The following is a 123180-nucleotide window of genomic DNA, read 5'->3' on the forward strand; positions in this document are numbered from 1 at the left end:
CTTTGATCTCAAAAAATCCATTTTACTCTTGGACAAATTCCAAAGACTCTGCCCTCCTGGGGAAGCACGGTGCCAGGGACAGAATGGCTGTTCAGAGCTGAAGTGTCCCCTACAACTGTGCTGATCTAACAAAGCAGCTTGAGGAATAACGGGCGGTGGGCCCTGAGCTGAGCGATCCCACATTCTGGCATGTGGAGGTGCTTTCTTCATTTCCATCCAGCTCCGCGGCTTTTCTCTGCTGGCTTAGGAAACATGGCCTTGACTCTTTCTCTGATGAGTAAATTTGTCTTTGTAACTCTGCAAGGCCACAGCTGTCTTGCTGAATAAACTCTGCTTGAAATGGCCAGGCCTTCAGTGTATAGTCACTTTTCTTACGTCAGCTCATCTGTTTTTCATATCTGAGCATTTCTCTGTGCCAACTACTGTCCACAGATGGTCTAAGAGGAGAAGTGGGTGGAGGACACAGAAAGAAGCACGTTTGCAGTAACTCATACTGTGCTGGTCATAGAGATTTGAAAAACGAATTTAAAATATTATGCTGGGGTTGGTGCTGTGGTGTAGCAGGTAAAGCTGCTGCCTGTGGTTCCATAAGGGTGCTGGTTTGAGTCCCAGCTGTTCCACTTCCAATCCAGCTCTCTGCTATAGCCTGGGAAAGCAGTAGAAGATGGCCCAAGTCCTTGGGCCCCTGCACCCACATGGGAGACCTGGAGGAAGCTCCTGGCTTCGGATCGGCACAGCTCTGGCCGTTGCAGCCATTTGGGGAGTGAACCAGCAGATGGAAGCTCACTCTCTGTTCCTCTCCTTCTTTCTCTGTGTAACTCTTGACTTTCAAGTAAATAAATAAATCTTTAAAAAATTATGCTAAAATACACCTAACAATATTTATCATTTTAGCCATTTGTAAGCATACAAATTAACCACATTCACATTAACACTCACAGTGCTGTGTACCCATCGCCTATCTCTAAACCCCCAAATTTCCCATCACCTGCAATAGAAACTCTGTACCCAATTTCAACAAGTCCTCACTTTCCTGTTACTTTCAGTTCCTGACAACCTCTATTCTGTTTTCTATCTCTATGAACTGCCTCTTCTAGACATTTTGTATGAGCAAAATCATACAATATTTGTCCTGGTGATTGGCTTCTTTCACTGCATAATGTTTGCAGTTTATCCTTGCTACAGCATGTATCAGGATTTCGTTCTTTTTTATGGCTGAGTACTAGTCCATTGCACAGATATACCACATTTGTTTATCCATTCATCAGTTGATGGACATTCCTCAGTTGAGTGGCTGCCACCTTTTGGTTATACTGAACAGTGCCTGTAATGAACATTGGTGTACAGAGATCTATTTGAGGCCCTGTTGTCAATTTTTTGTATGTAAAGGTACACCTAGGAGTAGAATTCCTGTATTGTATGTCTTATACATGTAGATATGGTATCAATAGTATCAACAGAGGCCATCAGGGTTCACAGAGAGGACATATGGTGAGAGTAAGTAAAGGTTCACAGCCAAGTGAAAGGACAAGAAAGGACTGGAAAAGATGGACCATGTAGTTCTACTATAGGATCCTTTGATTCAGTCAGGCCCATGGTGAAGGTAGAACCTCCAGGAACCTGGTGAACTGTCCCTTTGTAGAAGGACTTCAGGAGCTTCAGGAAGGATGAGACAGTGACAATGAGAAGCCAGGAAGGCAACAGGCAGAGTTGAGGCCACAGGGAACTTTGGGGACATGACTCCTGGTCAAATGTCAGTTGTGTAGTAAAGAACCAGGGAGTCCACAGGAATCGAGTAGCAGAGCAGAGTCAGGGTCAGAGGCCAAACAAGTTAATGTGGAAAGCAATAAGGGCCCTGGTAAACCAAAAGACCTTGATGTGCTGAGATTTCCCCAGGCTCTTGACTCTTCCCGGCTGAAACAGGGAGAAAAGCCCTCATGGCTCTTGGTTTGTGAGGAAGGATATCAAAATAAGGGCAGAAGGGATCCAATCCTATTTGTGAGTAGGAATTTTGGAAGTGATTCCCTTTTGGAGATCAAATGAGCAGCTAAAGATTCAAGATGATCCATCATCCTGGACTGTAATATCAACAACCATTACAAAACATCCCAGTTTTATTACATGTTGCACCTGAGGGTAAATATACTGCATGTGTACTGAGCAGAGCTTTCTGTTATGACGCCAAGAAACACACATACTAAATTCTACGTGATGACTAATTCCCAACTACTTGGCTTAAAAATAACTACAGGGGCCATTCCAGGCCACTGAGGTCAGCAATTGCATGAGGGTATAAACCAGGTGGTGTCCTAATCCCCCTAGCCCACAGCCTGCTGGGAAGGGAGTTTACATCTCATCCTGAAGTTGATCCCTGTGGCAGGGCAACAATAGGAAAGGTCACTGAGTGAAGACAGTCAGGAGAACAACTGACCGGGAGAGGGGGAGGGGGAGGGAGAGGGGGAGGGGGGAGGGGGAGGTGAGTTCTAAGTCAAGGCTGCACACTTTGGGGTTTGGCAAACAAGGCAATGCAAATCTGGGATAGCACAAAATCTTCACAGTGTGAAGCCCCAGGTGTTCTGATTTCTTGTTTTTCTTTGTTTGCTTTCCTTCCTTCCTTCCTTCCTTCCTTCCTTCCTTCCTTCCTTCCTTCAAATGGGCCTTGTAGACCAATTCTCTCTGGGATCAGAATTTGTAAAGCACAATCCAGCGCAATCTGCGAGCCCTCATTGGGGATAATTTATACTAAAAATAACATCCAGATACAGTTAAGATAGTTTCTCCCCTCTGCTATATCCCTGCCAGATAGAATTGCACCCCTACCATCCATGAAGCAAACAGAAACTACTTGGAATTCACAAAACGCATAACCAAAGGAGTTCTTTAAAGATTCCATTGCCCCAAGCATTCTAAAGCAGGCCTTGATAGTAAAAGGCCCAACTGTAGCCATGCGGACTCTGGGAGCAAGTCCTGTGCTTTCTGGCTTTTGATGTGTTGCCATGTCTGGTGGGTTCTCCCACCTGCTCCATTTGTGCAACTAGAACTCTTTAAGGTCCAAAGATACCTTTTGTGAACCCCTCCTTGGGATTGCTTGCTACTGCATGGGCCTCCACCTTCTCTGAAAACCACCTAACACTTCCATATTCGGCTTTATCTGTGTATCTTCACATCTCCTCTACTATGTGGTAAACGTCTGAGGGCACATGTCTTTCTTCATCTTGCCATTTCTCTGGCATGCCTTGCACCTAAAAATACAGACTAGATATTTATAGAAACACTTAACGAATAAACTCATGCATGTTGAAGCAAATTATATTTAGTACAACTTTTTGGAAACCCTATTCTATAGAGTGGGGTATGCCTGTATATTTTGGGGCAGTGTTCAAATTCCCAGTGTTTCAAGGTACCTATCATTCCCCTTCTTCTTAGTAGAAAAAGCACCGTGGGCTACTTATTTACTTAAGGAATTAATGAAATGATTAGTTAGGGCCCAAGTGCCTCTATAGCTCCTCCTTCTGGCTGGCCAGCTCCCTTCTTTTTGCCCTCCATTCCCAGCCCCTCTGCCTTAGTTTTCTGACTTGTGTCACCTCATGGGGTTGTTGCTACAAGGTCAAATCATGCAGCGCTGCAGAAATGTCTGGAAAAGTGGTCGGCAACAGGCGAAGTGGTGCTAGACTAGGAAGCTTCCCGCCACTGTGAAGCTCGGCACATCTGACCCCATGGGGGAAGACAGTGGCCCAGAACAAGTCATTAGTTATCACGCGCACGGGGGCGAGTGTGCGCTGCAGGAGCAGAGTGAGGAACAGGCAGAGAACAGGACCAAGGAAAATTCCTCCATTAATCATGGGACCAAGAACAGAGCTCTCTTGTGTACCCACTTAATCAAAACAGCACACCTCCCTTCCAAAGCAGCCCATCTCGAAAACACACAAGTATGTTATTTCAAAGTCATAGGAGTAACTTTGCAGAACAAGACAGCCTATTAAAAAATGAATAATGTGCATCTCTTCCTGGAAAGAACAAATCAATACCCCTCAGTGGGCGCAGCGCCACACAGCAGCCTTTGTGCAGTGCTTCATCTTTACCCAGAAGAAGGCCTGGAAACAAGGCCTCTCCTCCTCCCCAAGGGGAGCTCACCTGTTCTGCCCCAGGGGTGGATGGTGGGTAGGAAAGCGCTTCTAGCCCTCTGCGCTCCGAAGTGAACCGGTTCCCCTTCCCCAAGCAGCACATTATATGTTTCAGCTGTGATGGGTGCTGCAGAGACAAACTTTCTTCTAAATCTCAAGCAGACTTGAAATTCAGATGAGTTACTCAGAGAAGTACAAGTTGTCCTGTTTGTAGATTCAGCTCTAAACCTTTGGCAGCTGAACTGAATTAAACAGGTATTTATCTTTTTGGTTACTTTAGAGCTTGTGTGGACTGAACACCGGGTGAAGCACGTTCCGTAACTTAAGCCATTTGAGGGCAGGCAGTTATGCCATTTGGTGCAGCAGTTATGCTGTGGGTTGGGATGCCTGTATCCCGTATCAGAATGCCTGGGTTCAAGTCTTGGTTCCACTCCCTATTCCAGCTTTCTGCTAAGGTGCACCCTGGGAGACAACAGGAGATGGCTCAAGTAGTTGGGTCCCTGCACCCACATGGGAAACCTGGATTGAGTTCCCTGCTCCTGGCTTTGGTCTGGCTCAGTCCCAGCTATTGCAGGTGTTTTGGGGAGCAAACCAGCAAATGGGGGCTCTGTTTCTTTCTCAAATAAAAAAAAATCCTGCCACTTAATTCTTTCATTTTATGGACATCCATGCCAGTGGCAAGGAGGAAGGGTGCCATATTACTGCCAGGTGAGAGTGGAAGTCCAAGTTCCTTTCATGTTCTTCTCCGCCGACATCAGGAGGTGGAGGAGCAGAGAGAGACGTTCTGGCTGTTTATGTGGCCTTCTCTGAGAACACCCTGGTAGAGGGAGGGAGACATGTGTGGAGCCTTGTTACAGCCTGGTGAACTGGAAGCACAGCTTTCCCACTTGGCCTTCCCTGATGAAGATGGGCTTGAGGTTGCAGTACATTTTATGATATTTAGCTGCACTAGAGTGGGTATTGTCTACAAGTTTTTCTGTCTTGCCAGGCTATCCTTTCTTGGTCCTGTGATTAATCAAGGCAGATTTTCTTGAGGCTTTTTTTCTTTTGTTTGTGTTCAGTGGAATTTTTTACATGCCAGCACCTGGTCTGGGATATATGGGGCAAAAATAAAACTAAAACCAAAGAAAACCAAACAGAAATTCACCATCACGTTGTTCTTCAGCTCCCGAAATCCCGGGCTCATCTGTCTTCTTCTTTCTACCTTTTCAAGTCTTGTGTTTGTTTTATCAATAATGTTCAGGGGGTTTTAGCTTTACTTAGCAGGTGAAATGGTGAGAAGTAATCTCCATCTTTCTGAAAATATAATTCCTTTCTGAAGGGTGGTTTTTAAAGGCTATTTCATGACATCATGGGGGTTGTAGGGTTTTTCTTTGGGGGCTGCCATGGAGAAGAGGGGGTATGGCAGAGAAGGCTGTTGAGTGGCAATATGCCCTTGCCTGCTTTAACAGAGCAGCTTCACTTTTGTTGATTTATATATATTGGGGTTCTAGCTAACATTTCTGGGACTAAAGTAGTCTGCTGATGAAAAGAACTTGGAAACCACTGCCATAAACTATTGAAATGTCCTTAAGTTCCAACATTTTGGTTTCCAAAGTATGCCTCTTGATGGAGCAAGGACAAAAAGCCTTAGATCCATATTGACCCCTCACCTACATACCAGCAAGCAGGCCCCCATTTCTCTGTCAGGCTAATACAGCCTCACCCTGCCTTGACCACCCCGCCCTGCCTGGACTGCTGGACACATCACTATCTGGAGTCTAGCGTCAGCCTGAGTTCTACCCACTCCTCCCAAGCTCTCTCCCCTCAGCTCAGCAGCTCAGTCTGAGTCCAGCCTCAGCCCCAGCCCAAACGCCTCCCAGCTCACACTGTGATCTCGCAGGACCTTTAGATGTAGCCCAAGCTCTCCCTCTATCTTGGCGGCCCAGCTTTAGCTCAGACCCCCAAGTCCCTCCGCGCCACTTTGTACTGTGTAAACCACTAATCTGTAAGGGAGGGGGCTCGCTCTCTCTGCTGCTTCACTGGCAACTCTCTGCCGTGTGTTCACCCAGGAGGGAGCCCCTCCCAGGCTTTATTCTTCTGAATAAACCTGGTCTGGCTGTGACTTCATCCTCTGCCTCTTCTTTCCTGACACCTTTATTACTGTTTGTTGTTTACACCCAAAAAAAGTACAAAAATCTTTTGTCTTTGTTTTTAACTTGACCAACATGGTGGCCATAAGTGTATGCCCTGAAAGCAAAGTGTCTAGGAAAGTCCTAGATATGTGCACACCTAATGAAGATGTTCCATTTTGCTATTCTTTCTGCTACTTGGACAGGAGAATTATTCAGTCTCTGGGGTCCAAATGCCTAGATGTGAGTCTTAATTTCTAGCAGTGTGATCTTCTATGAATGACAGCTTCTCAGAGCTTCCATGTCGTCATCTAAAAACAGCACTAACAAAGTCTGATTTATGTAATAACTTATGAAATGCTAGTAGGCCATATAAAAGACACAAACGTAAAGAGCTGGCCTCTGTAATGCTGTCCAATACACAGCCACAAACCACACAGTGGCTTCTGAACACTTGAAGTATGACTAGTGTGACTCAGGAATTTAACTTAATTTGATTTAATACTTAAAAACTGATATTTGGTTGAGCTATTGGAAAGCTTTGAAGTGTATTTGGAACAAGTTTAGGGTATTTGGAACATCTTGAGTGTGTAACAACTGTGAATGGCATGAAATCTAAATACTGGTCAAATATTTCTTTTTTCTTTTTTTTCCAATTTACTTTTTTGACAGACTGGGGCTGGAGGTGGAAGAGAGAAAGAGATCTTCATCCACTGGTTCATTCCTCAAATGCCCATAACATTTGGTGCTGGTCCAGGTCAAAGCCAGGAACTCCATCTGGGTCTTCCACGTGGGAGGCAGGTGCCCAAATACTTGGGCCATCTTCCACTGCATTCCTAGGCCCATCAGCAGGGAGCTGGATTAGAAGTGGAGCAGCCAAGACTCAAACTGGCGTCCATATGGGATGCTGTTGTCATAAGCAGCGGCTTCACTGCTGCATTAAGCATTTCTGATGATAATTCAATGTCTGAACTGTGATGTGCTCTAAGTGTAAAATACAAATGATTTTGAAAAATAGTACAAGAATGTAAAATATTGACATTCTTTATATTGAGTTAATGTTGAAGTGATAATATGTAAGGTAGATTAAGTAAAATAGGGCATATTAGTCAAAGTAATTTCACAGTTGTTTCCATTTTTATTTATTCATTTATTTTTATTTATTTGAAGGGCAGAGAGAGGGGGAGAGAGCAAGAGAGTGAGAGCAAGAGCGAGAGAATCTCCCATCTGCTGGTTCACTCCCCAAGCATCTGCAAACCTAAGTTTTCTGTTGGATGGAATACTATGCAGCCATTAAAAATTACATTGAAAAAGACATTGGAAGACTTAAAAATGTGATCACAAAAGCAATTTGTGTATTATGATCCTGATTATATGAGACATACAAATGCATAGAAAAGTATAGGAGTGATTGTCATCAGCATACTCATGGTGTTTATTTCTGTGGGGGGCATGAGAGTTTTTTTTCTTGGCCTTTGACAAATTTCTACATTTCATTTACAATGAACATCTATTAGTTTACTACCCAGAGGAAAAAGATAAATTTGCTTTTTTAAGTGGGCTGATTGAATCAGGCTATCCTAGGGAGCTTCACGAAGTTCATGGAGAAAAGAAGTGAAAGGGAATGGAACTTTCTAATGAACGTTTTGAAACCCCCTCCTATTTCATCTCATAATTTTGTTGAATTGGGCTAGAAGGCAAGAGATGGTGAGGGTGCTAGTCCTGTAGAATTTAATAGTTTAAAAAATATTAGACCATGTTTATTCTATATTCATTGTTCAAACAGTTAACGTTAGAACAAAGAGACATTTAAAATAAATGAAACAGATGGTAACCTCAGCAACTGGAGTGGAAGAGGAAATGGTTGTTTCTTCTGTGTATGGGTTTGTCATCATGGGCTAGATTTCTCCGCACAATTCACTTTCTCTGGAGCAGCAGACACTTCATAAATTCACAATAAAGGTGTTTAATCAAAGCTGGGCTTTGATCTATTTCAAAGATTAAAGGTCCCCTTCAGCAAAACGGAGTTACTTGAGACTTATAAATAAGTTACGAAACAAGAAGCAGTCTCCATTTTTCACCACCCACCTGATATAACTTGGCTCATCCTGTGTTTTATGGGCCCAGGAGTTCAGTTCTCCCCAATTCTATCTGTTTCTTTGGGCTGTTCCTTGCATTGTTCAAGTCTGTGTGTTTGGAGTAGTGGTCTCCAGATGAGACCGCCCTGAAGACTTTGTCTGAAGCAGTAGTCTGGCTTCCTTCCCTCGGTTGAAAATACTATATTTTCGACTAAGTGACTAAGAGCGCTTAACAGCGGTTAGAGTGCTGATGGAGGAAAAAGTGCCAGAGGAATCCGGGAAGGAAAACTTAGAGGGAGGACCAGACCCAAACCAGCTTCCCTAACTGCTGCTTTAGGAAGGTAACAGATATTTCGAATTGCATGGCTTCTGCCTCGTGGTGGAGAGATAACTATGGGCCCACTGGCCAAATCACCAGCCTCCAGATGTTTTTGAAAAATGCCTGATGGGTAGGCACAGTGAGGGATGGTGAGGGCAGGTCATGAGGTCACACACAAACACAAACCAATGACAACAGCTACTACATTAATTGAATGGCTGCTTTGAGCCAGACATTGGGTTAGGTATTTTAACTATGCTATTTCACTTGTAATTTTTCTCTCAGAACCCTTAGAAAGAAAGTTGTATTTTTTCTTACTTTACAGATGTAGAAAATGAGGTTCTGAAAAGTTTTTGAGTAATGTTGATACTATTATCACTACTGCTACTACTACGGCTACTGGTTTATTTTAATGAGTAATTGCTATGCACGGGGGGGGGGGAGGTACATGCTCTGTATTTATTTGTCTTATTTGATCCAGGCAACAACCCAGTGAAGGATACATCAGAACATACATCTAGTGACATGAGATTCACATTCAAGTTTGTTTGACTTTAAAGTCCAACTCTTTACATTGCACCAAACTGATGTCATTTACCACCAGTTGTCTTTAAAATAGTAAGTTAATGCAAATGAAGGATGACTGAAGAATAAAAGTTTCCTTGATTATTTCTTCTAGTTCTAAACTTGATAGAGATTTCTTTGGGGGAGGAGGTTGCTAATATACGTGACACTGATTTTTCTGCTCCTCTTTGAGGAGATACAATTTTGGGAACTTGCGTGTATTGTAATGTTTATTTCCATCTCATTCATTGAAGGAAGAACTGTTAGCTCATTCAGCAATGATCCTTGAGGCTGATCCTCTATTTGTTTCCATTTGGGGACTCCCTGCCAACACAGTTCTCAGCAAGCATTGACCAGTGTCAATGTTTTCCTTGAAAACTTGTTTAGGGGTTGATGTTGTGGCCCAGTACGTTAAGACACTGCCTGCAACACTGGCATCCTATCTATCAGAGGACTGTTTGAGTCCTGGCTGCTCCACTTCCAATCCAGCTCCCTGTTAATGGCCTGGGAAAGCAGTGGAAGATAACCCAAGTACTTGTCCCCTGCATTCACATGGGAGACCCAGATGAAGTTCCTGGCTTCTGGCTTTGGATTGGCCCAGCTCCTGCCATAGCAGCCATTTGGGAAGTGAACCAGTGGATGGAAAATCTCTCTGTTTCTGTGTCTCTTTCTCTCTCTCTCTCTCTCTCTCTCTGTAACTTCGCATTTCAAATAAATAAGTAAATCTCTTTAAAATGTTTTGAAAATGAATAAAATCTAGACTAGTGTCTGCATGGTTATACATTTAAAAGAAAAAACCCAATTCCATCCATTTTGCTGCAAATGTCCTGATTTCATTCTGTTTTATGGTTGAATAATAGTCCAGCGTGTGTGTGTGTGTGTGTGTGTATTTAACTTCCACATATGAGAGAAAACGTGATATTTGTATTTTTATCTCTGGCTTATTTCACTTAGCAGATAAAGAGAATGTGTTTATGCGCGCGCGCACACACACACACACGTATATACAGAGTTGATATGAATTTAAAATAGTGATTACTAGAGGCTGGGAACAGTGCGGGGGTTGGGGAAGATCTGATCATGGGAGCCAAGATGCAACTGGGTGAAGGTAATGGGTTCTGGTGTTCCACAGAACAGCAGGGTAACTAGAATCTGTGATGAAGGAAATGGGAGCGCTAACACCCATGTCGGATTGTTTACTCTGTATTTACCTGTTGAAATATTGCACTATACCCCTGAAAATGTACAGGTATTCCATGTTCATCTGAAGCTAAAAACAAAAAAATCAATCAATCAACCAATTAATTTTAAAAAAGAAAAACCCAGTCAAATTCCAAAGCCTTCAAGAATAAAGCAGATATAGGGACCAGCGTTGTGGTGCATCAGTTAAGCCGCCACATACAAGACTGGTATCCCACATGGGCACCTGTTGTGTCCCATCTGCTCTGCTTCCGATCCAGCTTGCTGCTAATGTGCCTGGGAAGGCAGCAAGGATAGATCAAGTAGTTGTGACCCTGCTACCCATGTGGGAGACCCGGATGGAGTTCCTGGCTCCCAGCTGTTGCGGCTGTTTGGGGAGTCAACTAGTAGAAGCAAGATCTCCCCGTGACACACTCTGCCTTTCAAATAAATAAATAAATAAATCTTTAGAAGTAGAGTAATACAGATATTTGGGTATTTACCATTTAGCTTTCTTTTTATTTCTCCTCTCCCATTCATTTTCAGTCACTTACTCTCACAAGTATGCATTTTTGCCTTTTCCCTCATTGTAAAATTACTGAATATCAGAGTGGCACTCAGGAGAAAGAGTCTGCATATTTAGATTTGTTGTGTCCCTGTCACCTCTTGAACACTGCCTTTGTCTATTCAAAGTTGCCACTCTGACTGCACATTTGAATCACATGGGGAATTTTTATAAATACCAGGAGCTCTTAAACCTCACCTAGACCAGTGCAATCAGACTTTCTGCATGGGAACTGAGTATGGCTAGTTTGTTTTTGCTTTCATTAATCTCTCCAGGGGACTGTAATGCACAGCCAAAGTTAAAAACCTCTACTTTCAGGGATTCAAGATTGGATTCTTCTATTTCCTCCAGGATGTGGCAAGGTTTCTTTTTGTCTTTCCTGCCTTTTCATATTGCTTTGCTTTTTATATGCACTTTTCAACCATTCACTTTTCCATTCTCATTTGTTCCCTTTGGCCTACCTGCTTCCTAATCACCACAGGGAGTGCACTAAGAAGTCCCAGTCATTTCTCTGGGAGGTGAGCCTAGGGAATACCCGTAGGGCAATAGGGAAGTAAGAAAGGGCAAGGCAGGCAGTCAGTAAAGGATGTGCTATTGACAGTGTCCATGCCAGGTAACTAGAGCTTAATCTGGCTGGGCAGGTAAGCCACATGGCTCAGAGTCACCTCGTCCTAGAGGGAAGGGGCTGGGAACATTTATCTACTGGTTCCTGCCAGTTGTTCTTTGAGAAATGCTCCTGTAGTCCTTACTTGCCTGTTACTACTAGCTTATTGTGTGTGCTGGAGAGAGGGATGGTAGCAGCCAGAAAGAGTCCTCGATCAAGGGAGTTGGAGGTCCAGTCAGTACACAGCAGAATTAAGCTACCCCATGCTCTTGTTCCCAACCGCTGGTGAACAGATTCAGGTTCAACACCTTTGCAATTTCCTTAGAGTCTGCATCTAGCACGCGTTTCCCACATCAATTTATTTCACAGCACGGAGCCTCATACTTGATCTTTCCTGATATTTCTTCTTTCCTCTCTGGCACTCTTTTGGCAAACCTGCATGAAATGCTGGTGGCTAATTAGGGTTACTGTAAAGAATGAGAGAATGGGCTGCCAGATACAAGCTCTGGTGTGTTTCCAAAATGTGCACTAGATCAGTTCACTTTCCCAACTCTCTGCCCCCAGGATTTGGTCTTCCTCCTTTTACCATACTTTGCATATGGATAACTCATCTTTGATATTCAGCTCAGATATGGTCTCCTTTGTAAAGTGACTGCTGAAATGCAAATCTTTGATTTCTCAATGTTGTCATAATTCTGTACGCAGACCCTAGTTATAGTTCCATGTTCATCTCAGAATGCTTTTTTTTGTTTTTAAAGATTTTTATTTATTTATTTGAGAGGCTGAGTTACAGACAATGAGAGGGAGAGACAGAGAAAGGTATCTTCCATCTGATGGTTCACTTCCCAAATGACCACAACAGCCAGGGCTGAGCCTATCAGAAGCCAGGAGCTTCTTCCGGGCGCCCCACACAGGCACAGGGGCCCAAGCGCTTGGGCCATCTCCCACTGCCTTCTCAGGCCATCAGCAGAGAGCTGGGTCAGAAGAGGAGCAGTTGGGACTAGACTAGAACTGGCGCCCATATGGGATGCCAGTGCCACAGAGGATTAACCTACTGCACCACAGTGCCGGCCCCTCAGCTTTGAACATCAGAAGTATTCATTCACATGCTGGTTTCCTCACATAGACCATGGATTTGGGGAAGACAGAAGTCATTTCACTTTGTAGAAGTTTTTGCACTTTGTATTCTTCCCCCCAGCACCACAGAAGCTCCAAAAATGTCTGTAGGATTGCATTAAAGTCAAATAGAGGTGAAGCTGGTTTTGGAATACAAGCATTGTTTTGCAAGTGTGCTAACAAACACGTTCGTGCCCTTTCTGCCCATGGAGGCCACCAAGGAAGCATCATCAAATTCTCTCTTCCCACGGCCGTCACGTCCAAGTCAGAGTCTCCTACAGAGCCGGAGCAGCTGCAGAAGCTCTTCATCAGAGGGCTGAGCTTTGAAACAACCCTGGGGAGCCTGAGGAGCCATTTTGAGCAATGGGGACGCTCATGGACTGCATGGTAGTGAGAGACCCAGACGCCAAGCATGCCAGGGGCTCTGGGTTTGTCACCTACGCCACCGTGGAGGAGGTGGATGTAGCTGTGAATGCAGGGCCATACAAAGTGGTTCGAAGAGTTGTGGAACCAAAGAGGGCTGTCTCGAGAGAAGATTCCCAAAGACCAGGTGCCCAACTAACTGCAAGAAAGATATTTGTTGAAGGCATTAAAGAAGACACTGAAGAGCATCACCTCCGAGATGATTTTGAACAGCATGGGAAAACCGAGGAGATTGAGAGCACGACTGACCAAGGTAGCGGCAAGAAGAGGGGCTCTACTTCTGTAACCTTTGACAACCATGACTCTGTGGATATGACTGTCATTCAGAGATACCACACTGTGACTGGTCACACTGTGAAGTAAGGAAGGCCCTGTTGACGCAGGAGATGGCCAGCGCTTCATCCACCCCAAGAGGTCCAAGTGGTTCCAGAAACTTTGGTGTTAGTTGTGGAGTGGTTTTGGTGGCACTGACAACTTGGGTCATGGAGGAAACTTCAGTGGTCATGGTGGCTTGGTGGCAGCCGAGGTGGTGGTAGTTATGGTGGCAGTAGGGATGGTTACAATGGGTTTGGTAATAATGGTGGTCATGGAGGAGGCGGCCCTGGTTACTCTGGAGGAAGCAGAGGCCACGCAAGTGGTAGACAGGGTTATGGAAACCAGGCAGTGGACATGGTGGGAGTGGCAGCTATGACAGCTATAACAATGGCAGAAGTGGCTTTGGTGGTGGTAGTGGAAGCCATTTAGGAGGCGCTGGAAGCTACAATGATTTTGGCAATTATAACAATCAATCTTCAAATTCTGGACCCATGAAGGGAGGAAATTTTGGAGGCGGAAGCTCTGGCTCCTAGGTGGTGGCGGCCAATATTTTGCCAAACCACAAAATCAAGGTGGCTATGGTGGTTCTAGCAGCAGCAGCAGCAGCAGCTATGGCAGTGGCAGAAGGTTTTAATGACTGCCAGGAAACAAAGCTTAGCAGGAGAGGAGAGCCAGAGAAGTGACAGGGGAGCTACAGGTTACAACAGATTTGTGAACTCAGACAAGCACTATGGTGGCAGGGCCTGGCTGCTACAAAGAAGACATGTTTTAGACAATACTCATATGTATGGGCAAAAACACTCTAGGACTGTATTTGTGACTAATTGTATAACAGGTTATTTTAGTTGCTGTTCTGTGGAAAGTGTAAAGTATTCCAACAAAGGATTTTAATATAGTTTTTTCTTTTTTTGCACCCATGCTGTTGATTGCTAAATGTAATAGTCTGATAATGATGCTGAATAAATGTGTCTAAAAAAAACAAAACAAAACAAAACACGGGGCCAGTGTTGTGGCATAGCGAATGGGGCTGCTATGTGGCTGCCTGCAGTGCCAGCATCCCGTATGGACACCGGTTCGAGTCCTGGCTGCTCCACTTCTGATCCAGCTCTCTGCTATGGTCTGTAAAATCAGTAGAAGCTGGCCCAAGTCCTTGGGCCCCTGCATTTATGTGGGAGACCTGGAGGAAGCTCCTGGCTCCTGGCTTCAGATCGCGCATCTCTGGCCATTGCAGCCATCTGGGGAGTGAACCAGCAGATGGAGTACCCCCCCCCCCCTTCTCTCTCCTTCTGCATCTCTGTAACTCTGCCTTCAAATGAATAAATAAATCTTTAAAAAAAGAGAACACATTCATGGAAGACATACCTAATAGATCTAGTCAAAGAAATTTAAATCAGAGATGAGTCTTGGGATTTGGCCTCATCTCTGAAGAGTGACAAGGAAAGCTCGGAAGTGACTGAAACTTGAGGAAGTACAATTATATAGATAGCCAAACCACACTTTGGAGGCCAAATAATGAGAATCTGCATCATAGTAGAATCACTGTCACATCGAACTGTTATTTGCATGACAAACAACAGAAAATCAATCAAAAGAACACCTGTGTACTGGATGTTGAAAAGCTCAGGAACATGAGTCATAGTAGCTTGAATGCAAACCATTGATTTCATCATCAACTTCTTAGCCATTTAACATAATACTTTTCTTCCCCAAGGTGTCATTTTACTTAAGCTGGTATCTATTTTTATATATTTTATTTTCAACATTCTTTTACATTTTAAGGTCTTTTAAATTTGAGAAGCAGAGAGATAGAGCAAGGGCTCTTATCTTTTGATTTACTCCACATATGCCTGTAGCAATTGGGGGACAAAAGCTGTGAGCTGGAAACTCAATCCAGGTCTCCCACAGCTGGGCAGGAGCCCAATTACTCAAGCCATCACAACCACCTCCAAAGGTCTGCATTTGTAGGAAGCTGGAATCAGGAGCCAGAGCCCAGAATGTGACTCAGATATTCTGATATGGGTCACGAATGTTATAACCACTACACCAAATATCCACCTCCTATTTTCAACACTGTTGAATTAGGAGGTGGAAGTTGGAGGTATGGCGGTGGGAGTTCAGAGAGGAAAGGGATTTTGTTGGCAAGTGGTTTGGAGTTCAGCCAAGTAAAATTTCAAGATACTCTGGTAGGTATGCAATTTATGAATTAGAGAATCTTTCCATATAGAGAATGGATAAAAGATAATTTCTACCTTTAGTTAGTTTAACCTTCTTCACTTTAGAGTAAATAAATTCCTTTGGGTTTTCTGTTATTTGCTGATTTATTTTTAATTTTTGGCAATTTAGGAAAGTACAGAGACCAATAAAATAAACTACTTCGTGCCCATAAACTATAATTGCTAATGATTAACATTCTATTACATTTATTTTTCAATATAAATGGAAGTGTTATAAACTTGAAATCTACTCTTTGCCCATTTCCCCTTCTCAGAGGCAATTATTTTCACATATTTCATATGCCGCTCTCTCGTCTAATTTTTGGACTAATATATTTAGGATTACTTTTCAGATTTTTTTGCTAATTTTGTTTTCTGAGGCTTTTATATCTCAGGGCTGATGTATCTTCTTCCAGGTTTCTCTATGTAGAAAACTCCTGTTCATTCTACAGGGCCCAACTTAAAGAACATTATCTCTTTGAAATCTTTCTTTAACCTCCTGTGCAGATTAATTGTGGATTCCTCAGCACTTCCACAACATTCAGTTCTTCCTTCTATCACACCACCAGTCAGGTTACTGTGGTTAGGTTTATCTGTTTTCCTTTCTATGCATGAGACTCTCAGAAGTCAGAACACATTTAGTTCACTACCTATCATATAAGAGGCTCTCAGTAAAATGTTTGTTGAACAAATAAATGGAAATTGAAAACATTTGAGCAGCTAAGAATTGATTAAACAATACAGTTACTTGGAATAGAGATACTTAATAGAGTATGATTGGGAAAAAAGAATTTGATATGTTAGTTTTCCAGAATTATATCTTGACTCAATTTGAGTTTCATTTGAGAATTAAATATATGTACATAGAACTCAATGAAGGAAACTAACCCAGGTTTGCTAATACTTACATTACGTGTTTGAAATTCATTATGACTTTTTTTTCCAGGATAAAATAGAAATTTTAAGATGTTTCATCTGAGGGGGATGTGTAAATACATTGTGGATGAATTATGACTATTCATGAGGAATTATTACTACATTAATAGAAAAATGAGTCAGACCCAAATTCATTCAATCTAGGCCATAACTGTTCTTTGATATGAAGTGTGAGCACTAAACGGAACTGCCATTTCCAGTTTTCTGAAAGCACATTCCCCTTCAAACTCTTGTAATTAAAAGAGCTCTGTGAAATACTTTGGGGAAAATTCCGTTTTCTCCTCCTTTGTTTGCAGTCAGGTCCGAAAGAGCTCTTTAGAGATGAAGCCCAGAACATCTTCAGAGCAGCCTCCGAAGCACCGCTCGCAATGACCACGCCATACACACTGCCTTGCTTGTCCCTTTCTGCTTCGGAACATTCCAATTCTAGATTCGTGGGGGCTTTTGATGTGTCAATGTTCCCAAAATGTTCTATCTTTCATTTTCAAAGAGATTCTGAGTGTCTGACCTTGCTTGCAAGAACTGTGAGATGACCTTGGCCCCTGAAAGAGGCAGGGGCGATTGGGATTCCTGGAGTTAAGTCACTGGTCAGGGCATAAGATCTGGTGGAGTGCAGCACAAATTTGTCTTCTCTGGTGTGTGTGCATGTGTATGAAGGGCTGCAATGTGCTATGTAACAGTTTGTCAGATTAGTATGCTACCAACCTCTCTGCACCTGTGCTTCTTAACCTGGAGTTGATTCAGGGGCCTTAAAAACTTTTATCTTGGGGCTGGTGCTGTGATGTAGAAGTTGAGCCTCCATTTGCAGTATTGGCACCCCATATGGGTGCCAGTTCAAGTCCTGGCTGCTCTGCTTCCCATCCAGCTCCCTGCTGGTGTGCCTGGGAAAGCAACAGAGGATGGCTCAAGTCATTGGGCCCTTGCACCCACAAATGAGACCCAGAGGAAGCTCCCATCTCCTAGATTCATCCTGGCCCAGCCCTGGCCAATGCAGCCATCTGGGGAGTGAACCAGCAGATGGAAGATTGATCTCTCTCTCTCTCCCTCTCTCTCTTTCAAATAAATAAATCTTTTTTAAAAAATGACTTACAGCTTTCTTTTCACTATCCTTTAACTGAAATTTAATATTTATTTTGTTTATGGATATAGACAATGAACTACAGTAATATTAGGCATTCATATATAACTTTTATCACCAATGGACTATTATAATTGTTACATTATATTGTAATTGTTGCAAATGTTGAAATATTATTTATGCTCATCACTTGGAAATCATGATACTTAACAGAACTGTCTAGCTCTTGTTATTTAATATACAAATAAAAACATATTATTAAATCACACATTTATTTTTAATAGTTTGATAACTATTTCAAAATAATCTTTAGATTTTAATCCTATATACTTTTGTTTTATGCATTAAAAAGATGACTGTGAGAATAAGCCCATAGGCTTTACTGGACTCACACAGGTCCATGGCATAAAAATCCATGGTCTACAGAGGGTTCAGTTTCCTCAAATGAAATGCACTGCAGATGCAGCTGTGATGTAGTTCAGGATTTTTAAAACTTTACAAAATCATCAAGTCCTGTCAGCATATATAATAGATCAAAGCACGGCTTCTCTGTTTGAGGTGGTGCCCTTGGCCCAAAGCCCTAACTTCGTGGTCAACCATTTTGAAGTTGGCCCTGGACGATGTGAGAAAATGAATGCCTGTGATGTACCTGGAACTTCAGATGGAGTCAAAGAGGGCAACAGAGAGGAGAAGTTGAAGAGAAAAAATAACAGAGGTTGAGAAAAGCAAGTGCAGAAAGCAAACTAATAAAAGAGGGGAAAGACTGGGAGGCACATCTTCACACATGAGAGACAGCTAGCCTACTCCTAGCTCTGCTGTTAGTTGTACAAATGCAGTACTTTTATTGTGAGATGCCTGCTTGCTTGCTAAAGTTAAAGAAAAATGCATGAAAGGTTGGTCTTGCTGTGTGAGAGCAGACTTAGGGGAAAAAAAAAGGTGATTCTCTGAGACTCACACTGGGAGTTTTAGAGGAGGCTCCTTGGTGGAATGACCTTTGAAAAGGACTTCATTGTCTTTAAGTCTGGAAGATGATGTTGGTGCCCCACTTGGGTTGCCATTATGAGTCGATGCACTCACAACCTTCTCCCTCAGCTGCTGGGAGTGGCTGCCCCTTCTCCAAAGAGTTATCCTTGGCCAAACAGTAACTCCTCCTACCACCACCCTTTTACCAAGGAAAGAATGCCTGATTTTAGGGGGTGCAAATACTGACAACTTATTGTCCAGGTGTCACTTGTACTTAGAGCTCTTTACTGCATCAGGTTGGAGTTGGTCTCCAGCTGAGACCAGAGCCCTCTAAGGCCTCTACTCCTATAGTCTCCTGCTTCCTTCATGTCCTTGCTTGATGCCAAAACCACTCAAATAATAGTCCCTTTGTCACGCTCTGCTGACTAAGACACTGGATTTTTCATCTTTAAAAAGCAAATAACTCAGTAACAGGAACAAAGTCACAGCCACATAGGAAGAAAAAGTTCTGGTGTTCTATTAATTACCCAGAGAGGTAATTCTGGCCAGTTATACTGGATCACATAATTCCAATCAGCTAGAAAAGAAGATTTTGAATGTCTGCATCACAAAGAAATTATAAATGTTTTGAGATGATGGAGAACCTAAATATCCTGAGTTGATCAATACAAATGTTCAAATGTACCAAACATCACATTGTAACTCATAAAGATGTACATTTTTATCTGTCAATGAGAGGCAAAAAAAAAAGAAAGAAAATCTCCTACTTCTCAGAACTGTAGCAAGAATTTTAAAAAGGTGCTTTCCCTGATTTGAGTATTATACAATGTACACATGTATCAAAGCATCACATAGTACCCCATAAATACATATAATTTTTATGTGTCAATTAAAAATGAATAAAAAGAAGGTAGACTTACAATTAGAAAATATGATAACTAAGTGCATCTAAGGCCATTAAAAATCAGTTGCCTCAACTCAACTTGACTATCAATGTCTTTAAATGGTTTGGGTTTGGTTTTTGGTCTCTCTCTCTATCTCTCTCTCTCTCTCTCTCTCTCTCTCTAAATCACCTGCCATTAGGGCAAAGTTGTTACTTATCAATCACCTTCAATGTAAATGACCTCAACTCCCCAGTTGAAAGACACAGACTGGCTGAATGGATTAAAAAACATAACCCATCTATTTGCTGCCTACAAGAAACACATCTTTCTAACAAAGATGCATGCAGACTGAAAGTGAAAGGATGGAAAAAGGTATTCCATGAAACAGAAACCAAAAAAGAGCTGGTGTAGCCATCTTGATATCAGAAAAAATAGACTTTAACGCAAAACTGTTAAAAGAGACAAAGAAGGGCACTATATAATGATTAAGGGATCAATTCAACAGGAAGATCTAACTATTATAAATTTATATGCACCTAATTACAGGACACCTGGCTATTTAAAAGAAATGTTAAGGGATTTAAAGGGAGACTTAGACTTCAATACAATAGTATTAGGGGACTTCAATACCCTACTTTCAGCAATGGACAGATCAACCAGAAAGAAAATCAGCAAGGAAACAGCAAATTTAATCAACACTATAGACCAAATGGACCTAACAGAGATCTACAGAACTTTTTACCCTACTGTTGCAGAATACACATTCTTCTCAGCAGTGCATAGAATTTTTTCTACGAATAACCACATACTAGGCCATAAAGCAAGTGTCAGCAAATTAAAAAAACTGAAATCATACCATGCATCTTCTCAGACCACAATGGAATGAAGCTGGAAATCAGCAACTCAGGAATCTCTAGGGCATATGCAAACACATGGAATTGAACAACATGCTCCTGAGTGAACACTGGGTCATAGAAGAAATCAAAAGAGAAATAAAAAAAATTCTGGAAACAAATGAAGATGACAATACAACACATCAAAACTTATGAGATACAGCAAAAGCAGCGTTAAGAGGGAAGTTTATAGCAATAGGTGCCTACATCAAGAAATTGGAAAAGTTCCAAATAAATGAGCTATCAATGCATCTCAAGGATCTAGAAAAACAACAGCAAATCAAACCCAAAACTAATAGGAGGAAAGAAATAATTAAAATTAGAGAAGAAATCAACAAAATGGAAACAAAAAATACAAAAGATCAGCAAAATGAGGAGATGGTTTTTTGAAAAACAAAAACAAAACAAAAAACAAAACTGACATACCATTGGCCCAACTAACCCAAAAATGAGAGAGAAGACCCAAATCAATAAAATTAGAGATTAAAAAGGAAATGTAACAACAGACACCACAGAAATAAAAAGAATCATTAGAAATTACTACAAAGAGTTGTATGCCAACAAACTGGGAAATCTATCAGAAACAGATAGATTCCTGGACACATACAACCTACCTAAATTGAGCCATGAAGACACAGGAAACCTAAACAGCACCTTAAGCAAGATAGAAATTGAATCAGTAATAAAGGCCCTCCCAAAAAAGAAAAGCCCAGGACCAGATGGCTTCACTGCTGAATTCTACCAGACATTTAAAGAACTACTAACTCCAATTCTTCTGAAGTTATTCAAAACAACTGAAAGAGGATTCCTTCCATATTCGTTCTACGAAGCCAGCATAACTTTAATTCCTAAACCTGAAAAAGATGCAACAGAGAAAGAGAATTACAGACCAACTCCCCTGATGAACACAGACACAAAAATCCTCAAAAAAATTCTAGCCAATAGAATCCAATAACACATTAGAAAAATCATCCACCCAGACCAAGTGGGATTTATCCTTGGTATGCAGGGATGGTTGAACACTCGCAAATCAACATTCACAAATCAATCAATATGATACATCACATTAACAAACTGCTAAACCAAAACCATATGATTATCTCAATAGATGCAGAGAAAGCATTTGACAAAACACAACACTCTTCCATGATGGAAACTCTAAGCAAATTGCATATAGAAGGAACAGTCCTCAACACAATCAAAGCAATTTATGACAAACCCATGGCCAGCATCCTATTGAATGGGGAAAAGTTGGAAGCATTCCCACTGAGATCTGGTACCAGACAGGGATGCCCACTCTCACCATTGCAATTCAATATAGTCCTGGAAGTTTTAGCCAGAGCCATTAGGCAAGACAAATAAATCAAAGAGATACAAATTGAGAAGGACGAATTCAAACTATCCCTCTTTGCAGATGATATGATTCTTTATTTAGGGGATCCAAAGAACTCTACTAAGAGACTATTGGAACTCATAGAAGAGTTTAGTAATGTAGCAGGATATAAAGTCAATACACAAAAATCAACAGCCTTTGTATACACAGACAATGCCACGGCTGAGGAAGAACTTCTAAGATCAATCCCATGCACAATAGCTACAAAAATACCTTGGAACAAATTTAACCAAGGATGTCAAAGATCTCTACAATGAGAATTACAAAACATTAAAGAAAGGAATAGAAGAAGATATAAAAAATGGAAAACTTCCATGGTCATGGATCAGAAAAATTAATATCATCAAAATGTCCACTCTTCTGAAAGCAACTTACAGATTCATTGTGATACCAATCAAAATACCAAAGACATTCTTCTCAGATCTAGAAAAAAAGAATGCTGAAATTCATATGGAGGCAGAGGAGACCTTGAATAGCTAAAGCAATCTTATACAACAAAAACAAAGCTGGAGGCATCACAATACCAGATTTCAAGACATACTACAGGGCAGTTATAATCAAAACATCCTGGTACTGGTACAAAAACAGATGGATAGACCAATGGAACAGAATAGAAACACCAGAAATCAATCCAAACATCTATAACTAACTGATATTGGACAAAGGAGCTAAAACCAACCCCTATAACAGGGACAGCCTCTTCAACAAATGGTGCTGGGAAAACTGGATATCCACATGCCAAAGTATGAAACAAGACCCCTATCTTACACCGTATACAAAAATCAGCTCAGCATGGATTAAAGATCTAAATCTACACCACTACACCATCAAATTAATTGAGAGCATAGGGGAAACCCTTCAAGACATTGAAATAGGCAAAGATTTCCTGGAGAAGACCCCAGAGTCACGGGTAGCCAAAGCCAAAATGAACAATTGGGATTACCTCAAATTGAGAAGTTTCTTTACAGCAAAAGAAACATTTAGGAAAGTGAAGAAGCAACCGACAGAATGGGAGAAATTATTTGAAACTACACAACTGATAAAGGATTAACAACTAGAATCTATAAAATGATCAAGAAACTCCACAGCAACAAAACAAACAACCCACTTAAGAGATGGGCCAAGGACCTTAACAGACATTTTTCAAAAGAGGAAATCCAAATGGCCAGCAGACACATGAAAAAACGCTCAGGATCACTAGCCATCAGGGAAATGCAAATCAAAACCACAATGAGGTTTCACCTCACCCCAGTTAGAGTGGCTCTCATACAGAAATCAACAAACAACAAATGCTGGAGAGGATGTGGGGAAAAGGGCACTTTAACCCACTGTTGGTGGGAATGTAAACTGGTAAAGCCACTGTGGAAAACAGTATGGAGATACCTCAAAAACCTGAATACAGACCTACCATATGACCCAGCCATTTCACTCCTGGGAGTTTACCCAAAGGAAATGAAATCAGTAAACAAAAGAACTATCTGAACCTCCATGTTTGTCGCAGCTCAATTCACAATAGCTAAGACATGGGAGCAACCTAAATGCCCATCAATCGAAGACTGGATAAAGAAATTGTGGGATATGTACACTATGGAATACTACACAGCAGTAAAAAAGGATGAAATCTGGTCCTTTGTGACAAAATGGAGCAAGCTGGAAAACCTCATACTCAGTGAAATAACCCAGTTCCAAAGAGACAAACACCATATGTTCTCCCTGATTCAGGAGAATTAACAGCGCAGCTAAAATGAAAGCTATAGAAGTGAAATAGTCACCTTCAGAACTAATATCCTCAAGAACCCTTGACCTGATTGTCCAGGGACAGTTAACTGTTGTTACTTTTTACTGTGTATATCCCTTTGGTTTTGTTTTGTCAGTTGTTTTTTTCCTCTGTTTTCTTTCTTTCTCTCTCTCTCATCTACCCACACTGTAGGCTGAACTCTCTATGTAACACAGAGTTAATTATATGTATTTTAAAGCAATTGGAAAAAGATCCCAGTTAGAAACTAGGGAGTGAATAATAGATGGAGGTAGTAGTCTAAAACTGTAAAAAAAAAGTATAGTTATGCATAAAAGTATATAGACTCATATCTAAGGGTACAGCCTAAGAACTAATCATGGGGCTCCAAACCCATAAGAATCGGTGGTATAAACACCATCTTCAATGATACAATGATCAACTTAAGTGATAAAGGCAACAGAGAGACTGGTCTAAAAGGGACGACATAAATGACATCAAATACCCAGTAAAAATAATAGAATTTTAAAAAATGAAGGAAGGGGCTGGCGTCGCGGCTCAATAGGCTAATCCTCTGCCTTGTGGCGCCGGCACACCAGGTTCTAGTCCCGGTCGGGGCTCCGGATTCTGTCCCGGTTGCCCCTCTTCCAGGCCAGCTCTCTGCTGTGGCCCAGGGAGTGCAGTGGAGGATGGCTCAAGTCCTTGGGCCCTGAACCCCATGGGATACCATGAGAAGCACCTGGCTCCTGCCTTTGGATCAGCGCAGTGCACCGGCTGCAGTGCGCCGACCGCAGTGGCCATTGGAGGGTGAACCAAGGGCAAAGGAAGACCTTTCTCTCTGTCTCTCTCTCTCTCACTGTCCACTCTGCCTGTCAAAAAAAAAAAAATGAAGGAAGGACCACATGGGAAGCAGTCTGCACAACAGACTCCTAGATGACTTTCACAGTAAATAACACTCTGACCTCAGAATCAACCCATAAGGCTTCCTGGCCGGGCTGAAAGGCCTGCAAGAGCATCTCAGGCATGGAAAGACAAGATTTTGTGGAAAAAAAAAAAAAACAACCCTACACGGAGGATCTCTGCGAGACCCCAGAGGAAAGGAAGGGTCATCAAAGAAGGAGACACTCTGAAGGGAGAGGAGAACATCCTCTTTGCTTATGGCTGAGTCCAAATACCGACGGAATCTATGGTCACAAAAGGCCTCCACAGCCCTGGCAGCCCATGACAAGAGCCTTGGGTGATCACTGACATTATAAAAAAAGAGTGTTTGGCCGGCGCCGTGGCTTAACAGGCTAATCCTCCGCCTTGTGGCGCTGGCACACCGGGTTCTAGTCCCAGTTGGGGTGCCGGATTCTGTCCCGGTTGCCCCTCTTCCAGGCCAGCTCTCTGCTATGGCCCGGGAAGGCAGTGGAGGATGGCCCAAGTGCTTGGGCCCTTCACCCGCATGGGAGACCAGGAGAAGCACCTGGCTCCTGGCTTCGGATCAGCGCGATGCGCCGGCCGCAGCGGCCATTGGAGGGTGAACCAACGGCAACAAGGAAGACCTTTCTCTCTGTCTCTCTCTCTCACTATCCACTCTGCCAGTGGAAAAAAAAAAGAGTGTTAATTGTTCAAGGAACAACAGTAGTCACTGTGCACTTGCTCCCCAGGTAGGACCTCTGTCCCTATGGAATTGCAATATGAGAATCAACTGCAAATTCTCTCCCCAAACTGTACTCTATATATTGTGTGTGAGCATGGGGGGCAAATTGTTGAAATCTATGATTAGCATAGAGATGGTCCTCTATATATAAAGTCATACTAAAAATGTCCATAATGAAGAAGGAGATGGGAGAGGGAATGGGAGGTGGGAAGGGAGCAGGGTGGGGGGCAAGGGTTAAGAACCACTGTATTTCTAAAGTTGTATCTATGTAAAAATGCATTCATTAAATAAATAAAAAAAGAAAAAAGAAACTGATGGCTTTTGTTTTCAGAGGCTACTTTCATTTTTTTCTTTTTTTCAATAGAAAACATTTATTTAATAAATAATAGAAAACACCTATTTAATAAATATAAATTTCAAAAGTACAACTTTTGTATTATAGCAGTTCTTTCCCCCATACCACCCTCCCACCCGCAAACCACCCCACCTCCTATTCCCTCTCCCATCCCATTCTTCATTAAGATTCATTTTTAATTATCTTTATATACAGAAGACCAACTCTATACTAAGTAAATATTTCAATAGTTTGCACCCACATAGACACACAAAGTATAAAGTATTTTTTGAGTACTAGTTTTACCATTAATTCACATAGTACAACACATTAAGGACAGAGGTCCTACATGGGGATTAAGTGCACAGTGACTCCCGTTGTTGATCTGACATTCTTATTTATGATGTCAGTAATTACCTGAGGCTCTTATCATGAATTGTCAAGGCTATGGAAGCCTCTTGAGTTCACAAACTCCAACCTTATTTAGACAAGGCCATAGTCAAAGTGGAAGTTCTCTCCTCCCTTTAGAGAATGGTACCTCCTTCTTTGACGGCTCCTTCTTTCCACTGAGATCTCTCTCAGAGATCTTTCATTTAAGTCATTTTTTAAATTTATTTTACAGATAGAGTTAGACAGTGAGAGAGAGAGAGAGAGAGAGACAAAGAGAAAGGTATTCCTTCTGTTGGTTCACCACCCTAAATGGCCATTATGGCTGGAGCTATGCTGATCTGAAGCCAGGAGTCAGGTGCTTCCTCCTGGTCTCCCACACGGGTGCAGGCACCCAAGCACTTGGGCCATCCTCTACTGCCTTCCCAGGCCACAGCAGAGAGCTGAACTGGAAGAGGAGCAACCAGGACTAGAACCGGCGTCCATATAGGATGCCGACGCTGCAGGTGGAGGATCAGCCAAGTGAGCCACGGCACCAGCACCATTTAGGTCATTTTTTGCCACAGTGTCTTGGCTTTCCATGCCTGAGATACTCTCATGGGCTTTGAGGCTACTTTCATTCTAATCCAATGAGAGATAAGGACAAAATGCATGCATTGTTTTTTATTTATTAAAGAATTTGACTTTGGAAATTATAAGTGAAAAATTTACAAGTTGAGGGGAATAGCTGCTTTAGCAGAGGAATGGAAAAATGAACTATAAGTTGAGTATCTCTTATCCAAAATGCCTGGGACCAGAAGCTCTAGAAATTTTGGAGTTTTTTGGATTTTGGATTACTGTATAGACTCTAGAGATTGAGCATCCCTCATCTGAATGTCTGAAATTTTAAATGCTCCAAAATGTGAAAGTTTTTGAGTAGCAGTCAGATTTTGATATTTCAGTTACAGGATGCTCAACCTGTAGTCCCATATGTAAGACCACTAATCTATATGCGTTGTCTGGAATTTTCTCCAGAGTGGTCCGCCGAAGGAATGAACTTCGGGTAGGGGATAACCTGGGACCTAGAGTAGTGCTGTTGTAGACATGTAGATGCTGGCAGAGAATCTTATGGGGACTCTGCTAGACTGCTGTAGCAAAGTACCACAAACTGGGTGACTTAGACAACAGAACTTTATAGTTCTGGAGACTACAACTCCAAGATCAAGCTGTGGACAGGAATTGGTTCCTTCTCAGGACTATAAAGGATAATCTATCCCATGTGTCACTCTAAGGTGGTTTGCTGATAAGTTTTGGCTGTCTTTGGCTTGTAGATGCATTACCCTAATCTCTGCCTTGATGTTCACGTGGTGTTCTGCCTGTGTGTGTCTGTATCCAGATTTCAGCTTTTTATAAGGACATCAGTCATATGGGAATAGGGCCCATCCTACTTCAGTATAACCGTATCTTAACTAATTACATCTGTGATGACCCAGTTTCCAAATAAAATCACATTCTGATGCACAGTGGCTTAGGACTTTAACATTAATTTTGGGGGACACAGTTCAGCTCATAACTTCTACTACTGGGAAAGGTACCAATTATGTTCTTTACTGTGTCAAGAAGCAGATTGCTCATGAGTAAACTCTTCTAATCAAGTGTGGACATACAATGTATTCAGAATTAACAAGAATCTTTTTAGCCCCTTTCTCTAACCAAACCAGGTTCTTAATCTCTTTTGCCTGAAGATACACTACTTCCATGCTTTCCAAAATCTTATGTTAATTAATATGCTCTCCCATGGCCTTTCTTGGCCTAGGCTTATTCACTTCTATTTTGGGACAATATCAGCCTTTGCAACAGGTGTAATCTCACCCCAAAAAAGTTCAAGTTCATGTGTCCATCTTGGTTAGGCCACATAGCAAGGCTCCAGATTTTTGGAGATCACAAATACCAGTGTGTGATTAATCCAATGCCATCTAATATCTTAGTTTCTCAAAGGGGTTTTCACTGCTGGATATTTTCTATATTCAAAGAGTACATGGTAACTGAAACCAGCCTTGAGTCTAATACAGCTGTCCTAGAGTTATGTTTCAGTATCTGTGTAGGCTACATTCATAATACACTTTGTAAGAGCTTAATATAAATTCTTGGAACTCAGATAATGCATCTGTGTCTATTAAAAGAAGTTAGAACATTGGGATTTAAGATGAGGTTGCTTGGCAATAATAAAACAGAATAAAGTAAGTCACCTTAACACAAAGCAATTATTTTTTCTACAAAATATGTAGTCCCAATTTAAGGGGAAGATGTTTTAATTTTCAAAAGGGGGAATAAACAGTCATTCTTTTTTTTAGATTTTAAATTTTTTTACATTTTTATCTATTTATTAATATATAGAGAATAGAGTTAATCAATTTCATAGATATGATTCCAAGACTACAATGATACTTTCTTCTCTTCTTTCATTTTTTTCTTTTAATTTCTTGCAATAACATACTTTCAATTTACTTTATAACCACAGGTTCAATGCTTCCCTAAATAAGGATCTCTGCAAGTAAAGGGTAGAAAGACCACTGATTTGCAGGAATATAGATAGGGGTTTAAATAATAATCAAATTACAAGATGTCAGTTTTGCTCACATACAATACATTTTTTGGTACTGTTTATATTAGGTACCACAAATCAAAGAAAACATGATAGTTGTCTGTTTGGGTCTGGCTTATTTTACTAAGCATAATAGTCTTCAGTTGTATTTGTTTTGTTACAAAAGACAGAATTTCATTCTTTTTTTATGGCTGAGTAGTATTGTGTGTGTGTATCACATTTTCTTTATCCAATAAAAATCTTTTTTGTTATTTGAGAGGGAGAGAAAGAAAGACAAAGTGAGTTCCCATCCTGTTGGTTCACTCCCCAAATGCCCATGACAACCCAGCCAAAGCCAGGAACTAGGGACCCAAACCAGCTCTCCCATGTGGGTGGTAGGAACCCAATGACTTCAGCCATCGCCTCTGCTTCCCAGAGTCTGCTTTAGCAGGAAGCTGGAGTCAAGAGTTGGAGACATGGGGCTGGTGCTGTGGCACAGTGGGTTAAAGCCCTGGCCTGAGGTGCCAGCATCCCATGTGAGTGCTGGTTTGAGAGAAGGAGAGGCAGAGAGAGAGAGAGAGAGACAGAGAGAGAGAGAGAGAGAGAGAGAGAGATCTTCTATCTGCTGGTTCACTCCCCAGATGGCTGCAATGGTCGGAGCTGGGCTGATCTGAAGCCAGGAGCCATGAGTTTCTTCTGGGTACAGGGGCCCAAGCACTTGGGCCATCTTGTACTGCTTTCCCAGGCCACAGCAGGGAGCTGGATCAGAAGTGGAGCAGCCAGGGCTTGAACCAGCACTCATATAGGATGCCAGTGCTTCAGGCCAGGGTGTTAACTGGCTGCGCCACAGTGCCAGCCCCAACTAGGTGTTTTTTCCAAATTCAGAGGAGATATTTTGTCATTTTTTTATATTTAAAATAGCCTCTGCTCTATATTTTCACAAAATGTTGTCAGAGATTTAAGACTAACATATTTTGGTTGCTTTTATTTTTATAGAAAATATCCTTAACTTAGAAATATTTTTAACACCGTTGAGATAGGTGTTTGGCATGGCAGTTACTATACCTCCTGAGATGGCCACATCCCATATCAGAGTGCCTGGAATTGAGTTCTGGCTCCGTTCTCCCGATTCCAGCTATGGGGGAAGTAGATGGCTCAAGTAATTGGGTCCCTGCCACACATGTGGGAGGCCTGAATTGAGTTGTGGGCTTCTGGCTTCAACCTGGACCAGACCTTAGCCATTGTAGGCATTTGTGGAGTAAACTAGCATATAGAAATTCTCTCAGGGGCCAGCGCTATGGTGTAGTGGGTATAGTTGCCACCTACAGTGCTGGCATCCCATGTGGAATATGGCTCGAGACCCAGCTGCTCCACTTCCGGTACCGCTCTCTGCTATTGCCTGGGAAAGCAGTGGAAGATGGCCCAAGTCCTTGGGCCCCTGCACCCACGTGGGAGACTGGGAAGAAGCTCCTGGCTTCTGATTGGCCGAGCTCCAGCCATTGCGGCCATTTGGGGAGTGAACCATTGGATGAAGACCTCTCTCTCTCTCTCTGCCTCTGTCTGTCTGTAACTCTGCCTTTCAACTAAATAAATAAATCTTTTTAAAAAAGAATTTCTCTTTCCTGGTCTGCCTTTCTCTCTGTCTCTTAAATAATAACAAAATTCTCATCTATAATAAGTGAATCAAAGAGGAAATGAAATTGAAATTATTTACCATTAAAATATTAACAATAAAAGTAATACATAGTCAGATTTAAATTGATTTCAGTCTCACTTTACAGTTTTGACCACAAACCTTATCTAGGTTCCAAGAGCTGGCACACGGTCCTAGTTCATCTTCCTTCCTTCCTTCCTTCCTTCCTTCCTTCCTTCCTTCCTTTCTTTCTTTCTTTCTTTCTTTCTTTCTTTCTTTCTTTCTTTCGACAGGCAGAGTGGACAGTGAGAGAGAGAGAGAGACAGAGAAAGGTCTTCCTTTACTGTTGGTTCACCCTCCAATGGCCGCTGCAGCCTGCGCGCTGCAGCTGGCGCACTACACTGATCCGAAGGCAGGAGCCAGGTGCTTCTCCTGGTCTCCCATGGGGTGCAGGGCCCAAGCACTTGAGCCATCCTCCACTGCACTCCCGGGCCATAGCAGAGAGCTGGCCTGGAAGAAGGGCAACCGGGACAGAATTCGGCGCCCCGACCGGGACTAGAACCTGGTGTTCCGGCGCCGCAGGTGGAGGATTAGCCTATTGAGCCATGGCGTCGGCCCCTAGTCCATTTTCTATGCCAGTTCCCCACCCCCTCCTCTTTAAGACACTTATTTTAAACCTTCTCAAAACTCAGAAATATCCTCCCCAAGCTGACAACCTTGCTGCTTATTTCACCAAAAGCTTATTCTCTACTAGAAGAACGCATGCTCACCCTCCAAACAAGTGACCCCACCTGCTGTCCTCTGCATTGCATACACTTCTTCCCACTACTGTCAGCTGCGTGTGCTTTGCCCCCATGGAGGCCAGTCCTCCCCACTCCGCTGGCTGCCGCTCACGTTCATTGGATCCTCAGCACTCTTGGCGGCTCAGGGGCTGAGTGTGACTGTGACAATTGTCTTGTCTCCCTTTTGCCTCCTGGATGTTTCCCTTTCTGTGCGATCATTCCAATGTCAACCCTCAAGACTCCTATGACTACTTCCCAGGCACTACCCCCATTTTTCTCCCACCATAAGAGTTAGCTGCTTGTCACATCCCCCATTTTGTCTGAGTTTACTGCAAGCAAGCATTTACCACCACCTGCTCTGCTCTCAGAATTGCCACTGCTATCCTCATCGCCAGAAAGTACTGCTCATCTCTTTGATTTCTCAGCAGTATTTGACATTTTTAATCACTTGTACTTTCCAGAAATAACTTCCTTTGTTTAGGTTCTTGTATTCATTTACTCCTCATTCCCTCTCTCTCAATTTCTTTAAATTGTAGTAAAATACACCTAACATAAAATTTACCACCTTAACCGCTTTTAAGGGTACTGTCAGTGGTATTAGGTATTGTTAGGTAGCACATTGTTGTGCTACCATCACCAGCTCCATTTAACAGAGTGCAAACTCTGTGCCTATGAAACACAAACTCACCCAACTCCTCCCTCCTCAGTGTCTCCTGGACCTGCAGATGATGTCACGCTCCAGAGCTCAGCCCTTTAGCCTCATCCCTGCTCTAGTTCCACTGCTTCTCTCAGTGACCTATCTTATCCACACCCCTGGTTTTGAGCACCATCTCCACATGGTAACCCCCAAATTTGAATCATAGCCTGGACATCTTCCCTGAACTCTGTATTGAAATATATCCATCGTCTTTGATAACTCCATTTAGAGATCTAATAGGCACCACAAACTTAACATTAACCAATCCAGACTACTTTCTTTTTCCAAAGCTGTTTTTCCCCTAGCATCCCCCACCCCAGCTGTTCCCACCCCATCATTCACTGACTTGCTCAGACCTAAGCTGCCAGTTCTCTGAGAAAGTAAGATCCAGGAGGGCAGGAATTCCTGTTTTGTTTGCTGAGGCATTGTTAGTACCTCAAGAGGTGTCAAAGATTCTTCATGGTCTGACCTTTGCTACACCTGTCCTCCTACCCTCTGGATCGCTGCACTAAAGCCACTTGGTTCAGCATGCCAGGCATGTGCCCACTTAGAACTTTTGATTTAGTATTCTTCAATCTGGCTCTGAGGTGATATTAGAAATATGAATTCTGTCCATGTCACTTTAGTAAGATGTCAGTTTTACATACAGCTTATGTATTTAGAACTTCAGTAGACTATTGGAACAGCATTTGCCACTCTTAGCTCTTCCCAGGAATTGTTATAATACTGTAGAATGATAATGAGAATTGGTAGCATGAGCTTTATACTGGTTTTCTCTTTATTTTTGACTTGGATTCAGGCATCTTTTCTGGATCTTGGCTCCAAATGCATACTTGCTTTTCTGTAATCCCAAATTACAGTAGATGGTGCCTTGAACACAGCTCCTAAAGGCTGATGACCTTCCTGCTTGACCCATGCCAAAAGGCAGAAAGCAGCAAAATCAATACTGTGTTCATTGTAATTTTAAAGATCAGTTCTGTATAAATATATTTGTAATGACAACAAGTAGGTTATCCTGCAATATATGTATTTCTAGGATCGACTCAAGAATTCTAAAATATTCCAGACTAGAATTCCTATTATATATCAATGTTTTTATTTTGTCATGAGTAGTTACAAGTTACTATTAAATTCACACACAAGACAAGATGAGTCCATGTTATTACGGGCCATGATAGGACTCCTGATGTTTGCAACAAGTGACATGACATCTGCCTGGCTTTTACTTTGTAAAATGCAATGCTAATATTTAACCTACCTCAGAACTTGATGAGGCTCTGTGAAATGCTAAGTGCCCAAAATAAAAATATTGTTGATTGTCAGAAAAAAAAAAGAAATATGAATCTAAGATGCAGTTCTTAAAGAGATTCAGGAGTATCCCAATTAGTCTTATTGCTAATCAACCCCCATCTCTGCCCCACCAAATGTGGCCCTCAAGCTAAACAGACGTGCACAGGAGGCAATCCAGGCTCTAATACTTCCTGGAGCTACCTCTCCAAACCACACTGCAAACCCATGGTCACGTTCAACTAAAAAGCTAGTCTTTTTTTTTTTTTTTTTGAAACCCAAACCCAAGTTTAGTCTTGGTCTTTGTAAGTGAGGGAGGTCACATTTTCCCACCTGTACAGGAGGAAATTGTGTGAGACAGCTCGAAAATTAACATGTTTGTGTCAAAGCTTTTAATGCAGAGACAGCCCAGGGGTGGGCTGTCATGATGAAGACAGAACATAATAAAGGAGACACACAGAAATGGAAAGGAAGGGACAGCTGGGCAAGGGCAGACAGGGACAGTAGGATTTCTCAACCTGAGACTATTGACATTTAGGGCCAGAGCATCCTTTGTTGGGGGACCCTCCTGCGCACTGTGGGGGTGCTCAGCGGTAACGCTGGCCTCTATCAACCAAATGTCAGTAGTGTCTTTCCACCTCGAAATGTGACAGCCAAAAATGTCTCCAGACATTGCCCAAGTCCTACTGTCTACATGCAGCTGAACAAGGATCCACAGCACCAGAAAATGCCCGAAGTTAGAGAAGAAGAGAGACGCTGGAGAAGAGAGGAGGGCTGAGAGGCTGTGGGGCCAGGAGCAACAGCAGTGGCAGTGGCTCCCTGAGGATGCTGTGATGTCTACACCATGACTTGAAGACTATGAGGGAATTCACCTCTGATAGTGGAAAATGAGACTGGAAGCACGCCTGTCTTGTTGATCACCTGTTTTGTCGATGAAGGAATCCCCAGCAGCCAGCACAGCCAGCAGTGACAACATGTAGCAAGAGCTCAATAATTCAAGCCTGGCTTGCTTCACAGGTGTAGCTCTACTTGCCCCTTGTCTAGCCCCATGTGACTCCTCAGCCCAGCCATCGCCCTGTCCTGCACTATACACCTAATTTCTTTATGATCCCAAGTCACCATGTACAAATGTCTGTGGTGTGTAGGGTGGCAGGTGATGGAGCATTGCAGCCCTGTGTAGCCTGTAAACAACTCTAAGTTGCTGTCTTGAATGTCCTTGGCTCCTCCTGCTGTGGGTGCTTTGTCACTAGCTACCTTTATCCGTCAGCTCTGCTCTCTGCTTGTGGCTCTCTCTGATCCCCTGTTTCTGTCTCTGTGGCCCTGTCTGCACCTGCCTCTTTTTACTTGTGGCTCTTCTACCTTCTAGGCTTGATTCCAGTCTTGTTGTTTTCCACTTTCCTCCCTATTCTTTCAGTCTCAGCTTAGACATCACAGCAGCCTTAGGTGGCTCCCACAGCTGCTGATGCTCCTGGTGCCGCACCTCCTCAGCCCGCCTCTCTCCTCCAGGGTGTCTTTCCTTCTCTAACTTAGGGCATTTTCTGGTGCTGAGGATCCTTGCTCAGCTGCATATTGACAGCAGGACTCGGGCAATGTCTGGAGACATTCAGGGTGGAGAGACACTACTAGCATTTGGTGGGTAGAGGCCAGGGATGCAACTGAGAACTCCACAGTTCATAGGAGGGCCCCCCACCAAAGGATGACCTGGCTCTAAATGCCAATTGTGCCAGATTGAAAAACCCTGATGTAGATACAATTCAGAGGTGTATATGTGTGGGGATATTGATGCTCTTGGGAGGCAGCCTTCAGGGAATGTGGGTAGAGCTGGTGGATAAATACTCAAGGCTCCCTAGCCCTGGGAGGGAGAATTCTGAGATAAGTTCCACAGTTTCTCAAAGGGCCCCCAACAGGACTGAGCCTCAGCTGTTCAAAGGACAAATTGCTTGCTATGGTATCCTTTGTTGGCTTTTGCAAGCATCTTTCCGGGGCAAGTGTTTGACCTAGCAACCAAGATACTTGCTGGGACACATGCATCCCACATCATACTACATGGGTTCAGTCCCCAGCTCTACTCCCCATTCCAGCTTCCTGTTAATACACACCCTGGGAGGCAGCAGATGATGGCTCAAGCAGTTAAGTCTCTGCCACCATGTGGGAGACCCGGATGCAGTTCCAGGCTCCTGGCTTCAGTCTGTCCAGCTCCATCTGTTGAGGCTGTTGAGAGACTTTGAGCATAAACCACCAGATGGAATGTATCTCTCTCTCTCTCTCTCTCTCTCTCTCTCTCTCTCTCTCTCTCTCTCTCCCTGTGCCTCTTAAATAAATAAATTTAAAAACATCTTGCTGTCCTATTCTACCCACTCCCCCACTTTTGTTTTATGGCTCACTTCTCAGATTAGCCACCAATTCGCAGCTCCTTCTCTTAGAGTCTGCTTGTAGAGGTAATCTAACACAGAAGCCTCACGTGATCCCTAGTTAGGTCAGATTTTTCTACCTTGAGCACATTTGTCCCTCTTTGTAGCAACTACTTATTTAATGTTGGCCTCTCCATGGGCTGTGACCTCTGTAAGGACAGTTTCTTTCTCTCTCTTTTTTAAAAGATTTATTTATTTATTTGAAAGAGTTACACAGAGAGAGAAGGCGAAGCAGAGAGAGAGAGAGAGAGGGAGAGAGAGGTCTACCATCCGCTGGTTCACTCTGCAATTGGCCACAATGGCTGGAGCTGCGCTGATCTGAAGCCAGGAGCCAGGAGCTTCCTCTGGGTCGCCTATGCAGGTGCAGGGTCTTCTACTGCTTTCCCAGGCCATAGCAGACAGCTGGCTCAGAAGTGGAGTAGCCGGGACTCGAACCAGCATCTATATGGGATGTTGGCACTGCAGGCAGCAGCTTTACTAGCTATGCCACAGTGTCGGCCCCAACTTTCTCCCTCTTTTATCATCACCACACACTTAGTGGGTACCTACTATGAATAAGGCCCTGATTCAGAAGATTCAGAAGGAACAGAAGGTATCTGGCACCAGAGCTCCAAATTACAATCATAGTGAGATAGTTTTAAAATATGGCCAGAAATTGTGTGAGGTCCTCCGATAGAGTGGAAGTTTCATTCCCCTTCTTTTGAGTCAGTGCAGGCTTGTGAGTGCTTTGACAACAGGGTACAACAGAAATGATACTATGTGAGTTCCAAGGTTAGGCATAAAAGGCCATGAAACTTCTGTTTTTTTTTCCTGGATCACTTATTTCTGGAGTATTAAACTTCCATTTAAAAAGCCAACTAGCCTAAGGCCACCAGCCAGGGAAGATCACATGTAGGCACTCTGGTTGATAGTTCCCCTGAGCCCAGCCTTCCAACCACCCCTGCAAAGTGGAGGCAGACTTGTGAGGCAGCCATCTTGGAAGTGAATCCTCCAGCCCCAACTGATCTAGCTCCCAGAATGTACTTATGACATATATAAGTCCAGTAATCCTAGGATCTACTTCAGTAATGCTATGGTCTGAATAAGACTTGGCTTCCAAACTAATGCATGTGTTTAATCTCAAAAGTTTTAAGTTAATTGTACAAAGAGGGTAGAAACCATTTATAGAACACCAATTATGGTATTCAAGAGGTTGGCCTAGTGGGAGGTCCTTAGGTCATTGGGAATATGCCCCTGGAAGCTAGTTCATATGAAAGAGTTGGTTTTAATGCTGAGTTGGGCTCAGCAGCTCTCTCTGCTTCCTGACTCACCATGTGATTGTTCCTGTGCGCATGCTCTGTTATGGCCAACCTCTACCTTCACCAGAGGGCCCAACCAGTGGGGCCTTGCCTGATCTTGGACTATGAAGCCCCCAAATCAGAGAAAAATAAACCTTCTTCCTTCCTAAGTAGTTTGTCTCAGGAATTTCATTGTAGTAATGAAAAGCTGACTAACACAAGTAACAAACCCATATTTTTATAGCTTTACAAGTAAAGCTTCATTTTCTACTCAGGTTAGCGTCTCATGTGGGTTGGGTGATCTTTTCACATCTAGGTCCAGAGTCTCCTAAGTTGTTATAGATGGGAAAGAAAGGTCTGGATGTCACAGGAGGTTTTTAATGGCCAGGCCTGGAATGGTTCACAGCAGCGCTTCTAAAACAACTTGAGGACCAGGCTTTAAAAAGCTTTTAATCCATCATGGACCAATACTTTTGTAGAATGCAACAAAAATGAAGTGCCAGAAAAAGGAAATCCTGCTTGGATGCAGTAGCAATATCAGATAGCTATAAAAGTTGCTGATTACGTCTAAATTTCTGTTTTCGGTTCATTACAAACATGTAACAGTTTGCAAATGTGTACTTGCATACTTTGAGGAGAGCTGGCTTACAGTAATTGGGCCTGCATCTACTGGCCAGAGGTCAGTCACATGGCCTTAATACAGCTGTGAGCAAGTCTAGACAAATTCTCATATAGTGCCCTATGCACCAGGAAGAGGTGACCATGTTCTGAACCCACAGCATTGTCTCTGCAACATACTTTAAGTTTGGATTTTATTCATTTTTTTCTCTCTGGGAGGACTCAATTGTTTATAAGTTTATTGCTTCACTCATATTGATGCATTTAGCTGTTTTAAGAGAAACTTTGCATGGCAAGAAAGGAGACTGAGGAAACTACCCTGCGGAGTGTGTGGTACTATTGTCATTCTCCCCAGTTTTTGCAAATCCTGACGCTGAATAAAATTCCAGCTGGGTAAAAATGTTGTTAAGGGCACATAGGCTTCAGTGATGTGTCTGTCACAGTTCAGGTCTCTGGTGTGTGTGCCAAGGTAGGTATTGTTGCTAAAGACCCTGGAGGAGGCTCCCTCTACACGTTGCCCTATCTACCATGTGTCAGCAAAGGGAATAGGATTACCTCATGTTTGAAAAAGAGCCAGGTAATAGAGTTCTCATGCGACAAAGCAGGAAAATATAACTCTAAATATATTCATAGGCTGCCAAAAACCTGGCAAAAATAGTCCATTTTAACACCCATTAGGAGATGACCAATAAGAAACAGAAGTGCTCATCTCGCCATTGCAATAATAGAACTTTGTGAAATCAAGCCAAATTAATTAGGCTTTTTAGAAACAAGACATCAATACAGTTAAGAGCAACTTTGCTGAGGCCCACTTGCCATAATGGACAGTTGTGCTGGGGCAGATAATGCTTGTGCTCTGCCCATAGCCCCTCAGGTCCCCTTCCCACGTTAGCTGTCTGCTCCCAGCTTCAGTGTGCATTTACTTATAACACCTTAGCTTTCTTTTGGAGGCCTGGTCCAGGGCTCTTGGAGCATACCTTGACAGCTGGTAAGGAGAGCCAGAAGCTCTAGGAATTTGTTCCTTTTGGCAGCCCCTAACCAGTGACTGATAGGAGCAGGAATATGACAGCCTTGACTTTGCCTGGGCTGGGCCAACTCTGCAACATAACTTATACTTCAGAGCTCGCCTGTGGGCCTCAAAGGACACCATCAGGAAGGTGAGAAGACAACCTCGCAATGGGAGAAAATATTTCCCTATCACTTACTTGATGAAGGACTTGTACCCAAACCATATGAAGAACATTTACAACTCAATAATAAAAGACACAAATAGCCAAATTAAAAAGTGGGAAAATGATCTGAATAGACAGTTTTCCAAAGAAGATATACAAATGGACACACAAAAATGTGCTAAACATAATTTGTAATCAGAGAAATGGTAAATAAAAACCACATGAGATAAAACTTTGTGCGTACTGGGTGACTATAATAAAAAAAGGCAAACAAGCACAAGTGTGGCTGAGGATGTGGGGAAGTATGACCCCTCATGTACAGCTGATGGCAATGCCATGTGGCACAGCCACATTGCCAAAGAATTGGGCAGTTCCTGAAAAGATTGAACATAGAGTTACTATATGACCCAGCAATTCCACTGCTAGGTATGTGCCAACAAAAAATGAAAGCATGTATCTATACAAAAACTTACACACAAATGTCATAGCAGCATTACTTGTACTAGCCAAAAAGTGGAAACAACACCAATGTCCATCAGCCAACAAACGGGTAAATGGAATATGGAATATCCACACGATCACGATGGAATATCATTCAGCCACAAAAAAGCAAAGAAGTACTGATTCATGTTACCCCCTGAATGAACCTTGAAACTCTTACACTAAATGAAAGGAGCCAGACACAAAGTGCTCCATACTGTATGATTCTATGTCCACAACACACAAGTGCATAGGAAGAATGCAGATTAGTGGCTGTGGGGGACTAAGAAAAGACAGAAGTGAGGACTGACTGCCAATGGGTATGAAGACTCTTTTGGGGAGGATGAAAATGTTCTAGAATTAGATAATGGTGATTGATGCATAACTTTCTGAATGTACTAAAAAATAACCACTGAACTGGACATTTTATAAGGGTGAGTTATATGGTATGTACATTTTATTTTTTAAAAAATGAGTCACAAGGTTGGGATGGTAACTTCTCACATGACAAAGAATAAGTAATAAACTGGCTTCTAGAGGCCACAGCAGGTCCTTCTATGCAGTTATAATGAGAGAGGTGCTGGAGAGCCAGGGCAGGTGCACACTACTGCATGTTTGAGCACGGTAGAAGAGCAGAGCTCCAGATCTCAGAGACATGTGATGAGTACCAGCTAGCAAGAAAGCTGGACCACAGGCAGTGCAGAGACTGATTTACAAGATACATCTCTCCTTGGGAACACTTATGAGAGGAAAGGAGACTGTAAGTCCTGCCATTTGGCTCATGGGAGTTTACCAAACCACATCCTCAGGTCACACCTTCAATGTGACTTGTACAAGTCTCACAAAATAGTGGCATCTAGGAGAATTTGAGTTCTATTATTATTTAGCTACAAGTGCAGCTAAGAAAACTGAGACCTGAAATAGCTAACTGGCTGTAAAGTGATTGGGCAACATGATTTCAGTGGCAGTGGGGTTTCCAGAAATGGTCTGTAGCATTCTACAAGTCTAAATTATAAGCAAATATCTTCACATTGTTGGGTTTTGTTATAATCCGTAACATCAAATATATATCTTGTGCATCTTGCCTAATACACAGGGGCCATGGAAGTTAATATCTGATTGCATTATTCTTGTGCATAGAGAAATGGAGATGTGGATGTGGGGGAGAGAAAAACAGGAAGAAACAACACTGATTTTTAAAAAGTTAGAAATTATTCTTGGTCCCTATCACTCAACTGATCATATTTTAGCCACCTGTATATCCTCTGATGGTAAATGTAGTGAGTCAAAATTCTCTTTAACCTTGTTGTCATTGAAAGCCACTGAACCTGGGAGGGTGGGTGACACCGTTGCCTGATGCTATGATGTAGAGAACTGCAACCAATTCCTCAGTCATAAACCATCTATCCCAGGAGGGGGCATTTAGCCTAGCAGTTAAGACCTCTCGGCCTCTCATGTTGAGGTACTTGAGTTGCATTCCTGGTTCCTGATTCCAGCTTCCTGCTAAGACAGAGCCTTGGAAGCAGTGGTGATGGTTCAAGTAATTGGGATCCTGTCATCCATGTAGGAGACCTGGATTGGGTTCCTGGCTGTGCCTGCTTTGTTGCAGACATTTGGGGTGTGAACCAGAAGATGGGAACTCCCTTTATCTATCTTTCAAAAGAGGAGTTAAAAAAGAAGCTATTCATTAGTCAGATTTCACCTATATTGTTACATTTTTCTTGTTATCATCTATGTCTTATGAAATTTTGGAGTTGTTGTGATAGGTGTTATGGAAAATTTTAATTATTTTCTGCCAGAGTTGCAGGCCTGGGTTGCCCAGGTGAAGCTGTGACCTTGGTGGGGCTGTGGGCAGGGTGGGCCACGCTTGCACACCTGTCTTTTTAAAGGTGCCAGTATCAGTTTTTGGAAGGAGGTCATCACATAGCATACAGCTCAGGGCTTGAACCTTGTAACCTGCTCCCTTAGACTAAAATGACCACTGATTTGATCATAGTCATAGGATTAAAAAATAAACTTTAATATGCTAGTAAATAGTATGGGAAATTTTATTTTCACAGATCATATCTAGTTTATTTTTAATAATTATTTCGTCCTAGCTAATCATTCCTCATTTAAAAATTTTCCTTGTCACCTTAAAAGGTTTTTTGGGAATTATATGTTTATACCTAATGGAACAAAGAGTTATCTATTCATTTATAACTTTTGATAATATGATTTATCTTACTATTTACCTAAACCATAGGTAGAGCTAGGACAGAACAGAACCAAACCAAGAGTAACCTGTAAGTTGAGGTCCATGAGAGCATGAACAAGTGGGACAATGCTGTGAGATCCCTGCTCTCCCTGTTGGTTTACATTTATAGGAACAGGGGAAACACATGGAACTTGGAGCCCAACTGTCTAAATTACTGTTTCAACTCAGCCACTTCCTAGGCATATGACTTTACTTTTTTCAGTGTCTTCTGTCATTTACAAAATGGAGATAAATGAACAACACCTGCTTCATAAAGTGGTGAAGATTAAACAGGATTATGTGTGTGAAAGCACATTTTCCACTATAAAGCTCTGTATGCCTGTGCATGTCTTGTTTATGTCACTGCCATTCTCTCTCTTAACTACTAAGGTCATCCTGATTTTATATGGGGTGTTTGATCTTGGCTAATCATTTTCATTCCAATCGCCCTCTGCCATTCATTTATTTTCTTAGCTGCCTTTGTAGCCTTGAGATCCAGTTTTAATCAACAAGATGTAAGCAAGAGTCAGCTGGGGGCTTCTGGGAAAGAATTTTACTGTTGAGAATAAAAGCATCTTTCCCACCATCATTGCACTTCTTTTTATTTGGATGCTCATGAAACATCTTGATTCTTGGAGCTGTGCAGTCATCTTGGGAACATGCAGTAAGAAGCATGAGAATGAAAAGTTGTCTTGCTGAGAGTGGCTGAATAGAAGAACTGGAAAGAGCCTGAGTGTTTTTGACTTCAGAAAATTTCTAAACCAGCTCAGAACAATCTTCCTTTGGGTTCCTATGTTTATGCGAGGATTAAATGACTTTATTTTTTGAGCCATGGATAGTCAGGTATTCTATTACTTGCAACCAAATATATTCTGATACTACATACTTATTTGTAGTTATTTGGAGGTATACATGTGAGTGAGTGTTTTTTTTTTTAGGGTGCTGTGGTACAACAGGAAAGAGTACTTAATTTGGGAGTCAAGAGTAGAGGATACACTATTGGCTCTGAATTCATACTCTGAGCCTTGACCTACTGATCAGTAACTGGGAATAATAGCACTGAACCCATAGGGCTGTTCAAGGACTAAGTAAAACAGTACAAGTGAAAATGCTTTGCAATAGAACATGGGCTATCTAGATATAAGGTGTCATTAGGTACCCTTGTAAGTTAGGATGGAAGAAGGCATGCAGGTAAGAATGACTTAAGTGACTTGTTTTTGCAACAACCCCCTTGGTTGGTTGGACACCTCACCTTCATTCTTCATTCTGCCCACAGAGGCACTGTATACTGGGCCAGCCCTGGGTATAAGACATTGCTACCAGAAGCACTTTCCTTAATGAATACATCATCAGTGGCTTCTGAGGGGGCATTGGAGCAAAAGGAATGTTGCAAAAACATGGAATGACTGCAGGGTAAGAGGTCAAAATGGCTCATTGTTGTGGTTGGTATAGCTTCAGATTGCTGTAGAGCTCTGAACACACAACAGTAGCCAAGTCTGGGGACATACTAAGGTGGTCACTATATTCTCTTCTCCAGCATATAACTCACTCACTTGTGGTGCCATGTGATCTGAAAGTGTGATATCTAAACTCCGTTTTACAGACACCATTGTTTTAGACAGCGTATGAATGGAACTTAGTGGTGAACCCCAGGCTGAAATGACCCACAATTATCTGCTGAGCCTCCTAAACTTCCAGAAAGTCGGTTCTCTTTTTGCAGAACTGAAAACTAGCCAACTGCTTCCATCTGAAACGCATTCAGCTGCAAGCAACAGAAGCCTGATTTCAGGGCTCGTATAGAACAGAGCTTTGTTTCCCCCTGTACCAAGAAGACCGGCTGCTGGTGAGAGCTTAGCGGCTGGCCCATGCTGTCGGGGACTCCCTTCCATCCAGACAGTGCACTTTAAGTCTGTGTGCTGTTTACCGCTTCTGCGAAGGGAAGTTCTAGGTAGAGGCCATTTCAGAGACTGGCGAAGTTTCAAAAAATTGCATGCAGTGTTAAAAAATAGTGACCACGTGCCTAAGGAAAACTTGACAGTGTTCTATTCAAAATATGTTTTGCCTCATACCTGGTCCCAGCTCTTGTCATACTTCAGACAGTAGACATCCCTCTGTTTTTGTTCTGTTCTGTGGTCTCTTCTTGGGTGCTGGGGTCAGCCACTGCCACCAGTAGAGGCAGTAAAGCAGAGTGGGCAAGGACTCAGGGCCCTGGAACCATTCAGCCAGTCTGTCTTGGTTCATTTTTGACCTACAAAAAGGGCAGCATCATGTAGTCCAACATAATAGTGTAATTATCATCATCTGATAATTTATTGAGTGCTAATTATTAAGCAACTTCAACAGCTCCGGAACAACCAAAGTAGGATTCAAACGCTGTTTGTCATCAGTGTCCCTGCCCGAGGAGCAAGGCGCCATGTTGCTCCCCCACCCCAGTTTTGATTGAACACGCCTCATCATTTTGGCCTCTAGGTAGCAAAGCTAAAGATAGACTTCTCCTACTTCTGCACCTTCGCTGTAGCCCTCAGAGTGTGTGAGAGAATGCAGCCGCGTAGTCTGGAAGATTAGGAGGGCAGTAAGATAGCACAGCCAGCTCCCGGCTGACATCTGAGCCCTGCTCTCCCCACGGTCAAGCCTTTCGGAGGCAGCCTGCGTATGGCTTGTATCAAACTCTATATTTAGGAAGAACAACTGTGAGCTATGACAGGAATTCTCTTTAACACTTAGCCTTCAACTGAGCTCCCCTCCAGCCCCAAGCCAGGAGCAGCTCTCACTACCGGGAGAGGCACGGAGCACTCGAGCTATTTCAGCCACATGAAAAGCGTTGGAATTGAGATCGCAGCTCAGAGGACACCGGCCATCCCTTCCATCCTCCAAGGAGCTTTGTTTTCTTGCACCTGGCTGCCTGGGTCTGGCCTTAGGCAGTAAATAAATACACCAAGCAGGTAAGCAGAAGGACCCAGCTCTGGCAACTGGGCTTTCTAAAGGACATCGACTTGGTTTCTAACTTCAAGTGACTACCGATAACTTTATAGGCTTGTGTTCAGGGTGGGGGGGGCAGAGCTTCCTTGTGGATTCACTGTTCATCAGTGATATTACTGTTTCTGTTTTATCCATTTTGAGGGTGTGTGTGTAAAGTGTTGAAAGAATATTGAGTTAAAGGTAGCTTTCATTCATATCCAGGTAACGGTAACTGTGACCTTGAAGCTGTGGAGACCAGGATTCCAGTCGATCAGCTGCAGACTGACTGGAGCTGTAAACTGGGAAATAATGTGGAGAACTGGGGGCAGAGAAAAGGTGTAATGCTAGTTCTTTACTTTGCCTAAATGCGAGCTATTGCCAGAGTTGTTACACAGTCCAAGTTGAAAATGCTGTTCTCCTTCTACTGAGTGCCAGGCTTGGTGTCAATGATAAAGTTCTATCAGTGCCTTGTACGTGGCCAAGACCACCTTTGCCAAAGCTTCCTTCTGATGGTAGCTGTGCCGTGCCCAGCAGGGTAGAGGGCAGCACTCTCTGTCCTGCCTGTGTGGGCACCAGCTCCCGAAGCATGGCCACGTCTCCCCGCTCAGCGCATTTACAGCACAGTGAGTAAGAAGTCAGTCAGTTCCGACAGCTGAACATCTTTCTACACCTGTCTCAGGAAGTATTTTTAGCTGCAGGACAGGAGATAAATTCCATTAGAGATGGAGCTTTACCCATTTACTTGACCTTTAAAAAGAACAAACAAAGCCCTTCTTTCCAAATATTGATTAGCTTTTGGTCTGAATCCTTTCTTTTTAAATTAGTGACATTTATGCTGACAAACTTTTTGTAACTCAAGGAGTGTTATTTAGAAGTCAGATAGTATATGCTGCTCCATCAGAAACAAGCGGGGCTATGCGGTACATGACTCAGCCCACAGACTGCTCAATGTCCCCACCGACTTACAGAACTGCCTGGAAAATTCAGCCATGCTCTACTGGAAAACTTTTCCAGCATCCAATGGGCTTTGTAAAAGTCAGTATGTGCCGTGTTCCCAAGTTTTAGCCTGAGCCAGGAGACACAGTAATCGTGTGCTGTAAAGAGGACCTCTTTAGGCCCTGGTGGGAGAGCGGAGGGTGACCGACGCACAGAAAGAAGGAAGGTGTATTCCTCACTCTCCATCTCTGATGGAGGTGAACACAGGGCCAAGGAAGCAGCCAGGGAACACTGTCTATTTTTACTCATCAGTGTGCTTTGCCCTGATTTCTCTGCAAATAATGAGGACAGCAGGAGCTGCTGCTGAACTGATTTACACAAATGTTATCTAGCCTGATTGCGAAGAACGAGATCTGGGAGCTGACCAACTTTCTGTGGATGTCTCTATTGAAGATTGACACACATGTGGAGAACATTTGTATGCAAATGAGAATATAATAAAACTACACAGGAGACAAGGCCCATGCACCCGTTTGGCTCAGAGGTCCCCCCAAAACCAAAGCAATCCAGGAGTCAGTGTAATTTGTTCACTGAAATAACAAAAAACTCAACCCAATCCAGTCATTAACTGCGTGACCTTTTTTTTTTAAACATTTCATCCTGCAGTTCTAATAACACACATTTCCTCATTCCCATGTTTCAAATTGCTGTACAGTAACTGCAAAAGTTACTGAATGATACCAGTTAAACTGTAGCTGTATAAGCACTGAGAACAGTATATACTGTGATATTTAAAGTCCTGTGAGAATTACCACTTGGCATGACTTGTAATAGACTAGAAACGTTAAAAAATGAAGCCACCGAGCTTTTCATTTTGAAATTGAGCTGAGTGTCCCAGATTCAAAAATTAAAAAAAAAAAAACAACCCTTCTTTTCTGTTTGACTCTGAAGGCAAGACAGCAATCTACTTGACACATATCACAGAACCAAACACATCCCTGAGTGTTTACTTTTCTACTGCCTCATCATTTTTTAACCACAGTAAAAGTAATTCTACTTAGAACCTTATGCCTAAAGCTAAATCTATATATTACCAAAACTTTTTTTAAAAGTTCCATTGTTTTCATGTATATAGCTCTAAAAAATATATATTGGGGTATATACTAATTATAGAGGCTTTAAAACATATGCAATTGTTTAATGTCATATAATAGAGCCTATGGCTTTAAACATCTCAAAAGAAAACCAAGGTTTTCAGATTTTCTTCAGATCTTTTATCTCTACAGTTGCAGATGAGCACAGCACTCAGAAACAATAAAGTCTGCATCCTGCTTTATAGTCCACAAGTCCTCTTCAGGAGCGCTATGCCATTTTTATTCATACCACAACCCATGAAGCAGGGGAAATTCAAGGAAGAGGAAATGGGTCTATGAATGTTAAATGACACTGCCCAAGTTACACAAGACTTGTGGCAAATGTTAACATCTCTTTCTGTGTTTACTCACAGGTTAACACATATGAGGGTATTTAAAAAAGTTCATGGAAAATGTGTATTATGAGAAAGTATACATGGATTTCAAAAATGTTTTGCACTGAAATAAACACATCTATTTATTTGAGAGGGAGACAGATTTACACATATCTATCTATCTATCTATCTATATATATATATAGAGAGAGAGATAAAGTTCCCATGTGCTGGTTCACTCCCCAGATGCTCACAACAGCCAGGGTTGGGTCACACTGAAACCAGGAGCCAGGAACTCACTCAATCCAGGTTTCCCATGGAGGTGGCAGGGACCCAACTACGCGAGCCATCACTTGCTGTTTTTCAGGGTCTGCATTGGCAGGAAATTGGAATCCAGAGCAAAGCTGGGGCTTGAACCTAAGCACTCTGGAAACTGACACTTGAAGCCAGGCCCTCTAACATGGGATGCATATGTCTTAACTGGCATCTAACCACTAGGCCAATCACTCATCCCTAAATGTACCTTCTAAGGCTATTTTTCATCAACTTTCTGAAGTACGCTTATATCCCTACACTAGTCAATAAAATTTAGTCCATCTATGTTATTTAAAGTTTGGGTTCAGAACACAGTTTGGTTTTCATTTAATGAATTTTTAACTTTCCAATTGGTCCAGTTGACATTTACTAGACCAAGCTGTAAAAGTAGGCCAGAGCTCCCCTAGCCACAGCAAACCACAACCTCTATGCCCAGATGTACTCTAGTCACAGTGCTCTAAGTCAGGTCTCACACGCTGAAAGAAAGCAAAACGTCCCTTGGAAAGGAAGCACTTGTACATCTTGGGGATCTGTGGTCATATAAGTCTTCCTTGCCTTCTGAGACCATTTGTGGAAAGAAAAGAGAACAGGCAAAGCTTGCTGCTGCCTGAGTGTACAGAACTCTGTAGAAGGCACCCTGTGGAAGGCCGGCAGGGATACACAGAGCAAGAAGCTGTGGGCCACGTGCTCAGAGCGCCTCCTGGTTCTCTGGGCAGAACAAACCTGTGCTCAACGAGTAGAGAGCACTGCAGTAGTAAGTACAGGCCATCTGTTCTTGGGTGTTTAATGAAGAGGAGGCACACACAATGGACTGGCTAGGCACCCTAGCAGTAATGGATTCAGATCAAAAGTTCAGTTTCAAGCAGAGAGCTTCTGAGGCCCTGAACAAAGGTGTTTTATTCCCACAACCTCTTTGCTTTGCTGCTCTTGGCAGAGGGTCAGGAGGGCAGGGAAGGAGATGATAGCGCCTTTCAAGTTTCTGATTGCCTATCATTAGCATCAGGGCAAGGCATCTCAGCATTTCTCCTCTTGAATGATTTATCTGGGCGCTCTAGTGTTCCCTCTCCCCGAGGCATTAGGAAGGAGAGTCTCTAAGTAACATAGGAAACTGACACTGAAAGAATAGATGGCCAGTGAAAGGGGTGGCTGCCTAGTTGAATCATGAGTTAAATTCGAATTTATCACGACAGAGAATCTGAATGCTGCCACCTCTAACAGTTTCTTGGTTTTTTAGGGATAAGACCGCGTGAATATGTCGAAACAACCAGTTTCCAATGTCAGAGCCATCCAGGTAAGTAGGTATATTTGTGTTTTGACATCAGCTCTAACACTTCAGTCTGATTGTTTAATAAGTCACACTTTTTGTGATTGTTCACCCCTAACTGGTAATTATTCACTTCAAGAAGAAAAGTTCCTCTTTATAAGACTTGAAAGATACAATTGAGAAAGGATCGAAAACTGAAAAAGGAGAAGCTATTTTGTTTAATTGTTCTGAATTGTAATCCAAAGCTTCTGAATGATAAGTAAATGATGTTATATAAAAATGTAGCAGTATGTGTTTTAATTTGTATGTTTTTGATATGTTCACTGAACAGAATATTCAACTTCCATTTTTATATGTAATTGACACATGGATATATCAGTGGGTTACACTTTGTTGACCCATCTGTTTAAAATACGGCTTTCGCTAAATAATATCCTTTGGTAGTCAAGATCTTCCCAAGACTTGGGTATTTAACTTTTAAAGTCCACATACTGTTAATTCTACCTTATGACAGTCCTACAAACATATTCTTTGGTTGTTTAAATTTTAAGTGTCACCCACAAAAAGGGGAGAAGGAAGCAGGCACTTTGAATCAGACATATAATTATGAAAATAAATTTCAGTATTTGTTTTTACTCATTACTTAATTTGTAATTTCTCTTTAGGGTTCTGTGACCTTCAAATGGCTCTCACTCTGAGACTCTGAGTACAAAGTTTTATTGTAAGATTCCATCTTTTCTTTCCATCAGCTGGGAGCCAATTTGCACTTTCTTCAAAGAAACTGGACCCTACCCTCTTTCCTGGATTAACAAATATTATTTCTAAGAACTTTTTTTTGGAGGCAGCAAGAGATTGTCTGTGTTTCCATTTGCTGTTTCACTCCTCAAATACCTACAATGGCAGGGCCTGGGCTAGGGGCCAGAGCCGGGAGTCAGGAACTCAATCCAGGTCTCCCACATGGGTGGCAGGAACTCAATTACATGAGCCACTACAGTTGCCTCTCAGGGTCTTCGTTGATAGGAAGCTGGAGTCAGGAACTGGAGCCAGGAATTGAACCCAGGAACTTTCATATGAGAAGAGAGTATCTCAATTGCTAGGGCCAAATGCTTGCTCTATCCTGGAGTTTTCTGAGTACTACAGGGCATGAGAAGTTCCTGAATATTTTTTGCTGTGGTGTACCATCACAGTGTAAACACAGCCACAAACAGTTGATGGTACTCTAGAGAGATGTGTGTGTGTGTATGGCCAGGAGGTGAACATGTCATTGAGGGTTTTACAAATCCTAGCATACACTGGTGGTGGTGGTGGGTGGAGGGACAGATCCTGTCATGACTAATGCATATCCTTAAATTGATAAGATTCTCAAGAGGCAGGATGTAGAACAACCTCTGGAAATTGGAAATCTGCCGTCGAAGAAAACGACAAGGAAGGGTCTATGTATTTGGCAAAGATTTCATTCTGTATTGTCACATTTAGCTCTTTGATGTCTACCTAGTGAGTCCCTAACATATTCTGACAAGGAGAGTGGAATTTATTTTGTCTTTCAAAACTATGGACACCCTGGAGCCTTTGAATCTTTCCTTTAACCCTCTATGCAGGGGCTCTGAAAACAGATTGCTGGGGTCCTTAATACATTTTGTACTTGTGTAGGATCATTGGAAAATTACTTTATCTATCTCATGTTCTGTGTCTTTTTTTTTCACATGTATAAAGTGGAAATAATAATACTACTTACCTCCCAGGTATTTATGTATAAGATGCTTAAAACAGCATAGTAAGCTCTCATCAAGAGTCAGCCAATAGTATAATTATTATTCAGAAATGCTTTATGTTAAAGTTAGGAGAAATAATATCATTCAATCACTGCATTTGAAGCCCCTGAAGTGCCAACCATAAAGCTTTCTTCTAAGTTTGTAGAACAGAAAACATAGTCCTGTGGGGCTGCCTTTGCTTCTCTTCTTTTTTAAAGCTGACTGTGCTGACTTTACTTCCATAGTGCTACCTGGCTTCCCTTACATCTACACTGAAAATACCCCAGGATTTTATTTACTAATTTTGATCATGATATATTTTTAGATCTGTAGTATTTAAAAAGCTGCAATTGACTAATCTCAATAGCTGTTATTTCCCTGTATTACAAAAAATTGATCCACTCTACCAACAAAGGTAAAATAGTGGTTCCTTATGGAACCAGTATTGCTTCTTTCAATATATTTTATGCCACACAAAAAGCCCAATTTAGTGCACATTCAAATGAAATCTTATTTCTTATGGCTAGATAGGATCAGCACTATTTAATATTTTCCTATCATGTTTGCATTAGCCTTATGCAGGGCAGATTAAATAGAATATGAAAACAGTTACACTATACAAAATGGTTTAGAGTAGGAACATTAGTTAGGTTATGGCCCTGTCTGGAACAAACAGAAACTGACTGATGAGGAAGTATCCTTACTGTGTAAGTACCACTAAAACCTCTTAAATCTTCTACTCCATGCACTCTAGTCACTTCCTTTTTATTAGCACCTTATCTCTTATCCAGTCCAACTGCTGTTTCCTGGGTGCATAAAATGTGCCAGGCACTGTGTTAAGCATAGAATATACAACGATGATCCCCATGTTTGAGGAGCTGATAGTCTCCAGTATTTACTAATTGCATGATTTCAGGCAAATTGAATAGCCTCTTTGTGCCTCAGTTTCCTCATCTATTGATGGGGGATTATTCAGTACCTATGTCATAGGGCTGCTGAGAGAATTAAATGAGTTTAATACAAGTAAATATATAGGACAGTGCTTGGCTCATCGCTTAATAAATATTAACTATTGTCATCAATCATTATCATCATCATTTAGTTCAAGAGTTCCCAATGCTATCCCTTGGAATATTACTTTTATGGGATGTTGTTAAGGTTTTCCATGATTAAGACGTTTCAGGAGTTGGATTATTGTCCCTATGTGTGTCAGAAAACATGAAATCAAACAACTTCAAGTCTCTGTTTCCTTGGTTCACCCTTGGTTTATTCTTCTGTAAAGTGAGAATTATCATATTATTTGGTGGAGTTGTCATAAAGAATAAGCAAATTAATGCAAGGCAAATACCTGATTTGCAGTGCAAAAAGTTATTAAGAGATGGCTCTTCTAACTATCCAAAGGCTTTCTCAAACTGGCTCCAACTTCTCCATGTACAAGAATCAGAGGGAGACGAGAATTAGATGTAGCCTTAGGAGATGTGGACCATTATCATTCACATCCATGATGAAGAAGAGTTGTCTTTTAAATTTTAAGGTGATTCCAAGGCTACATTTCTTTTCAGTTGTATTAATTAAATCTCATCCAGGGGTATAAAAATATCTGGAAAGAATCAGTAACTTATAGAAGACCTTTGTCTGCTAGCAGCTGTTAGGGTTCTAGACCAGAGGTTGGCAAAATTTTTCTGTAAGTGACAAGACAGCAAATATTTCAGGCTCTGTGAGTTGTTCTATTCCAACCACTGAACACTCACTTAATACCATAAAGCAGCCATGAGCAATATGCAATTCAATTAACCTGTCTGTGTTCCAATGAAAATGTATTTACAAAATCAGGCGGTGAACTGGATTTGGTCCATGGGATGTAGTTTGCCAACCTGGTTCTAGACTCACCTGTCTGCTTTTCACACTCCATTGTTGAAGGGAATGGGGTTGCAACCAAGGCAACATCAGCACATTCAGCATACTGGGTCTGTTCCCTCCTGATGAAAGAATTTGACATGACAGCTGGTGGGGAAAGTTAGAGCTGCCGGGAAATCTAATCCCATCAGTGATCTTCTTGATGAATCTCTCTAATGAGACCAAATGACACTCACCACTGGCAGCACCTGCCTCTCCTACCTCTTCTTCCTGAACACATCCTTTTTGGGAACTACCATTGATCTACCCAGGGCCTCAACTCAGGCGGGGACAATTTTCTCTGGGTTGTCACTGGTCCTTTCTCTCCACCATTGATCAAAGGAAGTTGAATATCTATTATTTGTCCTTTCCCATGAGATCTGAGAGCTTCATGGCTGACTGGAAAAGAACCTTGTGCCCTAGTCTTAGTTTTGTTATGTGATCTGCAAAGGGAGGGTGTTAAATGACCTTATATCTCTGATCAGCTCTTCATAGTCTGTGTATTGTAGAGAGCAACTTCTAAGGCATATTATTAGGGTGACATTAATAGTTATAATATTTTCAGGGTTTATTATGTAGACAGTACAATGGGATTTCTATGGATCATAATGTTAGGTTTGGAACAGTGAATAACTCCTCTAAGATCTCACAGCTTATCAGTAGGAGAGTCAGGATCAAAACTTCGTTGTTCAAGCTGATGCTAAAGCCTGCATCCAGAACCACTTTGCAACCCACAATGGTGTCTAGTCTCACTACGTATCCCCCCAACCCTTGGCACAGAGCGAGATGGAATCAGTGAGTATGGACCATCTCAACGGTAATCGTAGCTCCTTGAGTGACAATTACCATTTTATGGGTTCTGAGTACATTCCATTTAAAGAACTCAATTGAGGTTCAGAAACAGTATAAGCATTTCGGTGAAAAAGATAATAATCTACTGTAATTTAAGTCATATTAAAAGTATGTTGCCTCGGAGTAAAAAGTACAAAATAGAATGACTCAATAGCAATCATGGTTTTGAAATACAAACAACCATGGCCACTGAATCACTATCTCTCAGCTTACTCAAGTTAAGTTGCATGTGAAACTGAATCTAACTCTTTTATCATGAATTTAAAGGAATGCTTATAGGACCCCTGCATCATTAGTGGATATGTGGTCTCTTATCACAGGAACTTTTCCATTACTACCCAATCCATGGCTAGAATAGATTATTGATTCCCCAGATTTAGTCCTTCCTTCTTCCCCTTCCCCACCCTGTTATCATTGTTCCTTCACTCCCTACTGCCAAGGGTAGATGAAAGCAGTCTCCATGGAAGACAAAAAATATTTGCAAATATGCATTAGGGACTTAAGTATAACCTTTATAGGATTCCCAGCTTAAAAAAGATTCCAATTGTAGGACAATCTTTGGTACAAAGGTACAGACTGTTCAGTTGATCCAATATATTGATTAAAGCGTAAAATTTTAAGGATTCATGCTTTCCTTCAATCTTTTATTTAAATTTGAAATATAAAAAATTGCTTTCAGTTGTTTATTTTAATGTAGCACCAGATCTTTTCTTTGATCGTTTCTTTCTTATATAAACTTTAAGAAAACTATAATATATTGTTAATGATTTTCAGTGCTGGTTTCTTTGAAGTTTAACAAGAATTTGAACATAGCAGTATGACTCTCAAGTGGGTTCTGTGTTACTTCCAGCTGATGATCTGGGCTGCTCTGACCATGGCTCCCTATCTGTGACATGAGGCAAGCAATCATGTACTGGCTGAAAGAAGTCATTTTTTTTATGCTGACATTCACAAGTACTTCAGAAATACAATCTGCCCCCGTCCAACTGTGCATGTCATTTTAATAGCTGTACAGTACATTCTTAAAATCTGCTTTCCCCTGGATGACGAGACTACATTTGAGTCATTCAGGAAATTATTGAAGAGAACAAAAAGTGTTGTGAGCAGAAAAAAAGAGAAAAAGTTTCAGTATGAAACATCATGGGTGATGGAAAGTGACTGAGTAGGAGTTTTTCAAAATGGTGTTGAGTGGGAAAGTTTTGTGTGTGTGTGTGTGTGTGTTTAAGATTTATTTATTTATAAGGCAGAGTTACACAGACAGACAGAGACAGAGACAGAAAGAGAGGTCTTCCATCTGCTGGTTCACTCCCCAAATGGCTGCAATGGCCGGAGCTGTGCTGATCTGAAGCAGGAGCCAGGAGCTTCTTCTGGGTCTCTCATGCGGGTGCAGGGGCCCAAGGACTTGAGCCATCTTGTACTGCTTTCCCAGGCCATAGCAGGGAGCTGGATCTGAAGTGGAGCAGCCAGGACTTGAACTGGTGCCCATATAGGATGCCGTCACTGCAGGAGGCAGCCTTACCTGCTGCACCACAGTGCTGGCCCCAAGTTTTGTGTGTTTTGAATCAAACCCACATTTCAAGAGTTCATAGGGCCAGGCTGGTGCTGTGGCGCAGCAGGTTAATCCTCTGCCTGCAGTGCTGGCATCGCATATGCGCCTCTGCAAACACGTTGGGGACCAGGAGGAAGCTCCTGGCTCCTGGCTCCTGGCTTAGCCCAGTTCCGGTCATTGCTGCCATTTGGGGAGTGAACCAGAATATGGAAGACCTCTCTCTCTCTCTGCCTCTCTCTGTGTAACTCTGCCTCTCCAATAAATAAAATCTTTTAAAAAAAAGAGTTCATAGGCAGTTATGCATTCTAGTGATAAAGAATTTTGTTTTAAAATAGGTTGCATATATTTTAGTTGGTAGATGTGTATGTGTGTGTGTCTCATATTTTAGGCTAACGTATCAAACAAGAATTTCATTTTCTATTCAGCTTTGAGAAAACACACCACTTTCTGAAAGTCTATAAAGATACCACAAATCTGGAAATGTCATATGCTGCTCCATTCTGAGAAAGACTGGGACCATGACAGTAGGAAAGGGCAGAAAGACTAGAATATCCAATTCTATAGATTTGCCTCTGCCTGTGCTTTGGGAGAGTGGCATGGGGAAGGCTATAGATTTGCAAGAGCAGCCAAGGACCTTTGAAAACTAAAGAGAATTCGTGGGGGGTCATTGAAACACAGGCAATGGGAGGAAACTCCAAAAAGCTCTGAGCTGTTCAGAAAATTCACAGCAGGTTCAAGACACTGGGGACAAAGAGGATGGGGAGATAAGAGAACAATGGCTGTGGAAAGTGAAGTTCAATAGGAATTGTCAGTATGCAGTGGCTGGCGGATATCAGAATCCAATTCATTGTAAGTCCCAGGAGAGTGGCTGGGGGAGGGAGTATTGTTTCCAGAATGCTCCTGGCACAAAGCCTGGAGCCAAGTAAGGAAAACAATACAAATAATTAAGGGAGTAGTGGGATTAAATTACAGGGAATTCTTTCTACTTTTCTTCTTCACCTGGTGAGATCAAGTGTAGTATTAGTTTCACATCAGATAGGTCTTCTATCAGGAAAATGTATCCTATTCTGGCAAAAGATGATCTAGTAGATTTTTTTCCATTCCCAACTTGGAAGATGTAACAAAGTATGTATAGCTTGGGAAAGTCTGCTGCATCCGGGGCATATTTTAAAAAATGTGAAGTGAATAAATCTCAAGGAAGGAAAAAGATACAAAGTGCTACATTATAAAAGGGGAAAAAAAAACCCAAAACCAAGAGTTTAATTCCTTTGCATTTATATAGAATTTGTGCGGAGAAAGAAGTCCAATCTTATATCATCTTCAGGTCATTGAGGTTAAACCTTTTCTGTGTTTGTTTATTCTTTCATTAAAATTTAGCTTATATCCCAAACCCATTTTGAGTTGCAAATGCCATATTCAATATACAAGTGGAAAAATGGAAAATGTATTTTATTTGTGTTCAAACACAGGGCAAAGCTGTGAGAGAGACAAGAATATGACCCAGTTCTCTGGCCAATGTATTCAAACATGGAGCTGCAGGTCTACATGGTTCTATAAAATTCAACTAATAAAGAATTTTTTGTATGGCTACAAGTTATAATATAATATATCACTAAAATATCTCTGCTCTACAATTATATTAACGAAACATCTCAAATCATCTCCTTACTGGTGTAATGCAAGCCACAGTTGATGAAGCAATCCTCTTACAGTCCCTTTTGGGTACATATTAATGATCGAATGTTTGACATGTTTTCAAACTCCTTTTGTTCCTGTCAATATTTACTATGAAAAATAAAACAAACAAATACCATGTAGGTTTCCTGATTTCTTGAGAGATACTTTTTTAAAAGATTTATTTATTTTGAAAGTCAGAGTTACACACAGAGAGAGAGACAGAGGTCTTCCATCTTCTGGTTCACTCCCCCATTGGCTGCAACGGCTGGAGCTGCACTGATCCGAAGCCAGGAGCCAGGAGCTTCTTCCGGGTCTCCCATATGGGTACAGGAGCCCAAGGACTTGCGCCATCTTCTGCTGCTTTTCTAGGCCATAGCAGAGAGCTGGATTGGAAGTGGAGCAGCTGGGATTCGAACCGGCGCTCATATGGGATGCCAGCACTGCAGGCGACGACTTTACTGCCTACGCCACAGTGCCAGCCCCAAGTGATTATAGAAGAAAAACTATCAAGTCAATGAATTAATAGCCCATTTTTCAGTGTTGTTTTTCTTTGGTACTTGTTCTTGAATTATTCACTTTATTGTGTCCATTTTTGAAGGCCACTCTCACCAAATGTAAGCCCGCATTTTCAGAGTTGGATTAGAGAATTCTGGAGATAGAACTAACTGCAGCCAAATGAAAAGAGCCTTTTGGAGATGGGTTTGGTAGTCTAAAAAGGTCTCTCTTTAAAGTCAGGCAGCTTCTGGGCTGGCGCTGTGGCGTAGCGGGTAAGCTGTCGCCTGCAGTGCCAGCATACCATATGGGCACCAATTGGATTCCTGGCAGCTCCACTTCCAATCCAGCTCTCTGCTGTGCCCTGGAAAAGCAGTAGAAGATGGCCCAAGTCCTTGAGCCACTGTACCCATGCGGGAGACCCAGAAGAAGCTCCTGGCTTCGGGTCAGCACAGCTCTGGCCACTGTAGCCAATTGGGGAGTGAACCAGCGGATAGAAGACCTCTCTCTCTCTCTGCCTCTCCTTCTCTCTGTGTGTAACTCTGACTCTCAAATAAATAAATAAATCTTTAAAAAAATAATAAAGTCAGGCAGCGTCAATTTGGAATCCTGGCTTTTCCTCATGCCATTTGTTTGACCTTGAGAAAATTATCGAACCTCAATAAAACAAAGATGACGATAATAACCTCAGAAGACTTTTGTGAGAGTGTATGTGTTTAAACTCTCCACTTCTGCTCATTTTTACATTTTTTTTTTGCAATACTTTACTTGAAGGAAGGGTTCCTTTATTAAGAGATTTGAAAAGAATCGATGCAACCTAACATGAATATTACAAACAGGGATAATAAGAACCAGTGCAATGACCACTTTTTCAAATACAGAGACTCTGTAGCAACTCATCGCATTGGGCTCTTCTGACTACCATAAGCCATCCATGGCCCATGGAGAGGCTTTATGCATTGCTAAAATTAATCTCCAAACAGGAAGAAAGTGGTCATCCTACAGCATGTTCTTTACCTTAATATATTATAATGGATGACCTTTACATGTTCCCTTACTGAAAAATAGAATTCACCATAGAGCGTACTGCTGGGTTAAATGGGTTAGTTTAGTAATCAAGTCTTTCAGAAACAATGCATTAACTTGAAATCAACATTAAGAAGATGCTCCCTGTAGATACTTAACAAACTGATTAACCTTCTTCCAAATAGGCCCTATATTCACTCTCCCTCCCCTTCACCCAGATTGTAGTTATAGAAGTAACTATGGAAGTAACTGGTCCAATACAGATCATCTTCTGTGAATCTTATTTCCATTGTTTTGATCTTATTTCAGGTATTTATGAGATTTCATCCAATGCAGACACTGTCAGTTGTAAAATACCAATAAATTATATCCTCCCTAGAAATAAGGCAAATATGGCTCTGTATGTGCCACTGTGTAAGACACATTCCCCCCCCCCCCCCCATCTTGTGTTCCTTCTTTCTCCCACTCCAGTACACTTGATGTTTCCATTGAAAAGAGAAATAGCATAGAAAGGTAGTCTTAGGTTTCCTAAAACACATATCTCAAAAATTGTTCTGTATTGCCATTTTAGCATATATGGTGCACACTGATTGAATATACTTCTTGCTTATTGGATCTAGGGATGATTCTACGAAGACCTCATCTCTCTTGTTATTTGCCACAAACACACTGGATATGTTTCCTTTCTGTAGAATGTGTTAGGAAACTGGCGCAGTTTTATCTATGGCGTGATCTACACCCTGATTTACATCCTAGGCCCTGGTTCCCGCTGCCATTGCTGAAAGCCAGGTGGCCACATGGCCCAACTACCTGTGCCAAGCTCCACCCCCATCCGAATGGGATTTTCTGCTCCTGCTTCCCTGCCCGCCCTCCGGCAAAGTTTTAAAAGGGCCTGTTCCTGAACGCGTGGCTCTCTTGGCTCCTCTCGTCTGCTCTCCTCTCCTCCTCTCGTCTCTTTTGGCTTCTCTCTTCTCTCCTGCTCACTCTCTCTAGCCTCCTCTTCTTCTCTCTCACTCCCCTCTCTCCTCCCCTCTCTCCTCTTTCTCTCTTACTCTCCTTTTCCCTCTTCACCCCTTCCCTCTGGTCTGCTGGGTTTTTCCCAATAAACCCTTTCCCTTACTCCGGTGTTTGGTGTGTTTTGTGATGGCCTAACAGAAATACATAACAGAATAAGCATTATTTTAGTATGGGAGGGGAGCTGTGAAGTTCCTAAGTAGAAACAATTACTTCATTCTCTCTGTGGGAGCATAACAAAGACCCACCATCTTTTTTTTTTTTCTTTTTTGACAGGCAGAGTTAGACAGTGAGAGAGAGAGACAGAGAGAGGTCTTCCTTCCATTGGTTCACCCCCCAAATGGCCACTACTGCTGGCGCTAGGCCGATCCAAAGACAGGAGCTGGGCACTTCCTCCTGGTCTCCCATGCAGGTACAGAGCCAAAGGACTTGGGTCATCCTCCACTGCCTTCCTGGGCCACAGCAGAGAGGTGGACTGGAAGAGGAGCAACCAGGACAGAATCCGGCGCCCCGACCGGGACTAGAACCCGGGGTGCCGGTGCCGCAGGTGGAGGATTAGCCTAGTGAGCCACGGCGCCGGCCGACATTTTTCATTTGTGTAAATATTTTTGCCTTTTGACACCAGATAAAACATGGATAAAACCTAACATATGCTCTTCTCATGATCAAATTACTATGTCCATATAATTTAGAGTATTTCATGTTTATTAGAAGGTATTTTACATTTTCCACTGATGGACACTAGTATGTTATCTAAGAAAAGGACAGGAAGTCATGAATTATGAAGCAAAGGGAATCTGGAGGCAGTTCTCACAGAGGCAGCTAGCTTGAGGCTGGGGAGTGCTTAGCCCTATACTACCTGGCATAGCAAACAGTACAATCAAGATGGCTAAATGTAGGGGCTAATGTTGTGGCTCAGTGGGTGAAGCTGCTGCCTGTGATGCTGGCATTCTATACGAGCCCTGGTTCAAGTTCTGGCTACACTACTTCCAATCCAGCTCCTTGTTACTGTGCTTGGAAAAGCAGCAGAAGATAGCTCAAGTGTGTTAGGCCTCTGCCACCCATGTAAGAGACCTGCATGGAGGTCCTGGCTCCTGGCTTCAGCCTGGCCCAGCCCTGGCTGTTGCAGCCATCTGGGGAGTGAATCAGTGGGTAGCAGATCACATACTCTGTCTCTCACTTTCTCTTTGTAACTCTGCCTTTCAAATAAATAAATAATAAATAAATAAGTCTTTTTTTAGAAAGATGGCTAAAGGTGACCCCAACAAACCAAGGGGCAAGCCATCTGCTTACACTTTCTTCATGCAGAGAAGAACATAAGAAGAAAAACCCAGAGACATCTGTCAATTTTGAAGAATTTTCCAGCAGTGCCCTAAGAGGTGGGAGACAGTGTCTGGGGAGGAGAAGTCTAAGTCTGAAGAAATGGCAAAGGCAGATAAAGTATGCCATGATCAGGAAATGAATGACTATGGGCCAGCTAAGGGAGGAGAAAAAACCAGCAGTGCCCCTAAAAGCCCACCATCTGGATTCTCCCTACTCTGGTCAGAACTTGACCCTAAGATCTCATCTGCAAACCCTGGCACGTCTACTGGAGACATGGCCAAAAAGCTGGGCGAGACGTGGACTCACTGATGAGACAGTGAAAAGCAGCCTCCCAGCACTAAGCTGGCGAAGCAGCAGCAGTCTGAGCAAGATGTGGCTGACTCGAGTCTAAAGGGAAGTGTGATGGCCCCCAGGGTCTCACCAAAGTCGCCCAGAAAATGGTACTGGAGGAGGAGGAATAAAACACTGCCACTGTCTCTCTGGTGAATCCCTTAGATAGGAGAGTGCCATGATGGACACATCTCTTGTTTGAGATGGGTTTGTTGCCCGCAACAGATTTAATGACAAAATGCAACCACAATCATATTGTGGAATCTCAAAGTGCTCTAGAAACTGTCAGTGCTTTACATCATATGGGCATGGGTGTCTGGAGCACCCTGAACCTGTATCAAAATTGTGCATATTTTCAAACATTTTTTAAATGAACAGGCATTCCTGGGTTCTCCTCCCTCTGCATTTTGCTGTCAGCATGACAAGACATTTCAAGATGTTGCTGGTGTTTTAATTTAATTTGTAAGGTAGTGTTAACTCTACTGTCATTGGCTAGAGACCCTGAGTTATTGACTGTATATATCTATTGTTTGTGGAAAAAAAAAAAAGAACTGCGACAAACTCAAGATGCTCCTTGTAGGGAAGATGTCTTTGCAGCAGCTGTAGCTCATGGTGTGCCTCTGAACCTGGACCCGTTGCCACCATGGTGGGCATCCATATCACTCTAGGTTGTCTGTTTTTTGTATGTAGTAGCATTAGCAGTCTGCTGCCATTCATAGCTGAGGAAAAATGGGGGGGGGAGGTCAGCTGGCATGAGAAGAGCTTTTTTTTTTCTCCTTAGGTAAGTGCAGTTGTTTTTCAACTGTTTTTAAACGAACTGTAGAATTCTTCATTGTCAGCAAAGAGCCACTGCATTCATGAACATTTAAGAGCCTTCTGTACATAAACATTTGGCAACATTCTGCTATTTCTTGTAAGTTTAGAATGCTCAAATGTTTCTGAAGTTAAACAAACTGTATTATACTTTTTTTTTTTTTAAAAAAAGGGGAACTTGACTTTCCAGCGTTCTCCTTACTGGCCCAAACAGGCATACGTTGAGGAGAAGGTAGAAGACTATTAACTGCAGAGACCTAAGGTGATGCTGGAACAGCCATGGGACATTACAGGGAGGAGGTGGCTTAGGACATGTGAATGTCCCCTGTGTCACGAAAAATCTGAAGGGACCTGAAGGAGGGCTAAGGTGTACAATGGCTTCTGCAGACATTCTCAACTCTTTTCCTGTCATATGTGTTCCTTCCTCATCCCGGGAAGAGGAAGCTAATATATACCACAGGAGTGCAGCAGCCAGAACAGGCTGTGTATTCTTTCACCCACTAGGAAACTGAAATGGCTGTGCGGAGCCGACGGTGACTACCAGCAATGTCTAGTGCACAAAAGTCAGCTTCTCCTTTCCATGCTGTGTGCTGTCTTTGCTGCAGTTTTCCTGGGATGAAAAGCTTTGGAGATGTACTTTTCACACACACGTTTCCTTACAGTGTCTACCGTCTTGAGAGTGTCATTGCTATTTCTGACTTTTCTTAAGAGGAATCTACCTTGTTTTTTCTTCTAGGCAAATATCAATATTCCCATGGGAGCCTTTCGGCCAGGAGCTGGGCAACCCCCCAGAAGAAAAGAATGTACTCCTGAATTGGAGGAGGTGAGGAGAACTCAGAGAGCAGAGTTCAGCAAGGTGTCTCCCCTCCAAAATCCTCACTCAGGTGGTAGGGGCAAGGCCAGAGCCTTATCCTGGACTGGCTCTCCAGGACAAGGGGGCAAGTGAAGGACTGTGTGTAAGAGAATCAACATATGAGGGGGCTTCCAAAAGTCTGTGGCCAAAAGTGATTAAAGCTAAGCTTATTTTGGTGTATAACTTTTTGAAACGTATGCATATTTCTTTTATAATATGCATTTTCCATAAATGGTTTAACCACCTGGATTTCACTTTTTCGCACTATCATAAACCTATCTTTTAACTCCATTTCTACACTTTGTTCTCCCTTGGATTCTTTACTTTCTCCCCAAATTCAGCTACACAGTCTGTTAAAAACAGAAGCTAAAATTAATAATGAATGCACTACATAGGGAACTGTCCCTTCTGAGATGTTTATATTTCTTACTCAACTGTGATTTTTCTCATGAAGCCTGGAAGTCTGATGTGGAAACAAAGTAAGATTTTGGAGCATTTCGTTAGCATAAGACAAGAAAAACAGAATTAAATAAAAGCACAAGGCAGAAGAAACTGTTTTTATCTTTCTAATGAGATAAAAGGGCTTTTCAACTTTTGCAGGTGACATCCCTGCCACTTGATGTAAAAGAATATCTATCACTAATTCCAAGTTTCTAAGTAAGACTTTGTCCTGCATCTAAACTTCTTTCCTATGGAAATTCCTGACATGGTCCCAGGTCGGTGGTTCCAGCCTCCTATCAATACATAATTTTTGAGAGGAGGAGATTATTTGAATGACATCACCAAGTTCTGGAATTTCAGCCACCAAATCACTTTTTTAAAAAAATTTCATTTTATTTGAAAAGCAGAGAGATAGAAACAGAGACACAGAGATAGATCTCCCATCCACTGGTTGGTTCCCCAATATCTGCAATAGCTGGGGCTGAGCTGGGTTGCAGCCAGGAGTTGGTTACACATTCCAGGTCTCACACATGGTGGCAGGGACCCAAGGGCTTGGACCATCATCTGTTGCTTCCCAGGGCAGGAAGCTGGAATTGGGAGCAGAGCTGGGACTTAAACCCAGGCCCTCCAATATGGGATACAGGCACCCCAAGCAGCATGTTAACTGCTGCACCAAACACCCACCCCCTAAATCACCTCTGATGAATAAAAATTGTGAACAAACGAGTTGCAAAGACCTGACCTTACGTGCTTTTTCTGGTGCTTTGTTAACTTGGTCATCCAGTTAACTCATGATTATGAGCACTCCATCTGGGAGTTTGGTCAAGCATGTCTGAATCTGTCTACAAAGCAGGACCTTCTCTATTCCTGACATGGCATGTGGACTAGTAGGTATTCAGTAAGTGTTCATTGATTGATCTAATTATCCAATTTTCACTGAGGACCCTGGACCTGTTGTTTTGCATCTTTCAAGAAAAAGGTGCAGGGAAGTAGAAGGGACATCAGTGGAATTCCTTCGACACCTCCATTTATCTGTAATTGGATTTTTCTTCCTGTGTTTTCTCTTAAGCTGTGTCAGTCACCACCGTGACAGTCATTTGAAGGTGGCCTGACCTTCTCTGTCTTACTGAGTTCACTGATGTAGCAGTTGTTGTGGAGAATGGCACCACCTCATCTCTCCTCTGTGATACAGATGGTCAACGCTCTTCTCTGTAAAACTGGTATTTTCATCCACCCAAGTATCTCAGTTAGGCACTAGGGAGCCACTTTGCTCTCACTCTTGCTTGCCTCCTCTCTGATGGTTCCAGCACCTTCTATAATAGCCAAGCACTGATACAGCCTGGCTTATGAACACCTACTTGATAATCAGCCACACATATAAATGTACTGTTCACACAGAATGGAAGGAGCAAAGTACCCACAGAAATTCAGGGACCCCAGGAGTGGTCCAGGAATTGTGTGACAGCTTCCTCATGATGCCACTAGGTAGGAGGGTGGCTCTTGGGGTACTATTCATTTACCATCAGAGCAGGAATGAACTCCCAGGACTTAAGGAGTCTTAGGGATGGAGTGGGCTCTAATGACTCAAGCTCTCCATTGAACCTTAGAACAAATTTCTTATGGAAATGGAGTAGTTGTGTAGCCATGGGAGTAGTTGTGTAGCTTGACTTGGCAACAAGGTGGCCTAAGTAGGATTTTTCTGGGCTAGCCTGAGGCCACAGCCACCTTCTGTGGTATAGTTAGAAAGGAAAACTTCAAAATAACTTATAAGAGGAATCTTCAAGAACTTTCTGGAAAATGCATATTATGAAATTTGTGGATTTTTTTTGCACCAAGGTAAATGTGTCATTTAATTTTTCTTTGAAATTTTGGAAGCTGCCTCATAACCCACATTTTTAAAAATATTTATTTATTTATTTGAAAGACAGAGAGAGAGAGAGAGAGAGAGAGAGAGAGAGAGAGAGGAGTGAGAGACAGAGGAGAGAGAGGAAGGAAAGAAGGGAGGGAGAGGGAGAGAAAAGGTGCTTATTCTATCCACTGGTTCACTCAAATGAGTACAACAGCTAGGTCTGGGCCAGGTCGAAGCCAGAAGCCAGAAACTTCATCCATGTCTCCCACGTGGGTGGCAGGGACCCATGTGTTTGGGCCATCTTCTGCTGCCTTCTCAGATGCATTAGCAGGGAGCTGGATGGGTAGCAGAGCAGCTGTGACTTGAACTCTGATATGGGATGCTGGCGTTCTAAGCAGCTGTTTAACTGCACCACAGAGCCAGCCCTCCACATTTATTATTATCACCCACTTTGCAAACATGGAATTGGTTACTTTCATAGATTTGCAATTCATTGCCTCACCTGGTATTAAGAGAATTATTGTATAAATTAGAGATCATAACATAGCTAGCATCCTTGAACAGAACAGGTCACCTCTGCTAGGGGCAGTGGGTGCCCCTCTAATGGGAAAGGTTTTTTGATGCTGACACCCTCTCTGGTGTGGAGAAGAGGATGCAGCCCAGCTGGAAGCAGGCATGAATCTTTGGCAGTTTGACAAGGCCTGCAAGCCCCGGCTGTGTCTCCAGCCCACCCCTGGTGTCTGGGGACCCTTTGCTCCACTCTCAGAACCCAGTACTCTGTGTCTGTTTGGCCCCACCAGAGACTGGCATGTGCCTCCCACAGAGGCTTTGCAGCCAAGTCCTAATAAGCAGGGTGGTCTTTTGCACAAGACAAGCAGCTGCTTGCTTCAAGTGATTTGAAGGGTATTGCCAAGCCCCCACTAAGCCTCTCAAATCTCTCTTCTGACTGAAATACCATCATTAGTAAGCCACAAAATAGCATGTTGGGATTTTTCTGTTAATTATTTCCCTTTCCAGCTGGTCCCTTTACAAGATGCAAACACATTATTTAATTCTGGTCCAGCTTTCTGAGCTGTGTGGCCCTGGGCAAGTTTCTTAGCCCTGCTGTGAAATGTAATGTTAGGCTAATGGTAGTATCTAATTTATTGGGTTGATGTGATGATTTAATGAGTTATTCCACATAACTTAAAGCAAGTAGCAGTGTGTTTGCTGTTGTTACGTCTTCAGCATTCGAGCCTAATGAGCAGGTCAGACCGTACTTTGCACCTAGGAGAGTTGAGGGAAAACCTCAGTGGGGCATCTGGTAGGAAAATTTGTCAAATGGGCCCATCCGGAATCATGCTCCTTCATGCTTTAATTTACTATAATAATAACTCATTCACAAAAGAAATGCAATCTGGTTTCATGGTTTTAAAAGATGACATTGTGGTGCAGTGCTTGAGATAGAGTCCTGCCTTTGAGTCTGCTTCTGATTCAGCTCCCTGCTAATGCACCTGGGAGGCAGCAGATTACGGACCGAGTACTGGGGTTCCTGCCACTCATGTGGGAAATCCAGACGGAGTTTCTGGCTCCTGACTTCAGCCTAGTCCAGCATCAGCTATTACAGGCATTTGGGTAGATGGAAGTTAGCTCTCTCTCTCTCTTCCTCTCTGTTACTCTACCTTTCAAACAAGCACATATATACATAAATAAAAGATGAGAGAGTATTCCGTTTAAAAATGCTTTACCATTAACCCCCTTCCTCAGTCAATATCATAATGTCTAATTATTAAATATATCCATTTGCAATGTTTCATTATATGTGATATTACCAAATCAAATGTAAAAAACCTTACCTTGAAAAATAGAAACACAGGGCATGGAGTCTTCATTCTTATTTTGTAAAGTTTATATTAAAAAAGTTAACAGACATAAAAACTGTACATATTTATGGGGTACTATGTGATGATTCAATACATGTATACATTATGTAATGTCCTCTGAGGGTAAAAAAAACTATCTCTTCAAACACAACATTTATTTATGCTGAAAATATCCAAAATTCTATCTTCTAGTTTGTTTCTTAAATAGAGAAATATATAGAAAATTAACATTATTTATAGTCATCATACTGGGCAATAAAACCCCAAAATTTCTTACTCCTTATCTAACTATAAGCTAGTACCCATAAATCAACCTCTTTCTATCCTCTCTCCTCTTTCTTCCTGTTGCAGCCTCTGATAATCACCACTATGCTTTCCACTCCTATGAGATCATCTTTCTTTTTTAGACTCCACATGAGTGAGATCATGTGGTACTTGTCTTTCTGTGCTTGGCTTAGTTCACTTGCATTGAGGTTTTAATAACTTGAAAGGAAGGTGTCTAATATCAAATATTATCATTATTAATCTGCATATGTTAACATCACAAATCTTTGTACAAAGACACATCCAAGGGTACTTTAAAACACTGATGCAAAAAAATTGAATTCCATGCATTTACAGAGTTGTCATGAAAATGTGCATTATAAAAACATCTATGCATAGATTTCAATTTTTTGCACCAAAATAAACATATTTTAATTCCATTTTCCACAAACTTTTTCAAGTGCCCTTGTAAGCACAGACATTGGCTTTATGTGCTCAATGTGCTTATAGGATATTTTAATGTTACAAAGATAGTAAATGTGACTTATCCCAGAATTTAACAGAAGGAACTAGAAGCAATTTTCTCTTTCATGCTTCTTTATTAAGATCTACCCACCTAACAACCGTGAGAACATTTATAAGTAAGGAAGCATTTTTCATTTCACTGCTGCACATATTAAAAACACTTTATATCCTTGTTAAAAAAAATTTCTCCTCGGAAGCTCAGTAAAGAACATTTTGGAATCCCTAGTCCTCCAGCTGGATGTCATACAATTTTAACAATTGCTTCTAACTCTACAGTTATAAATGATGAATGTGCATGCATGATGAAGAACAGCCAATCTTATGGCTCTGTACATTGACCTGGGGAAACAATATTTCCCGGATATTTACAGCAGGTACAGTCAGCATTGAATTCCTTTATCATTTTGTGTGGGTGACACATTAGCTATTTCATCAGCATTGTACCAGATTCAAAGAAAACGACTGTAGGAAAAACCATTAGCCTTTAGTAGAAGAAAAGCACCTCAATATTTTATATGTCTACTCATCCCCTACAATAAGCAATTTTAAAACATTTCTATAAAGCACATGTCTACCAAACAATTTATTGGAATTTGGGAAGCTGGATGGCTTTCTTTATGTTCTAACCAATTCGAGAACTAGACATAGGAACCATACAGAGACTAACACACAGCATCAGCTTGAACACCCAAATGCCAAGGCAAGCTGGGGGTACCCAAGACTTCACCAGAGGCAAAGACACAGTTTCTTATTCCTTTTCCCCACACTGTGTTCATTATCCCAGTTATTGGCCAAACAGATGGAGCCCTGCCAGTCTTGCACTGGGGACTGTTAGTTTGGGTCCTCCAAGAAGCACATCTAGGATGGGGCTGGATGTTCAAAATATTGATTGGGGGAAACATTTGGAAGGAATAAGGGGAGGCAGCTGTAGGAAGCTGGGAGAGCTGTGGGACGGTAATGAGGGGAAGCAGAGAGGGACAAAGGGTGGTATGGAAGTTTCTCAGACTCGGGCCTCTTTCAGCTCACTTCTCATCCCGCGTCTCCCAGAAGTCGGCCTGCATTAGGATTCTGGTTGCACTCAGTCATTGGCTACAGGCAGCTGTGGGAAGCATGACCTCAGGTGATGGTCAGATTTCAGGGCCAAGCAGCTGAGGCTATCATTGAGTTATCTTACCAGCAGTAAACTGACCCACGACGCCTGCTCATGGGTGCCGCAGTGATCAAATATTCCTTCCTAGAGCTGCAGAAAATACATACTCTCCCCTGCCTCCCTGCAAATAGGAAGAAGGGACTAACGAGCAACTTTCTTCTGTAGTCACGAGTTCAAATCACACACAGCAATGGATCCTGTTTTATAATTACTATTACAGGTGTGTTTTATGTATGTACACACAGGCATAGGTTTGTCACTATGGTGCATTCTCAGAAGTAATCATTTAAACAGTAGTCAACACTCATGTGCACCTCTGGACCAGACAATGTCCCGCCCTAAAGCTGTGACAGAGACCTAACAGCATTCAATCACAGGAAATTTAAAATACATTCCAAAGGAGCAGGGGAGAGCTGGGGCTCCTGTCACTTTCTCTTATCCTACCCATATTCAAACGGGTTTTGCTTTTGTCCATTTCAGTTTGCTTATGTTTCCCAGAGATGCTACTGGAATGAGGGCTGGCAGCTACTACATCCCAAACAAAAGTGAAAACTTGTAGACTAAATCATTGTAAAAGCTAATGCACCAATATTCTACAAATTTCTGCTGTCAAGCATATTAGGATCATGTGAGAGCAAACTGAATTTGATCTTATAAGTTACTTGTCTTGGAAGCACAAATCCTTCTTGCTGGTGGTAATTTTTATTAGTCACATTATGTTGAACAATGCTCTAGTATTTTTTTTAAGAATTATTATTTAGCTGAAAGGCACAGTTACAGAGAGGGAGAGAGGGAGAGAGGGAGAGAGGGAGAGAGAGAGAGAGGGAGAGAGAGAGAGAGAGAGAGAGAGAGAGGTCTCCATCCACTGGTTCACTCCCCAGATGGCCACAGTGGCCAGAGCTGTGCCAATCCAAAGCCAGGATCCAGGAGCTTCTTCATGATCTCTCACGTGGGTGCAGGGGCTCAAGGACTTGGGCCATCTTCTACTGCTTTCCCAGGCCATAGCAGAGAGCTGGATGGGAAGAAGAGCAGCCGGGACTAGAACCGGCGCCCATATGGGATGCTGGCACCACAGGCAGAGGATCAACCCAGTGTGCCAAAGCGCCAGCCCCTCTAGTATTTTCTAATTCACATAAAAATTCCTTGTTTTTATTCCACATTCCCCTACATCCTTCACATCCTTCAGGCATCTTACTGAAGCTCTGAGGCTGTCTGAACAATATAAGAGAAAGTTGTTCTGCTAGGATCACCCTCTGACATTGTTCTTGCTTTATTTTTTTTTTCTGGTTTACACTCATGATCCAAAAAGATAAAATATCTTTTTTGGTGTGAGTTTTTTTCTCCTTTTTCTTCAGGGTGCTCCTCCTGCCTCAGATGAGGAGAAGAAGCCAATTCCAGGAGCAAAGAAACTTCCAGGACCTGCGGTCAACCTATCGGAGATCCAGAATATTAAAAGTGAACTGAAATATGTTCCCAAAGCTGAACAGTAGTTGGAATAAAAAAGGTGAGTGAAAAATATTTTCTTTGCCTCAAAAAGCCTTCCATAGAAGGAGGCTAGCATTCCAGAAGCATTTGCCGAGTACCAGGGCTGTCAATTTCTTTTTTTTTAATTAAACTTTTATTTAATGAATATAAATTTCCAAAGTACAGCTTATGGGTTACAATGGCTTCACCCCTCCCAAAACTTCCCTCCCACCCACAACCCTCCCCTTTCCCGCTCCCTCTCCCCTTCCAATCACATCATGATTCGTTTTCAATTCTCTTTATATACAGAAGATCAGTTTAGTATATATTAGGTAACGATTTCAACAGTTTGCCCCCATATAGCAACACACAAAGTGAAAAAAAATACCGTTGGAGTACTAGTTATAGCATTAAATAAGAGTGTACAGCACATTAAAGACAGAGATCCTACATAATATTTTTTAAAAAAATTAATTTTCTATGCCATTTCCAATTTAACACCAGGTTTTTTTTTTCATTTCCAATTATCTTTATATACAGAAGATCGATTCAGTATATAATTAGTAAAGATCTCATCAGTTTGTACCCATGCAGAACCACAAAGTGTAAAAATACTGTTTCAGTACTAGTTATAGCATCACTGCACATTAGACAACACATTAAGGACAGATCCCACATGGGATGTAAGTACACAGTGACTTCTGTTGCTGACTTAACAATTTGACACTCCTGTTCATGGTGTCAGTAATCTCCCTAGGCTCTAGTCATGAGTTGCCAGGGCTATGGAAGCCTTTAGAGTTCGCTGACTTTGATCTTATTCCGATAGGGTCATAGTCAAAGTGGAAGTTCTCTCCTCCCTTCAGAGAAAGGTACCTCCTTCTTTGATGGCCCCATTCTTTCCACTGGGATCTCACTCACAGAGATCTTTCTTTTAGGTCTTCTTCTTTTTTTCTTTTCCATGGTATCTTGGCTTTCCATGCCTACAATACTCTCATGGGCTCTTCAGCCAGATCCGAATGCCTTAAGGGCTGATTCTGAGGCCAGAGTGTTGTTTAGGACGTCTGCCATTCTATGAGTCTGCTGTGTATCCCACTTCCCATGTTGGATCGTTCTCTCCCTTTTTGATTCTATCAGTTAGTATTAGCAGACACTTGTCTTGTTTGTGTGATCCCTTTGATTCTTAGACCTATCAGAGCCATCGAATGTGAACTGAAATTGATCACTTGGACTAGTGAGATGGCATTGGTACATGCCACCTTGATGGGATTGTATTGGAATCCCCTGGCACATTTCTAACTCCATCATTTGGGGCAAGTCTGATTGTGCATGTCAGGGCTGTCAATTTCAACCAGCAGTTCTGGTGCAGTTTTCTGGAAAAGCCGTGTTTTGGGGCCTCTCTTATTCTGTAAGCAGTCAGACAGCAAATCCAAGACATTTTCTTGCCATTCCTTTTCTGATCACTCTTAGGTAAGGAAGGATGATGTTTGAAGAGGAAAGAAGCCTGGGAAAGAGCGTTTAGGAGCTTTTGATCTTGGGGCCCAGAGAGCCCCCTTTATCCTGTGCCTTAATTTCCCTGCCCAGATACCCAACAAATGGTGAACTTTTTTTGAGTTAGAGGGTCATTGCAGCAAGGATGTGGAAGTGTAAAGGGGCAGATACCTAGGAGTTCAAGCCTTGAAACAAGTAACCCAGCTGTGTGTAAGGCAGAGCAGGAGGACCTTGTAGTGACTGGCTGTGGAGGGGATAAGGGTAGGCACAAAACTATATATGCCACCCGAAAAGGCACTGCAGGCAAGGCTGGTGACCTTATTTTCATTTTCATTGGATCCATTCAACCCTCATCCCTTGGTGAGGCCTCAGCCCACAATCCATCTGCAGACCTGGTTCCTGTGGACTGATACGGAAATGATGCCAGCAGGGGGAGTGTGGAATTGGCTCAAGTTATCATTCTTTCTCCTGTGAAACTCTGGGAGCAAATGTACACTTTATCCATCCTTACTAAAGCCCACCACACACAGTGTACTCAGTTTCTTTTTTTTCCCCTGAACAAACCTTTTATTTAAGGAATACAAACTTCATGTATTTCATAAGTACAATTTTAGGCAATGTATTCCATTTCTTAAGCAGAAGTTTGTTTAAAGGAGAGTAATCGATCCTGAAAACATGAGACAGGTTTTTATCTGGTTCATTATTCATTCATTCATTCATACATCTACTTACCTGTTTATTCAACCACTATGAGCTGAGTATCTTCATGCTGAACACTAGAAACATTTATGAATCACTTATTACTTGCCAGATCTGTGTAAACAGCATTATATCAATTGTTTCTTTAAAGCCTCATGGTATCCAATTATTTCCTTCATTCTAGAAATGAGCCTTAGACTGATTTTTCCCACTTATCATGGATTCTAAAAAGAGGTATGACTTCAAAATTAATGCTGTCACTTACTTGTTATACTGCTTCAACTCCCCCGACCACACCTCACAGATGGACACACACTCCCTGTGGGCATTGGGCTGAAATCTTCTGACCATGGAAATGGCAGAGGCAAGCGGTGGGGCAGATGGGGCCCTGCTGTGTCTTCTCCTGCAGACAGAATGAAGAACAGAATGCTCTGTGAGATAATCCAATGTGTTACGGCAATGTGATTTGTGTCATGCTTACATGGACATACTAGGATATTTGCAAGTTAGTTCTGCCAAAAAGATTTCTTTACAGCCTAGAAAAAGAGAGAAGCCATTTTGAGTTAAAAGAACATTATCTGGTGTTTTCAGCACAATTACATAAAAGAACAAAGGGGTGTAAACAAAACACAGTGGATTTGATGACCTTAGTATGACTCCAAGAAATCTGGAAGGGGATGAAGTGACATGAGTGGGAACTGATCTGACACATGGCTACACACACTTGTTATTGTTTATGATGAAATGAAACAAATTGATGACCAAGTATCATGCTCAGTCCTGCTTGTGCTGCAAGCTGGGATGAAATCTTCCAAAATGCTTGGATGAAGCTACAGATCTTTCTTGTGAGAACCCTAGAGAAGAGAGATGAATATTTTGGTAATATTTATTATCATCACCCAACCAAAAGCCATTCAGTTAGATACATAAATTTTTAATGCGAACTTTAAAGGCTCTTGCTTTTTATGAAATCCTTCTCGACCTAAATTTAATCCCAGTTCCAGTTCGAGAACAATTTGGTTTTGAAGAGTCAAAGGAATGCTGTTTTAAAATGAGCTCAGAGAGGACCTTGCAGTATTACTGGGCAGTGAGGTTGATTTACTAGACTTGGATGTCTGCTTACAAAGAACAGAAAGCAATATCAACTGAATAAATACTGAAAATCTACCAGGGCATTCAGAACAGTTTTCTACTTCAAGTTCAAAGAAAAGACTTCAATGATTCTTCTCTCCTAAACAAATTCTAAGGAAAAACCACTTAGAAAGGCCCATTTGTTCTTATTCTTACAGGCATGTGAAAATCTAAGTGATCGGAGTAATTGATCTGAATTATGAGTGCAGTCATTGTTTTAAGCCAAGAATGATCTTTATTTCTTGCAGGAGAGTTGGCAAGCTGGTTTGCTTTTAACTCATCTGTTCTCTTGCAAATATGTTTGAGATGCCAAGACTTCCATGGTCATGGTCTGTAGTTAGAGGGAGAGCATTTTTCACATTGACTGAATCACTGGACTCATAAGTAAAAATACCCTAGACCAGTCATCACTTAACTCCTCACTGCTTAGATTGATTTCTTCCTTCTTGGGCCACTACTTTGTCACCCTCCCTCACCCTGTATTGTCCAATTATTTTATCAAACAGATCATTGGCTTTAAGACTGAGTGAATAATTCCATTATGTCAATAATGTCCATCACTGTGAAAACTATGAGATACAAAGTCCACATTCTAACTATTAATATACTATATACATTTAAGACAGAGCAGCATCTCCTTCCATCCAAGATCACTAACTCCATTTAAATGGGATTTCAGATTTTTTCATGCCCTGTGTCATGGCTAGCATTGTTCATAGATATCTATTAAAAATATTAATGGAAAAAAATCAGAATGGCCAATTGCTGGCTTATTAGCAATAAGGAATAATGGCTTATGGAAAAGGACTTGGGATTTGGGCCCAATCAGGAACCAGAGCAGGCAACAAAGAGATAGTAAATACCAAGTCAAAACCAAGAGACATGAGAGTGTTCAGTTGAGGCCCCCATCCAGGCTTGTTTGCATCATTATTTTTTAATTTTTATTTTAATTGATTTTTAACAGCTTCAATATGATTTGTAGATACAAGTCTAAGAACATAATGATATTCCCCTCCCTCCTTTCTTCTACCTTTCTTTCTTTTTAGTTTTCAGGATAACATTTAAAATTTACATTACAGTAAAAAGGCTTGATACTTCAAGAATCTCACAGGCCTACCACCAGAGGCCACTCTCAGCTTCTCTGCTCATAGCTGCAGTAGATACCCCTCAGCCTTCAAGAACAAAAATCTAGGGAGCCTGGAGAACTGCTGAGGGCTGGTGTCTAAATAGACTCTGGTTATTTCTGTTTCCCCTGTCCTTCACACCAGTCCATGGGTGCTCATTAAGGAACCTTTGTGACTAGCTTCTGTATCACGGGCACTTTTTTCTTTCTGTACTAAGATGTACAGATACAAAAGGTGGTCCCTGTTCACAGTACACTAAGTCATGAGGGAAACTGCTTCAAAAGGAATATAACAATTCAAGAATGAAATAGTAGCTTAGTAACAGATGCTATCCTATGATTGTTTATGAACTACTAACAAGTAGACATGATCAATGTTATCATGTAATGAGAGGGAGAATTTGCAACGAATTGGGGTCAGGGACAATTTTTTTTAAAGATTTATTTGTTTAGGGGCCGGTGCTGTGGCACAGCAGGTTAACACCCTGGCCTGAAGCCCAGCATCCCATATGGGCACCGGTTAGAGACCTGGCTGCTCCACTTCCAAGCCAGCTCTCTGCTATGGCCTGGGAAAGCAGTAGAAGATGGCCCAAGTCCTTGGGCCCCTGCACCCATGTGGGAGGCCTGGAAGAAGCTCCTGGCTCCTGGCTTCGGATTGGCGCAGCTCTGGCTGTTGCAGCCAATTGGGGAGTGAACCAGCGGATGGAAGACCTCTCTCTCTTTCTCTTTGCCTCTTCTCTCTCTGTGTAACTCTGACTTTCAAATATGTAAATAAATCTTTAAAAAATATACATAATATATTTGAAAGTCAGAGTTACACACACAGAGAGAAGGAGAGATGGAGAGAGAGCTCTTCCATTTGCTGGGTTCACTCCCCAGATGGCTGCACCATCCAGGGCTGAGCCAGGCCAACGCCAGGAACCAGGAGCTTCTACCAGATTTCCCACGTGGGTACAGGGGCCCAAACACTTGGGCCATCTGCTGGCGCTTTCCCAGGCCATTAGCAGGGAGCTGGATCAGAAGTAGAGTAGCTGGAACACGAACCAGCATCTGTATGGGTGGCTTTACTGGTATCCCACAACACCAGCCCCAGGGACAATTTCTAAGACACAATAGGATGGAATGACTTAAACAGAGGTTCAGAGATAGTCTCTGGACATAGGAAATGGCCCCAGCCTGTTGAAACCAGACAGTAGGGTAAAACTTCTGGGGCAGAGCAAAATGAAACTCTATAACCTGCCCACACCATTTCATCTTTTTCAGTAGTAAAGTAATTCATTGATACCAAAGAATTGGAGAGGAATCAAATAAATATCAAAGTGGTAAAAAAAAAAGGTAGTAATTATAAGAAAGGATTAATGAAGTAAAGCCTTGGAATCCTTTTACAGTTATGCTAATGAACATCAAGATAGCAGCAAAGAAAGCCATGAGACTGATGGAGCTCTGGGGAAAAAACTATCTCGGGAAAATGCGAAATTTTAGTGATCCTTAATAAATTCTTCGTATCTTTCAGTCATATATACTATGAAAACCTATGAAATTAATTCCCATGTGCCATTAAGAACTGAGGAAAGCACTTGCATTTTTGTGTCATCAAGTCTTTTTAGATCAACATTGCCAAAGGTCAATAAATAAGAGTGAGTTGGAGTGACCTGCAACTCCCTTGTACTCACATGCAGCCCTATAATATTAGGTTATTCTCTATCCAATACCCCACATTGGCTAGCCAGTCCCGAGTATGGATTTTATTTTATTTTTTTAAAGATTTATTTATTTATTTGAGAGGCAGAGTTACACAGAGAGAAGGAGGTCTTCCATCCACTGGTTCACTCCCCAAATGGCTACAATGGCCGAAGCTGGGCCGATCAGAACCTAGGAGCCTGGAGCCCCTTTCAGGTCTCCTACATGGGTGCAAGGGCCCAAGCACTTGGACCATCCTTAGCTGCTTTCTCGGGCCATTGGCAGAGAGCTTGATGTGAAGTGGAGCAGTCAGAACACTAACCGGCAGCGGGTTAATCTACAGCACCACAAGTGCCGCCCCCTGATTTTGGATTTTATAGATTTGAAAAGAATCATTATTATGCTCTGTTAGGGGAGGTATGCCCTTTTCTTTGTCTGTTTGGGCTACTATAAAAAAATACCATGGTCTGGTTGGCTGAAACAACATGCATTTATTTCTCACAGTTCTGGAGGCTGAATATCTGAGATCAGGGCCTGCATAGTCAGGTTCTGGCGGAGGGCCCTCCTCCTGGCTTTTCACATGGTAGAGAGAAAATGATCTTATGTCTCTTCTTCTTACAAGAGCATTAATCCCAACATGAGGACCCCTCCGTCATAACCTCAGTTAAACCTAATTACTTCTCAAAGGCCCTACTTTATAATACTATCACATTGAAGGTTAGGGCTTCAGCATATGAATCTGGGTGGGGGGCACAAACCTTCTGTCTATAACAGCCCTTTTCCTCCAGTGCTCTGCCCCTCTTTTAGCATCTTCTGTTTGTGTTGTCACAATGCTTGCCAAATTGTAATGTGTTGCTTTTCCTGCATATATCTTCTTCATCGTGCTGCAATACAGCTCCTTAAAAGCTGTGACACATCTGATACATGTTGGGTACACAAGGCATATCTGGAGGCTATTACTAGCACCCTGATCACAGCAAGTCTGGTATCCCCTACAGATGGAGATGTTCCAAATGCTTGCACTCTTAGGGAGAGTACCACTGAAGACAAGACTACCTTCTTTTGCAAGGGCTGAAAGTAGCATCACTGACCATAATCAGTAATAGGTTCAGAAATTTGATTTTAATTCATTAAGCATAGTTTTATGTTCTCCTGGGAAACTTTAAAATTGAGGGAAAATGTCAAGTTTGGCTCATATTCTCAAAATGGGAGAAAAATGTATAAAAGCAGAAGAAAACCTAATTTTCAAGAAATTCCTGGCTTCATTTTCAAAGAACATTTATGTCCAGATAAGACATATTTACCAACCAGTCATCCAGAGAGATGTCATCTCTGATAGAAGAGAACATACGGTGCTCATTACTCTCAAATGTTAAACATTATGCATCACTACCATTCCTTCTGATCCAAGGGCTAATGTTGAGAGTGTTGGCAGGAGGGCAAATTGATGTACCCAGACACATGATAGAAAGTGCATTTAGCACCTAACAGACCCCCAAAATATATCAAGCAAAAATTGACAGAACTGAAGGGAGAAATAGATCATCTAATAATAATAAGTAAGGATTTCTATATCCTACTTTGAATTATGGCTAGAACAACCAGACAGAAGATCAAGAAGAATACAGACAACTTGATCAGCTCTATAAACCAGCTAGATCTAACTGATATAGATAGAACACTCTACCCAACAAGATTACACATTCTTTTCAAGAGCACATGGAAGAGATAGGAACCATTACAAAACAATGCAGCTGCTCTCTCCATAGTAATAAAAAATCTCCAAGATATATCTGAAAAATAGAAGCTTCTGTGAGACATACATAGGTAGTATAAAACCTATTGTGGGGGTGGGTGTTTGGCCTAAATGGTTAAAAAAAAAAAACTGGTTAAGATGCTCATGTCCTATGTCAGAGTGCCTAGGTTTGATACTGTCTTCCAGCTCCCAATTCCAGCTTCAGCTTCCTACCAATGCAGACTCTAGGAGACCATGGTGATAGCTCAAGTGAGTAGGTCCCTGCCACCTACGTGGGCGACCTGGATTGAGTTCTTGGCTTCCCACTTCAGCCCTGGCCCAGCTGTGGCCATGGTAGACATCTGAGGAGTGAACCAGCAGATGGGGAGCTCTCTGTCTCACAAACAACTGTGGTAAAAAATAAGCCTGTGTGGACATGCATGAGATTTCTCTAAAGATAATACATTAAATTAATCATGGTGATTTCCTTTGAGACAGACTCATCCCATTAATATTCTTTTGGCTCTTTTTGTACCATCCGAATAACTCGGTTAACATTTTAAAAAATAAAAAATCAATAGTAAACTGTAAAAAGAAAGAACACATGGAACATTGTACAGGACAGACTCTATTAGGCCAGAATACAAAGTTTCAATACATTTAAAAGGGGTGAAATCATGCAAAATCTGTTCTGTGACCATAATGGAATGAATAGAAATCAATAGCAGAAGGGAGTGGGGCAATATGTAACAAATATGTGGAGATTAAACAATACATTCCTAAATAACCAATGAGTCAAAGAAAAAGAATTATACAAGGGAAATTAGAAAATAATTTGAGAGAAATGAAAACAAAAATACAATGTACCCAAGTTTGTAGAATAAAGCAAAGCAGTGCTTAGAGGGAAGATTATAGTTGTAAATACCTATATTAAAAAAGAAAAAGACCTTGCATCAATAACAAATCAATGATAACAGTATTATCAACTCCATATTTGGGAAAATGCCTTTTATCATCTTAGGTACACTTATTAAACTGATGGGTAAAATGGAAATATCATCCCTTTCAAATGGTAAGGCAAAATAAGTTTAAAAAATTTATCTGTTTAAACAGTATTACACTGTAATAGAAGCTGGGAAATAAAAAATAATTGCACAGAAAATTGCCATTTTAGCATAATGCTCACTTTTCTATCTCCCGTTCTAGTCTTTGGGTTTGCATATGGGATGCAATACAATGCAGTTGCTAACAATATGTTTTTTAGAGGTAATGAAGAATTGGTCCTATTTCCTTCCACCTTAGCACCTTTGGGCTCTATGTCTCTATTTTTCTACTCAGAAAAAAACAGAAAATGATTCCTCCTTCATAGGGTAGTTGTAAAGGATTAGGGAAATGTATTTATAGAATACATCCGGCATAGCACCTGGGATGGGGTAATAGCTAGTAAATGGGAACTGGTTCTTCTTATATTTTGTTACTTCAGTAGCACCATTCATAGCACATGTGCAGTTTTGTATTTTGCTTTTCCACCTTAAATTCTGTTAGATTTTTTTTTCATGTGGCTTTGCAGCCTTCAGAATTAAGAGGATTTATTTCTCATTGTCTTTGACTTATCACGATTTCATAACCTTTTCCCTCTGCCAGAAGATTTAGGACTGATTTATTATTTTACATGGTACTAAACTTAAAAAAAAATCTCCAAATGTCTTCTCTGTGGTTTGCTGGAAATTTTTTGTCCTCAATTTTGAAGTGCTCCCTGCTTTGACCCAATTACAGAAGCTCTATTCACTTTCTCTGAAGGAAATGGTTTTATGCTGAGATTTTTCACTCTTGAGTGCCACAATGTTTCTGTTGATTTGTGTTGCTCTTTTCTTCTGCTCTTCACTCGGGTAGGATAAAGACGAGTTTGCAGTGGTTCTGAACCGCATGAAGGTTTTGTTCATTTGTTTTCCTGTCTGGCAGTGCTCTTGTTCTAGGCCCTGGCTATAGCCTGTGTGGGTGTAAAGGACTCTTGAGGGTGAACGCAAGGAGTCTTTGAGTCGATTGTGGCAGGTGCTTTAAGGGCCTCTTGGTAGCAAACACACAGAAGCAACCTGGATGGTTTCTATGAAAACAGAGGATTGGTGACCGAGCTTCTAAGGGTGTAGACTTGAGAGCAATGGAGAACACCTGCAGCCAGCTTGGTGCTAGGTGGAGGTGACTCAGGACCCAAATCTCCTTGTCTACCAATGGGTAACTTTTCATGGGCCAAATCACAGTTATGAGTGGTCGTTGCCTGCTCCTAGCATAATGAAACTCATGACTGTGTTTCAGTGGTTCTCAGTGCCAGGATGAATCTTGCCCCTCCCCCCCCCAGGGGGTGCTTGGCAATGTTTAGGTTGTTACAAGTGGAGGCAGGGGTGGGCTGCATCTCTCAGGGAGAGTCCAAGGATTCTGTTTGATGTTCCATAAAGCCCAGGACTGCCCCAACATCAAAGAATGATCCAGCCCTGTGTCAGTACTGCTGAAAGTGAATAATCTTGCTTTATCTGCTTGAAAGGTTGATGGGAGGTCCAGCTGCTTGCCTCAAGCTTTCCTTTCCAATCAATGCATGACATTTTATAGAAATGAAAACATTATGAAAAAAGAATATAGCAATTAATTGTCCAAGATTTGTAACTTCCTCACAGTAACTGTAGACTTAGGAATGAGGCACTCTTAAGTAATTCTCTTGTCAGCTGGTAAATTAGACATAGTTACAGTATATGATATATATAGATCACCCCTGAGTTATGCTATTAGGCCTCAAGCCCAACAACTTTTGGCAGGTTAATTTTTCATCTCAAATGTGTCAGGAAGTAATAGGTTATTTCAGCAGATCAGCAGGTCTTTTAAAATATTAATGTTGAGCATTAGCAATAATTAACACCGATATCAATATCATTCTATTGTCATTAGCATTACCATTTTTTATATGCTTGTGTTATGCCTGACACAGCATCTTGTGTTTCTCATACATTATTCCATTCATTCCTTGCGCTGACTGCATGGGGTCTATACTCCAGTGCGCATTTTGTTTAAGGGGGACTAAAGGCTAGAAGAGTTTACGTAATTTGGTCAAGGCTGCCAAGCTCGCTTCACAGAGGTGAGGCACAACCCATCATCTGCCATACTCGATAGCCAGTCCTTTTACTCACCATCACCCACTGCATTCTTTAAAAATGTCCTCTCAGTTGTAGTCTTTGAAAATATTTCACTGTGTTGGGTCAGACTAAAGCAAGCAAAGGCTAAAGGGATGCAGAGACTGTTACCTCGACAAAGAGGCACACTGAACCACAACTCTGACGTGCTTTACTTGTTCCTCTGTTCATTCAAGTGCTCACTCTTCATTCGTTCATTAAGCCAGCCCACATTTATTAAGCATAGAGGATGCTCGTGGTGCTGAGTATACCAGGCACTGGAAAATCAAGCATGAGTCACACAGAGGCGTTTACCCTGATTTAGTTTAATGAGCAAAATATTGCATGGAAACATAAATAATTTACTTTTTAGGGGCCTGGGGAAAAGGGAAAGGCTAATGCTCATAAATACCTGAGAAAGAATGAGAGAAAGAGATGGAAAGAAAGACGAGGAAAGGAAGGAAGGTGGGGGGGGAGAGGCAGGGAGCAGGGCAGTGCTGCAGACAGCAGGGCCCGTGCCTGGTGCTGACAAAGCTGCTGCAGAGAAACGCCAAGCCTCTGCAGAGCCACCTTTGCTGCCCTGCCTGGATGAGCAAGGGCTTGTCAGCCGTCTCCTAGCCATGACGCCTTTTCTCTCATTCCCTCTCACGCTGTGTGCAGCCCACGCGGAAAACTGGGGAAGTGAATTCCAGGCTGTCTAATCAGGCTTGGCTGCATCGTGACAACGCTGCTCGTTTTAACTCCCCGCACATGCTGTGGCATTTGAGAAGGAATCACGAGGAGCAAATCAAGACTTGCAAATTCAACTCATAGTCTCTTGTCATGCTCCCTGCCTGTGAACGGATCATTCCACACCCTCGGTTTAGGGCTTTATGCAGATGGCAAGGGGTGGCTGGTGTATTCCCAAGCAGGGTCAGTGAATTGGCTTCTCACCAAGGGAAATTTCTATTAAGCCGTCGACAGATTGGAGTCTCTTTCGTCTAGGCAGGTGGCACAAAGGCTGCTCAGAATACTTCATCTTGACTGCTGGAAAAACCGCAGAAAGCAAGCATGTCCTATCACCAGAAAGTCATTGGATGCATTCTGTAGGAAGGACAGTGGCACTTCCTGCCACCCCAGAAGACATGTCCTGACAGAGGGCGCAATTGGATCCTGAACGAGTTGACGTGTAGTACTTAACACATACTACCCCCTCAGTCTTGTCTGATGCCCGGTTTTGGATACAAAATGACTGTCCTTTAGTCAGAGGCAACAATTCACTCCTGAAAAGTTAACAAGCAGCCTTATTAGATCCTGAGTATTCAAGCATCCATTTTCAGACTCAATTAATTTTCATTTCCTAATCGTTTTGTACATGGTCTGGTAGGAATTTATCTTGGCTGAATTAACCTTTTTCTTTATAATACAAATCAGTGGGCATGAACTGGATTTGGATGGGGAGGATTAGAGCCCTGGAACCAATCTGTTCATTTATTAAGTGAACATCTTTGCACCTACTGTGCCAGGTACTGCTACATTAGAAGGAGGAAATACAAGACAGTGTCCCACAAGGAAATCCCAGACAAGTTGGGTGAGGACACGATAGGCGATTGTTAGCAAAGAACCATGGCAGCAGGTATGAGACAAGGCACTGTCTTTGAATATAGATGACAAAGGAAGAGTCTGGACAGGATGTTGGGAAACAGGTATTCTACTGGAAAATACGTTGAAGGGAAGTGGTTCAGGCACAGCTTCATATTCTGGCTTATGCTATTTCCAAGGTCTGCGATTCTGCATGATCACTCTGCCTCTATTTCTTTATCTGAAAAACGAGCAATATAGCTCAAGGGAGGTGATTCTGCCTTCCACCCTAAGGAACATTTAGCACTGTTTAAAGACATTTGTGGTCGTCACACCTTGGGGTGTGCACCGTTGTCACCTAGGGTCTAGGGCCAGGGATAGTGCTAAATATCCTACAGTGCCCAGAAGAGTCTCCACGGCAAATGCCTCTAGTACTGAAATGGAGAAACACTGAATTTCAGCACGTAGAAAGTCCTCGGCACTGTGGCAGCTGTTGCTGTTATTAACTGCAGAATATTTCCATCAGAAAGAGCCTAATTTAAGGATCCTCATCTAGTAGCGACAGAAACTGAGTCCCAAGAGCAACTGAATCAAGGTCAGTGCCAGTCTGAAATCGCTGTCTCCTATTTCCCAGTTTACTGCTCCCACTTTCCAGGCAAGGCCAGCAGTATTCAGGTACAGCTACCGACAGTTGAGAAGGGTCTGGGGCCTGAGTTCTGCAGCAAAGAGTGGGGTGATCATGGCAGAGTTGGCCATGGCTGTGCAAGGTGCTAAGTGGCTGGAACAGGTTTCCTGCAGCACATGCGCCCACCTGGCAGCACACGATAGATACTAGATGTGCTGGGAAGAGTAGAACACACTGGGTCTCCACTTCCAGCTAAGTCATGTAGCAACTCTGTGACCTTGGGCAACTTCCTGAGCACTCTGAGCCACATCTATTAATAGGGATAATAATGCCAACCTTGACAGAGCACCCTAAAAACAGTGAGGTGACTCAGATGGGGCACCTGGTACCAACTGGCATCCAGAAAGTGCCCATTCCCTTCGCTGGCTCCACAGTCTGCCCATGCCTTCTGCCCTCTGCCCCTTGCTTCCAAGGCCAGGAGCTAGTTGGCCAATTTTTAAATAAAATCTTCTCGAAGGAATAACTCTGTGTATCTCCCTAAGGAAACTGGGAAAAGCTCATTGAAAATTCCAATCCACTAATTATCTGTGACTAATATATGAGCTCAGTGAAGCTCCCGGGAGGATCACTTTCTCAATCCTCTCCATCTTAGAGCCTTCAAGCTGGAGCCAGTTCATTCGGTGAGTTCTAAACTTGCAAGTGTCCTCTTTCTCCTGGAGGAGGCACTGCAGTTCCAGTTTTCAAAACCTGCAACAGCTCCCGTTTCCAAAGCCCGCATCTCAAGACGGCAAAATTATCAACATTTCACCGGAGTGCTTTCATTTTGTTCTGGAGACTTCAAGTTATTTCCCTCTTCTCCCTCCGACCCCCAGTTTTTAACTGGCCAATATGCCTGGTTCATAATTTCTGATTTTTCACTTAAGAAGCTCTTGGAGAGTCCAGCTGCCACTCCCCTACGATCAAGGAAAAGTCAAACAATAGACTTCATATACCATTTTCCTGGGCATTTTCAATGGGCTTGATGACCACAAAAAGGCAACTTGTCCTTTTATCACTCTTCCATATGAGAGGACTCCAAAAAGATGGTGCACAATGGAATTAAAAGATAAGTTTATTTTGGTGCAGAATAACTTCAAAATCCATGCATAGTTTTTTAATAATATGCATTTCCATGAACTTTTTGAACACTCCTCATACATAGACCATGTACTATTGGAGTCTGTGCCAGAAAATAAAAGGAGGCCCATGCTGATCCAAACATCTAGAAGTGCCCTGGGTATCTTCTCTATGACATCCTGTCCTGGTTTATACTCCATTCATATCCAATGTATGATTATTATTGTCCTACCACAATGTAGTTTCTGACATCACTGAATTTGATAATTAAGTGATGCCTACTTAGCAATAAGAATGAAACAGGTAGCAGCAAATAATAAACACAGATGCCAAATAATGTGGCAGCCTGGAGACTTTGTGAAGTGGCAGCTTAAAGGGGCATCACAAGCCAGGCGATGAAGAAACAGGCTTATTTGGAGTTTTATGGCAACAGTTAAATCACATATTTTAATTAGAGGCTAATGGTAGCAGTAACAGGAATGAGCCCTTGCACTTGACTTTAAGAATTTCAAAGTACTTCCATGTTCATTTTCTCTTGTGAAGAACATAACAGTTCTGTGAGAGCAGTAGGGCAGGAATTGAATTTGAAGCTCATTCTGAAATGAATATCAACTTCACATAGCGTGGAAGATTGTGGGATCTATCATCCTCTCTCTAGACAAAGTTACTTTTAAGACTAATTATTAATTCTGCCTATTTAAATCCATCTGTAGAAAATGGGTGTAGCTCCTTTTAATAAAAAATGTAGGCTCACTACGAAATCTGCAACCAATGCCAAGGAGATGCATTAGTTAAAACCAATTCCTTGAAGTGCCCAGAATTGAACAGATAATGGCTCTGTTTATATCCAGGAGGAGTTTCTTTTCACTGATATAGAAAGGTATCCAGGATTAATCTACACACTTGTGTTTGCATTTCAAAGGAAATGTATTGTCTCAATTTCCATTTCTATTTACTGTTTTCTTGCCTAATTCGTAAAAATCATGCTTAATTTGTGGTCTATATACACACACAATAGAAGATAGATTTGCTCTAGGATTTAAAGTTAGGTTAAAATATCTTAATTTCTTTTTTAAAGATTTATTTATTTTATTTGAAAGGCAGGGTTACAGAGAGAGAGGGAGGGAGGGAGAGACAGAGAGAGAGAGAGATCTCCCATCCTATGGTTCACACCCACCCAGTGGCCATAATGGCAGGAGCTGGGCCAGACTTGGAGCCAGAAGCCAGGAGCTTCTTCCAAGTCTCCCAGTTGGGTGCAGGGACCCAAGGACTTGGACCATTTTCCTCTGCTTTCTCTGGTACATTAGCAGGGAGCTGGATGAGAAGTGGAGCAGTCAGGAATCAAATGCTGGCATTGCAGGTGGTGCCTTAACCTGCTGTGCCACAGTGCCAGCCCCAAAATGTCTTAATTTCAGAAAGATTAGGTGAGGACTTGGGAAACAGTTCATTTCAAGATGCCTAGAGGTCAACTCTTCTGGAAAGATCTCCACAGTCACCAACAGTTAAGAAATGGTGTCCTGTACTCCCTGCAGAATTATATACAAAGTTGACTGCTTGTTATCTGTCAGGGAAAAGAGAGCCTGGGATACATTCTGAGCCAAATCCAGTCCAATTATGGGCCAATTACCAACTTGCATCCACTGCCAGGATCAGGCTACCCCTCCAATTCATCTGGTCTCAGAGCTCTTGGGAAAGGGGATCATGGCCCAAGAGGAAGTGCATGGCCCATGTAAGACAAAACAGCTGATAAAGCTCTAGACCAGCACATATGGGAAATGCAACTGCATTATAATGACTCCTGAGCCTCCTCACAACCCCTACTACCATCTCTTCACAACTTGAATCCAGACTGTTTTCTCTGCTGGTGGCATCCTTTCTCAGTAGGTGCTCAAACTGTGAAATACCAAGGTGGTAGATGGGGCTTCACCCCTGTTCAGGGTCAATCCTGCAGCCTTCATCACAGTGCAAACTGAAGCCCCAGTGCCTGGATGCCCACATCAACACGGACAACCTCACTGAACACACAAGAGTTCAAATGCCAAGAAGTTCAAGTTAAGTACAAATAAGAGAATTAAAAACAAAAGCAACTCTGTGAATTTTGGCTAGTACTTCCAGTCTGTCAAGATCATTGCAGGTCCACAGTCTAGCATCCAATAGAGTAGTTATTCCTCCAGGATGCTTTTGCATGGATAACTTGCTACTTTGAGAAGCAAGCTTTTTTCTGTCTTTGAGGCCTTGAGGAGAGTAGGGACAGGACAGCACCAAGGATGCAGAGGGAACGTCCTCACTGGTCTAGAGCAGTGGTTATCAAGTTTTCCCATGTGTCAGAATCATCTGGAGGGGTTTGCTGAAACTTAGATTGTGGGCCTAACCCCCAAGGTTTCTGATTCAGTAGATCTGGGATGGGTCCCAGAATTTGCATTTCTGACAAGTTCCCAAGAAATGTTGCAGCAGCTGCTGCTGCTGCTGCTGCTGCTGGTTTGGCAAGTCCCACTTTGAGGAGCAATGACCTAGAGCCAGACATCAATCTAGATATTTAGGTCTGGTCATTCCAAAATCCTGTAACCATCCCATCATTGATTCCATAATTTAAGACCCAGTATCCAAAAGTGCAGTCAGAAACTTGATGAGATTAATTTGCTGTAATTCACATATATGAGTATACTTTTAAAGGTTTGTGGAAATGGAATTAAAAGAAATAAATGGATTAAAAGATATTTTGATAGCAAAAATTGAAGCTCATGCATAGTTACCTTTCACATCATCTTTTTGCAGATTCATATTAAGGATCAATGAAGCAATAATCACAAATGCTTGTCATAGTGCTGCCAAGGGTCCAGCACTGTTGTAGGCATTTTACCTTGTGAAACTGAAATGAGCTCGTACACATAATAGCCCAATTTAACAGGTGAGAAAACACAGGCACAGAGATGTTACACCAACTTCCCTCCAAGTCACACAGCTAGACAGTAGGGCAGCCAGGAGTCGAACCCAGGATGACTGACTTAATCATTACCCTAGCCTGATGCTCCATGTAGCAGATAGTATGGCTCCATAGGGGTGAAACGTGCTCTGTAGATTATGAGGGACAATCCTAACCAAAAGGATGAAAAAATGCCAGTGACATCAACTTACCTACCGGTCATGTCACTTCAAGGTAACAATGTTACTTTCTTTTTAATTTTTTTTAAATTTATTTTGCGAGGCAGAGAAACAGGGAGAGAATGAGAGACAAAGAGAGCACTCTAATCTGCCTGTTCACTCCTCAAATGTTTCCAATAGCTGGAACTGGGATAGGATCCAGGAACTCTATCCAAGTCTCCCACATGGGGCATGGACCCAATTCTCTGAGCCATCACCATTGCCTCCCGGGGTCTGCATTAGCAGGAAGCTGGAGTCAGGAAACAGAGCTGGGTATTGAATTCAGGCACTCAAATGTGGAAAGCCAAGATCTTAACTGATGTCTTAATCACTATGCTAAATGCTCACCTCCAACATTAATTTTTCTGTTTATTAAGTGCTAATACTTTCACAGTCCAAAGTTTGGGAAACTGGGGCCCACCAACCAAACCCAGTCCACCACCTGATTTTCCTCTTAAATTTTTTATTGAGATCATTATGGTTTCACCTGCAGTTGTAAAAAATAATACAGAGAGATCCCTAGATGCAGTGATTGGGAAGACTAAATCACTTTTTCATTCTCAATGGAAATAATTTTAAGGAAGACCTTGCCAAGTTTCAAATATATGCTGAGACAAAAGAGACAGGTTTGATAATCTTCATTCAAGGAACTTTATGGATGTCCAGGTAGTGAATGTAAAACACAAAGAAGGTTCTAACACTTTTCAAGTCCAAAAGCAGACAGGACCAAAGGATCACAGGTACTTGGCTGACTGATAGGCAGCTTTATAGCTCTTCTCAAATATTATGACATAAGAACTGAAGCCAGTTTCTGAACTGAGTTGTCCAGCATTTGGCTTTGGGTGAGAATCTAATTATCTTAGTTCCAGAGTCAGGCCACATTAGAATGCTGGATACAGTTAGATCTTGTCGTCCACAGTGTTGGCCGCACATTAGAGTCACCTGGATTTGCCTGAATGCCATCTTTGATTAAACCATTCTTTCAGGGAGGAGTAGGCCTAGGGATGGCTGTGTTTTATGCAGGTGATTTTGACGTACAACTTGGGCTGAGAAAGACTGGATTAGACTGTCTCTCCCTCTGTAACCCAGCCTTTCAAATAAATAAATAAATACATCTTTAAAAGGGGGAGAGGGGGTGTTGTGGCTCAGTGGATTAAGCTGCTATCTGTGATGCTAGAATCCCATATGAGTGCCATTTTGAGTCTTGGTGGCTCTGCTTCCAATACAGCTCCCTGCTAATGCACCCTGGAAAGAATCAGAAGATGACATAAGTACTTGGGCCCATGCCACCCACATGGGATACCTGGGTGGAGTTCCAGGCTCCTGGCTTCAGCCTGATCCAGCCTTGGCCATTGTGGCCATTTGGGGAGTGAACCAGTAGATGAAAGCTTGCTGTGTGTGTGTGATTTCTTTGTAACTCTGCCTTTAAAATAAATAAACCTTTAAAAATTAAAAAGACTGAATCAGAAGGAGTTTCCCAAACCTTCCCTTGACAACCATCCTGAAATCTTTCCTGCTTTTTAAAGTATTTCTTTGGTTGAATGTCAAGGATTCCAGGATGAAAAGCTCCAAATGTATAAAACTGCCAAGCATTCTTGAAAAGCCATGCAGCACAGATGGGCACTTATTTATAGGATGACCCAATGGTGAGCCTGAGCCTCTCTTTGAGACAAGACATGGGGAAGAGGTAGACTAAGTTATCAAAACTACCATCTGAGGCTGAACAATAGCTGTATTGGGCTAAATACACATCAGTTCCCATAAGTCAGCATGCTGTGTCTCTTCAGTGTTGTAGCACATGTCTATCTGGCAATATGCACAGGCAGTCTTATTCTCACAGGTCTGGGGACCATTGATATCATTTAGTCCAACCAAGACCCAACCTAACTCAGAGGTCCACTCTATTACTCCCTGCTTTCCAAATATGTCCCATACCCTAGAGTATCACTTGGGTTTAACCATGAACTCAACAACCTTAAACCCCTTTCCTAATTCATCTTCCTCTAAAAACTGCTAAATCTGCTCTTTTTCCAAATAATTCTATTCATACCCTTTGGAGTGACTCATTTAAAAGAGAAACCAAGGAAGCTCATTCTACTGCAGTTTCTTTCAACAAGTTAGCTCTCTGGGTGTGTACACATAATGTAAGTGGGATTATGTTTTCGGTATGACATGCTAAGGGCTAATTGCTGGGTGTTGAGCTGTTGTACTGTAAGCTTTAGTTCAAGGTCAGCCAGCCCCAGTGGCCTGCTCCCATAGAGCCAAATCCATGAGTTCTCAGGATGCCAGCTCTCTGGAGTCTTGCTACTCACCTTTCCTGCCAATTTCAGAAATACCCAAAGCAATATGGTCCTACCCTACAGCTACAATCTACTTTTTGTCATGTAAAATAACATTCTGTTTCATGATTCCACCAATAATACCTATTCATTGGCACATAAAATTTAAGAGCTGGACTTAGGCTAAGGCAGCTTTATGACATCAGTTAGCCATTATTGGGTAAGAAATTAGTCACAACTTAGCAACTTAGAAGAACAGTATTATCTCACAGTTTCTGTGGGTCAGGAACTCAGAAGTGGCTTAGCTGGGTGGTTCTAGCTTGGAGTTTCTCATGAGGTAACACTCAAGATATTGCTAAGACTGGAGTCTTAGAAAACCTTGACTGAGAGTGGATGGCCCACTTCTAGGGTGGCTATGTCACATTGCTGGCTAGCTAGTGAGGACTTTTAGGAGGCGTCAGTGCTTCCCCTTGGGGACGTGCCAACCGGGCTGCTTGAGTGCTTTCACAAAATGGCGGCCAGTTTTCCCCCGAGGAAATGATCCGAGAAAGTGCAAGAAGATGCAAGAAAAGTCCTCTGTGGTCTAGCCTTGGAAGTCATCCTCTGTCATTCTGGGAATATGTCTTGATTATACATGGCATCCCTGTTCAGTGTTGGAGGAGCCTATACAAGGCTATGAGTACCAGGAGACAAGGATCATTGGGCTATCTTGGAGGCGAACTCCTACAGTAGCCCACCCCTCTTTTATTTTCACAAAACAGAAAACTGGGATTCAGAGAAATGAGGTTTTCCCAAGATCACATAACCATGACATTTTAGTATTTGCTTTTCCTTCACCCTTACTGATCCTTACCACCCACAATTTCTTATATGTACTTAAAACACCAAATGCTGTTTGTCTTTGGGAGAGATTAGAAAGATTATTTCCAAATGTGAATCTGTTCCCTGATGCTTCTAACAGAGGAAGCCCTTGTAAGCCAGAAAACATATGGGCACAGTGCATACTCAGGGCACTGGAGAAAGGTTTTCCCTCATGTCCTTGAGTCATTAGGGAGGAGATGTTCCAAGGGGAAGCAAACCCAGAAGTCTGCAAAGCCACTGTTGGAGGGATAAATTGTTAGCTTTTGTACAGTGTCTGCTCACTTCAGTTTGCTCTCAGGTGCAATGGTTTACCTGCCTCTCTGCTTTGATTTCTGAGGAGGGAAACCAGAACAGTAAGGAAAAAGCAGAGCATATCACACAAATCAAACCAACGGCAGGGAAAGCCCTCCCCAGGAGTTGGAGTGTCATTAATCCCAGATAAAAGAGAATGATGCAGCCTCAGTAACTCCTTAAAAGCACAGAACATTTTTCTGTGACAACTTGTGTTTCTGAAAACACACAAATACACACATCCATGCCCACGTGCATTTCCACACAGGTTTTTTAAGCCCAAACTCAAAACTGTGATCAACGTGATTAGTCCTTCTCTTTTTCTGGGCCCTCTTTGCAATAGCCATTTTCTGAGAAAGGAAACAACCAGCAAGAGACCTCTTGCATATTGTCTACCCCCTTTCAGTCAGTTCAGAAACGACAAGGCCTGCCATCTCTGATCAACTTAACTAGTTGAGAGACACGATGACTTTCTCCCTGCCTGACCTATTTTGTCTAGCGGGGCTGGCTCCTTTGCCCTCTGCCAAGCTACCTTCTCTCCTAAGTTCCATTTAGAGCAGGGCTTTATTAATGGTTAAATTGTTGGGAGTGCATCTGTCTCCTTCACAAGGCTTACTTCCCCTGTTCAATAAACTAAGCCATGGGATCCGAGAGACTGTCTATTTCTGCTTTATTTAAGCTCACATTCCTCCTAGCCCCCAAAACAGCATGAACTGACGGGTAAGAGCTCAGTCTGAGTCCCCTGCATGCCCAGCAGTCTGCAGTCACTTGTGAACTGTCTTGTATTTCCTGCCCTGAGTGGTGCTTGTGTGGCCCATGGGAATTTTTCCCAGCCCTCCATGGAATTTGGAGATCCCCAGCGGAAATGCTTCAGGAAAGAGCTCCCTCACCACCTTTGCTAATAGAAAAGAGCCCTTCCACATGTGCTGAGGTTTTCATGTTTGACCCCTCTCTTCACCTTCAAAGAAGGTTTACAAACTCCACCCATCTATCATTCTTGTTGTCACACAGGTGACCCCACTGAACTGGAACATGAATGGCCCACAGCTGTCAGAGTGACCTGTGCACTTCACTCCTTAAAGTGTTTCTCAGTTGTTTTCCATTGCCAGAGCCATGCAGTCAGCAGATCTTTCAAAAATAAAAAACAAAACCAAAAAGCAAAATCCACAAAAGTGGCTCACTAGGCATTTTGTACCTTGCATTTCTGCCCACCCAGAACAGAAATATCTTGCTACAAACTTTGTGAACATTGTCCAGTTACTGGAGGTGCCATGCTGATTCTAGACCTTTACACATGCTCAGACTATCTTTAGTCATCTTTCTCTACTCCAGTACCTGTTAGCTGGCTAACCCCTATCCATCAGTCAGGTCTCAGTTTAAATACTATTTCTGCAAAGCCTTTCTATAGCCCCTTAAATTCGATAAGGCACCCATGGCATTCTGTGTTTGTCTCATCATAGCAGCACCCCTCACAATGGAGGAGTGGGTTGCTATCACTCACATATTTTATTGTATGACTTTCCTTCTAAGATGTTAAGTTGCATGAAGGGGAATGTATCCACAGTGCCTAACACATTTCCAGCCATTGGTGACTCAATCAGACATGCATTCATTCTGGCTTCCACCTTTAAGACCAGTTAAGCACATTGAAGCCCAGAGTCATATCCAAAAAGAAACAAATAGATAGCCAAAACTAGAATGCAAATCTTCATGTAAAAATGATTTACATTGTAAAACATGCAGGAAAACTCCTTAAAAGCCAGGGAGTCCTTCATCCTAGAGACTACCTACCACAGATCCCTCTCCCTCCTTTTTAAGATACCCAGTTTTCCACGGAACTCTAAGCCCCTCTCCCCCTCCAATTTAGACTCAATCCACTCCTTTCAGTTCTTTTCTCCAGCCATTTATGTCTGCCTCAATCAGCAGCAGTACAAAGAGCTCGAAGCCACAACACTGAGAACTGAATCTTGCTTGGAAGACAGAGAAAGGGATCTAGTGGTTTATGAGCTTTTTGTGGGTTTTGTCTCAGAATAATAGTGACGGTACATGTGTATTGACTATGTGGGAGGCACTCCACTTTGATCTGTTATCCTCACAACCATTCTGTGAGCCTGGCACTATTACTTTCCTTTCCATCACCGCAACCCTGGGACTCACTTTGTCAGGTAACTTGCCCGGGGTGGCACAGAGAGGAAGCAGGAGAGCAAGGATTTTAAGGCAGAGTCTGATGCCAAATGTCTCTGCGGCAGGCAGTCTGGAAACATTAGCTGAATGCGGAGACAGGGTCCCACCTGGGAGCCAGCTTGGGGCTGGAAGGTGAAGGGTGTTAAAACAATTTCTCTGATAAATTGATTGCAAGCACATGTCAAAGCTTTAGTTCAGAGTTGCTTAAAGAGGTTTCAAAAATCCAGTTCATAACTCGGAATAGGAAAAACTGGTTAGATATAAGTGAGCATTAAATTCTGTTATACAGTGAATGTAGTGAGGCCAGTAAATCTAGTTTCCCAGAAGGGACTCCTAATCTCATTAAAGTTGATCAGAAAATCATTCATAGGTTTCATCAACAGTGTTCCCCAGAAGCAAACACAACACCAGAGCACAAAGCCCTACTCTGGTACAGGTTTGGGGTCACTTTCTTTAACCAGGAACTGTTCTCCCTAGTCCGGATTTGTCTCAGCACCACTGACATTTGGCCCAGGCAACTCTGTTGTGGGAGCTGTCCTTGTAGGATGGTTAGCAGCATCTCCAGCTACTACCCACTAGATGCTAACTAGTACCCTCCTCCTCCTGGCTGTGATAAACAAAAGTGTGTCTGTATATTGCCAAAAATATACCCGTAGGCACAATACTCTCCCCCATGGAGAACCACTGCTCTGGACCCCTCATTCTCAAAGAGTGGTCCATTGCACAACAGTATCCCTTGGGAGGGTGTTAGCTCCGCATGGTCTCAGGCCCCAACTCCGATTTCCTGAGTCCGGCTCTGCAGTTTAAAAAGATCTCCAGGGCATGTGGACGTTGGCATCTGCGGAGTCCTTCTATGCCAGTGGTCCTTATCCTTGGCTGCTGCTATGGTTTGAATGTGCCCTCAAAAACTCCATGGTAAACCTAACTGCCGTGGGGCAGTATTATGAGGTGGGAGCTTTAAGAGGTGATTAGGTCATGGGGGCACAGCACAAAGACATGGTTTCCTAATGACTCGGTTTGGCGATTGCATCTGTGTCTTTTGTGCTCACGTGCCCTTTCCTGTGTTATAGCACAGCATGAAGAACCTCCCCAGATGCTGGCAACATGCTCTTGAACTTCCCAGCCTCCAGCACTGTGAGCCAAATAAACTTCCATTGTTTTTAAATAACACAGTGCATGACACTGTTATAGAAGCAGAAATGGTCTAAGAAGCTACACATCAGAACACCTGAGAAGCTTTAAAAACCATTGATTCACCTCCCCTACCACCAGACTCTGATGTAATTGGTCTGGGGCAGGCTGGGCTTCTAAACAAAACAAAACAACAAAAACAAAGCTTCCCAGGTGATTCTAATGTACAGCCAAGTTTGAGCTCCTGTCCTGGGTGGTTTTAAAGGAAACAGTCCCTCCCACCTCAACTCTGGGAGTGATTTACCACAGCCTATAAACAAGATCCCATATCTCCAAAGTGATGCTTTTTTCCTTTCCCTGAGCGTCCTTCTTTTTTGAGCTCTTATTGCTTTTAATATTATAAAATTAAAGTCCTTTGATGATGGCTTCAAAAGGTAGGATTTGGCTATAACTAGCTTTTTAAATGATGCTTGGAATGGTTTGGGGAAAAAAATGAAGTCATTTACTTAAGCTTCCCCAGATACCTTTTTAAAGAAGAGCCATCAAAATCATTCTTCAAAACTGATAATTAAAAAAAAATTCTGTAAAGTACTTGTCAAAAGTAACAAACATTAGAGCAAATTCAAGGAAATTGTTTTGCATGAAATGTTTAATTATATAAAGAGCTCATGTAAATTGGGAAGCAAAACACTAACACCTTCATAAGATAAACAGATGAATGAAATGAACTCACAGTTCACAACAAACGGATGTATAATTAATAGAGAGAGAAGCATGAGAAATTTGCAGCCTCACCCGAAATTAAAGTGATGTTCAAAAAGACAAAGAGTTACCAATTTTCCTGTTAGAAAACTCACAATGATGACTGGCAAAATGCCCATGAAACAATACATAGTCGTTCTCTCAAAAAATATTGCATGTCCACTGTGTGGGAGGCGTTACACTAGCCTAGAGGATGAGGGTGAGGGTTAATAAATGGAGCAAGTCCCAGTCGTTGTGAATTTATGGCTCTTCCAACCCAGTCATGCTTCGATGGAAGTCCATCCTTAAGAAAATGTTCCCATCCTAATTTCTGTGTTCAGTCTTGTTTTGCTTAGAGTGAGGAGAGGGATTAGGGTAGGGGCCCTATGATTTCTAGAAGTTTTTGTAATAGAGTTTGATTGGATGACCCTTTCCTTTTAAAGGATGTTTTTATTTATTTAAAAAATTTATTTGAAAGGAAGAGTTAGAAAGTGAGGGAAAGCTACATAGAGATCTTCCATCTTCTGGTTCGCTTGCCAAATGGCCAGGCTGAAGCCAAGAGCCAAGAGCTTCATCGGGGTCTCTCACATGGGTGCAGGGGTCCAAGTACTTGAACCATCTGCTGCTGCTTTCCCACAAGCATTAGCAGAGATCTGGATGGGAAGCAGAGCAGCCAGGAATCAAACCAGCACCCATATGGAATGCCAGCACTGCAGGCGGCAGCTTAACCTGCTATGCCACAGCGCCGCCCCCTTTTACAAGTTTTGAAAAAGAGTCCAGTACAGGGAAAAGCTTCAGACAGGCTTTTAATTCTGAATCAGCTATTAACTGTGCGATCTTGGACAAGTGACTCAACCCCTCTGGTTTTCATTTTCTAATTTCTAAGATGAGGACCAATACTCAAGTCCTAGGTCCATTCATCCTTGAAAATAGTTTATTTTACAGTATTGTAAAGCTTTAGAGTTATATCTTTGTCTGATGGTCATAGTTTTGATTTGAATACTAAGTTTTAGAGTGATTCATTTTAATTGTTACTGTGAAAACAAAATCAACCATCTTTAAGGTGATTTCTCTGACAGTATGCTTTCCTGGAATGCATTATTGGAAGAAGGCAGGGAAGCCTATATTTGTTTCATCTGTTCTATTAACTATATGTCAGGAAATTGATTTTTCTAGAACTCTTGGCTGCCACAGACCATTGCTGTACAGTTTTAGGGTATTTCTGATGTAAGTATCATTGTCTGTAGGCCTTGAATGCTAAGACATGAACAACAGAAAAGGAATGTGCCATCTTTGGAAAATCTGAGAACACCTGTTGGTTAAGACAGCTGTCTCCTCCACTTGTTTGTCACTATGTGTGCCTTTGAGTCTAGGTGCTAGCAAGCTCTTTTTTCCCCCAAAGAAACCTTTTATTTAAGGGATACAAATGTCATAAGTACACATTTAGGACTATAGTGATTCTTCCCACCATACCCGCCCTCCCACCCTCATTCCTCCTCCTTCTCCTCCCTCTCCCATTTCCAGTCCCATTGTCCATTAAAATTCATTTTCAATTAACTTTATACACAGAAGACCAACTCTATACTAAGATTTCAACAATTTACACACACACACACACACACAGTTTGGGAACAAGTTTTACAGTTAACTCTCATAATACAACTCATCGAGGATAGTGGTCCTGCATGGGAAGTTAGTGCACAGTGACTTCTGTTGTTAATTTAACAGCTAACACTCTTACGTATGACATCAGTGATCACCCAAGGCTCTTGACATGAGCTGCCAAGGCTATAGAAGCCTTTTGAGGCCACAAAGTAGAAGTTCTCTCCTTCCTTCAGAGAAAAGTACATCCTTCTTTGATGGCCCCTTCTTTCCACTGGGGTCTCACTCACAGAAATCCTTCATGTAGGATATTTTTTGCCACAGAGTCTTGGCCTTCCATGCCTGAAATACTCTCATGGGCTTTTCAGCCAGACCAGGATGCCTTAAGGGCTGATTCTGAGGTCAGAGTACAGGCTATTTTGGTATGGAAGTCTTGGGTCAGTATTTTTCCAATGAAGCCAGTGGTTTCTTTAGCAACAAGGAAGAACATCTTCTGATGAATAGAAAGAAATTTTCCACAAAACCTGGAGTTGCCAGTGGTGACCAGTCTTATGATGTACCTTTTGGGGCCATTTCTGTGGCACAGCAAGTTAAGCAGCTGCATCCCATGTGTGCACCAGTTTGAGTCCTGACCTCTCCGTTTCTGATTCAGCTCCCTTCTAATGTGCCTGGGAAAGCAGAAGAAGGTGGCCCAAGTACATGGGTCCCTGCTACCCATGGGGGACACAGATGGAGTTCCAGGCTCCTGGTTTTGCCTGGCCTAACCTCAGCTGTCATGGTCATGTGGGAAGTGAACCAGAAAATGGAAGATCTCTAACTTTGCCTCTCAAATAAATAAATCTTAAAAAAAGACAATGCCCCTTTCTCCTTCAATATCTCATTGATGTCTTAGCAGCAAACTCCTAACTCTGACTTCATATCCAACATAACACACTCTCAATACAATAGGGCTATAATACTTTGTAATTTATTTTAATGAGAATTGACCTGTATATGCAACTTTCCTTTTCTTTTTCACCCTAATTCCCTACATTCTGTAGATAATACTACTAATCTGGATTTCAAGTACACAGGTTTTGTTTTGTTTTTTGTTTTTTTTGTCAATATTTATTTATTTTATTTTTTTAAAGATTTATTTTATTTATTTGAAAGACAAAGTTACAGAGAGAGGTAGAGACAGAGAGAGAGAGGTCTTCCATCCATTGGTTCACTCCCCAGATGGCTGCAATGGCCGGAGCTGCGCCGATCCGAAGCCAGGAGCCAGGAGCTTCCTCTGGGTCTCCCACACGGGTGCAGGAGCCCAAGGACTTGGGACATCCTCTAATGCTATCTCAGGCCACAGCAGAGAGCTGGATCGGAAGGGGAGCAGCCGGGACTAGAACCGGTGCCCATATGGGATGCCAGCGCTTCAGGCCAGGGCGTTAACCCGCTGTGCCACAGTGCCGTCCCCAAGATTTATTTATTTTAAAGAGTTATACAGAGAGAAAGAATGATCTTCCATCTGCTGCTTCTCTCCCGAGATGGCCCCCATGGCTAGGGCTGGGCCAGGCCTAAGCCAGAAGCCAGAGCTTCATCTGGGTCTCCCACATGGGTGCAGGGGCCCAAACACTTGAGCCATCTCCTGCTGCTTTTCCCAGGCCATTAGCAGGGATCAGAAGTGGAGCAGATGGGCCATAAACCAGCACCCATATAGGATCCCGGCATCACAAGCAGAGACTTACTATGCCACAAGGCCAGCCCCATTTTTTCTACCACTTTATTTTCGTTTATTTGAAGGACAGATTAACAGAGAGCATGATGGGTAGGAGGGGGAGAAGGGGAAGAGGTGGGGGTGGGAAGAGACAGAGAGAGAGAATCTTTCATCCTTCAGTTCACTCCCAAATGCCCAAAGACAGCCAGGGCTGCTTCAGGCTCAAGCTCGGAGTGCGGAAGTCCATCTGGGTCTTCCACGTGGGTGACAGGGACCCAAGTACTTGAGTCAACATCTGCCACCTCCCAGGGTGCACATTAGCAGAAAGCTTGATGAGAAGCAGTGTAACCAGAAATCAAACCAGGCAATCCATTATGAAATGCATAGATAGCAAGTGGTGGCTTAACCTGCTGCACAATACCCACCACTCAGGTGCATCATTTTACCAAAACAGACATCCTGATCTTTGTGCCTTCTGCACCATCCCTAGCTTTTAAATAGTTTCTGGTAGAAACATTTCAGTTTTCCCTTTAGTCAGCAAAGCCTTTGTGCTGTAATAGCCAATGGTGAATGTTTTATAGATGAGAGGGAAATTTTCTAATTTGTTACTTAGAGTTTGGGTTCTTTGCCTTGGAGTAAAAGAAAGAATTTTGGGTTTGGAGATTCGTGGGTGCAATTTCAAGCTGTGCATGCCCTGATTTTCTGACCTTGGGTTGTGATGTTTGTTATGTGCTTTAGTTGTAGTGTGTACCATCTTTCCCACCATGGGGGCACGATGGTTATACATGACAAGGTGCGAATGTGCTTTGCAAACTCTAGAGGATTCCACAAGTGCAGGGATTCTGTCTTATCCCTGAAGCCCTCTAACAAAGTCTGAAGCTTTAACCAGTTTGCCGTGGGAGCATGGCTGGCCATTGCATGTGGAACATGCATGAGATACTGCCTTTCTCTAGGCCACTTCTCAGTGTCACTGTGTTTATGGCTCTATGAGTTAGCACCACGTAGGAGGAAGTACTCATTGCACTGCTCATGAGTGTCTGGTTAAAGGACCAAATGCAGACAAGTGTTGAGTGGACTCCATTTCCCACATGATGTATGTGGGGCCGTGGTGACTATGAGTAACACAGCTAAAAATGGGTCACGGCAAGGCGTAAACATCACATGCTTCTCAGCCTGGACTTAGGGTGACTTAGGGAGACATTTGGTGTATCATTCCTGTACTGGCCAAGCTATGCCTTTCCTAAATGGAAACTAGAGGTTGGGCTCCTGTATCTTTTTTGGATTTGGGTATAAAAGGTATGTGGGGTAACCTACAAGCAATTTTCTGGCAGAGTGCCTCAGTTTCCCCATCATTCTTACAAATGTTCCCCACAGCAGAACAGAATCCAAGAGAATATCTGACAGCCTTCTCCTAGGCAGTGAAGCAGTGTGGCCCTGGAGACCACCCAACACACTTGCATTCCAACACCCCGACAAACAAGTGTCACGGGCACTTTATAGCATGGGCAATTTTAGCTCTGGATCTATTCCCATTGTTTCCCATTGCCAAATCTGAGTGCCGATACACAGCAGGAAGCCTAGGTCTCTGGGTTCCTGAAGTTTGGTATGCTGGTATCACACAGGCATTGGGAGAACATACCGAGTCCCACAAGGCCAAAGACGAAGACTCTGGACCTCCGAGAACCTGGTGCTCTGGAAAGGCCTGCTTCTGATCTCATCCATCAGCACACTCCTATGTGCAGGCTTCCTAAACCCTCTTGAATTCTATAGAGACCTAAAGGAGGGAGAGGGAGCTGGGAGCACAGAGTGATCTGCAGGAAGCCAACTGCAATGGTTCTTCTCTTCTGCTGCTGCCTCTTGCCTGGCTCCTCCAAGGAAGAATTAGATTCACTTTGTAGATTAAGTGAAGTAACTGTGTGAAGTCAGTGGTGGAACACTTAGCACATAATAGGTGCTCAAAACTGGCCCCTTCACCATCACCATCAGCTTGTTCTCTACTCCCACATGAAGCACAGGCTGATGGCACTGACCCCCCATCCTCTCCAACCAGTGTTTTCCAGACTTCCTTTGGCTCTCAAGCACAGTAGGTGAAGGAAAAAACGTGCAGTTTCCCTAGGGCTCATAAAGAATTCCATGCATTTATTTTTCTAAATAATGCAGTCATTGTGCAGTAGCCATGATGGTCTGGGCAAATTGGATGAGGATTTCTCTATGTTCATAAAACCATCTCAGTCAGAGAGGTCACAAGCCAGAAGCAGCAATGAGGGGATTCCTGGGACTTTTCAACAGTTACTGAAGGGCTGTTGGTCAAGGCAAATGTGTCATCCTGCATTTCTCAGTGAAGCCATAATTTCACCTATCTGAGACAGATATATGGTGATCAGAGTCTGTCTTATAAATGGTACCTATTTCTGGGTTGCAGATGGCATTTCCCAGTATGGAGACTTCCTGGAGGGAAGTCCTACCTCATAGAACATGCTTCAGTGACAATGTGCTATGGATCATCACCCCTTCCATGCTGCCCAGAGAAGCCCAAAGAATGTCTTGGCTACAAGGGAATCTTGTCATGGGCCTCTTGCTTAGTTGAAGAGACTGGCCATATGTTACCCACCACAGTGACCACAGCAGTAAAGCAGTTGGAGCATACTCCACCTATGATGGGGCTATGGCTGGGGCCAAGGGCAGAACTGACAACACAGTGGGGACACAGCACATTGAATCAACAATCGTGCTTTACTGTGTCTATGGCACCTTGCTGGATCCTGGTATCTCACACTGAAGAATATGGGGTTGGCTGTAACTCCATTTCTTCTGGTCTCACTTCTCCTGTGGTCCAACTCATGAATCCCTGAGCCCCTGCAGTAAATCAGGTGTCATAACAGGCATGGGGATGTAAAAATGATTAGGGTATGTTCAAAGCCTTCAGATCACAGTCTAATGGCAGGAGAGCTACAATAGGAAACATGTGAGGGCAGTGAGATGCTGCATGAAAGCAAATGATTACAATTCAGGATGTTACACGGAAAGTCATGGGGTAGGGAGATTTTAGTCAACAGTTGTAAGCAAAGAGGGAGAGACCTGAAGGTTCTTCTCAGGTTACATGACGCAGGAAGTGATCAGGTGAACTCAGAATGCAGGTGCATAAAGGGGAATGGTCAGAGACAGGACTGGCCCTTTTTTTGTCAGGTTGAAATTGTGAAATCACTGGCCTACAATATATGTCTCAGCCAGAAACCCTGGGGTGGGAAGGAGGCAGTGTCTTACTTCCTTTTGGTGATAGGCATGGACCTAAAATTGATCATTTCTAACAAGAGGAAACAACCTAAACGTTCACTGACAGGTTAAACAAAATGTTTTGTGTGTATGTATAATGGAAGTCAGCCTTGAAAACGAAGGAAATTCTGCAGTATGGGACAACATGGATTAACCTTAAGGACATTATGCAAAGTGAGACAATAGTCACAGAATGACAAATTCTGCTTGATTCCAGTCATATGAGGTAGCTAAAATAGTCAAACTCATTGATGCAGAGTGGGATGGTGGTTGCCAGAAGTTGGGGCAAGGGGGAAATGGAAAGTTACAAATTAGCAGACAGAAAGTTCCAGCCAAGCAAGATGAATACACTCTAGAGATCTGTTGTCCAACATTATGCCTACATACATATACTTAAAAATGTGTTAAGAGGGTAGATTTCATGTTGTGTTCTTATCATATTAGGGATTCACAAGGATTTGGCTCCCAAAGCCCATGAAGATATTTAAATCCCAAAGTCTTAAGTTAACAGTTAATGGCTTAATGCTAATGGCTGATGGATTGGGGCGGAGGCTTGATCTAATTATATAGTCTAAAGTTACAGCCTTTGGGAATTGATTGGATTGGGCTAGATTGCTAGAGGGGGCCCCATGATTAAATCACAATGACTTTATAAAGAGAGACACATGGACACAGAGGAAGAGCCTGTTTCCTGTGTCTGGCTTTTTCATGGCTTACCATATGACCATTCCTCTGCACACACTCCAGCAGACAGACTGTTAAGCCCCCTAGTCTTGGATTGTCAGTCTCCCAAATGTAAGCCAAAATATTCCTTCTTCCCTCCTAAGTTGCTCCTCTCAGGTAGTTTACACAAAGGAATGAGAAATTGAGCTATACACTACAATAAAATGGAATTCCAGAGAAATATGAGAGCCTATGTTGACTGCTATTGATAATGTTTTCAGTTTTTCAATCATGAATGCCTGCCTTCCTTTCTCTCCGATTCAAGAACCATCTGAATCTTCCCTGTTAGTACAGTGGAAGGAGTTCCTGAGTCAGCACACCGGAATTAAAAATCCCAGCTTCTCTATTTACCAGCTATGAGAATTTGAGCTAGTCATATTCCTTTTGTGGATTTCTATGCATTTCATCTCAACAATGAGTACAACCCAGCCTGAATCAAACAACATTATAAACTTCAGTGACACAATGGGCCTAGTGATCTCTAAAGAAATATACAGGAAAACAAAGCTTTCCAAAAGATCTCTGCTGTAGGTCCCTCCTCAAGGCTCATTGGCCAGAACTGGGTGACTGTGACTCTCCTAGTTGGAAGATAGGTTGGCAAAGAGTATTTTGCTCAGCAGCCTTTGTAATAGAGAAAATTAGGAGTGTGGAAAGTGTCAAACCATAGTTCCTGTCCCCAGTTGGATGAGGATCCTTAACTGTAGTTTTCTTTGTCCAGCCATTGGTAAGAACAAAAGCTGAACATTCCATCTTATAGAGAAGATCAGAGAAGTAAAACAGAGTAATGACACCCCAGACTGATGGAAAACAAATGTGTGACTAATGATCATGGGTCTTTCCAATACAAGAACTTCAATGGAATAATATCGATTAGCTATTGGTGCTTACCAAGCCACCCCCAAATACAATGCTTAAGACAAAACCATGTTTTATTGTAGCTCACACATTTTACGCTCAGCTTATCTTGGTTGAAGCAGGTCAACTGGGAGCTCTGCTCTAAATAGGGCCTGACAGAGCATTTCAGCTGGGTTAGCTCTGCGACACATGTTTCTCATCCTTTCTTGCGGAAACAGAAGACTAGTCTGGGCATAGGTGTGTTATGGAAATGGCAGGGGTACACAAGAGTAGGCAAACAGATGTCATACTGCTGTGTGGTGGCCCTTGGCTAGTCTTAGCCCTTGGCTAGTCCAGGCTCTTGTCTAAACATGAGAAGGAATTCAAGGATTAGACATAAGGAAAGGTAGGCAGAAACGCAAGCTTGATTTAATGCAAAAGTGCACACTGAGGAATGGGTGTGGGCAAGAGAGTGAGACAGCCAGAGAGAGCACGCGCACCCTGCACTTCATAGTGTTCGGGGCCATCTTTCTATACAATCTGGGGGCACAGGGAGTGGTATCTATGGTGAGGCCTAATTAAATATTCAAAAAGGGCAGAGTTGGGGTGAGGCAGAGTACCACCCATTTCCTTGCCCTTTTTTTTGAAATCTCAAGTGTCATGACATCAGGTATGTGATGGGAGTGGGAGTGGCAGCCATGATAATTTTATTATTATGACATTATGATGAACTAAAAGTTATAAAGGGATGCCGTCAGCAGCTGTATTTGATTTGTTTAAGCCAGTGCTGGTTCTTAAGCAGCAAATCCCTATCACCTGTGGTCTCCACGGCATGGGGTAGTTGGTGCACATGGAGCTCAGGTGCTGGCAATCCTCATCTTCCCTTTGTTAGATACCTCTTGCCTGTGTCAGTATTTCTTGCCACATTCTGTTGACCAAAGCAAGTCATGTGGATAACCTCGGGCTGGAGGAACTATACTCTACTTGCAATGGAAGGAAAATGCAAAGTTACACGGCAATGGAAGTAGTTATAGGGAGGAGTGAAGAATGGAAGTCATGAATGTAAGTTTACCTCAAGCACCAAATATTTTACAAGTCATAACCACAAGATCAGCATTACACTCTAATTCCCCAGAGGGATGCTATCCTAATTCAGTCTGGGATTACTTAAATCACTAGAGCCAAAGTTGACAGTCACACCATCTACTCATAGTTCGCTTGACATTCATGGAATTGAGAGGTGACACTTCCAAGTGGAAACAGGGTCTTCAATTTTGAATTCTATGTATCATACTTATCCCTAAAAATATCTCATGGAAAGTAAACTGACAATGAACCTGAAGTACATTATACTGAGTAGAATAAACCAGAAACAAAGAAATACTACATGATCTCATTCATATTGTGGAGTCTAAAAAGGTTGAACTCACAGAAGCCGAGAGAAGAATGTTGGTTGCCAGGGCCAGTGGCAGGGGAATACAGAGATGTTGGTTAAAGAGTACAAAATTTTAACTAGGAGAATTATGTTTTGGAGAGCTATTGCACAGCATGGCAAGTAGTTAATAATGATGTATACTTGAAAAATTACTAAGAGTTTAGGTCTTAAATATTCTTACCACAAAAAATTAAATCTGACAGGTAATGTATGTGCTACTTTGCTTGCTTTAATCATTTCATGTATGCGTATTTCAAAACATCATGTTTTACACCATAAATACGTATAATTTGTTAATCATGCCTTAATAAAGTTGAGGGAAAAATACTAATGGCTCTTTTGGATTTCTTTTTCAGGTTTGATGTGAAGAATTAAAGAGAAAAAATGGATTCAAATGAATATAGCTCACTAAAAATTTTATATATTTGTATGAAGATCACGAGCCCCTGGAATGCCGAAGACTAGCAGAAATGGCCCGTTTTTACATTTGTATCTCTTTCTTTTAGTTGGCTGCATTTCTCATTTTAATTTATCTTCATTTTTGGTACCTTGCAGAGCAAGTCAGCCCATGAGTTCACCACCTGGAGGGTATAGGCTTGAGGAACGTGATTTCATGGAGAGGGATTTGGCAATTTGCATAACCATCATTTTGATGAAAAGTTCTCTAAGCTACTTCCCACAGTATTTTGGTCAATATTTGGATTGCATTTTGGTTCTTCACCTATTAAATCATGTCAATAAACTTTTTATGAGTTCAAATAAATATTTGAGTAAATTTAAAATGTGCATCTAAGCTAAATTAATTTTTATACCTTTAGATAGCTACATATTCCCTAAATGGAGAGAAAAGAGCCAGCTTTCCCCTTGCCTTAGTGGGGACTTACTCTGAGTTACTGGTTACTGGTAAAGCTATCGTTGACAGGTCATTGCATGTGGAGTTAATTATTACTTGAGGAATTAGGTATTGTGGATATTCCTCTTCCAAGGATGACATTTATGGTGAGTGCATTTCACTTCCACAGAGGCTCAGAAACTCCCCCTGTCCAGGTGGAATAGAGTTCACTATGAGGCACAATAAAGTAGAGGCAGAGCGATCAGCATAAAAGACAGGGACAGAGGGGCTGGCGCTGTGGCATAGCAGGTTAAGCCACCACCTGCAGTGGCAGCATCCCATATGGGCGCCGGTTCAAGTCCCGGCTGCTCCACTTACGATCCAGCTCCCTGCTAATGTGCCTAGGAAAGCAGTAGAAGATGGCCTGAATCCCTGGGCCCCTGCACCCATGTGGGAGACCTGGATGAAGCTCCTGGCTCCTGGCTTTGGCTTGGCCCAGTTCCAGCCATTGCGGCCATTTGGGGAGTGAACCAGTGGATGGAATATTTCTCCATCTCTCCTACTACCTCTGTAATTCTGATTTTCAGATAAATACATAAATAAGTCTTTTTTTAAAAAGAGAAGGACAGAGCACACATTAACTGTGCAAAGAACAGTGAAACATGTCTCCTGCTAAGATGCAGTCCTGCAAATTTAATTAGCATGCAACAAGATCACAAACCAAAGACTCCTCTGGAGTCTTTCAATGTTCTCAAATGCCCAGGCAACTTCACAATAAGAAGATAGTAAGGACCAGGTTAGGGAGATCTCACTGTTTGAAATGCAAGCATGTCACCTACTTGGTATGCAGAGACCTTGACGGCATTTCTCAGGCTAAATGACTTTTATCCTTGTTTCAAGGCCGGTTATTATAAAAAACAACAACAAAAAAACCTGATGTACTTCTAAACATCCTGATTGGAATGGCTCTCTTACATTTGTTTCACAGAGCTCAGCTTCCAAAGGCAGGATCATCATTGTCCACACACGGGACTAGCTTCAGATTCCATGGTGCCTGCGGAACTGTAGCCTTCCCTGAAACGCACCCATTGGTCATAGCTCCCAGGTGTTTCACCGGCTGGCGTTTATCCTCGTGATCTCCATCTAATACGTACACATGGGCTAGGGAATACACCAGCCCACTCATAAGCAGAACAGGTGAACAGATTCTCAACAATGTGGTGCTGGGTTGTCTCAGGCCTTCTCACTCCTTCCTAATTGGGGTAGGTGGAGAGAGTTACAAACTGACCTCAGCATTTACTTTGTTTGAATATAAATTATCCACCCTTGGTTTTAACATTAAGTTCTGGTTTAATCTTATAAAAGTTGTCTTAATTGCAGCATAGTACAGACCAGTCTTTAGACAAGTTAAATGGATTATCTGAATTTTAAGCTTAATATAGACTCACTTTGTTATGGATCAAATTCACTATGTATGGGATTTAGGGAATTTTTTATTTTATGTTGCCTTGAACAGCACATATAGTGTGATATAGGAAAAGACAATTTTTGCTTTCAACGCGATTATGTTAAAAATTCACACATTTCATACTAATGTTTCTTTAAAAACACGTATCACACTGAAGCATTTATTTAGCTTACATGTTTATAAAGAACCAGTCATTAGGCAACTTTTCCATGGTGGAGAAACAAGGTACAAGTAGTTGAAAGTGTGTTAGGAGGGAGATAGGGTAATAAGAAGCACTAACAGCACCGGTTCGAGTGTGTATGCAGTAAATGGTACAACTGTCAGATACTCTCCTGTAGGGTGGGGATCTATGAGTACAGTATCACATTCATTGCAGCCACATTTCCGGGATGCCTATTACGTGTCAGGTTCTCTGCTAACTGCTGGAGGGACACAGAGCAAAGTCATCCAGAAAATCATCTGGCTTAAAACAACTCCACCATACGTCCCTTCTTTCTTCCCCCACATATGAGATTCTTCTATATTGTGCTTGAAGCACAAGTGACAGGAGAGGGCCCGGCTGGCGCCAGGACCGCATGGGACACTTGGGGAGCTTTTCCCTTTCGAGCAGAAGCCATCAGAAACATGCAAGGCTCTTCAGGATCATCACAACCACTCATTTGGTACGATCTTTACATTTTAAGAGCACAGGCTGGAAGGTAATTAGCTTTGTTTCCAAGGTTACTTACTGAGCAGCTGAATGACACAGTGGTATTCTAAAAGTTAGGCCCAGGGCATTGGGGGGATGATAATTACCCAAACAAATCCTTCATTTTTAACTAGAGCAGTAAAGCCTCCCATTATGGTTAGATATACATAAGGAACACTACTAATTTGGATGTGCCCATCCTGTGAAATCCCCTCTCTGACATTCTAGGGCTGACCTAGAATTAGGGTTTCTCCTCCCCACCCCAGGAAGGAGAGCAGGGCTCATTTGGATTCAAAGACTACAGATTGATCAATTAAAGCTAGTTCCCTTTGAAGGCCTGCGGCATTATCCCATTGCTTTGCAATCTAGCTTGAAATAGAAACTGCATTTAAGTTGATAATTGATGCTCCCTAGGGATTTTAACATGCTGCTGAAAGTCTGCATCAACGTGGCCCATCATTGCTTCGCATACTGTTAATGAAATTTCGGCTCCTTCAAAGGAGAGGGTATGTTATCATAACAATTCAGATGCAATCATGTATTCACTCAACAAGCCACACCTAGAATTTTCACTAGGGAAGAAAGCAGCCCTCCAGCATGTTTGCAGGCTAAGAAAATCCTTAGAGCTTGTATATTGAGTTCATTTTTCTCTAAGCAAATGACCAAACTTGTTCAGATTCTGCACTGAAGGCAAATCACACTGTCAAAAAATATATATGCTGATTATGGAAAAGCAGATTCAGCCATAAAATAAGATTACAGCCTTAACAACATCATCACCTAAAGGTGTTCTTCAGAGAAAGAAAAACAACTTCAATTAAGCAATCACTTTCAAGTTCTGGGATGCACTTGGCCTCACAGCCTTCACCCTTATGCTTGCTTATTAAAGAAGAAAAATCAATTCCTTAACATTTGACTTCTCCGGAGCAAAATAATTTAGTGACACCACTGACTAGGAGAAACCACACGATCACATAACAAGGCTCTTTTTTACAGCTAGTTCCTTCCTTGGTTAAGGGAGGATATATTAACATAAAGGTTCTGGAGGGAAGGAGGCTTTTCCCCTTGGGCTTCAAATGTCTGCTCAAGAGCTGCAAAGCCAAAGCAGGTCTGTGCTCTGAAATCTAATTCACATCTCATTGTGAATTGGGAAGAACAATGGGTAGGAGAGGTGCAGGAAGAATGCCCCCACAGTGTGGGTGGCTGGTGGTCTTTAGACATACAGGAGGGGACATCCAGACTTCCCAGGAAATGCTTCCTCCTTAATATTGCTCATGCATCTGTGGTGCACTGAACACGACTGGGTCCTGGAGTAATTTCTTTTCGGAAGCGTTGGAACACACCAACTTGCCATTAACCCATTCATGCAAGCCATGCTGCTTTATAGCTAATGGCAAGCTGTAGGGGGAAAAGAAACCCAGGAAAGGCTTTGTTCTTGAGTGATAGTTCTGTTTTGCTATCTTTCACAGCTGGTCACACACAGAAATATCCTTGGGCTCAGGTGAAGCCAACAGAGGTATTTCAGCTTCTTGGAGGCCAGACACCTGTCAGGGTGTGGGGATTTCTGTTAAGTGTTCTAAAATCATCGGGGTGGATGCAACCTTTTTATAATTCTTTTAAATTGGCATGTCGCCTTTATTTAAAATTGCAGACTAGGAAACAGGAAATACCATAGCTGTCTCTAGTGATAGAATAATAAGGATACTGCCTACACCAAGATTCCTCAAATTGTGAATTTACAAGCAAAACCACAAAATACTCCAAACCTGCAAACACTTTTTTCCAAATCTTAAATTCACTGTCAGGCATTGTGGCTGTGATAATAATCTCTCAGGAAGGGAAGTGGGGGGCAACTGTGCTATGTGGAGCAAGCCACATACTACAGGGTGGGGAATTCAGAGGGAGGAATTAACCAGAAGGCCTGGCCCTTAATGAGAGACCCACTGGAATCCAAACTTTGTAGTTAGGTCCTGGTCTATGGCAAGGGCCCCAAACCAACAGACTCAGCATTTTGGCCCTGTTTAGCTTATTGCTTGTTTCTCTAGACTTTTCCCACCACATTTTGGGAATGGAATGGACTCTTCTCTGTTAATTTCCTGGGAGAGCTTGTTTCCACCAGAGGCTTCACCAATCTCTGCCACCCTGGACTCATTGGTTCCATTTAGGTCCTGAATATAAACCATAATGCCTATTGCTGGCTGGGAAATAAGCCATGGGAATTGACATGTTTTTCAATGTGAGATCATAGAGAACAGTGCTGGCAATGGCTCTTGTATCCCCCAGACCTTTTGTTTAGAGGCCGAATGGAGACAATGATCTCTAACAGAGGCACCATTAGGCAAGACCTATATCTGAAAGCTCTGTTGATTCAGACACTCAGTAATTAAGTTGTGGGCCACTGAGCACATTATCTGCAATCAAACATGTCCCTGATCAGCGATTAGAGGAGTAAACATGTGACCTCATTGTCTCCACTGAAGGATGATTATGTAACAGTCTTTGCTCCTCGAACATCATGGTAATTTGCCAAATTTGAGCCCAGAAAACAAGCTGAAATCATTTGCAGTGGTTCTGGGAGTCAGATTTTTGGGACGCCAGACTCTCCCTTGGGAGGGCACTACAGAAACCCAAAAACAAGGTGGGTGGGTTGCAGGGAGGTGGGAGCTGCGCAGAATGACTGAGGGGCAGCCTGGAGTCACGTGACCTTCCCCAAACAAAGACATGCTAAAGAATGTTTTTAACCTTCAATGCTTTTTGGCTATATAAGATGTGATCAAGAGGAAGCTGTGTGGGAGGGAGAGGGGGAGAGGGAAGGAGTGAGTGAAGCAGAATGAGAGAGGAGAGGCGAGAAAGTGATTTGCCCTTTGAGCCCTTTGGCAGGTCACCAAAGAAGATTCAGTGTCCTCTCTTTGGTCTGACTGAGCAGAGGGAGCCTATCTGCTTCATGCACAATCGAACACTCAGAATCTATTTTCTTCTGAAGGTTAAGGAGGATGCACAAATGTTTCCAAGTGCAGGTGGCGAAGCCAAAAGGAGACTAGAGGATAATCTGGCTTAGAGTGACCTGAGACATCTAAATGTCACAATCTCAAGGCACATGTGACCTGGAACTGCCCTGGGGTGACTCACGCACCAGCCCCTCCTAATCCCTATTTGCTCTCTTTACTCCACTGAGATTAACACAAAGCAACCCTGAACAGCCCTCCCGCAGGCTGTCGGCTTCTTTCGCTCCGGCACCACTCTGAGTTTGGTCTTAGCTCAGATTCATCTGTATTGCAGTCAAGGCTGTGCTGTGAGAAAGAGCAACAGTCTCTTAAGATGGCTGCATGTGTTTTCGAAACTAAACCTACAGCAAAATCAACTGGCGATGAGCTCTGATCCAGTACAGGGCCAGTTGCCGTGGGAGGAAAGAACCTTGCACTGTAGGGTCCCTTTGCCCAGACACTTTTCAAAGTAGTCTATTGGAGTTTTGGTGAGTATGTCTGAGGGTATATTGAGGGCTATTTTCAGCATATGGAGGGCTGTCTTGTACGCAAAACATGACCAACAATGACATCAAATTAATCTCTCTACCTAGTGACGGAAGTCATGATTCAAATCACTGACTTAACTTCAGTGTCTCCTGTCATCTAGATTTCTCTATCTAAATCAGCCCTTATGATTTAGGCAAAAGCAGAGGGTGTAAATACATAAATAAGCGCTTCCCCTCCTTCCCTTGTGTTTTAGTTTGCTTTCCCCAGCAGCAGGCTCGAAGATAAGGATCAGAGTAAAGACAATACATCTGGGGGGGGGGGGGACACCAGGAGGGGACTGGGGAGGTGAGATGAGGCCAGGAATGTAGCTGCAGGGGGGGCTGTGAGGTCAGTTACAACTATGGGTAACTAGACCTTCTGGAGTCTGAATAGAGCACAAGCCTCAGACGGGCAGCTGGCGTATTTATGGGCTGGCTCCCATCCTTCTTTGATTAAGGGCAGAGAAAGCCCCTGACAAAGGGACGCAGTGGCTGGCAGGCTGGAAGCTGGGTTATGTGCTGAGATACAATAGCCAGGAAGCTATGTATGAGCTACAGCCCATTACAGCCCATTACAGCTTCGAAGTACAAATGGGAAAGAAAAACCAAAATCAAATTCGTGTTGTAGTTGATCACAGAACACATTTTGTACTGAAGTTGTGACTGGCTAAATACACAGAATTAGTTCAATTCAGTAAGTGAATCAAAGTAAATCACTGCCTGTCTTCTTCCAGTTAAAAATTAGTGACAGGCAGAATACCTGCCTCCATATAGGGAAGTTGCGCATTTGATTTTTTTTCTTCCTACCAGGTTACCCATTTTGCAATAATGCTACTGATGAAGACAATTTAAAAAAATAAAAATTCTATAGAACAACCTGCGTCAGCTAATCTCACAAATATCCGTCCCCTCCTGCATATTTTTCAAGCTACCTTTTCATCACAGTGATATAGAGATAAAGCCAGGGAGGCATCAATAGGTCTAAAATTGTAGATAGTAACAGTCCAAGGTTAATGGTACTAGCTCTTCATATACAACTAATGTATGAGATTACTGTCACCATGAAGGCTTGTTTTTGTTTTTAAAATAGATGTGTCCCTAGAAAAAGGTGATTAGATGCAAATGTCTGTTTTCTGTAAAGGCAGCATGTTTTCACCTATTGGAATTTTTTTGAAAGCTATAATAAAATGTCCTCATGGTTAAACTTCATGATCTCAAAGTACTCCAGGTTGTCCCTCATTCTTATTTGTGTAAGTCATTGCAAAACTACACACGGTTTGGGGCTTAAGTATCAGTTCAATAAGAAAGCATCCTTGAATAAAGGGATGAAAAGAGCAAGAGAGAAAGAGGACTTGAACATAATGTATAATCGATATAAATGATTTGGTAGCCTGCTAGGCTCTGCAGTGAAAATGGCAAATGAGGTAATAGCATCAAGAAGGAATTAGGAAGAGAAACCCCTGGCAGTGGCAAAGTGTTTGAGCAGAGTGTTAGATGATGTCGGGGAAGCCCTGCGGTCGAAGGGTGCCCAGCAGGTCCTTTCAGCTGAGCGGCTTCCATGGTACAGTGATTTGGGGATGAGGGGGATGTAGAAAAGACAGAAGGCATTTTCTCCACTGTGAAATAAAAAACATACCTTGAAAGTGGCAGAGATCTAGGTATTTCCTAGCATGCGTTCTCCCCTTTTTCCTCAGTAATAAAACCTCTGAATTTTAACTGGTTCCCTGGCCACCCCTCTTGCAGCTCCAGGATGCATTGTGATTAAATTCTGGCTAAATTCATTAAGCAAAATCAGCCTTTATAAATTCCAGTAAGTATTCTTGACGAGAGACGTCAGGTACTTCTTTATTTCTTTTATTATTTTTCCTTCCAGCTGCAATGCAGATGTGATGGCTGAAGCAGGATGCTATTTTGCACCACGAGGCAGAAATTACGTATTAATATGAGCCTAGATCCATAGGGCCAAGATGCAGACTTGGATTGCCTACATGTTTGCACTTTGGGATTTTTGTTACAAGAGGCCCTTATTTCACCTAACACAAGGACTGTTCTGTAGAAGAAATTAATATGGGATCCTGTGAGTTATTTGCTGGAATAGATTTTTTTTTCTGACCAACAACTACACTCATTTCTTATTTTTAGATATTCAGTCATTCTGGATGTTTCCCTGTACATATAGGACAGACACTTGCCTTCATGCAGAGCCAGTGCTTGGGCACAGGCACTAATTAAGCCTTTTTGCTATAATGTAAATTTAAAATATGCTATCTCAAAAAAAAAAAAGGAGAAGAAAAGAGTGGGAGGGCGAAAGGAGGAGGGAGAAAGGGAGGAAGGGAATATCATGTTCTTTGAATTGCATCTACAAATCACATTGAAACTGTTAAAAACTAATTAAAAATTAAAATAAAAAAATTTTAAAAGTAGGCCATGCATGCATTTGAAGATGTCCAAAGAAACAGTTGAGAGTTTAGAATTCATTTAGAATCCATTCCACATTGATAATAGCAGGCTGCCTAGTCTAATGGTGTCACTGCCAAGGTCAAGTTCCACACTGGGCAATGGCATACTGGTGTCCTAACCAAACTCATTCTATGGCATGATTTGGTGATAGTCCTGTCATACTCATTCCTTTCTCTTGTACTTGCTTTCCAATTCCACTCCTTCTAGCACTCCCACTGAATGTGTGAACTATCCAGTGTCATTACCTACTACTTGTAACTGTGAACTTTGACTCACATAGCAATTGCTATTTGGGTATGAGTTGTAACAAAAATCCTTTGGGAAAAAAGAGATTCCATCCCAATAGTGTTCTGAAAGTGACCTTGCAACTCCCTTATGAGAGTACAGTCTGTTTCTTCTCTCTCTTGAAACTCAGTGGTCTGTGTTATTGCTTTGATCAATAGAGCAGGACTTTTAAAGCACTTTAAAAGAACATTTATTTGAGAGAGTGAGAACGAGAGACAGAGAGAGAGAAACTCCCATCCACTGGCTCATTCCCCAAATACCTATGAGATCCATGGCTGGGCCAGACTGAAGCCAGGAGCTGGGAACTCAATCCAGGCCTCCCACGTGGATGGCAGGGACCCAGTTACTTGTACCACCACTACTGCCTTCCAACTTGTGAATTAGCAGGAAGCTAGAATCAGTAGGGGAGCCAGGATTAGAACCCAGGCACTCTGATATGTGGGGCAGGCATCCCGAGCAGTATCATAATCACTGTACCAAATGCCTGCCCTGAGGTATAACTCTTAACTGGCTGGTAGTTTTTTTATTTCCTCTTTTTTCCAATTTATATTTTTCCCATTGGTGCTTCCTGACTCTTGAAAGGCAGCTACCTCATAAGAAGAGCTATTACCTTGGCCGGCGCCGTGGCTTAACAGGCTAATCCTCCGCCTTGCGGTGCCAGCACACCGGGTTCTAGTCCCGGTTGGGGCACCGGATTCTATCCCAGTTGCCCCTCTTCCAGGCCAGCTCTCTGCTATGGCCCGGGAAGGCAGTGGAGGATGGCCCAAGTGCTTGGGCCCTGCACCCCATGGGAGACCAGGAGAAGCACCTGGCTCCTGCCATTGGATCAGCGCGGTGCGCCGGCCGCAGCACGCCTACCGCGGTGGCCATTGGAGGGTGAACCAACGGCAAAAGGAAGACCTTTCTCTCTGTCTCTCTCTCTCACTATCCACTCTGCCTGTCAAAAGAAAAAAAAAAAAGAAGAGCTATTACCCTGAGATCACCACAGATAAGATGCCCAAGTCACATGGAGAAGCTCTATAATATGAGATACCACATGGAGAGACATAGAGGCCAGCCTGATTTGACTAATTGGTCTGACAATGAGCTCAAACTTTCATATGTGTCAGGTATCTTCCAGAATTTAAAGATTTGTTTATTTATTTGAAAAAACTGCAGACAGGGAGACACAGAGAGAGAATCTTCCATCCACTGGTTCACTCCCCAAATGGCTGCAATGACCCAGGGCTAGGCGGGGCTGGGCAGAAGCCAGGATCCAGGAGCTTCCTCCAGTCTCCCATGTGGGTGCAGGGGCCCAAGCACTTGGGCCATCTTCCTCTGCTGCCCTCTCAGGCACATTAGCAGATAGCTGGATTGGAAGTGGACCAACCGGGACAAGAACCAGCATCCCATATGGGATGTGGAGCATTGTAGATGGTGGTTCCACTTGCTGGGCCACACTGCTGGCCTCAATTGTCCAGAATTTAAATGAGCCAAAGCTATACTTCGAAGCTTTTGATGAAAATAAAATGAAATCCTATGCTGACATAAAGGTATTTTGGAAATAATATTGTAGTGGTAAATGTTTAAGGAAAAGTATTTGCTAACTCTGCCTTTCAAATAAAATAAAATAAACCTTAAAAATATTTTTAAAAAGTATATTAGGCTAAATAAGATGCCTGTTGGAGAAAGAGCAAAAAGTGAAGTTAATATATTTTTGGTGTACTTTCAGAAATGGAGAAAATAAATGATGCAGAGTAGGTGACAATTTATATCTAAAACCAAATAGCTGTCATTCTTTGCTTTCAACAAAATTGAAATATATATGAGCTGGGAGCTTGTATGCCATTACAAATAATTTTTGTGTGTAGATCACTACGTAACAGTAAACCTAGTCTTCAAACAGTACTTTAGACTTTGTGTGTCTGGTGCAAACTCTCGAAATCTTTACTTAGTATAGAGTTGATCTTCTGTACATAATTAAAAATGAATCTTAATGAAGAATGGGATGGGAGAGGGAGTAGGAGGTGGGACGGGAGTGAGGGTGGGAGGGTGGGTATGGGGGGAAGAATCACTATAATCCAAAAGTTGTACCTATGAAATGTATATTTATTAAATAAAAGCTTTCTATAATTTTTTTAAAGTCACTTATTTGAGAGAGAGCAAGCAAGAGTGTGTATCTGCTGATTCATGCCCCAAAATGCCCACAGCAGCCAGCATCTGGGAACTCAATCCAGGTTTTCCACGTGGATGGCAGGATACAATTACTTGAGTCCACACTTCTGCTTCCCAGGGTCTCCATTAGCAGGAGGCTGGAGTTAGCCTAATAGGGAACATGAGCATTGTAAACAATGTCTTAACCACCAGGCTAAATTCCTGTCCCAGCTTACATATTTTTAGAACGGATCAAGACAAGATATGTTTTGTTGATTGTCTAGACTTAAGAAAGTGATGGAGAAAATGCTAATCATGCAGATTAGACTTTAAAACTGGGTTGTATCCCGGCATAAATGTACATATACACAATGGAGTACTATTCCTCAGCCATAAAAAGAATGAAATCCTGATGTTTGCAACGAAATGAATGGAAATGGAGATCACTATGTTAAACGAAATAAGGTAGACTCAGAAAGACAAGTACAGCATGTTTTCTCTCATATGTGGAAGTTAAATACATACAGTTGTGTGATTGTGGTAGAATGAGAAGGCCATGCCAAGATGGCCACTGGCAAGCGAGCCTCAGTTACTCAGGAATGGCTTTGAAACCCACCTGGCAATGGAGCCTGCCTGGCAGCAGGCTGCGTTTGGTTAGGGCATAAACTGCCCCTTAACCGGATTGGCTGTCTTGGCTACACAAGCTGTTGTACCAACTGGAATAAACGAGTCTGCGGGCTGCTCGCCTCTGGCCTGCTTTCACCCGACTCCCGGGGTCTGTGTGGTGACTCCGAGCCTCTTGCCCCCACCACGCTCCTCCTCTCAGGAACGAATCCTCTCAGAAGAAATCAACCTCAACACAGTTGACTGTAAAATAGTGATTACCAGAGGCCTGGAAGGTGGGAAGGTGGGAGAAGATTTGATGATGAGAATCAAAGTGCAGTTAGGTTAAGGTAATGTGTTCTGGTGTTCCACAGAACAGAAAGGAGTCCATCAGAAAGGAAAATGAAGGGCTAATTGCTAGGTATGATTGGCTTATGCTGTGTATCTCTGTTGAAATACTGAGCTATAGCCCATAAAATGTACAGGCATTTCATATTAATCCAATATTTAAACAAAAATTAGTTATATTTCTTTTCTCCCAAGAACTGGCTGTTACACATTTACTTACACACCACTGCAGCTGCAGCTAGCCAAGGAAGGGCTGAAGTTAGTAAGAACTTGGAATGAGGATAAGAAAAGCAAAGTGAGAAATGCCTCATCATCAGGAGCACGAATAGAGACGAGGGCTCTACTCGGATTTTCTTCCTTATGGTGTCATGCACATATTTACGCATTTCAAGTGATTTCCCTGTCTTTCCTCTTCCTTTACCCCAATATATAGTGCACTGATGGTTGACAAAATAGTAACCCTCAGACACCCTGCATGACATATCTGATGAAATACTAGGCTTGTGAGTGTGTGTGTGTGTGAGAGCACGCACGCGTGTGTGAACAATGATAGGATGCATTATTTCAAGTGGTAATATATACATGTGTTTTATATATATGTAAATATATATAGTATATACTTCTTTTAGAAGTATGAGAAGATGAATCTTTAGGGTTGCTGACCAACTCTAGGAGTATAGAATACTATACCTCTTGTACCTCTTCCTATTTCTGGGTAAGTCAAGTGTAAGTCTTGGGAGAGAGAAAAATTCTGCCTTCAACTAGGGAAGCTAAAATATATGCTTTTCTGGACTGTTGGGGGTTGGAATATTTCTTAAGGTTTATTTTATTTTATTTGAAAGGCAGAGTTGAGAGAGAGAGAGAGAGAGAGAGAGAGAGAGAGAGAGAAATATCTTCCTTCCGCTAATTCACTCCCCTAATGGCCACAATAGCTGGGATTGGGCCAGGCTGAAACCAGCAGCTTTGTACAGGTTTCCCATGTGTATGCACAGGCCCAAGCAGTTAGACCATCCTCCACTGTATTCCCAGGTGCATTGGCACAGAACAAGATCAGAAGTGGAGTAGCCAGGACTCGAACTGGCCTCCATACAGGATGCTGGCATTGCAAGTAGTGGCTTATCCCACTACAACACAACGCTGGCCACAGGGATTTTAAATATATTACCTAAACTGTGAAAAATTACATCCTTCTACATGGGATTTTGGACCTGCAGATAGAAATAGGGAACAGTTTAGAATGCTTTGCAACTTCTGGGGCTGGCGTTGTGGCACTGTGGATTAAGCTGCTGCCTTTGATTCCATAATCCCAAATGAGTGGCAGTTCGAGTCCTGTGGTGGGAAAGCAATGGAAGTCCTTGGGCTACTGCCACCTACATGGGAGACTGGATGGAGTTTCACACTCCTGGTTTGGGCTTCGCTGAGCCTCTCTCTCTCTCTGTCTCTCCCTCTCTGTAACTCTGACTTCCAAATAAATAAAATAAAATATTTTTAAAAAAATGTTGAAGATACTCACCACAAAATCTTAATTAATAAAATTCTGTGCAGTTTAGCTGTGGTAGCCAGCATCCTGAGATGATGGGGGTAGCACTCATGCCTCAGAGGTAGCTTCTTTAATAGACTCTATCTGTGACAGAATTTTAGTAGTGGATCTAACCACTTGACTTCTTTTGTTTCATACTATTTTGGGAGCTGATTTTCCTAACCTCCTGTTAGTCCGTGAACTACACAATAAATTGCAATAAATTGATTTTCTGCTTAAGTTGGGTAGAGTTGGTTTCTGTTTTGGAGTTAATAAACTATGCCCAGGAGGAAGCCTTTTAAGAGATCATGCTGTGATTCCAGAATGCAGGCATTTCCTAATGGGACCTCTGGCTAGGAGCAGGAAGTCTGATTCTCAGAAACTGAGATCATAAAGCGTGGGGATATGCCCAGGTGCTCAGCATAATATTCACAAGCAAGAAGCAAGCTAAATTGCTCGAAAGTTCCCGTTGTTCTTGTAGGGGAAAATCATCTCAATGAAGGTTAAATCTCTTTTCATATTCAAGCATTTCATTTCAACCATTTTTTTTTCTGTAACAGCCACAGCCCTATATCATCTTACAACCTGATTGGTAAGATAACAATAATTTCCAACACTCATTAACAATTTCCTTTGTCAAGTGAACATCAGACTAAATGTTCTGGGAGTAAATTGACCACCCGAATTTTCCAGGCTTCGCATCTCTCAAATCTCCCAACTTGTGGTTTGTGTTCAACAAAGTCAAGGTCATTAAATCTGTTTATCAAAACTGCCTTGACAGTTACATTCGTTTCCTACTGCTGTCTAAAAAGGTACCACGAATCTAGCAGTTTCAAACAGTACAAATTTATCATAGTTGAGAAGTTTAAGTGAGCACCCTTGGTTCCTCTGCTTGAGGACTCTGGAAATCCAGAGTTTAGCTCACTGGAGCAGCTCCTCTTTGGAGGCTCTGTCGAACAATTCAATTCCAAGCTCATTCAGTTGTCGATAGAAATCCTCATTGATTTATTTATGGATTTATTTCCTGGTTGTCACCCAGGAACCTCTCTCTGCTCCTTGAGGCTAACTGCCTTCTATCACATTGCCTCCTCCACCTTCATTCCAGCCATGGTGCTAAGTCGTGTTATATACCAAATCCTTTCCATCACTACCCTTTACTCCATAGCCTGGAATAGGCTGAGCAAGGCCACCCTGCTTCATCCAACTCACTGTTACCTGCAACAGTGAAATCCATCTTGTGTGAACGTTAATGGAAGTAGCAATGCCAAAATGATAAGAGGTCATTTCAGGATGGTGGAAATGTGGGAGGTTGTTATTTTCTTCTTGGTACTTTTTTGTACTTCAAACATTTCCATAAAAAACTCAAAACAAAATGTTCCATTAAACAAAAACAACACAATGTTACTTTGTCAGAAGAGCTCCCTGTTTTCCCATCCCTACATCACTGTCTCTAATAGCAATCTGTTATTTCCCTCTCCTGATTTTTATCATGCTTTGTACTGATATATGTTTTAGTCATTTGCTTGGGTATTTATTACTTTAAAAGGAGAGAGGAAGGGACCGAAGCTGTGGTGCAGCGGGTTAACGCCCTGGCCTGAAGTGCTGGCATCCCATATGGGTGTCGGTTCTAGTCCTGGCTGCTCCTCTTCCGATTCAGCTCTCTGCTATGGCCTGGAAAAGCAGTAGAAGATGCCCAAGTCCTTGGGCCCCTGCACCCATGTGGGAGACCCAGAAGAAGATCCTGGCTCCTGCCTTCGGATCGGCTCAGCTCTGGCCTTTGTGGCCGTCTGGGGAGTGAACCAATGGATGGAAGACCTTTCTCTCTGTCTCTACCTCTCATTCTAACTCCGTCTTTCAAATAAATAAAATATCTTCAAAAAAAAAAAAAAAGGAGGGATGGGGAGAGAGAGAGAGAGTTCATTCCCCAAATACCCTGCAACAGCAGGGGCTGGACCGGGCTGAACTTGGGAGCTGCAGACTCAATGCAGGTCTCCCACGTGGGTGGCAGGAAACCAATTACTTGAGTCATCGCTGCTGCCTCCCAGGGTCCACATCAGCAGGAAGCCAGAGTAAGGAGCAAAGCTGGGCGTTGAACACAGGCACTCTGATATGGACCACTTATTTCTTTTTTTTTAAATTTTTTAAAATTTATTTGAGAGGTAGAGTTACAGACAGTGAGAGGGAGAAACAGAGAGAAAGGTCTTCCTTCCGTTGGTTCACTCCCCAGTTGGCCGCAATGGCCGAAGCTGCGCCGATACAAAGCCAGGAGCCAGGAGTTTCTTCCTGGTCTCCCACATGGGTGCAGGGTCCCAAGGACTTGGGCCATCTTATACTGCTTTCCCAGGCCATAGCAGAGAGCTGGGTTGGAAGTGGAGCAGCTGGGGTGTGAACCAGCGCCCATATGGGATGCCGGTGCCACAGGCGGAGGATTAACCTACTGCTCCATGGCACAGGACCATTGATTTCTTAACTAGCACCTTAACTGCTGGACTAAATGCCTGCACCATTTGCTTGTTTATTCTCTCTTACTAGCTATAACATGAGGATGGCGGCTCTATATTTATTGCATTAATCACTATACCCAGCTTGCGTACCCAGCACCCAGGCCCATGCCTGCCACACAGTAAAAGTTTAGTTCACCCAAGTATCCCTCACTATCTGAACTCTATTGACTCACTAAAATTACTTGCAAAAAATTTTTATTCTAGATTTATTACCTGAAACAAAAATATGCTATTGCAAGTCAGCAAGTGAATGATAGAAAACCTGTTTAAGTTGCAAGGGAGTCCAGGTAAGAGAATGTAGGTTTTGTTGCAGTTCTGTCACTGTTGCTGCCACCAGACAAGAATTCATGTTGTCCAAATCTACATTATCAACATTTAGATCATCACTCCCGATTAGTAGGTGAAACTATCTTCTCAGGAAGTAGAACTCATTTAACTTCATGTTAATTGCCATTTGGAGAGACAAGAAGAAGAGGAACCATGAATACACTGAGTTGAATCTTCAGATAAAATGTACATTATACCCACAAAACCATTGCAAATGAGTCTGAGCATATGAAAGGAAGAATCACGTTCTAGAAATGCAGTGACAAGTTTTGTCTTATGCTATCACAAGTTGTAAAATCTTAAAGACAATTTTTAAAAAAAGATTTATTTCTTTTTATTTGAAAGTCAGAGTTACACACAGAGAGAAGGAGAGGCAGAAAGAGAGGCCTTCCATCTGCAGGTTCACTCCCCAAATGGCCACAACTGCCAGAGCTGACTTGATCTGAAGCCAAGAGTCAGCAGCTTCTTCCAGATCTCCCACAAGGGTGCAGGGACCCAAGCACTTGGGCCATTTTCTACTGCTTTCCTAGGCCACAACAGAGAGCTGGATTGGAAATGGAGCAGTCAGGACTCGAACCGGCACCCATATGGGATGCCAGCAGTGCAGGTGGCAGCTTTACCTGCTATGCCACAGCGCCAGCCACAAAGACAATTTGAACAATTGTACACTTTTAAAATGTATTTATTTTTTCATTTTATTTGAGAGAGAGAGAGAGATATCTTCCACCTGTTGGTTCACTCTCCAAATGGCTACAACAGCCAGGGCTTGTCCAGTAGGAAACCAAGAGCTTGGAACTCAATCCACATCTCCTACATGGGGTGTAAGGACCCAAGTACTTCAGCCATCATCTATTGCTTCCCAAGATGTGCTTTAGAAGGAAGCTGGATCAGAGGTGGAGTAGCTGGGACTTGAACCCACTCTGATATAGAATGCAGGCATCCCAAGGGGCAACTTAACCACTGCACCAAACGTCTGCCCCTACTTCTTTTTTTTAAATTAAAAAAAAAATCTGCTGAGATTCAAGCACGTTTGAGGACCCTTGCTTCTTTCTTTCTCTCTCTTTTTTTTTTAGATTTATTTATTTTACTTGAAAGTCAGAGTTACACAGAGAGAGGAGAGGCAGAGAGAGAGAGAGAGAGAGAGAGAGAGAGAGGTCTTCCATCCGATGGTTCACTCCCCAATTGGCCACAATGGCCGGAACTGTGCTGATCCGAAGCCAGGAGTCAGGAGATTCTTCAGGGTCTCCCATGCAGGTGCAGGGGCCCAAGGACTTGGGCCATCTTCTACTGATTTCCCAGGCCATAGCAGAGAGCTGGATGGGAAGTGGAGCAGCCGGGTCTTGAACCGGTGCCCATATGGGATGCCAGCGCTTCAGGCCAGGGTGTTAACCCACTGCGCCACAGCGCTGGCCCCTGCCCCTACTTTTTAATTAATTATTTTATTTAAGAAAATTTGGGGTTAACATGTAATAGTTGTACATTTTATGGCGCTAGAGTGCAATGTTTAAACACATACACAGTGTAAACTTAATAAATCAGGCAACTAGGCTTTCCAATTCCTTATTTTTCCTTTGTGTTTGAATCCTACCAGCTCCTCTCTTCTCATTCTTTACATAGCATATTATACATTACTGTGAACTATAGTCACCTCACTGTGCTATAGACCACCAAAATCTGTTACTTCTTGTTTTTTTTAAGATTTATTTATTTATTTGAAATTTAGTGTGTGAGTGTGTGAGTGTGTGTGTGTGTGAGAGAGAGCGAGCGAGAGCGAGAGCGAGAGAGAGTGAGAGAGAGAGAGAAATTCCATCTGCTGGTCTGCTCCCCAGATGGCCAGGCTGAAGCCAGGAGCCAGGAGCTCCATTCTGCTCCCTCACGTGGGTGGCAGGTGCCCAAATACCTGAGCCATCCTCTGCTGCTTTTAACAGGCCATTCGCAGAGAGGTAGACCAGAAGTGGAGCAGCTGGGATGCTAACTGGCGCCCATATGGGATTCTGGCATTGCAGGTGGTGGCCCTATCTGCTATGCAACAGTGCTGGCCCCAAGAACCTGTTACTTCTATCTGCTGATGTCCACTTTGAGAGCTTTTGTTCTCACAGTATGGTATTCACAGCTTCTGATCAACCCCCTTGCAGAATCTCTCATGCCAATCAGAGAATGTTGTCTTCTAGTTCCTTTCATTTGGACTTGGAGAATATGGGACATCTACTGTTCCACTCATTCTTTTATTTACCTTCAAAGGTTGAAGATTTCATGTTCTTCTCCTGGCCACCACACTCTGCTTGGGCAATTCTTCCATTAGTTGATAATCATTATTTGAAAATTACTATAATATATAATTTCATTTTTCTAAGTATAATTTACATTCATTATTGATGATATATTGGACATAGTACTTCTACTATGGTTGTTCATATTTCTGTAATACTCATTGAATGCGGAAGAAAGATGGAATTAATATTCTCTATAGAGTCTTCATCTCAGTGTCCTGGACCAGCAGGATCAGCATCACCAGGGAGTGTTTTAGAAATGCAAATTCTTGGTCCCCTTTCCGGACATACTGAATCTGAAACTCTGGTTTCCAGGATTCTGTGCTTCAGCAACGTTCTGGGATCATTCTGGTGTGTACCCAAGTTTGAAATTCCCAGCTCACCATATAATGGAGTACTGCATACAAATCATAAGGTGGCTAATGTTTTAAATAGTTCACATTATGGGGCTGGCACTGTGGCATAGCCTGTAAAGCTGCTGCCTGCAGTGCCGGCATCCCATATGGGCCTTGGTTCAAGTCCTGGCTGCTCCACTTCTGATCCAGCTCTCTGCTATGGCCTGGGAAAGCAGTGGAAGATGGCTCAATTCCTTGGGCTTCTGCAACCATGTGGGAGACCCAGATGAAGCTCCTGGATCCTGGCTTTGGA

At 42.4% G+C, this 123180-nt stretch overlaps 1 protein-coding gene and 2 pseudogenes across 2 annotated transcripts; all 3 read left to right on the plus strand.

Annotated features, from left to right (window-relative positions):
• Positions 1 to 3716: 3716 nt before the first annotated feature.
• On the plus strand, positions 3717 to 14121 carry LOC133752877 (heterogeneous nuclear ribonucleoprotein A1-like; annotated as a pseudogene).
• A 29600-nt stretch (positions 14122 to 43721) lies between these two features.
• On the plus strand, positions 43722 to 104349 carry SMPX (small muscle protein X-linked). 2 transcript variants are annotated; one of them, XM_062184106.1, is made up of 5 exons: positions 43722 to 43954; positions 47924 to 47980; positions 61413 to 61499; positions 68976 to 69126; positions 75496 to 75506. In XM_062184106.1, exons 2-4 carry the CDS (start codon positions 47942 to 47944, stop codon positions 69108 to 69110), a joined length of 261 nt encoding a protein of 86 aa, XP_062040090.1. In that variant the 5' UTR covers positions 43722 to 43954; positions 47924 to 47941; the 3' UTR covers positions 69111 to 69126; positions 75496 to 75506. The 2 variants fall into 2 exon arrangements, with proteins under 2 accessions (XP_062040090.1, XP_062040089.1); XM_062184105.1 differs by lacking the exon at positions 75496 to 75506 and adding an exon at positions 103941 to 104349 and having other exon boundaries at positions 43724 to 43954; positions 68976 to 69124.
• Positions 55866 to 59994, plus strand: LOC133753530 (high mobility group protein B3-like; annotated as a pseudogene).
• Positions 104350 to 123180: the final 18831 nt, after the last annotated feature.

The sequence above is a fragment of the Lepus europaeus genome, chromosome X (assembly GCF_033115175.1).
Source record: "Lepus europaeus isolate LE1 chromosome X, mLepTim1.pri, whole genome shotgun sequence".
Lineage (NCBI taxonomy): Eukaryota > Metazoa > Chordata > Mammalia > Lagomorpha > Leporidae > Lepus > Lepus europaeus.

Bases quoted from the DNA above. Each gene is read 5' to 3' on its own strand.
- SMPX (XM_062184106.1), top strand. From the start codon at position 47,942: ATGTCGAAACAACCAGTTTCCAATGTCAGAGCCATCCAG. The intron at 47,981-61,412 runs GTAAGTAGGTAT...TTTTTCTTCTAG, and splicing joins CCAATGTCAGAGCCATCCAG to GCAAATATCAATATTCCCAT. The intron at 61,500-68,975 runs GTGAGGAGAACT...CTTTTTCTTCAG, and splicing joins GTACTCCTGAATTGGAGGAG to GGTGCTCCTCCTGCCTCAGA.